This window comes from Microtus oregoni, unplaced genomic scaffold (genome assembly GCF_018167655.1).
Source record: "Microtus oregoni isolate MIOR12 unplaced genomic scaffold, Mior012 000117F_ref0000505, whole genome shotgun sequence".
NCBI classification, from domain to species: domain Eukaryota; kingdom Metazoa; phylum Chordata; class Mammalia; order Rodentia; family Cricetidae; genus Microtus; species Microtus oregoni.
This window is the reverse complement of record NW_024544746.1, coordinates 2356624-2496317: the sequence shown is the minus strand read 5'-3', so window position 1 is coordinate 2496317 and position 139694 is coordinate 2356624. Positions and strand designations below refer to the sequence as shown.

General features: G+C 55.0%; 2 protein-coding genes across 9 annotated transcripts; one reads left to right on the top strand and one right to left on the bottom strand.

The window, feature by feature from the left end:
• Nucleotides 1-21183: 21183 nt before the first annotated feature.
• On the top strand, nt 21184-86886 carry LOC121444072 (brain-specific angiogenesis inhibitor 1-associated protein 2). Of its 6 annotated transcripts, none has more exons than XM_041645827.1 (15): nt 21184-21355; nt 36212-36287; nt 38611-38697; nt 61426-61487; nt 62066-62137; nt 62633-62770; nt 74250-74402; nt 76809-77033; nt 77205-77406; nt 77792-77993; nt 78608-78676; nt 79196-79358; nt 80835-80869; nt 83142-83189; nt 86463-86886. In XM_041645827.1, exons 1-14 carry the CDS (start codon nt 21302-21304, stop codon nt 83167-83169), a joined length of 1566 nt encoding a protein of 521 aa, XP_041501761.1. In that variant the 5' UTR covers nt 21184-21301; the 3' UTR covers nt 83170-83189; nt 86463-86886. The 6 variants fall into 6 exon arrangements, with proteins under 6 accessions (XP_041501761.1, XP_041501762.1, XP_041501763.1 ...); XM_041645828.1 differs by having other exon boundaries at nt 83142-83185; nt 86463-86489; XM_041645829.1 differs by lacking the exon at nt 83142-83189 and having other exon boundaries at nt 77325-77406.
• A 550-nt stretch (nt 86887-87436) lies between these two features.
• LOC121444107 (serine/threonine-protein kinase LMTK1) lies at nt 87437-126392 on the bottom strand. 3 transcript variants are annotated; one of them, XM_041645884.1, is made up of 14 exons: nt 126081-126392; nt 101478-101611; nt 99200-99347; nt 96869-96948; nt 96456-96574; nt 96253-96340; nt 95638-95771; nt 94034-94118; nt 93826-93947; nt 93219-93368; nt 90335-92936; nt 90110-90257; nt 89781-89981; nt 87437-88553 (listed from the first exon to the last, which is right to left on the bottom strand). In XM_041645884.1, exons 1-14 carry the CDS (start codon nt 126160-126162, stop codon nt 88513-88515), a joined length of 4134 nt encoding a protein of 1377 aa, XP_041501818.1. In that variant the 5' UTR covers nt 126163-126392; the 3' UTR covers nt 87437-88512. The 3 variants fall into 3 exon arrangements, with proteins under 3 accessions (XP_041501818.1, XP_041501819.1, XP_041501820.1); XM_041645885.1 differs by having other exon boundaries at nt 125796-126391; XM_041645886.1 differs by lacking the exon at nt 126081-126392 and adding an exon at nt 110260-110278.
• Nucleotides 126393-139694: the final 13302 nt, after the last annotated feature.

Genomic DNA, 139694 nt, shown 5'->3' with positions numbered 1-139694 from the left:
TCTGTTTGGCAGCTCTGAGGGCCCGCGCCAAGACTGCATTGCAGGTTAGACAAGCACTCTACCCCAGCAGCTGCCACCAAGCCCTGTAGCCATCCTCCGGTCCGGGTGTAGCCATTCATGGCCCTCCCCACCCTCACCCCTGGAGACCACTGGTCTGCTTTCTTGAGAATGTCACATACTAGTAATCACTGTGGAACCTACAACGCGACGGCACCTGCTGCTCTACACAGGGCCTCTGTCAATGCCCCTAGTGGCTGCGTGTGCCCAGGGTGCGCTCCTCTGTCGTGCTAGGTGGCAGTCTCTGGTGTGGGTGACTCATCCACACTTGTTGGGGGATACTGAGTCTGTACACAGCTTGCTGGCTGTTGCTAAGCACCAGGCATGACGGTGCACCCCAGTGGCAGAGGCAGGAGCATCTTTCCACTTTTGAGACCACCAGCATGAGCCTATCATTTTTTTTAAAGATTTCCCTATGGGGGCTGGAGAGATGGCTCAGAGGTTAAGAGCATTGCCTGCTCTTCCAAAGGTCCTGAGTTCAATTCCCAGCAACCACATGGTGGCTCACAACCATCTGTAATGGGGTCTGGTGCCCTCTTCTGGCCTGCAGGCATACACACAGAGAGAATATTGTATACATAATAAATAAATAAATAAATATTTAAAAAAAAAAAAAAAAAAGATTTCCCTATGGTCAGGCTGCCCCCTGCTCCGGGGCAGGCAGAGGTGGGTACCCTGTCTGAGGACCTGCTCATCACTGTGCTGCAGTTTGCCCCAGCTGATGATGACTCCTGCAGGTGACTTTCTCACTCCTTAGTCACCTGTGGGAAGAGGATGTGCTGCTCTGGCCTCAGGTAGGTGGGGACGGCCGCATGCTCCCACTAGCCAGGGAGAGCTGGGAGTGAGGGTGTTACCATGGCAATGCTGCAGGCTTACAAGAAAGCTGTTCTGTCTGGCTCTTCCTTCCAGGGGTAGACCTATGGATCAGGGCTCGAGCCACTGGACAGCTGGATCCCCAGGAATGGGGGACACGCCCTGTAAAACTACACCAGTTCCATTCCGTGCTCTACTCGCTTAAGCGCTAGGGGAACTAGGCTAAAAACACATGCAAACACTGACAGAGACAGACACACAGACATACAGGGACACAGGAGCATCCTTGAGACAAGAGTGCCATGAATGCCCACTTTATTGTGCTCAGGGGCAGCTTATATAGGGCTCTGGCCACGCCCCAGCTCTCGGGATCTCTCAGCACAGACTCATCAGAACCCACTCCCCTGCCATCAGGGTCTCGCAATCAGAGCAGCTGCAGGCTGCTCAGACAAGAGGAAAACAAGTTGTTTACAAGAAATTCAAGGTCTAGTGGTTCGCAGTTCCCAACACCCCCCCTTCCATGTTCCTCATTAACATTTTCCAACTCCGTGCCAAGCCCACCAGCCTGGGGGAGACAGGGTTGCTACCCCAGCACTGCAAGCCTACCTGACAGTCATTTCTGGCCTCTGGTTGTCCTGAGGAGCCAGCCTTCCTGGAGGATGTGACGACCTGCCAGGTACCTGAATGCTATCCAGGGTTCTGTCACCCCAGGTTTCCAAAGGATGTCCCTTCCTCACAGCAACAAAACACAGTCCCCTATCTGGCTTTCCGTGACTGTCTTCTACCCTGTTTGGGGTGTCTGTTGTAGTGTGTAGCGGTTCCCCCAACAGCCAAACAGCGTTCCTTTGGTATGTCTGGTTGTCCATCACTATGGTGAACATTTGGTTTGTTTCCACGTTTTGGTTATTATAAGTAAGTTTGGGGTAAGCCTCTGCCGTTGTTTTTCCTAGTGAGTGGTAAACCGTGTGTATTCTGTTGAGAACCTGCAGCTTTTCCTAGTGGCTGCGACACCTCCTATTCCCAAAAGGACGTCTGAGGCCTCCCCCTTCCACAGTCGCACCAAGGTGGCTTTTCACCCTCCCCCTCCCCCGTCCACTAGCTGGTGTGCACAGAGTTGTGTGTTTCTGGGGTTTTGTGGTTTTTTTCACTTGGGGATTGTGTGTGTGTGTGCGCGCGCGCGCGTGCGCGTGTGTGTGCGCGCACACCATTTATGTGTAATATCCGTGGAAGGCAGAGAGTCTGTGGTATCCTCTGGAGTTACAGGTGGTTGTGAGCTGTCTGGCATGGGTGCTGGGAACTGTGTGTAGCACAACTAATGAAAACCCAGAGACAGAAATTGGGGCTCAGCCTCAAGGTCAGAGAAGCAAACCAGGCAGCCACTGGCTCTTACTTTGATCTCAGTCCAAAAATGGCGATCCTACCTCCAGGAATCTCAGAATGAGACTGTGTGTGAGAGCTGTCTCCTCCTGTTTTACGTTCCTCTCTAATGCTGGGATTAAAGGCGTGCACCACTACCATCCAGTTTCTAGGGCAAACTAGTGTGGCCACTGGGATTAAAGGTGTGTGTCACCACTGCCTGGTCTGTAAGGATGACCAGTGGGGCTATTTTACTCTCTGATCTTCAGGCAAGCCAATTTTAATTCGTATGAAAATACAATTGAAATATCACCACCACTGAGCTCGGTGCTCTCACCAGAGCCATCTGGGCCCTGTCCCTTCGGTTTGAGCTGCATCTCCTTGATGCTTCATGACACGTGAGCTTTTCTCATGTCAGTGGCCTTCTGTAATCTTCTTAGAGACATGTCCTGTTCCGAACTAGGTTACGTTGTCTTATTATTATAAGAATTCTTTATTCTGAGCCAGGAGTGGTGGCAGACATCTTTGATCCCAGGACTTGGGTTGAGGCAGGATTGTGAGTTCCAGGCTAGTCTGGCTGACACACTGAGACTCTGTCCCAATGAATAAATAGAAATAATAAAACTTGCATACAGTCTGGCTATTAGGACTCACGTGACTTTGACGCATTCTGTAAGATGGTTGCTTTTTAATTTTGATGAGGCACCGTTTGCTCTTTCTTTTGCTGCTGTTTCTGCTGTCACACTGAAAAGCCCCTTGCCTGACCCAAGGTCATTATCTAGGCCTCTGGTTTCCAAGGCAGGATTTCTCTGTGGAACTTGCTCTGTAGAACAGGCTGATTTGAACTCATAGAGATCCGCCCGCCTCTGCCTCCCTAAAGGCATCGCACCTGGCTTATTATTTATCTTAAGGCTTTGTTCCTGGCTGAGTTAACTCGGTCTGTGCTGCGAGGCTGGTAGGTCTGACTTCATTCTTTCATAAGTAGATGTCCCGCTGTCCAGCACAGTAGGTAAGAGGTCACCACGCTTGAGCAACTGAAGCTGGAAGATCAGGACTTCCACGTCCGCCCACCTGTGTAGTAACAAGAAAACCGGAGATCTGAGCCGTGGTGGCGCACACCTTTAACACGAGCACTTGGGAGGCAGAGGCAGGAGGATCTCTGTGAGTTCTAGACCCAGTCTGGTCTACAGAGTGAGTTCCAGGACAGGCTCCAAAGCTACCTAGAGAAAACCTGTCTCGAAACCTCTTCCCTCAAAAAAACCCAAATGAGGGGGAAGAGGGAGGGAGGGAGCGAGGGTGGGTGGAAGAGAGAGAGAGAGGGAGAGAAAGAGAATTTTCCCCACCGAAGTATTCTAGCATCCTGGCAGAGCAATGATCTTGAAGAGCCCCGTGGCAGCGGAGGGCACCAGCCTTATAGGCTCCTGTATTCCTGTCGTAGATTTTGAGATCCGGAACTGAGTGCTCCGACTTCATTCTTTTTTTTTTTTTTTTTTTTTTTTTTTTGGTTTTTCGAGACAGGGTTTCTCTGTGGTTTTGGAGCCTGTCCTGGAACTAGCTCTGTAGACCAGGCTGGTCTCGAACTCACAGAGATCCGCCTGCCTCTGCCTCCCAAGTGCGGGGATTAAAGGTGTGCGCCACCACCGCCCGGCCCGACTTCATTCTTTTATAAAACCATTTGGGCTGTTGTGGGCTCTGGAATTTCCATATGAATTTTAGGACAAGCATCTCGGTTTCTGCAAAGGAGCCAGATGGCACGGAGCTCCGATGGAGACGGGGACGCAGCCTGTGGATAAAGCGGGAGTGCTGTCCCGCGAGCGAGTGTGCAGGAACCTTCAGACCTAGGAGCTCGGTCTGCTTTCAGCCAAGTCTTACCTTCCCAGGGTATTGGTTTTGTCAAATTTGCTTTTCTCTGTGTGTGTGGTGCACACACAAGGGGCACATCAGCGACTCTTTGTACTGTGAGAAAACACCACGAGCAAGGCAACTTACAGAAGAGCCCACAGTGGCGAGGGAGGTGTGGCTGCAGGAGTGAAAACCGGGAGACCACATCTTCATCCCTCTCAGAAAGCAGAGAAAGAGCGGGGCTGTGGTGGCGCACGCCTTTAATCCCAGCACTCGGGAGGCAGAGGCAGGTGGGTCTCTGTGAGTTCGAGACTAGCCTGGTCTACAAGAGCTAGTTCCAGGACAGGCTCCAAAACCACAGAGAAACCCTGTCTCAAAAAACCAAAAAAAAAAAAAAAAAAAAAGAAAGCAGAGAAAGTAAACAGGAAGTGGGGAGAGAGTATGAACCCAGAGTCCACCTCACAGGGACATTCTTCCACCAGCAAGCTTCCGCCTCCCAGAGCTTCTGACACTGCCAGAACAACACGGCCAACCTGGGACCAAGTGTTCAGATATCCAAGCCCACTGGGGGAATTTCTCATTCAAACCACCACAGGGGCCAGGGTGGGACAGCAGTTGTCTTTCCACTGTCTGCGACTTTCAGCCTCACTGCCTCGAGACAAAAGCTCTCCGTTTTGGGGAGCTGTCTGGCCAGTGCCTCTTGGGTTCTACCTGGCTCTGCTGTCCAGCGCAGGGGTTGTAGGTACGCGCAACCATGGTTACGTGCTGTTGAGACACAGTCACTCTATGCAGCCCCTACTGTCCTAGGACTCACTGTGTAGACCAGGCTGGCCTCAAACTGAGCTGCTTCTGCATCCCAAATGCTGGCACTGTAGGTGTGTGCTGCTCTGTGCCCCACAGCCCTCCTGAGCTGTTTGGGCCATTCTCATAGCCCTTAGGATTTTCCAGACAGATCATCTGTCTGCAAATAGATCGTCTGAATTCTCCATTTCCAAGTTGGCTGTTTTCTGTTCCCTTTCTGTGCTGTCTGGGGAAACCCCTCTGGTTTTGGGTAGGGCAGCTAGCCCCGTTTCGTCTCCATCCCACTCCCAGGCCAAAGAGAGGAGAAGCAGGTTGGGGCCATTGTACACAGTGCAGAGTTCCTGTGGGCAGGGTGGAGCCAGGGCCGACGGATCCGGTCAGTCTTGGCGATGGATGTTGCACACAGAGCACTCAAGGATGAGGCTGATGGCTTTGGGGTACACGGGTATCAGCTTAGGGGAGTCGGATCTATGATTTAAAGCTAGGAGAGACGCCAGCGGAGTAAGTGACAGCCAACGCTCAAAATGGGGTCACAACTCCAGTCAGGCCAGCCTGGGTCAACGTTACCAAAACACAGAGGGCCTGTGAGGGTCAGCAGGTGGAGGTGCTGGGTGCCCAGGTGGATCTCTGTGAGTTTGAGGCCAGCCTGGTCTACAGAGTGAGTTCCAGGACAGCCAGGGCTACACAGAGAAACCCTGTCTCAAAACAAACAAGGAAAGCAAGGAAGCAAGGAAGGAAGGAAGGGAGGAAGGGAGGAAGGAAGGACAGACAGACGGACAAGCAAACACTCCTGGGGTGGCTAGGTTGTAACAGACTCCACAGTGTGGCAATCCTGCTGGATTTACAACTCAGATAACCTGTCACACAGAGGATGGAAAACATGTATCAGATTCCAAGGTAAAAGACAGAGTCTGGGCTGCAGAGATGACCCAGCAGTTAAGAGTGCCTGATGCTCTTGCAGAGGACCCAAGGCAGGTGGCTCACAACCTCCTGCAGCCCCAGCTCCAAGGATCTGCCACTCTTCAGTCCTGGCCCTTCTGGTCACTGCAGTCCTGCCCCTGCCCCTCTTAAAAACCAGGACAGCGATGCAGACGTGGAGGTGACGGGTTATCAGCCACTCGACCACGATCACAGCCACCTCACAGAGAGTGGAGGCTGACGCTCCAGACGTCAAAAGGTGGGACTCCTCAACAGACGAACAGAAGCCACGGAGGAGGAGAGAGGAGGGCCCCACAGCTGCAGATGAGGGAGGTCTGTGATCTCGACCTCCCTGTTCAGTTGGGCCCGCGGACAGCTCAGTCTCTAGGTCATTGCTTGCCAAGTGCAAGGGCCTGGGTTTGATCCCCAGAACTCACATTTTGAAATGCCGGACATAGGGGCATGCATTTGTAATCCAAGATCGCTGAATGGGTGAGCACCAGGCCAATGATACAGTGAGAGACCCTGTCTCAAAAGCCTTTTTTGAGGAAGAACACTCAAAATCATCCTCTGGTTCCCAACATGTACACACATGTGCTTGCACAAACACACTGTTAAAAAAAAAAAAGAGCCGGGCGGTGGTGGCGCACGCCTTTAATCCCAGCACTTGGGAGGCAGAGGCAGGCGGATCTCTGTGAGTTCGAGGCCAGCCTGGTCTACAAGAGCTAGTTCCAGGACAGGAACCAAAAGCTACGGAGAAACCCTGTCTCGAAAAATCAAAAAAAAAAAAAAAAAAAAAAAAGACTGGGAACTGGAGAGATGGCTCAGTGGTTAAGAGCACTGGCTGCTCTTTCCGAGGGCTTGGGTTCAAATCTCAGCACCCACATGGCAGCTCACAACTGTCTGCAACTCCAAGATCTGACACCCTCACATAGATACACATGCAAGCAAAACACCAATGCACACAAAATTAAAAAATTATAAAAACAAATTATGAAATATGAAAATAGAAATATGAACAAAAAGGCTAAAATTTAGTAAAAGGTATCAGTTTACAAGTTGAATTTGTAAAAATTCAAGAAAAACTGTGAGTCCACACATCGCAGTCAATATGACAGCACCCAAGACGCCCAGTGGCCATGCACAGGAAAGCTGCCCCTAAAAGAGAGGCTGGGTGGCTGCAGGGTTTTCATTGGAAACATGGCAGCCAGAAGCCTGCAACAAACTTACAGAGAAGGCACTTCCAAAGCGAAGTGCAATGATGGGGAGACCTTGGAGCCGGGAGGAAGAAAACCCGAGGACCACTGTGCAGCCCCGCCTCAGGCATGCAGGGAATGCGGCCAGAGCAATCTGTATCTTCAGGAAAAAGGAGAACGGAAAAGGCAGCAGTGCCAGGAGCCACCACCCCAAATCCCTGTGAATTCAGGAAACTGAGGCAGAAGGAGCCCAAGATGAAGGCTAGCCTGTGGTCACAGCCAGACTGTCTCAGAAAAGCAAAAAGGAAATCAAAACGTTAAGTGCAGTGGAGAGATCCTCTTCTGTTTAAACAGCAGCGTAAAAAATGTGCATGATGTGACAGCAACAGAGACGCTGTGTCCTGGAACTTGCCTGGCAAACCAGGCTGGCCTTGAACTCATGGAGATCTACCTGCCTCTGCCTCCCGAGTGCTGGGATTAAAGGCATGCACCACTGCTGCCTGGGTAAAAGCCGTGTCTCTGACCCCAATAACTTTTAAAGAGTTAGTCTGTGAGGGTCGTGCATGTGTGTGCACCTTGTAAGAGTGTGTGTGCCGTGCGGAAACACGACCATGGTTTTGGAGGAATATGGAAGAATCTGGACTAGAAAAGCAGTTGAACCCTTGAGCAGGTCTTAACAGGTCACGCAGCTGGGAGTAGCGTGTGCTGTGGGGGCCAGGCTGAGAAGCTCAGAGAGAAGGAAGGATTTTTTTTTTTTAAGACAAGATCTCTCTGTGTAGTGTTAGCCATGCTGGGACTCTCTATGTAGACCAGGTTGGCCTCAAACTCACAGAGATCCCCCTGCCTCTGCCTGTGCCGCTGCCCCTGGATGGAAGCAAAGACGACAACACCTGGACCAGAGGCCAATCTTGTGATATTTTGGCGGAGATTGTGGCTGCTTTTCTGCCCTTGCCCTCAGACGTTGCTGGAGGCTAGATTTACAGTGACAAATGTCTTTGGTGGAGACTTCAAAGCAACCTAACGGTGACTGCCATGCGGTTATTAGCAATCATGGTAAAAAAAAAAAAAAAGAGCAAGCAGGGCAAGAATAAACGGGAGATGCAGTCGAAAGAAGAAAAGGACACCGGGAAATTTAATGCTGGAGCCAAGGCTTGTGCTGAAGGAGATGGAGAACCAAACCCAGGGCAAGGCCCCACCCAGCTAAACTCCAGCTTGTGAAAGGGAAGACTTTAGGAATGAGTAAAAGCTGCTATAATCAGGACCCAAGGGGACCAGTGTCTACCGTCATCCAAGGATCTACGTGTAGAGGGATTGTGGGATCTTCCTCCAGAGTTAAGAGTCACCGAGGCCAGAGGGACTGTGGGATCTTCCTCCGGGGTTAAGAGTCACCGAGGCCAGGCTGCATGCAGCTGGGCACCTGGTACATGAAGATCCTGCAATGTCACTGCATGAAGCAAAGAAAATGAAATCTGGCTGCATCAAGGCCCCGTGTGAGAGGCATTAGCGCGGAGGGACACCCACCAAAAGCTGCAGGCAGGAAGAGGAACCAGCTTAAAAGATGTTTCCTCTTTACTAGTGTGAGTTCCAGAACAGGCTCCAAAGCTACAGAAAAACCCTGTCTCGAAAAACAAAGATGGGTTTTGCAGTCACCCAAGCTGGAAGGGAATGTGGGGGCTCTCTAAGCAAGGCTAAGTGCATCGTGTTAGGGCCCCAAGCCCATGGGGGCTGGAGAGTGGCAGTCTGCATGATAATGGCCCCTGTGGGACCACCTATTGGAACACTTGGATCCCAGTTGGTGGAACTGTTCAGGAAGGATTGGGGGTGTGGCCTTGTAGGAAGAGGTGTGTCATTGGGGACAGACCTTGAATTTTCCATTTCCAGAGTGTCCTCTCTACTACTTGTGTTACAAGATGTCAGCTCTCAGCTGGGTGATGGCAGCGCATGCTTTTAATCCCAGCACTCAGGAGGCAGAGGCAGGCTGATCTCTGTGAGTCTGAGGCCAGCCTGGACTACAGAGTGAGTTCCAGGACAGGCTCTAAAGCTACATCTAACCCTAACAAACAAAATAAAACAAAAAGCTGTGAGCTCTCGGATGTTCCTGCCACCAGGCCATCACTCAGCCATCGTGAACTCTAGCCTTCTAAAACAATAAGCCCCATTATTATTATTATTATTATATTATTATTATTATTATTATTAATGACGGAGTCTCATTATTTAGCCCTGGTGTTCTGTAACTCACTCTTGAGACTCAGATTGACTGCTCTGCTTCCCAGGTGCTGAGATTAAAGGTATGTGTCACCCACCACACCTGGCACAAAAGCTTTTGTCGCTTTTGGGTTTCTCTGTGTATCCCTGGCTAACCTTGGAACTCACTTTGTAAACCAGGTTGGCCTTGAACTCACAAAGATCCTCCTGCCTCTGCCTTCTAAGTGCTGGGATTAAAGGCACCACCACCTCCAACAGAGGCAACTTTAAAAAAAAAGCAAGAGGCTAGGTGCTGGTGGCACACACCTTTAATCCCAGCACAGAGGCAGGCGGATCTTTGTGAGTTCGAGGCCAGCCTGGTCTACAGAGCAGAGCGAGTTCCAGGAGGGGCTCCAAAACTACAGAAAAACTGTCTTGAAAAAAAAGAAAAGAGGGGCTGGAGAGACGGCTCAGTGGTTAAGAGCATTGCCTGCTCTTCCAAAGGTCATGAGTTCAATTCCCAGCAACCACATGGTGGCTCACAACCATCTGTAAAGAGGTCTGGCGCCCTCTTCTGGCCTTCAGGCATATACACAGACAGAATATTGTATACATAATAAATAAATAAAAATTAAAAAGAAAAAAGTTGCCTTTGGCATGGTACTTTATCACAGCAATAGAAATAAGTAACTAAGACATCCTATCTTAAAAGAAATAAAAAGTTAAGTGCAGGAAACTGACTTCCACATCAGATGGAGTCATTTAAGGCGAAACCAAGGCTCCAAGAGCCAGCCAAGCAGACACAAATGTAACAGTCTTTGCTACAAAAGCAGCAGGGAGTGGCAGAAATGACAGAGATAGCAGGGCTAGTCCAGGGGGGTGGACAGCAGAAGCAGAGATGACCATCTGCAGCTGGCACTTGCCAAGTTTTGTCACACTGGGTTTAATGACAAGCCAAGGTTTGAGGGGCATTTGACAAGAGTGGAGTCTGGGCTGAGCGTGGTGATACACAGTTTTAACCCAAGCACTGGGGAGGCAAAAACAGGCAGATTCCTGTGGTTCTGAGGATAGCCTGGACTACACTGAGATCCTGTCTCAAAGACAAAAGCAAGCCAGGGGTGGAGAATGGAAGACCAGTCTCTGTTTCAAGAGGACAAGCTTCCCAGGGGTGGGAGGTGGCAGAGGGCCGGCACCAACGGGAGCGACAGGCCAGGGTGAACCATTTGGTTCTCAGTGCACAGGAGACAGTCAGGGGTTCACAGCACGGGCACGTGGGAACAGAAGCCAAGCAGGGACAGGCAGCCGCGGCAAAGCCAGGCAGCCCTCTAGCCAGCTCAGTAGTGAGGCCTGGAGTGAAGTGGCCAGTAGCTTCCCGCTGGGGCAAGCTAGGCGGCCATCGTTGCCAGCACTACTCAAAGGTACGCTCTGGGAGTGTGGTCAGTCTGTGTCTCTGAAGTCTGCAGTGGCAGAAGTCAGCAGAGCTAGTGAGTGCGCAAGCATGGTGAGACTCTAACATAACTTTATTTACAGAGCCTGGGGAAGTGGCTCAGCTGGTAGAGTGCTTGCCTAGCATGCAAAATGAGCTTCATCCCCCAGTCCCTAAGAGCCAGGAGCGCTGGCTCACAGCTGTGTCTAGAGAACCCGATGCCCTTTTCTGGCTTCATGTGGTGCACATACATACATACATACATACATATAAGCAAAAGACTCATACCCATAAATAAAATCTTTTAAATATACATTAAAATATATTTTAAAATACGTACAAACAGAACTTCATTTGCAAAGACCGTGGGGGCCCACAAGCAGCCGTGTGGGGCCCCTGGCCTGGCGTCAGCAGAGTCTACCCCTCAACAGTACAGCCTTGGGAATCGTGCGCCGACAACCTGCGTGCAGACACGGACTTGGAGCCCACTCAGCACCGTTTCTCTTTCAAAAGAGGAAGCAGCAGAGAGCAGATGTAGTGATAACGGAGACTTTCAGACCAGACTCCGAACAGCAAATTCCAGGCTGCGCACCGTAAGCGCTGCTCGTGACAAGTCCGAGCCCACAGCCGGTGACTCAGGCCCGGTCACCTAGGAATGAAGCTGCTGTTGTGCCTGTGTGGCCAGAGGCCCTGGGGCCTCATCGCTGCTGGAACTGGGAGGGAGGGTGGAAACTCCCTTGGCCCCCAGCCTGAGCAGGCCACAAGCATTCCCTTCCTCCTGAGCAGAGCCTTCTCAGGAATGTCTGCCTGAGCCACAGCCCTGCGGGGGACCACTGCAGCCCTGCAGGGACAGCACTTCTGCAAGGACACTGGCCCAGCTCCCTGCTGCTCAGCCTCTGGGAGGCGTCACCCTTGCTCATTTCTGTGATAACTGTTTAAAAATAGTTTATATTGTCCTCATTTTAGCTCAAGAGCACGGGGACTTCTGAGGAGTTGAGAGACAAGAGTGGAGACTGGGCTGGGCGTGGCGGCGCACACCTTTACTTCCAGGGCTAGAGGCAGAGGCAGGTGTAGCTCTGAGTTCAAAGTTAGCCTGGTCCACAGAGCGAGTTCCTGGACAGCCAGAACCACACAGAGACCCTTCCACTAGGCCAGTGCGGCAGTAAAGTAGTGGACATGCTTGCTGTCAAGCCTGAGGCCTTGAGTTCAATGCTTGGGACTCAATGATAGGGGAGAATCAACTCAGACAAGCTGTCCTCTGACCTCCACTAGTTGGGAGTCGGCGGAGTCCCCTGGGGGCCAGCCAGAGCTCCCCTGCTTATAGGGACAATGAGGTTGGAGGACCATGTGCAGGGTGTGGTGACAGCAGCCCCCCAGGTTAGCAATGGCTGTGGTGGGAGGGTGACACCGGGCTACCACTCTGCTTCTGATGACTGCTGGTCCTCACGCGGGGGCTAGCTGCCGCGGCTCTTTTCCTGACCTCTCCCTGACACTCTTCCACAAGTTCACTCCTGCCGAAGCCACCACGGCTCCAGCCGCCAGGGGCAGACGGCACAACTGTGCCTATCGGGAAGAGGTTGTCTACCACCCATCCTCAGGCTCGTGACTTGGGGAAACCCACTTTGTCCTGGGCCGCTATTCCCCTTCCCTGTGAGTAAGGCTTGCCTACTCCACCCCTCAGTCCTGGGTGCTGTCCCCTGGCAGGGATTGACCTGGCTGCTGCCTCTCAGCCCTGCCCATGCTAACCTGGGCTCTCACAAGTGTCTGTAAGGAGCAGCTGGGGACTTCTCCCTCACCTGACTCACATGGCTGCGTCAGTGGGCACTGCCAGAGCTGGCTGTCCCGAGGCACCTGACCTGCACGCTCCTTCCCATATGAAGCGCTGGAGTGAAGGCTATGGCTCCTTTCTAAAAAGAGAAGACTCAGTCAGGCGGTGGTGGCGCACGCCTTTAATCCCAGCACTTGGGAGGCAGAGGCAGGCGGATCTCTATTGAGTTTGAGGCCAGCCTGGTCTGCATAGCTAGTTCCAGGACAGTTAAGACTGTTACACGGAGAAACCCTGTCTCAAAAAACAAACAAAAACAAAAAGACTCCTGTCCAGTCCTAGGAGGTCAGCCCTGGACATATGTGCACAGACTCAAAGCTAAGGGACTCGGTGAATTATTTCTATGTGTGTGTACATATACACATTAAATATAAATGTAACAATAACAACAAAGACAAGATCATGAATGTGGGAGGGGGTATGGGTGGCGCTGGGGGGGGGTGACTACATTAGGAGTCATGTAGATGCATGTTCACATATGATGTTCTCCATGGGATAAAGTCATCATAACAAACGACACCCGGAGAAGAAGAGGCTGCAAGCCCCTCATTAGCCACCAGGGAGATGGTAAGGAAATCAATGGCTCCACTCCTGGTTATGGTCTAAAACAACGGGGGGGGGGGGTAAGGTGTGCTGGTAAGGATAGAGGGGACCTGGCAGCCTCAAGGATCCCCAGAGAGGGGAGAATGGCAGCCAGCTCCTTGCGAGTTGAGCACAGTCTCCACGACAATCAGTTCCGGGCTGAGGATATGGCTTGTCCGGGGAGGGCCTGCACCTCACACATGCGCGCCACCTTCAATCCCAGCTCCTAGCACTTGGGAGGTGGCAACGGGAGGACTGGGAAGCTCAACCACACCACAAGTTCGAGGTCAACTCGGGCTACATGAGACCCTATCTCAAAAACAAAGGGACAACAACCAACCAAAACCCAAGCCAGCAAACACAAAACTCTCGAGGGAAGAGAAAAAACGACTTTGCACTTGGCAGACAGATGGCGGTGGGTACAGGTTATAAACCACTGCCTGTCACTCAAACGGACAGAACTGCACACCTTAAGAGGTGTGCTCGTTTTAGGTGACTTACCCCTCTCCTAAGAAAACAGCATGAGCAGCATTCCCCGGAAGCCCCAGGTTGGTAGGTGCACGAGCTGCCATGTCCCCTCCACAGGCTCTGGCAGGGCCCACTGTGGCAGCCGTCTGCCTCCTCTCTCTCCCTCAGCTGAAGGAAGAAGTTTAACCTTCCTTCTGGAGCCAGGGCAAGCCAAAGGTCGGCGACTGCCTGGATCATTCGCTTCCTAGGTGCAGCCCGGTCTCACAAAGTCCGAAACCTTGCACTGTGTCTGCCAGCCACCCACCCTAGCCCTCAACTGCCAGCCACTCTCACCATGCCAGGGCGACTTTCTTTGACGTTCCACCAGGGGGCAGCAAAGGGAACTCTCAGAAGGATGAAGACATTCAGGGAGTCCTCAGCAAGGATCCCTGATGTCTTTCGTAAAACCCAAAGGGATGAGGTCCTAGATAAAAGCAGTCAGGCTGGAAGCCCAGGAACCACTCACGGGCTCTGCTCCAATTGTTCTCATGTCAACAGCGACACAGTGCTCAAGAACACGGACGGACGGACATATGGATACACACACACACATACACACACACACACATACACACGGATACACAAACACACACGCACACACACGTCTGAAGAAACAGCCAGGTCACACAGTTCAACTTCAGGGCTCTGGAGATCTGAGCCTGTGTCCTGCCTAAGCCTCTGGAATCCAGAATATGGGGTGTTCTCCTTGGAAACACTGGGAGCCCGGGAAGACAGGGAAACACCATCAAGTTCACCAAGACCGGCTCTGTGACTCAGAAAGCCAACTCCTCAGGCTGAGCAGAAAGGATTTTGTTGGCCTGGGGTGAGCGTTAGCAGTAAATTCCATGGCACATTGGCAGCTCCGCGTTCCTGCCAGCACTGGCTGCAGAGTGACATTTGGAAAGGCTGGACGGCTGACCTTTGGTTGGACGGGGGTGAAATGCTGCACCTGTCCTTTTGGAGCCATGGTTTCCTGGCAAGGACAGAGTATTCCTCTCATATGGACAGGGGACAGCTAGCGTTCTACAGTCCTCTGTGTCCCAGCCCCGAGAGAAGACACTGCTGGAGACACGACACTGCCAAGCTTAGCACCCAGGACTCTCCCAGTCATCTTTGTCTGACCAGAATTCCCTCTCTGGGTCTGGTGAGGAAGAGGCAGAGGCGGGCAGGGGAACCTGGCCAGTGTCTTAGACGCTCTGCTGCTTCCCTGGGTGCACACCTTCCTCCTGGAGCCGGTTCTGCCTCAGCCCTGGCCAAGGGGAGCTGTGGTTGTGTGCCATGCACTGGGTGCACCCTCGTGTCTCTAAAGTGCTCATGCCAGGGTGTAGTCTTCTGGGTCCCAGACTCGGGGGCAGAGGACACTGGGTAGATACGACATGGCACTGTCCGCCTGAGAGCAGTCCAGTGTTGTGTCAACACACCAGTGAGCTGGACACGTCCTCTACTGAGCCCTAAACCAGGAGGATCCCTTCTGGGTGGGCTGCATCTCCCAGAAAGCAGGAAGAGCCTGGAGGTGGCTTCCATGGGTAAGGGGAGCTCTGAGAGCCCGAGAGATGACTGAAGATTGGCACTGGGGTCCCAGGCCCTGGGCCACAACAGGCCCTGTGGCAGGGCTGTGGCAGAGATGAGTCAGTACTGTCCCAGTCCGCCCCGCCCGCAGCTCCAGGCAGCAGGGGAGGCGCTGGCCTCTGATCAGACACTCCACACGGCTTCCCCCTGTTTACATGGAAACACCAAACATGTTCGAGGGATCTCCTGAGCCCCATGCTGACGCAACATGGTTGCTGTGAGGGGCCCTGACCAGTTGTTCTCAAACCTCCCTAGACTTTGTGTCCTCTGTGTGTGTGTGTGGTCGGGGGTAAGATCCGCTGCAAGAAAATTTCAGATTTCAGAGTTGAAGACAAGATTTCAAAATCTGGCTTTAAATAAACATGGGATTAAAAAAAGAGAGAGCGCGCACGGAGCCTCCAGCAGCCGAAATTAGCAGCAGCCAGCCCTGGGCAGGGAAGCCATCTGTGAGCATGGGAAGCAGTGTGTACATGTCTGGGCTTCTCACTCTGGCAGGACCAGCTGGGGACGGCTGTGCTGCGGTGGGGAAGGACCTGGCGGAACACCCCAGGGCTCCCAGGTTGGGTGTCTTTTGACTTCAGGGTCTGGAAAACAATGTCCTCTGACACAACCTGAAAACACCTTTAGACCTGTTCGAGGCAACGTAAGAGGCAGAGCAACAAGGAAGCAGAGGGGATGTTTTGTTTGGGGATGAGCGAATCTGTACAGTGATCAGGAAGCAAGGTTTGGTTTTCATCCTACCCCAGGGAAGGTAAGGGACCACTCAGGCCTATGTAGGGCACTCTGCGGAGCAGGAGGGCACAGCCAGGTCTGCCCGGGATAAGCTGCTGCTGCTGCTCCTGCTGCTCCAGCTGGCTTCAGAGTGGTCTTGCCCTGATACCGGAATAGCACTTTTTCAGCTTATTTACCCATTTAGGGCACAACCCCACCACAAGCGGGGCATGTACAGAAGGAACAGGTGTGCCTGACGTGGGGTGGGCTTTCTGTGTTGCCAAGGGCACCCGAATCCCAGCACTCAAGTGTGGTCTTGTGTATGTTTGTGTGACTGCCGGCTGCACCTCCCCACCAACCTCAGGTCCACTCACGGTCCCATCTCTGGACCGCAGTCCTCTGAGCTCACTGGGCCAGCTGCACAAGGGTTCGGTGCAGAGGGCGCCCGCCGCTGCAGCCCGTCACCTGCTGGAGTTATTTAAGTCTGCATTGTCAGTTAATGTATTCTAATAGGCAAGTGGGTGACCGAGCTGGCAGACGCAGGATTGACGCTGGAATGTAACAAGAGGAGAAGCACCCAAGGAAACTTCAAGGCTTGTTTGCGCCCCTGCACTCACCCCCGCGCTACCTCCCACAGGCACCTGGAGTCATGCCGATGTGATGTGCAGATTACATAAGGGGGGTGGTTGCTGGGGAAGCTTCCCCCCCCCCATACCAGGGCGACAGGGCAGGGTGGGAGGGTCTATCTCCCACACCTCTGCCTTCCTGGGCCTGCCTGTAGGGGAGGCTCTGTGGGAGGTCGCAGTTGTGAATGGAACTTTCTAGTGTGTTTAAGAGGACAGAGGCAGAGTCAGGTAACACTCTGGAAAACCAAAAGACCAGGCTCACACCTCCACCCACCAGGCAAATGCCCCGCCTAGTCCCTTCTTTCCAGCCACACTGTACGTGTGAGCAGAGACAGGACACCAGAAACAGTCAGGTGTGCAGGACTCATCTGCCTCCTACAGCAGAACGCAGGACCCACATGGAGGCTAGAGAAGCAAGGTCCGAACCACATCAGGCGGAGAGTAAAGCCGAGGTGCAGTCTGGGCGGAGGGAGAGAAGCACTGACATCTGGGAGAACAGGAGAGCCCAACTGCTTGCCAGACCTCAGCTCTAGCGAGGCAGGGATGGGCCCTGTGCAGAGCCAGCTCCCAGCACCCTCTGACCTGTAGCCCAGGGCCCTGCAAGGTCCTTTGGTCTACATTTCCTCATTCAGAGCAAAGACACTCCACAGCCTCCTCTTTGTTTTCTTCTTTTGAGAGGTCCCAGGGACGAAGCCCAGGGATGAAGCCCAGCGCCTCAGACATCCTAAGTCGGCCAGAGCCGACCCAGCTATTGTTAGTTTGTTGCCTTAGTGTGATACATTTACTCCGATTCCGGAGCCAGGGCTGACACATTAACTAAAGTCCACAGTTCATTTAGAGTTCTCCAGGCTAGATCTCGTGTCCCTGTCGGGGACCCAACAGGACTTCAGGGTACCTTCCGTCTTCCTGTCTCCTCAGGCTCCCCAGGGTTGCGGTCTCTCTGCCTTTAGTCACGATGGGGGACAAGGAACCACGGCGAGCACTGGTCAGAGGCCAGGGGTCTACTGTACTGTCCTTGCTGGGCTTGGGAGGGGAAACTGAGGGGGAAGAGCGCCCTGTTCAGGGCAGTGCCAGTCTCTAAAATATCGTGAGTCCTCCACATGGCTCTGTACTCCCTGACTCCTCCCAACACTGCTCAGCACCCTAAGGTCTGCTTTGGGGGATGGGGGAGGGTTGGGGACCTGGCCAGAGCCATGAAGTGTCTGCCCTGCCCCTGCAAGCTGACTGGTTTCTAGAATGAACTCCTTAAACCCAGGCCTTTTCCTCACACTGCACCCACCCCCCTAGCCTGACACGGTCAGGTCTCAACCTGTCCCCATCCACTGTGGCAGGCTATGCCTTTAAGACCAGGTGAAACCCAAGTGACCGATTGCAGCAGAAACAGACTTCCTGCTGGGAGGAGTGAGACTCCCACCTCAAGCTCCCAGCACGGTTGTGCTGATAAAGTTCTAGGCACGAAGCTGGCCAGCCATTCAGATTGTCCTACAGACAAGAATGCTTCTGTCCTCAGGCCTGGCCCAGGCACCTGCCAAGCAGAATGGAAGAAGTCAACATGGGTGACCGGGGTGTAGAGGGAGAAAAGGAAGGCTTTTTCTGAAGCCCCAGAAGCACAAGCTCCTGTACCTCTCTGTCTCTCCTACTAGAACTTTCTGGTTACCTATTACAAAAGCTTTAGCCTGGGAATGAAAACAGAAGAGTTCTGATTGGGAGAGCCCTCCCTCGGGGAGAGAAAGAGCTGCCAGGTGGGGTAGGGTGGGGGTGGAGAGCTCCCCCTTAAGAGGCACAGATCTCCCACCATCTTTGGAGACCTTAGACAAATGGCTACCCTCCTAAGCCAAGCTCAGCAAAGTGGCTGAAAATGAAGGAGGTGAAGGCAGGGTGACAGCCTGCTGGGGGTCACTTCCCCAAGGGTGGCTTCTGCTGAGCACAGACTCCCAATCCGTGCCTGCCTTGCCAGGAGAACAGCTTGCTTGAAATGCAAAGGCTGTCATCCTGTAATTAAATCTGAGACCCCCCCCCTTCCTACATGACGCCGGGATGAAGCCACTTATATAACTCAACTAAAAATAAGCTCGTGGAGACATACACACGGGCGCTCCCCACCCCCAGCCCGTCTCCGGCGATGCCCACCCTGAACCGGTGACCCGCGGCACTGTGGATCAGAGGTTGGTCTTGCCTTGGACCCTGGGCTCAGTGTTACGCACGCTGACTACAAGGCTCGTGGCACTCAGAGGAGTGGACGCATGGATTATATGTGGATTACATATGGCTAGGGGACTGCCAATCTCTACTCAGGGAGGGCTGACAGTCCCCAAAGAGGAAAGTCAGCAGCATATGGACACTAGTCTGGGCTCTCAGTGACTCTCCAGAGCTGCTCCCATCCACCTCAGAACTTGGACCAGTGAGCCCCATTCCCACCTCAGCACCGTGGGAGGTCTGGGAGGGTATGCTGGCTGGCAGTCGCCACCCGGGCGGTGCTTCTCACTATTCCTCCTGGGGAGACGCAGGAAGAGCGGATGACAATGGTTCCACCTTGACGATGGTTTCCTCCACCCCTGATGGACAGAAGTGGGTGCAAGCCCACACACGAGCCATAATTTCCCAGCTACCAGGCGGCAGAACCTTTAGGAAAGTAAGCAGATTCCCCATCCACCAGTGCAGTGGGAAAAGGTCTAAGATGAGGTTTGTAATGGTCTTTGGATGAAGAGGAGCCAGGTAACAAGGGGCCTCCTAACTCCACTTGCAGCCAGTGTCCTGGTAGATCTGGACGCCCCGTTTACAGCGTGCCTACCCACTCAGCGATGTGAACTTTGACCGTTGGTGCCCTCACTACTTTCTGCCTGGCTCAGAAAGGCTCCAGGGAACATCGCTGAAGTCTAGACTCAGGCTAGGATCACCCGCTAGAGAGCTAAAGGAAACCTGTCCTTGTAGGCTGGACGTGAAGACAGGTCCTGACTGTCTCCCTCTTGTCCCCGCCCTGCTCCCAAAGTAGTCCTCTCTGTGCCAGCCGTCAGTCACAGTGCACTGAGCTGCAGGCAGGATGCAGGTTCATTTCCACCCAAGTGTCCTCACAACCCTCTTCCCACTGTGGACTCCATGGAAGTTATCCAGGCCTGAGGCTGTGGGAAAACAGCTGGCTTGAGTCTGCCACCCATGTGAGTGTGGTCCTTGGACAGAACAGGGTGACTGTGGGTAGGTGGTGTAGGGAAAGAGTCTTGGGTTGTTGCAGAAGAAGGGGGGGGGGTAGCCCAGACCATGGGAACTTTTCTGGGGGAGCCCCTTCTCCCTCTCCCAGAGAGACCTCCTGTTTTTCCTGCCAACCTCTGCCTCTCATTCTCCTCTATGGCCCCGATCTTCTGGGGGCAAGCACGGAGGGGCTGCCTCTACCCCTGTGCACCAGCTCCCTGTTGGCCTTCAGATCAGGGAGGGATCAATGTGTGGCGGGATGGAACGGGATAGACCATGCTGGTCTAGATCAACAGATACAGGGAGGGAGGGGCAACTGTGACCAACCAGTTGCAAGAGTCAATGAAAAATTAAAGTTCAAAAATAAAATTTAAGTTGGCTTTCTGCCACTTGCAACCGAAAGAGCCCGAGAAAATAGATACACAGGGATAGAGATTAAAATGACCCAAACAATAAAGAAAAAGAGGACACTAGGGCCAGTGGCTGAAAGAACAGGAAGCCAAATCTCTGTCCTGTGCTTTCTAAATCCCTCCCTGTGCTTCTTACACGTGTAGCAGAGTGAACGGGACCCGTCTGAGTCCCTGCGAACTGTCTGACAGCCGCGCTACGGAGTCCTCTGGGTTGCTGAAGGAGTGGAGTGACCAGCTGTCCAGGAAATGGATGCTGGAGTGTTATGTTTAATTAAAAGGAAACATTCAGCTCTGGTGTTTTACAATGTAAAGCAAATAATTGCTCTATGCTCGCTTAATTTATGTAAATATTTCTCCAAAGGAACTGTGCTGGAACCCCGCGTGCCAACCTGGTCAGTTTCCTCCGCCAAGCCTTCCTGATACCGCCAGCCGCTGGGCTGGGAGGCTCCTCCCCCGGAGCTTCCCACCCGACTCCCGCCCCCACTCCTTTCCCTACCACACCACCCTCCAGGATTCTCTCCACGCCCCAAGCGCCCCTCTCCTGGGTCCTCTTGTCAGAATCCTAAACCTCCGTCCAGCGCCTGCCCTCCTGCGCTCAGGATCCTCCCTCTAATTCAGCACCCTCCTCTGTCTCCACCCACTCCCGCCCAGGGAGTCCTCCCTTCCGGAAGACCGTCCGGGGTGACCGCACGCCTCGCCGACTCACCTGCAATAGCACGGGAGACACCGGCGCACTCCTGCGGGACCCTCGCGGGCCTGCAGCCCCGATCGCTGCCTCCCTCCCGAGTGCCCCCCGCACCGCCCACACCCCGAGCTCGCTCCTTCCTGCGCCACCCCGCCCCCGCTTCCCGCCCCCAGCCCGGCTGTCGCTCCGGCCCCCTCAGGCTGCTCCAGGGCCTCGGCGCGCGCCGCGCCTCCGCCTCCCGGCGGCCGGCCAATCGCTGCCCGCAGCCGGCCTCCGAGTCCCGCCTCTATCCCCGCCCTGCGCCCCCGCCTCCGAAACCCACCAATGGGAAGGACGGCGCGGGAGCGGGCCCGGCGGTTGCCTAGCAGCGGCTGGGTTGGGCGGGGGCGGACAGCCGGGGGCGGTGATCCGGGCGCGGCGGGGGCGGGGCCCGGGGGCGGGGTCTAAATGGGGTGGGGCCTGAGCGGCTATAAAAGCCATGGCCGCCGGGCGCCGAGCTCTGTGGTCCTGGTCTGCGCGCCTTTTCCTGTAGCTGTGTCCGTCGCCTTCCTTACTGCCGCCTGTTCTCCTTCTTTGGTCTGTGGTGTAGCCGGGACCCAGGACCATGTCGCTTTCACGCTCGGAGGAGATGCACCGGCTCACGGAAAATGTCTACAAGGTGAGTTTCCAGCGCGGCCCCGAGTGCGCCCCTGAGTCTTCAGGCCCGAGCCGGACACCGGCTCCCGGACTGCGGGTGGGGTGGGCCGATCTTCGGTTGGTCACAGGTGGCCGCGCCCGCCCAGGGTCCTTGCGCCCGCCGCGGTCCGCGCAGTCCCCGAGCACGAGTGGGCGCCCCCACCCCGACGGCGCTCGGCCCCCGCGCGCGCGTGCTCCCTCGGTACGCCTGTCTGCCCCGGCGTCCAGAGGGACCGAGCGGCGCGAAGCCTGGGCTGCTCTGCCACCCCGGAGTGAGGGGAAGAGGGAGCGGGGGCGGCGTGGGGGTTGCAGACTGCAGCGGTCCGTAGCCCTGCGCTTGCTTGGCGCGTTGGCACCGTAGGGCTCTCCTAGGCGCTGTTATGCCAGCCTCTGGGCACTTTCTCCTCAACAGGCTTTCCCTTTCCACAACTCCTTTACGGCTGTTAATGGACGTAGCCCCAAGTGGGAGGTCGAGCGCGGGCAGGTTGGATGGGTGGACAGATAATCCATCATCTTATGTAACCGCAGAGGGAGAAGACTAATTGTGTAGGAGGCTGACGCGCCTGCTTTTGCTTCTGATATGTGTTAAGAGTCGCATGCACATTCTCATCTGTGAGATGACAGTTTCTCATAGAACTGCAGAGCCTTCCTCTGGCCCCCTCGACAAGCCCCCTGCTGTCGTGTTATGTCTGTGCCTTGGGTCCAGATGGACGGGCCATTTCCCGTTTCTTCAGTATGGGTTCTCACAGTCCTGGCCCCCCACCTCCAATAACACAGCCTGGGGCTCCCTGATGGCACCAGGCCCACTGCAGTTCCCAGGGACATTTTCTTTTTTTTTTTTTTCAAGAGAGAGATCCCTGCCCTGACCGGTCCGTGGCAGTGCTCTTACAAAGCCAGGCATTATTTCAAAACTGTGTCTGAAGGGTCAGCGGAAGGCTTTGCGATCAGACTCTGGTTTTTACAGGGAGCTGCTGGTTCATGGCTGAATGAGACCGTGCTCTGCTCCAGGGCAACAGTTTCTGTTTGTACGAACCAGGCATGGCTGCGCCTTCCTAGGCAGCGGCTTGTGAAACCCCCTTAGCTGTGCTCACTCCGCTGCCGGCAGCAGATGGAAGCTTCTAGGGTGGCCCCTTAGGTGTCGGCTGGAGTCCGGGGGGCAGTTTATACTTTTAATTTATCCTTTAATAAAGGCTTTAAAGTTGTAGCTACGTGGGTCTGGAGGAATCCTGAGGGTGGGTGGAGGGGCTGAAGGAGCTCCAAAGCTGTGTTGGAACCACCAGCAAACGGGATTCAGAGCAGCCTTTGGGTTTTCTGTTTAGTATCCAAAGACTCCGTGGTGTGCTCTGTGGAAGCAAGCACATGCTGTCAGGGGAGTGAGGTTTATTAAATTATTAGTCATTAGTTCCATTACAGTTTGCTCTTTACTGCAGGGGTGGGAGAGAAGTCCTGGTCACAGTCTGCACCTCCCCATTTTTCCTGGTTCTGCACTGGAACCATTGAACAGGAACTTCCCTGTCGAGAATATGCAGGGCGTGAGGAGTAGCTTCACTCTGGAGAATCCCACAGTCCTCCTTAGTAAGACTCCTGCCTGGGCAGTCAGCCTGCACTCCCAGCTCCAGGCTTCCCCCACATGCTGCTGCGGTGGCAGAGAAACTCTCTGGGTCTTGGCCCTCCAGGTGGGTCGTCCAGCAGTGGCTGCAGGCTAGCAGGCTGGGCACTCAGGGTGGACTCCTCGTGGGTCATTTGCTGTTTGGGCAGTGGTTGGCACTCCTTCCGGGTGAACATGTGGCGTGAGATCTTCACAAGCTTTGGAGGTGTTGGGCACAGGTAGGATGCAGACGTCCGAAGGACTTTCCTGCCGGGTAAGCCAGTGGCTCTCGTACCCTCTAGGGGCCCAATACTGAGTCTTTGACACCAGTGCTCAGTTCTCATGTTGTGTTTTGTTCCTCAAAACTCCACGGTGTGTGGTGGCGCTGGTACAGGTTGGGCAGCTTTGGCGTGTGGGCCAGGAGATACCCGGCCCACACAGAGGCACAGTCGGGGAAGAGCCAGAGCTGCCAGTGTGCAGCTGTAGGCTGGTCCAGCCAGTCTGCCATGCGTCTTCTCCTGGGACGTGTGGTGACTGACTCCCTGCTCGGGGCTGTTCCTGTGCTGGCAGGACCTCTTGGGAAGGCTGGGACGTGGCTCTGCTCCGTGTCACCCGCATGCAGTTCCACTGTTTGCTTTGGCCCCTGCATCACTTCAGCTGCAGTTCTGAGCGGTGTTTGCCTTGGCAGAGAGAGATGCTTGTCCTTGGCCCTGCTGATTAAGGATTCAAGAATAAAATGTACAGTTTTGATTTTCCTCCTGGAAGAACGCAGTCTTTGACCTCTTTCCTGGTGGCTCAGTTCCCTTGGGAGCTATGTCCTCGGGGAATTTCATGAAAGATGAAGGAAAGAAAAACAGGACAGCTTCATGCTGTTCACCAGGAGCTTATCCGTAGGCCTTTGGGCCCTGTGGAGAAGGGGAGCCCTAGGCAAAGAAGACCTGCCGCCCCTCCCCCCTCATGCACAGGCAACAGAAACTGGAGTCTGACTGGTGTCCACCCTGGGTGGTACCTGGATTGGGCCTAGATTTCCGGAGGCAGGGTCTTCTGCCCAGGTGAAAGAAAGTGTATCTGTGCTCTTCAGAATAAGTCAGGCTAACGCCTCAGAGCCATTTTGGGTCCCTCTGAGTGTACAGAAGTGACTTCTTTAGCAGCTTGATGACACCCTGGTGGGATGAGAAGAGAGGGTCAGATCAGCTAATTTGTTGATGTTTTCGAGACAGGGTCTCACTATGTAGCCCTGGCTGTCCTGGAACTCATATGTAGACCAGGCTGGCCTGGAACTCATAGAGATCCGCCTGCCTCTGCCTCCCCAGTGCTGGGATTAAAGGTGTGTATCGCCATGCCTGACATTTTTCTTTCCAAATTTTTATTTGTGTGCATGCATGTGTGTGTGTGTGTGTGTGTGTGCGTGTGTGTGCATGCATGTGCCGCACAGCTCCCACGTGGTGGTTAGAGGACAACTTGTGGGAGTGTGTTCTCTCCTACCAGGTGGGCTGTGGCCACGCTCTAGCTGCCAGCTGGTGGTGAGCACCCTCACCTGCTGTGCCATCTCGTAGGGTTTGATGTTGGTTTTCTGAGACAAGGTTTCAGGTAGGCTAGACCTGCCTCAGCCTCACTACGCAGCTGAAGATGACCTTGAATTCCTGACTCTCCTACCTCTACCTTCCAGGTGCTAAGATTATAGGCTCGTGCTCTATGCCTGGCTAAGTTTAGTGTTTTCTCAAGGATGATAGCCCATGAGAAGCCCTGGATCCTGGGTAACCCCATGACCCTTGAGGGCGACAATCACTCCTTCAAGAACGGTGCTACATTCTCCTTTGGTTTGCAGCCTGGCAGAAGCTGCTTTTGGTATTGTGGTCCCAGGGCCGTGGGCCAAATGGTTGGGATTGTTCCCAGCGGCTGTCATCTTCTTCACATTGTGGCTATTGGCAGAAAGCTAACCTGGCCACGATGTAGCCGTCCAATGAAGGTAGCAGGTACCGAAAGGTTCCTGGAGCAGTTGAGCTGGCCACTCGTATTATGATTGGTCAGGTCTGGCAGGGAGGAGCCCCCCACCATTCCTCCTAAATCCCTCCTACTTCTCTAGAAGGATGTTTTGGGGGTCCATGGAAGTGTGGGACCATAAGCTCTCCACACACACCGAAGTGGTACTCTTCCCTTGTTTTAAGACGGGCGGGCTGGGTAGTGACCGTGAAGCAGAGTTTCTCAGACACTAACTGCCAGTGCTGTGTTCTTTCCTGTGTGCACACGTGTATTATAGGCACTTCCGGGTCTGGCCTATCAGTGGGGAGGCTGGGTCTGCTCTCACCGAGCAGACCTGTCTGGGCCTGTCCTTTGAGCACTCCCTTCAAGCGTTACCTGTCCTTGCCCACCGCCAGAATCTTAGGGATGGCAGTTCAGATCTTGTCTCCGTTTCAGTTCAGCCAGGGTGACAGAGGCACCATATTGTTTGCCGTACTGACCTCTGAGTTGACCAGCTCTGCAGCCCACGTCCCCAGGCCTTGTCCTGTAGGCCATCCAGAGTGCTAGCTTATGAAGTGCCTAGCTCATTGTTGTGTGCAGTTGGTGTTCGCTGGTGGAGGTGACTGTGGTGTTCCAGTGGCATCTGGGCATCGTCATCTTTGTGTCCAGGTTGGCTTGCAAGAGTGCTTGTCTGTGCCTGCCGAGTGGTTGGTCTTTGCTGGAGTAAGTCTTTTGGGGGAAGGTTGACTTACTGTCGCAGCCCTGAGGTCACAGTGAAGGCTGCTGCCGCTCCCAGGCTGTCAACAACAGGAGGGGCTGAGTGGGTGCTGCGGGGGCTCAGGTCTTGCTGCTGTCCTGTTCTTGGGTTGCAGTTTCCGAAGGGCCAGCCCCTGAGGTCTGCACCCTGCCCTCTGGCGTAGGGAAAGGGTCTTGCAGGGGAGGGCCTAGCTTCGTGAGGAGGCAAGCCACAGGGAGGCTGAGGGACAGCCCATCTTCTCGCTGATGAGCAAATGTTAGCCCTGCTCTAGAAAGCTAGGTGTCACGGCGGGAGCAGGGAAGGTGTCTCTGCTTAGCCCCTCATGGTCCCCTTTGTGCTAAATATCCTGGACCAGCATTGCCTGTGGCTGTCATTGTGCCGATACCCGGACAGTTGATTGCTGCTGACTAGGTCTGATTCCTGTGCTGGGTCTCAGTTCCCGGTGCTCATACCCAGGGCCTCCCATGCTACCTTCCTGTCCTGGTCTTCTGCTGAGGCCTCGAGGTAGAGAAGCTTCACTTCCCTGAAAGGCCTGTGCTCAGGGCACCTGGGCAACTGTCAGCTTACCCCGTTTAGCACAGCATTACACGGTACTGTGTTGTGTTCCCTGCCTGCGCCTGGAATAATTACCAACGGGCGTGGACCATTGGCACCTTCCTCCAACCCCTGCCACCCCCTGCTCTGAGTCATCCCCAGCCCAATTGTGTAAGTACAGCTGCATGATGACTGGAGGAGCCTCAACCTGGGGTGGCAGAGAGGTCGAGGGGTACAGCTGCATCCCCGAACCACATGCTAGGAAGCTTCAGCCTGCAGGTCCAGGGGGAGGCTGGCATAGCTAGTCTGAACCACTCCTAAATCCTCCTGCCCGTGCTGTGCACTCGCAAGGCCCAGGCTTGGAAACTCAGGACCCCTTTATCCCTGTGACCAGGGTGACTTATCTCCCTGATATATCCCCAGGGCCGTGGCTGGGTTCTGATGGGAACCCAACAGCAGTTAGGTCTGAGTAAATTTTATTTCTAGGTTCTGAAGAGGTGACATTGGAGCTACCATCTGCCCACACTCAGGGACAGCTCTTCAGCCCTTGGCCTGAGGAGCTTGGGCCCAGCATGTGCCGTTTCCCTGGAGGTGATGACCCAGGTGTGTGGCTGGCAAGACAGGTCAGAACGTTAGCAGCAAAAGTTTTGTCCTGCTGGGTCCTGGAGTCCCTTGAGGTTGCTCCCTTGCCAGAGAGATGAGGAAGTAGAGGATGGGAAGGGGCAGAGTGGCCAGGGTGGCGTGGAGATGGTGAAGAAGCGGGACATTAGCTGATGGTTTCCAAGGAGTCACCTTGAGAACCTGGGGCAAGCCCAGGCTTTGCGTCTGTGTGGGTATCCTGCAGCGGAGCTGCTGCCGGCATTGACAAGAACCCCTTTCTGCCTGCAGCCCACCTTCCAGGCCTAGCTCAGCTCTTCTCTGCCTGCTCCACAGTGGGCTGCCATAAAACGGTGTCTAGTCCTGTGTGACCTGGGCTGTGGCATGAACACTAGGATAATCCTAGGGTCCGTGGGTGCTCCAGAGCCCGGTGGAGCCAGTCTTGATGTCCTAGCCTGAGGTGAAGGCCCTGAATCCCATGCCCTCTGGTGGAAAAGGGTGTGAGAAGTTCCACAGAGAATACCCTCTGGTCTAGATACAGGAGACCCCTGAGCAAGCGAGAACATTCTCCTCTGGCTTGGGAATTATTTACTGCAGTGACTGTGTGTGTGTGTGTGTGTGTGTGTGTGTGTGTGTGAGAGAGAGAGAGAGAGAGAGAGAGAGAGAGAGAGAGAGACAGAGACAGACAGAGAGACAGAGAGACAGACAGACAGAGACAGAGAGACAGAGGGTATCAGTCTGTATGTCAGGCTAGCACGTCCTACCTCTGCCTGCCTGGGCCTGGGCCACCACTTGGGCCCTGCAGCAGTTCCTTTAGGATTATGTAGGGGCTGAGTATAGAACTCAGAGGCAGATCATTTTCCTAGCATGCTCCAGACCCCACACAGTGCTGGGGGTGGAGGGGTCGGGGAGCTGAACACAGAGATCCACACCCATAATCCCAGTGTTTGGGAGACCAAGGCAGGAGATTCCTGTGAGTTTGAGGCCAGTCTAGGCTACATAATGAGTCCCAAGTCAGCCAGGCTACAGAGTGAGACCCTGCCTCAAAAACAAAACAAAACAAAAACAAAAAACAAACAAACAAACAAAAAAACCCACAACCTGGATGGGGTGTAAATATTAGATTTTTTAATGTTAAGAATTCTCCAAAACTTACTTGCATTTGAGATCAGACCCTTCTGAGCTGCATTTTAGCTTGGGGGTGTCATCATCTGAGGGTCCCCAACACTCACTCCTCAACATTCAGGGGTACTGATAAAACACTTTTGGGGTGGCTCTGGGATTGTCTTTCAAGCTTCCAAGGTGCTACCATTTCTGTTGCTGGTTACTTTCTAGTGTCCAGCCAGCAACTAGGCCTCCTCCTCCTCTTCATGATCTTGGAGCGGTTCGTAGGCTGAGACACGCTCATAGCAGGGGAACGTCAAAGAGGAGTGTGCCGAGTAACCCCCAGCTGCCCCAGCTGCCACGGGTGACGGAACAGTGCCCGTGGAATGGAATGGGATGTTGGGAGGCAGGCGCCCCACCCACAGGAGCCTTAGTCTTCCTGGACCCTCGTCAGGCCAGGTAGAGCCTGCTCCTAACTGTGTAAGCATACGACTACTTACCGCTGGGCTTTTATACTGCGGGAAAGGGAGCTGCAGGCAGAGGTGCCTGGAATGGACCAAACCCCGGTCCCTCTGCACCCTCCCTCTGCGCCCTCCACCCTTCTTCGTCTTTTATAGAGGCTTATGGAGCTCTACCCTGGGTGACCATGTCAGGTAGGTGAGGCCTGGTGTCCATCTTCACCCTTGGTAGACCCATCCTGCCCTGGGACTGGAATCTTGGGCTTTGATGACCAGGGTACAGGTATTGGAGTCTTGGGCTGTGGTCAGGCCTGAGTCCCAGCCCTGCTTCAGGAGAGGGCCAGGTGTGTCACCACTCGGTCCTGTGGCTCTGGGCTGTGGAGGCCTCAGCTTTACTGTCTGTGGACTGTCTTGGGTGCCTTCTACTGTTCCCCAGACACAGCTCTCAGAGTCTCATATGCATGCCTGCTGTGTGAGGGAGCATCCCTGGGGTTAGGGTTAGGGCAGCGCTCTTTAACTGGTAGGAGACTGAGCTGGGCTTCAGACTAGACCAGACTTGGGCTCTGGTATCTCAGGAGGTCCTCCACTCCTGTGACCCCACCTTATCACTGCCCACCAGGACCGTCATCCCATGGGACAGAAGGTTTCTCAGAGCTCTGTCGGGGCTTCAGGCAAGGGTGTCAAGCTGATACCTGGGCACCAATGGTCCTGCAATCCTGTCTGTAGCAGCATCTGTCAGGCCTGATCTGAGGGACAGTTCCAAGGGGGTCTGGCTCCAGTGAATCTGGTCCTCGGCCAGCATACTCAAGGGAGAGATGGGCCAGCGAGTGGCCTTGTGTGTTCTCAGACCTCTTCTGTCATCTGAAGTAATGGGAAGACTGACTCCAGCCCCGCCATGCTGGATGTGGGAGTGACCCAGCACTGGCCGGCTCGGTTCTGAAATTGATGACCTGAGCCCAGCAATGGTCCTCAGATAGCCCTAGGAGATGAGACCTCTCCCTGGCCAGCAGACGGACCTGGCTTCCCTGTGTCTTCATATGCCCCCCCCCCCCCCCCCCCCCCCCCCCCGCCGTATCTGTATCATGGTCCTTTCTGTAAAGACACTGGCCAGACTGGCCTAGAGCCCTCACTAGGGACCGAGTTTCACCTTAGTGACCTCTTGAAAGACGGTTCAAATTCAGACAGTGGGGCCTAGAGGACAGGCTTAGCGCATGCAGCCATGGCAACATCTGCCTCACAGCTGGAGGGAGTGCCATCGGAGGCTGGCTGTCTCAATCATGGTGACCTGTCTTTCTAGGCTAATTGTATTTCTTGTTCCTGCCAATTTAAGCAAATTGAGGTCCTCAGCTTATGTCACTGAGTCCCCAGGGTATCATGTTGTGATGTCATTATACAGGACCCAATCAGGAATTTGGATCCAGGAACCTGGCATGGTGGTGAATGCTTTTAATTCTAATACTAGGGAGGAAGAGGCAGGAGTAGGATCTATGTAAGTTCAAGACCAGCCTGCTCTATGTAGCAAGTTCAAGGACAACCAGGGCTATGTAGAGAGACCCTATGAAAAAGCAAAACAAAACAGGAGTTTGGTTTCAGTTTAATAGTTTGCATGTCTCTCCCTGCACTAGCCGCCCGTCTTCCTGAGGATAAAGTCTGTGACCCAGACCAGAGTAACCGACTTCGGGAGCTGTCTGTTGGGATGCTGTGCCTTTGTGGAGGTTGGCATGAGCAGACATTCCTGTCACAGACAGGAAAGACACGGTTAAGCTGTTTGGTCTCACGTCCAGGCTGCTGGAATGATGGGTGTTGACCAGTTCCTGTAGCGGTGGCTGTCACACAGGGGCAGATGGTACGGATCTGGCTTTTGGATTTCCTCGGGCCTGTTGACCAAGCCCCTCTAGCAAAGCTGACCAAGGGTTTCTTTTCATAGGGCCTAGGCGAGGTGCAAGGCTCTGGTGTGGCTTTTGCCTTTGGGAGCCCTAGCCTTAGGAATCTTGTGCAGGAGAGGTCAGTCCTAGAGTACCCAGCAGCTTCCAGAGTCTCCAGAAACAAGCTGGGAAAGAGGGGTTCAGATGTCAGAGATCTCTGAAAGGAGAGAGAGCAGCTTGGAACAGCTGTGCTCACCTCTTACCAACTCTCAGCAGGAGAGTAGCTTGGAAGCTCTGGGCCCAGTGAGCTCAGACTGTAGGACTCAGTGGTCCTTCTCAGGGCTGTAAGGCCTGCTAAAAGCAGGCTGAGTGTTGTTTGTGCCTGTCCTCAGCCAAGTGTTTGCTGCCGTCTCAGGGGGTCGTTCCTGGGGGACAGTTGGGGCGAGAGGAAGAAGGCCTTCTGGCTCTCCCTGATGCGAGGCCACCGTTCCTATCACACTCTAACACCCTACCAAAGACAGAGTCTCTTTTTTAATTTTGGCAGCTCCTCCAGGGGAACCTGTTGTGTGGCATCTGGGTCCCCTTGCAGCTCCTGAAAGGTCCTGGGGTCTGTCCCTCTCTTCTGATGCTTGCCCACTGATGAAGCGCGAATCCTGATTAGTCTTAACAAGAGGGTGAAAGCTGAAAGATCAGAGAAGCAGAACAGCCAGCACCAGAGACTTCTTACCTCTACAAGTACTTAGACTGAATGGAGGAGACCCCGTCTCTACGAATCCTCAGCCTGAATGGGGAGAGTCCAGTCCTCAGCCCGAATGGTTCCAAGTCCTGTTTCCACCCACCTTATATTCCTGTCTCCACCTCCCTAGTGCTGGGATCAAAGGTGTGTGCCACCACTGCCTGGCCTCTATGGTTAACTGGTGGCTTGTGCTCTGATCTCCAGGCAAGCTTTATTTGTCAAAAAATAAACAAAATCTACATCTCCCCCTTTTTGTCTAAACAAAAAGCAAGGGTTTTAACTAACCCAGAAAAACTATATATAATAAGTACAATAACTATATACAAATATATAGGCAATAATTACATTAGCAATGTCTAGTCGATTTGTATTTGACAAATTCAGAGAAATTATTCCATTATCTATCCTGTCTTGGTGAGTCTGAAGTGTTGTACCTAATCCACTGTTTATCCTAACTTGCATTACCAACCCCAAACTATCTTTTTATGTCTGTCAACCTTATATACTTTACACCTCTTTTGTGAGTTTCTTTTCTGAATTTGTTAACAAGTAAAAATATAACTATAAAGTCTTCAACTCCATCAGAGACCTGAGAAGGAAATAATATTACCTGAATAAACAGGAAGTGCAGAGCAAACAACTTCCAAAAATAAGAAATGACAGACATCTGGCTGCCTGGACAGTCACCCAAGGTTCTTCTGCCTACAGACCTAGAATATCTGGCAGACTTTTCTGTGAAGCAGGATATTTGAAGGGCTGTCCCACCTTGTCTTGGCAAAGTCCAGCAGTCCTTTCTTTTCTGTCCTGCCTGTCCATTAGGAGTGCATACTGTCAGCAGTCAAGGCAAAGGCAGTTTCTTGCCCAGTGGCTAATTTTTGCCACAAAGAAAATTAACTCCATATGGAGTTTCTTTGATACCCACTATCTTCTCTGAAGTAAATCGGTGCTGCCAGGAGCAGAGATGTCTCATTGTCGTTAAAAAAAAAAAAAAGAAGAACCAGTGTTCTTACAATATCTTAAATACCATATTCTGTAGATATCTGAAGTGTTTGAAGACTACCTGTCTATCTACAATATATCTCTTTGACCCTGAAGCACCCTAGGGAACTGAAGCTGGCCCTGTGGTTCTGGTAGAATCACTGCTCCCTGAGGAGCAAGGAATCCAGCCCTCTGCTCTGGAACAGTCCTGGCTTCTCTTCCTGCCTCACATGTCCACATCCTGCCGAGGAGACCCTGTGTGCACATGAGTGTTCTCTCTCTCTCTGTATCTCTATTTCTTCTTCTCCTGCCCAGAATGGAGAATGTTTCGGCCACAGCAAACTTCCTTCTGCCTTGGACAGGGCACACTGTTTAGAAGTGAGGCATGTAGGCAGGTGGCCTCTGCTTGGGCTGCCCCGCTCCTGTGTCCGAGACTCCTGTCCCACTTCATGCTCCCTTTCTAGAAGACCTGTTTCCTTCTAGGAACCTGTGTCTTTTTTAAAATCTAAAATAATATATAAATATTTCTACCTTTTTTGACTCTAACTAAGAGAGGCACAGCCCAGGGCCAAGCCTCTGTGCTCGCTGAATACCTGGAGTTGATTTTATTCCCTGGATATGTGACGTCCTAGGCAGGTCTTGCTGGGTCAACCTGCACTGGAGCTACGGGTGTGTGGGGTTCCCTCTCTCCTGGGTAGTGCCTTGGACTGCAGAGCAGATGCCTGCCTTTCTAGTGAGTTAGCTGGGCCTGAGCAGTTTGTAGCGACACACACCTGTAGTCCAGCTCTCAAGAGGCAGAGACGGGGTGAGCTCTCAGTTCCAGGCCGACCTGGACTAATAAGATAAAAAAATTCCAGTGCCAGGCAGTGGTGGTGCACGCCTTTGATCCCAGCACTGGGGAGGCACAGGCAGGTGGATCTCAGTGAGCTTGAGGCTACCCTGGTCTGCAAAGCAAGTTCCAGGACAAACTAGGGCTGTTACACAGGGAAACCCTGTCTTCAAAAACCAAAAAAAGTTCCAGGCCAGGTAGGGCTACATGATGAAAACTTTTCTTTAAAGAGAGCAGGGGCAAGGCTGTAGTGACCACAGGACACCCTGCCTGTGAAGGGCCAGTGTAAGTTTAGCTGGAGGGCTGATGCTCTTTCGGTGGGCTTCCTGAGGCCCCGGTTCTGTAGGATGTCTCTTGTGGGTTGGCAGGTACTCCAGAGCCTTATGTGGTGTGTGGAAGGTGTTGCTAATAAATACTGATTGAGCAGGTGAATAAGTAAAAGAATTGTGGTTCTAAATATAGTTCCTGGTCCAGGAAAGCTACCCAAGGAGCCTCTGCACAGCCACGGCCTATTTTGGAGCAGGCAGGTCACTGGCATGGGCTTTGAAGGTACTTGTTTATTGAGTAGGATTCTGTCTTGCCGAGAGAGAGAGAGAGAGAGAGAGAGAGAGAGAGAGAGAGAGAGGAGAGAGAGAGAGAGCGTGCACCTGAGACTTGCCTCTGGGCCACCCAGCCCTGTGCTTGGAGTTCTGGCTTCAGGCTTTCATGAATGGGAGGTTCTTCCTTCCTGGGAATCTTGAGTTTGTTTATTTTTGCAAGATCAAAACTTGCAGCTTCTGCTTTTCTCTTTTGTGCCCCATGTTGTTGATAAGGAAGATGATCTCTTCTCCCTTTGAGTGCTGCACTTAGCACCTTCACAGTCCCAGGCAGGAGCTGGTTCTCCCAGCCAGTCTATAGCAGGCAGGCAGGGAGCTGGATGAGGAGGGGCAGGACCTGCCGCCAGGCATGGCGCACCGCGTCAGAATGACTTCTGCATGAACCCTTGAACAATGAGATGGACTTGGGCTCAGAGGGACCCTGACACACACCAGTGTATGTGTGCGCCTGTATACACACACTCTGGATGAATTCCCCCCTTGGTGAGCCACTGGATTTCTTTTTTTTTTTGGTTTTTCGAGACAGGGTTTCTCTGTGGCTTTGGAGCCTGTCCTGGAACTAGCTCTTGTAGACCAGGCTGGTCTCGAACTCACAGAGATCCGCCTGCCTCTGCCTCCCGAGTGCTGGGATTAAAGGCGTGCGCCACCACCGCCCGGCGCCACTGGATTTCTTAAGGTAGCTGAAAGTCAAGTGACCCAAAGAAAGGTTATGACATTGGCCAGGAGCCTGGAAATAAGCCTCCTTCAGCGCAGGCCCACTTTTCCAGGCAGGGCAGGTGTTGCTATGTAGACCTGGAAAGAAACTGGCCCTCCCTCAGGGTGCCAGCCCAATGGCATTCAAGTCCCTGCCACTGCCTCCAGGCCAAGACAGCAGTACCAGTGTGTCCCCAGCTGACTGCCTGCTCTGGAGCAGGTGGAGGCTGTGGCCATGCCTAGGTGTCCCCGCTGGCATTTCACCACCCACACTGGCCAGCTAACTCCCTCTTACATTCCTCCTGCATGAGCTCAGCAGCACTGAGGAAGTGAAACCTTCCGGCTGCCCTCTCTGTCAGAAGACACAACAGGTGCCTCCACGGGCTGCTCTCCTTGGCCTTGGGTGGTTTCTGGGTGTTACTGGGGCTCACAGGACTGATCTGGACTGAGCCTCCTCGTCCTGCCAGGATCCTCAAGGGTCCTAGGTCCAAGCTCTTGGGTCTACTCTAGACTTAGCATCTCCAGCATCTTGCTCATGTCATGTTCCTGTCTGGTTCTCAGGCCCTCTTTGGATTGCACCCTACCCAAGATGCATCCAGTCCCACCTTAATGTCCTGTCCCCATGTCTGCCTCTCTGGTCTCCCCATTCAAGTCCCAACTGTCCTCGGTCACTGCCTGGTGTACAGAACACAGGAATCCAGTCCTGGCAGGAGCCTCCTTCCTCCCTTCCTAGTCAGAGGGTTAAGCAGCAGGGAGGCTCCTAGCCACTTCCTCTTTGACCCTTGACTAAAATCTGCAACCAGGGCCTTCCTAGTGTATCCAGCATGGCCCTGCTCAGATCCTCCCAGCTTCCTGTCCTGTCTTAGAGATGTAGCTACACTCACTTCCTCTCCTCTTAGCCCTGAGCCCTTACTGCACATCTTGGTTTGGCCTGGGGCGTTTTCACTGCCCTCACCTGCCTGCCTCCTCTTCGTCCTGACAGTCTGCCCTCCTGTGCCATCTGCTGGGCCCCTTCTGCCTTCACTCTCTGGTTGCTGAGTGGTCGTGCATGTGGCTTCTGGTCTAGCATACAGAGGTGGCTGAGAAGGCCACCACCGACTCTGTGGATCTGGCTGAGAAGTGTGGCTGTTGAGGTTCCTGTGGGCGAGGAGCCCTCCTGGAGGGGCAGGGTGGGTGGTGGCAGCTTAGAACTGGAGCCCTCCTTTCCCCAAGAGTGGGGGAGGGTCTCAATGCCTCTTGGTGAGGGTATCCTGCCGTACCTCAGGGCAGCCAGTGCAGAATGTGTCCAGTGCTGGGTGTTTTGGAGCCCGCACGGGCCCTGGTGTCCTCAAATGTCCTTGTTTGTCATGTTGGTTCTTTACGGGGGTCACAGGTTGGCCTGAGTTGGTGTAAAGCCAGGTGGCGTCCCTTCCTGTTATCCTCAGGAAGCGTGGGCTCCCAGCGTGGCACCCTCCCCGTGGCTTAGGATATGGTCTGGTGAGGTTTTCTTTCAAAGTTCCTCCTGGGGTCCTCCCTTGACTGGCGTAGGCTGTTGACAGTTTATGGGTATTCCACTAGTAGGATTCTCATTTGGCTGCTGTTTGTGTGCGCCTGTTTCTATGCCGTGTAATTAAAACATTTATTTGGCCTTCACAGTGAAAATCTAATTTCTTGAGTCTAAGAACTGCCGATATTGGCACGGGACTGCAGTCCGTCGGGCAAGCAGATCCGGAGCCTGTTGGATTATTCATAGTACGGTCTTTGTAAATCAGGCTGTACGCGGCTCTAATCAGAGCTGATGCTGGTAATTGGTGTATTGAGTTAGGGTGGTGGCATGGGGGGCGTCACTGAACATTTGTGTGTGGCCGACGGGTGGCTTCCCACGGCTGACTCAGCCCCGCCAGCTGAGTACTGGCGCCTCGGAAGCCATGCCTGTGAGTGCCGCCTGTACCATGTGGCCCTGCAAAGACCCCTTGTTGCTCTGCAGACAGCTCTCTCTGCAGCAGGCCCCTGCCCGCCCCAGGGTGCAGTGTTCACAGTGGGCAGAGCTGTGGCTTCGACTTGGGGAGATGGGGCAGCGTTTCTGGATCCCATCCAGGCCGAGCCCTCCCAGCTATGGGTGGATGGTGGTGAGGTAACGTTGCTCTCTCTGTTCATTTCCAGACCATCATGGAGCAGTTCAACCCCAGCCTCCGCAACTTCATCGCCATGGGGAAGAACTACGAGAAAGCACTGGCAGGTATAGCTGGCCCCTGGGTCTGAGGCTAGTGCCCTCACTCTGGTCTCCTCTGGGGACTGGTGCGGCGGTGCTGGACCCATGGCTCCCAGGTTCTTCAACACCGTCCACCCCCAGCTCTTGGAGGGAGGGGACTTTGAAACCCACCATTGGTCCTAGCATGCATCAAGAGAGTCACTCTTCCTGGGCCTGACCCTGTGGTCACTGTACCTGTGAAGGCAAGGCTGCGGCAGCCCCCCATCATGTAAAGCATATGCACCATATCCTCTCTCCTACAGCTTCATCGTGCTGTGGCCCCACGTGTGGGATAAGCCCCTTGTTCAGTCACAGGTTTCAAGTTCAAGGCAGCAGATAGAGCTATGTTTACTGAGCGGGGTCTTGTTTTGCGCCCTGAAGCCGGTGGTCACTTGAGAACTTGATCCTGGTCACACTGTCCGGCTGGAACTGTCAAGCCACCATTGTCCCCTCCTTCTTGCCTTACCCAGTGTGGGAACAAGGACTTTCCCACCGTAGTCAAACAGTCCTGCCAAGTGGCCCCTGTACCTGAGTCCTCCCAGGGAACCTGGTCTATTCTATTGTTGGTAGAATAGCTCCGAGGAGGGCTGACCCTATAGTAGGACCATGGCAACAGACTCCCGCATATCCCCAGCCATCACTGAGGCCACGTCAAGGTGAGGTGTGGGAGGAGACCATCCCGTGATCCTGGTCCATTGGAACTCACAGCACAGGCCCAAAGTCCTGAGGGCTGGCCTCAATCTCTCCTGCTCTGAGCCTGGCCTCCCCCAGCCGCTTTCTGTGGGAAGAGGAGTTGACTCTCTGTGCCTGATTGCAACCCCCATGGAAGAAGCCTCTGGACGCAGAAGTGCAGCATCGAGACCAACAATGAGGCTTCTGTCCCATGTCCTGAGTGACCCTTTTATCTCCAGGCACAGCACGCGATGCTCCAGTTCTCCCAGCAAGAGAACTTTCTAGGGCCTTGAATGTAACCAGCTGCTTCTGCCCTGCTCTGATTTCGGGTGGACTGTGTCTGGTATATTGGAAGGCTTGGATGGCTGTGTGCCATAATGACACATTCCACAGCAGTGATGTCCCCTTCCAAAGCAGTTCTGTGTGGTGCTTGGTGACCTAGCTGCTAGGAGTCTTTCCTCCTTGGGCAGATTTCAGTGCCCAGGTGTCTCGCGTTTGAGGTGTGGGCTCTCCTTCCCCGTGGATGTCATGGAGTGTAGTCACAGTCCCCTCCCCTTTGATGCTGCCCTCCAGCTCCTGACGCTCAGGCACTGATTTCCTGTCAAGGCTGCCTGTGGGACAGGCTGGATGCTTACTTCCTCTTCCTGTTTTCCCTGATTGTCTAGGCTGGGCTCTGTCTCACAGGCTACCCGCACCTCTCAGCCCCACAGCCTCCAAGTGCCCAACTTCTCCTTTGTTTTCCCTTCCATTTGTTTTAAGAGGTCCGCCCTCCCAGGCAACTGAGACTCCTCCGTCCCCCAGGGATGTGATCTTGTACCACAGAACCAACTGTGTGCACTTAATTGAAAACCATATAAAGTTTGCCCAGCTACCACCCTCTAACACAGTTGTGTAGGAAACAAATTAGAAATTGTAGTCTGGCTGCTTTCTGTGGCCCTGCTCTCCAGACCTAGGGGCCTCTTCGGTCCTCCCTCCTTTGAGCAGTGGTCGGGGCCCCTCAGGTGAAGGAGTGTGCCAGGCACTCCAAGGAAGTCTAGACCTGACGGCTGGGGCTGCGTGTGCTGTCAGCAGCAGCCACTGGGCTGGTGGGAGGAACAGGTGGATGCTGAGCTTTCCACACCCAGAAGCCCCGTGGCTACGAAATGCGGCTGTGATGCCTTTAGCCGGCTTTGGAGGGGGGCACCTGCTCCTGCTTGGGGCCCTCTCTGAGACAGAGGACAGTGACTGTCTTCCTACTTGGAATCTTCGGATAGACCAGTGGCTGCCTGCCTTCCAGATCCGCCTTGATCTTTCCCAGGGTCTGTAGGTGCTCTGTCTGGTGTAGTACACCGAAAGCTGCACTCCCTCCCCCTCGTCAAGCAGCACATGACAGGGCGCCACGCTCCGCAGTTTTACTTGAATAGCTCTGGGCCTGCACAGTACACTGTGTTCTTACAAATAAAAGGAACCCTCATGATGGCAGTGGAAATAGAGTATCAACAAGAAACAGCGGCGTCCGCAGGAACAGTGAAGCTAAAGTACTCCTTGAACTTGTCCAGGCTTAGGTAGGGGTGGGCGCCACTGCCGTCCTTGTCCCTGTCGGCAGCGGCTCTCTCTTGGGTTCCGTGCAGGAGTTAACCCCACTTTCCTCTCTCTGCAGGTGTCACCTTTGCCGCCAAAGGCTATTTCGATGCTCTAGTGAAGATGGGGGAGCTGGCCAGTGAGAGCCAGGGCTCCAAGGAACTTGGTAAGACCTTTGGCTGGGAAGAGGGCCTGGAGGATCTACCCAGGCAGGTCTGGAGAACTGGGTGCCAGGCTGGAAGCTAGCTTTTATCTATTAAATAAGAAAAATAGTTTTAAAACGGCAGAGCTGGTGAGGGTGTTCTCCGTGGAAAGGGGCATGTACCGTGAAGCCTTAGAGTCCTGCTGGGAGCTCACCTTGGTGGGCTCGTCTTCCCTGAAGGGCTTGGCAAAGCCACACTTAGAGGCACTGGGGCTAAGGCTTAAGTGACAGATGGAGTCGGACTGACGTGGTCACTAACGGCACTGAAGCAAGTGAAAAGGGTGGAGCCCTTGGAGGGTGCACCCGCCCCATCTGCAAACCTCGTAATGCAGGAGACTCGGGAAGCGCCTGAAGGTGGAACTTCCCAGGAGGTCTTTATTCCTATGCCTGCCTGTGTTTTCATGTGCCCAGTGAGGTGACGTTGCAAGCTGGGCTTGGGGGCAGGATGCTGATGTGGCTGAGATCTCTCTTCCCTCACAGGGATGCTGGGCTGTGAGGCAGGCTACAGTGTGCTGGCTTTGTTTATCTGCAGCTCCCAGGCTGTCCTTGGACACTGAGGAAACTAAATTGGCCTAGAACCGCTTAGTTTCTTCTAGCACAGAGGACAAGCTTCTGCATCTGGGCTCCCTGTCCGTGGAGGCCTCCCTACGGGGACCATTCCAGAATGTGATCCCTGTGCCTTGCTAGCAAGGACGCCAGGTAGAGGTGTTCAGAAGGAAGCAGATGGCTGTCCTGGGAGGGCCAGGTTTGGGATCAGTAGCTCCCCTGTACTGACAAGAGGTCTGGGTTATATGGACGGGTCAGGGACCGGATTTCTTTGTGTATGTGTTAATTTCAGCTCAAAGATGTGTCTCTGAGCTTGCCGGCAGAGACCCTGTGTACACAGCTCTGCCTGCTCTGCCCCCCTTGTCCTTTTGTGCCTTTTCCAGCCTCTATAACAGACATTGAAATGGGGGGGAGAGGAGACTGACTGCTCTGGCCAGCTGGTGGCGCTGTTAGGGGCCCTTCTGTCTCTGAGGTGCAGTGCTAACTGAAAGCCTCTACAGGCTGAGAAGTGAGGGTGCAGGGCTGCAGTGGGGGTGCCAGGTGCCAGGTCTGTAGGCTCAGCTCGCTGTTCTCATTGGCCAGTTCTGGGTTTCATGGCCACATGGAGGTCCCACAAAGCTCCTGAACCAAGTTCCAGGCTCATAGGCCTGGGACGTTACCCTTTTTCACAGTCTGGTTTTTTTAATTCCTCAGAGGGCACTGTAGGAGGTTATGTGAGCCATACATGTCTATGTGGAAGGGTCATTTTCTTTTCTGGTTTTTCTTTTCTTTTTTTTTTTTTTTTTTTTTTTGGTTTTTTCGAGACAGGGTTTCTCTGTAGCTTTGGAGCCTGTCCTGGAACTCGCTCTGTAGACCATGCTGACCTCAAATTCACAGAGATCCACCTGCCTCTGCCTCCCGAGTGCTGGGATAAAGGCGCGCGCCACCACCGCCCCACTTGGAGGGGTCATTTTCTTATTCTGTGCTAGACCACCAAGTGTTTTCTCTGTGGTCACATGGAGGGCGAGAGTGTGGTCAGAGAAAAGCCAGGCACTGGACGCCCTGTAGTGAGCAGTGTGCTCCTGGGGCCGCTGGGAAATGCCAGAATTTCTTGCTGGTGATTGTTGGGCTCCTGTGACACGGCAGGACTCGGGGAGCAGCAGGGGAGAAAGGCTCAGAGCTCGATCGGAACCAGGGAGCTGCTGTCTGTGTGAGCTCTGCAGTCCCCTGGGGTGACTGGAGAGCATCCTTCCTTGCGTGCTGCAGAGCTGGTCAGCCGGTGCCGGCCTGGCTCAGATCTTCTTTCGGAAACAGGTTTTCTGGTGTGACTCACGTGCCGTACATTTCGCGCCGAAAGTGAACGGTTTCCTGGGCTTGGTGTGTTGTGAGCTTGTTCCCACTCTCTAGCTCCAACTTCTCCATCACTCCCAGAGAAAACCGTGTCTGTTAACAGCTGCCCACCTGTGGTCCGCCTTTGGATTCGCCTGTCCTGGACGTTTCCTGTAACGAACTGTCCCGTGTGTGAGCTCACGTCTGACTCTCTGGCAGCCTATGTTTTCGAGGTTCACATGTGGTGGCAGGTGTCATGCTTCTTGACTATAAGCTCTACTGTAGACATGTAGGGCTCACATACGCTGTTATGGAGGCCTGAAGAGTTAAAAAAAAACTAGACTGTGAAGAAGGGTAGCTTCCCAGACCTACGAGCCTGAACCTTGGTTCAGGAGCTCCCTTGTGGGACCTCCATGTGGCCACCAAACCCAGACCTGGCCACCCCTGCCAATGAGGCCCCACAGTCAAGGCCTTCACCACCCCATTGTGCTTGCCTGCCAGCTGAGCCCACAGGCCTGGGCACACTGTGATACCCGGTAATCCCCACTGCAGACAATATTCCACTGTATGGTGGACCCCGTCTGTTTATCTCCCTCTGGTTCTGGCTGGCATGAACTCCAATCCTCCCACCTCCTTCTCCCAAGTGCTGGTAGTGTTGCGATTACAGGTGGGTGTCGCCACACCTGGCCTGCTCATCTGCTGGTGGAGTGACTTCTGCCCTGATTGCTGTGAATAGCACCGTGTCGAGCGTGAGCGTGAAGTATCCGTGTGGGCTTATATTTCGTTTCTCTCGGGCAGATACCTGGGAGTGGAATTGCAGAGCAAATGGTTGGAGTCTGTGTGAAAGCAGCAGTGCTTTGCTTTAAAAATAAGTCAGCCCTGCTACCCGCCCCCTCCCTGCCCACGTCTCCCACTCAGTCAGCTGCTCCGCTCCATGTGCTGCTTGCTTCCGAGTGTCTAAAAGACAGGTCCGTGCTGTCCCTTCTTAACTTTCCGCCAAGGGATGCTTAGGGCGGAGTTTGCTTTCTGGTGCCATCCTCTACCTTACCCCGTATAACTATTAAAATCTTTGCTAAAATCAATACAGTGTATTATGATAGTCGTAAACGCCCTCTTCCCAGCTGAGACCCACAATCCACTGGGACCGCTCGCTTGCACTGCTTTATGGGGGAATGAGGCATCAGCTGTGCAGTTGGGAACATACCGCGAGGAGAGTTTCCTGTGTGCATGATGGCGCATCTGTCGGGCCTCCCCCCATCTTCAGGCCACCACTGTGATTGAGGGACTGGTGTCAATGCAGTGCCATCAGGGCATGGCGGGCTTCGTCGTCTGGCCCCCTTGCATGCTCGTAGGTCGCACGCTTGTAGGTCGCGCCATACTGGTAGTCTGGGGTTCCGTACAGCTCATTGTATGCTTGTCTGCTGAGTGCTATTCAGGTTGTCCTGGTTTAGGTCATTCCCCGATTTACATTTCTCTAATTAATGATGTTCATCATCTTTTTCAGGTGCTTATTTGCCGTTTATTTATCTTTAGTAAAATTAAATTCAAGGGCTTGTATCCTTTATTTTATTTGGGTTCTTGTCTTTATAATGGGTTCTGGAAGGTTCTCCACAATTTAGATCTTGTGTCAGGGTTTATCTTGAAAACATTGACTCTGAGCCGGGTGTGGTGGCGCACGCCTTTAATCCCAGCACTCTGAAGGCAAAGGCAGGTGGATCTCTTAATTGGAGACCAGCCTGGTCCTACAGAGCAAGTTCCAGGACAGCCAGGGCTGCACAGAGGAAACCCTGTCTTGAAAATAAATAAATATTTTAAAAGATTATTATACTTATTCATTTGGTGAGAAGGGTGAGCTAGTGTGACGGTTCAAAAATCACTTCTAGGAGTTGATTTCTTCTACAAACTGTGTCCCCGAGAGCTGACAGTTTGTCAAGCTTAGTGACATGATATCCTGATGAGTTAGTTATCTTGCTGATCTGGTCTTTCATTTACTTGTCCTACCTGCACCTCTCAGGAGCTAGAATTACAGGAATGCACCAGCAAGCTGGGCCTTCTGGTATTTTTAGGAGGAGAAACAGGTCAATTTTAATTTTGAATTTATTTTCTTTTTTTTTTAATTTTTATTTATTTATTTATTTATTTATTTATTATGTATACAATACTCTGTCTATGTGTGCCTGCAGGCCAGAAGAGGGCACCAGACCTCATTACAGATGGTTGTGAGCCACCATGTGGTTGCTGGGAATTGAACTCAGGACCTTTGGAAGAGCAGGCAATGCTCTTAACCTCTGAGCCATCTCTCCAGCCCCCTTAATTTTGAATTTAATTGTTAACTTTAGTTTGGTAGCTTATTAATTTTTTAAAAAATTTTGATGATTCATTTTATGTGCATTGGTGTTTTGCCTGCATGTGTATTGTGCAAGGGTGTCAGAACCCCTAGAACTACAGACAGTGGTGAGCTGCCTTGCAGGTGCTGGGAATCGAACCCAGGTCCTCTGGAAGAGCAACCAGTGCTCTTAACTGCTGGGTCATCTCTCCAGCCCCAGCTTATTGATTTTTCTTATAGCAACTTTCTTTTCTCTGGAATACCCCTCACATTTTTATTGATGTTAATTGATTTGCTCCCCAAATCAATTTGACTGCCCTTGGAATCATTTTTTTTAATATTTATTTATTTATTATGTATACAATATTCTGTCTGTGTGTATGTCTCCAGGCCAGAAGAGGGCACCAGACCTCATTACAGATGGTTGTGAGCCACCATGTGGTTGCTGGGAATTGAACTCAGGACCTTTGGAAGAGCAGGCGATGCTCTTAACCACTGAGCCATCTCTCCAGCCCCCCTTGGAATCATTTTTGTTGTCCATTCTCTGGGTTCATCCTCCTCCTGTTTCTCCTTTCTCCCTGGAGCCTCTGGTCACCTGGCTTCTTCCCCTGTTCTCGGGACAGCCTGTCTGTTTTCTTCCCGTGTTGCTCCTGGGAGAGTGGTTTTGCTGCTTTCCTGTGTCTGTGGCTGGGCTGCTTCCAGGTGGGGAAGGATCTTTGCTATGTTCGAAGCATCACCTCTCAGCTGTAACAGCTTCCAGTGGTGCTGCTGAGTTCCAGGCCGTTTCCCCCTGATTCTGTGTTCTTGGTCCTCACTCCCCGAAAGCTATTACAGTCTTCCCGGGAGCTCCTAAGTTATCTAGCTGTGCTCAGGGGTGGGGCTGGGAATGGTGGCAGTGTCAGTAGTGGGGGTGGTATATGAGCACCCTAGGTGAAGAGGAGTGGGGAGGTGAGCCTGAGCGGGAGGGGAGCAGAGCTTCAGAGAAGCAGGGCCTTGTAGTCCTCCTGCCACGAGCGTCAACCACAGGAAGGTTGATGTGTACAGCCTGCTTTTCTGTTCTAGAGCCCTCAGTATTACTGTCAGCAATGGGTATGTTCGTTTTCACCGCTGTAGAATATTCCACGAATGCAGAATTACCATCCGTTTCTCTGGTCTTCTCTAGGTTATAACTGAGTTTATTCACACTGGATGTTGCTGTTCTGAGCGAGCTGGTTCATGGGAAATGGGAGATAAATGCTCTGTGGCATTTGGCAGCACTGCTGTGAAATAGGGCTTGCTTGCTTCCTGGTACCAAAGAGAGGCAGCTCAGTGCTTTTCCTGACCGTGTCTCTCACATGTTTGTAGGCTGTGCTATCAAGTGCATACATGTGCTGGTAAGGTAGACCATGTTATCATGAGATGACCTTCTCTATATCATTTAGTCTTATCTGTAATTTTTTTTTTTCGAGACAGGGTTTCTCTTTGTATCTCTCTCTGTCCTGGAACTCACTCTATAGACTAGGCAGGCTTTGAACTCACAGGGATCCTCCTGCCTCTGCCTCCCAAATACTCAGATTAAAGGCATGCACCACCACCAGACTTGTAGTCTATTTTTAATACCATTTGGTTTTTCTCCTCCTCCTGTCTACAGCTTTGTTCATTTCTGACCACTTGGTCGGCATGTCCAAGACAGACTGATCTAGATATGGAAGGTCCCCATCGAGAGGTAAATCAGAGCCTCAGAGAATGTAGTCCCTTCCGGGGTGAAGGGGTCTCAGGTCTGTCCAAGTGTAGAAACACTACTCAGACCATCCTCTATTGTCCCTAATTACTTGTTTACAGGGGTCACTCTTTCTTTTTTGAGACAAAGTTATGCTGTGCTGTCTAGCCTGGTCTTGGACTCCTGGGTGCAAGAGCTCAATCCTCCCTAAACTTTAACCCGTGAAGTAGCTAGGACCAGAGGTGTGCTTCAACCCCCCTGTGAAGTAGCTAGGACCAGAGGTGTGCTTCAACCCACCTGGCTTAGTGATCCAATCTTGGTGGAGCCTATAAAGCCCACTCTTCACTATGGACTTCCTTCCAGGCCTTTCTGGCCCCGGCCCTGGCTGCACAGGGTGGGATTGGTTGTCAAGCATACAGGAGACCTAACCAGGCTAATTCTTTCCGTCCTGCTCTTTCTGGCCAACCCCTACCCCTTTCCTTCCTCCCAGTGCTTCTTGTCTTTGCTCTCCCACATAGGGTGATGGCCAGGGTGAGCTGCCCATGTCTCCAGCTCTGCTCTGGGAAGACAGCCTTGTTAGGATTGTGTAGCATTTCACAGGCAGTGGGCATCTGCCCCTCCCACCCACCCCAGTCCCCTCTGGAACTCTGTGCTTCATTCATTCTTCTCATGGGTCACAAGGGGTCATACGCAGCCCCTCCCCTGCACACACACACACGTAAACACACACACTCGCATGCACACACGCACACACACACGCACACACCAGTCTCTCCAGAGAGTACCCCCTCGTGCTGGACAATGAATGTCCAGGGAGTCGCTCTTGCTTCAGATGGTCCCCTAGAGACACCTCTTTGTTCCTTTTTTTCCCCTTTGGAGTAAGCGAGTGGCCTGGGCAGGGCCTGCCTTTGATCCTCTGTCTCTCTGTACTACAGACTGACCGCCCAGCCAGGGAAGGGCTGGAGACTGCAGACTCACGCAGGGACCATCCTCTCATCTCCACTTGGAGTGTTATTTTTCCCCTGCAGTGAGAAAGTCTGCAGCCTGTAAGAGCTCTGCTTTGATATAGCAGGCTGCTTAGTCAGGACTGGAGGGTAGCTCTGAGTTCTGCATCCTCACAGCCCTTCTGATGCCCTAGCCGGTAGCCACTCACTTGCTGGTCTGTGGTGGCCTCCCCTCTCTGGATCTCCTGTGTCTGTCTCTGTCTCTGTCAGAGATGCCCTGGTGCCAGAAACAACTCTGAGCAGGTGAGCCCCGTGCTTCCCTGTCACTGTGTGTGATCTGTATGTGAGCTTGGTTGCCACTTCTGCTTTCTTGGGATTTTTTGGTACTGGGGCTGACCAGCAACTTGGGATGATGAGAGTATCCATGCAGGTCTGAGCTCCAAGCCATTCATGAGTCTGCGGAGGTATGCACTGTTCCCTTGGCCAGGGAGCCCTGGGTGGTGGCCTAGGGCTGGACAGGTGCACCTGGAGCCAGCAACTCCGCTGTGCATCCGTCGAGCTCCCACAGAGGCTCGTGCTCCTTCGCCCGTGACTGAAATCTGGAATTGGCTAAGATGTGATAGCACCTGCCTCTCTGATCCATAACCCTGCTGTCCGGCAGCTGTAGGGCTGGCGTGGAGGATCCAGAGCAGGCCATAAATGGCCGCATGCCTTCCTTTATTTCTGGGCCTTGGGTGCCCACCATGGCTGTGGCGCTGGTGCTCTGTGTAGGTGGAAGGCATCGTGGAGCCTGTCCCCCACAGTGGACTGTTCACCAGCCTGCTGGACAGCTGTCTGCAGCTCTCCATCCCAAGATGACCGGGGCCTAGAACTGGGCTGGATCTGGCACGGGGAGAAGACCGGAACACTGATGTTCATGGTAGGGTGCGCACACCGGAACAGGTGGGCACGTGCTCAGGTGTTCTGTATGGACTTGGCATTCCATAGCCTTGTGGACTTGGGAAGGTGTGATGTCCGAAGTTAAGCAGTGAGCAAGGGACCCTCATGTCCCTCGTGTGGTCAGGTCTGTTTGAGGCAGTCTCTCCCAAGGCTCTGCGCAGGGCTGTCCCCTGAACTGACTGTTCTTCAACCCCTTGCCTGTCTCTGGAGGCTTCTTCTGTGCTTTGCTTTAAAGGGCTGCTTTGTACCTGCTGGGGCCTGCAGCAGGCTTGTTTGTGATCACAGGGACTTGTGTGCCTCAGCTGGGGCCCTCCTGGCTTCTGAGTCTCAAAAGGCCCAGGGGGAACCAGCAGATGGTCTGTGCTGACCACAGCCTCCAAGTAAGGATGCTTGAAGACAGGCAGCTCCGCCCTGCCTCAGAGTGTGGGCTTGGCTTCCGTCATGGGTCTCTGAGCAAGTGTGACGCAGTCATGTCCTGTCTGAAGTGTCCTGTCTTCTCAAGTGGTCTGAGACTGCCCCGAGGCTATAGCGTGGTTGCTTTCCCATATCAGGCTCGCTCAGCCAGTTGCACTGTGTGGCCCCAGGCATCCAGCTCTGGAATGGAGGGGGCTCAGACCTTTACCCCAAGAGGCCTTCCAGCTGTCCCCAGCGGCACCTGTTGGCCTAGGTAGTTTTGAAGATGCCGGCTTGTTGGGCTGCCGTGCTTTTTGTGAGGCCGTGAGGTGGTCTGACTGCATCCTGTTGCTCCTAGGTCAGGCGGAGCCCACCCACATCTGGTCAGGGAGCTGGAGTATCTCAGCCTTCCACTTCAGAGAAGAGGCTGTGGTCCCAGCCTCTCCTTGGGGCACGTGACAGCAACTGGGTGTGTTACCAGTTGTCGGAACCTCACAGGGCAGGATCCATCTTAGAGACTGCTGAATCCTGAGAGGCACTGTTGGAGGTCTTGATGAAACCCACTCCCTGGGAGCTGTGACTCTTGTCCATCCCTGAGGAGCCTGACTCTTGAGGTCCTGTCTGGGCCAGCTGCCTGTCAAGGTTAGGACAATAAAGGGATGAAGGGCTTGGCAATGCCTGAGATGAGTGGGGCTTCCCTTCACAGCTAACGACACTTCCTCTCAACTCGACAGTAAAAAATAAGGATCGCAGAGGTCCCTTAGACTCAAGCGAGGGTCCCATGGTTTTTTGTTTTTGTTGTTGTTATTGTTTTGGGGAGGGGGTTTCCAGACAGGGTTTCTCTGTAGCTTTGGAGCCTGTCCTGGAACTAGCTCTTGTAGACCAGGCTGGTCTCGAACTCACGGAGATCTGCCTGCCTCTGCCTCCCGAGTGCAGGGCCCCATGTTTTACCATGCCAAGTACACTGTGGACGTTGCTGGGCAGTTACTGGGCACCTTGACTCAGCTGAGGCTCTGGGGCTGCCAGCAGGGTAGGCTCAGGTGGCCAGACCTCTTGTGTGGCAGCCCTGGCCACCCTGCTGAGAGCCCAGCGGGGCTTCACTGAGGCTGTGGAGCGATTAATAGCAGTCTGAATTCGATTTGCTGAATCCTGGGCAGTGACTATGTGACAGTCAGGGGAGACGCAGCAGGTGTCCGTGTTCTTCAGCTCCTGGGCTGCTGTGTGATGGGAATATCAATGAGGACAGCAGTGAGAGAGCTGGTGGCTGCAGGGGCCTCCTGACTGGTGCTTCCCATCCTCGCCGTGTCACCTGGCTGCAGTAGGGCGGGCTTAGAGCCCAGCCTGGGGCCCTGCGAAGACAGCGGGCTTCCTTGCTGGCTCTGCTCCTGCTCTGAGAAGCTTGGCTCTACCAGGGTCCCAGGGTTGCCTAGAGGTGGGGTTCACATTCCCTTCCAGCAGCTCAAAGGCCCCCAGGGACACCCCCGAGCATAAGGCCAAACCCTAAGGACTGAGCTGCCCAGGAGTAACGGCAGCTCTGGGAGCCCCTCGAAGACTCACAGATCTGTGGTCAGCCTTGTGCCCTGAAGTCAAAAACCTGTTTATCACATCCGTTCTGACTCCAGGGAGGGCTAATGAGGGAGAGCACCAGCTGCTCACTTCTCAGTCAGCAGTTGGCACAAGGTGCTCCAGGCGTGGCCAGGTCTCTGCCCTTCCCTGGGTCCCCCAGAGCACTGGCTGTCAGGAGTATGGGCACATCAGGCACCTACATACAGACTGCGCTGGGAAGAGATGGGCCACTGGATGCAATAAGAAATGTGGGCAGGTACAGAGAGGGTCAGGGGTCTTCTAGTAGCCCTAGATGGCAAACTTAGAACAGGGTTCTTCAGGGCCAGTGGCAGGACTGGTCAAGAGTCCAGTCAGAGATGGGAGAGGTCCGGGTAGCCCTGTCCCCTGAAGAGCGGTTGTCACACGGGTTAGGTCATGGACGTCCTGTGCGCAGGAGGGAAGTGAGGTGGCCTCAATCCAAGGGCCTCTGAGATCATAGGTTTCTGTGACATAGTTTAAAGCAGTCTCAAAATAAAATAAAGCAATCAAACAAAAGCACCAAAAGGGGAGGGGGAAGAAGCATCCAGGTGTGGCGGCTCACGCCTATGATCCCAGTACCGGGGAAGCCAAAGCAGGATGATTATCAAGAGTTTGAGTCTAGCCTAGGGCTCCATGAGTTCCTGTGTCAAAAGACTAAGAGAAGCCAGGCCGTGGTGCACACCTTTAACTCCAGCACTTAGGAGGCAGAGACAGACAGATTTCTGTGAGTTTGAGTCCAGCCTGCTCTACAGAGTGAGTTCCAGGACAGCCAAGGCTACACAGAGAAACCTTGTCTCAAAAAACAAACAAAACTAAAAAGAAAGAGGGCTGGAGAGATGGCTCAGCAGTGAAGAGCACTTGCCATTCTTGCAGAGGACCTGGGTTCAATTCCTGGCATCCACACAGTGACTTCCAACCATCTGGCGATGTTCATGTGTACATATGTGCACATACAAACAAAACATATATATATACACATATATAAAATATATATTGCATACACATATGTATATATATGCGCACATGCAAACAAAACACTCACATATATATATAAAATATATTGCACACACATGTGTATATATGCCTATATACACACATGTATATATAATATATACAATAAATCTAAAATGTATATAATAAATTAAAAAATTTAACTAAAAGTAACTGGTCCAAACTTTTAATAACCAAAGGCTTTTAATAACTCTGTGGGCTTTTGTTATACTGCCCTTGGTATATGTTGGTATACATTGGAAGCATTTCACCACCTACCCGAGGTCTCATGAGAACAGTCACATCCCTGGAGACTGGGCTGGGTCTTGTCCCAGATAGACTAGCCAGCTGAAATGAGCATGTTGTGGACGATCAACATCCGCACAGTGTCCTAGAATGCCAGCTCCATCTCTTTAGTGTCAGAGGACAAAGATGAAAGGGACACTGGGCACAAGTCGTCAGAGAGGCATGGTCCATGGGACAGCAGCCCTCAGGAAGGCCATCTGCTGGTCTCCACCCGGGGAACTTCTGTCAGATCCGGAGCATAGTTGGATCCCAGGATGGATTTGGGAGATGTTCAGCAGAAGTTTGCAGTGTCTTCCGTCTCAAGAGCACGTCTTTCTGCACAGCACACAAACGCTGTGCATCCTTCAGGCTGCTGAGCTTGTGTGGAGTGTGGGTGACCCGGGTGCCTGTCCCTGTCTGCCCTGTGAAGGAAGGAACTTGCTCATGCCACCCCAAGCCTGGCCGGTGTGTTTCGGGGTAACACTGAGTGCATTTCTGGTCGCCAGCGCTGGGGTGTTTCCTCAGGACTCCGAGATGGCGCCACACAGGCCTGACAAGCCACATTGCTAACAAGCGTCTTTGGGGATACACTCGTTCCCTTGGATCAGCTGGTTCTCGGAAAATTAGCCCAGAAAGAATGCAATAGACTCTGTTCTAAGCTGCGGGCAAGAGCTTGAGCTCTCATACTGAGGGTGTCAGACAGCTTCCTGACCTGGTGTCTAGTTTGCTTTACCAAAGGAGCTTGGTCACCATGAATAGGAGTGGGAACGTGGCAGCTGCCCTCTGTGGTCCTCACAGACATCAGGTCCAAGAGAAGATAGACAGGACTGAGGACCAGCAGGTCTTGCTAAGATGCTCTCTAGTGAATGGGGCAGGGAGGGGTCCTGATGTTGTTGGAGCTATGATAAGTCTCTGGCCACTCATCTACGTGGGGAGAACATTGGATCAAGTCCCACCATCTTTGTCTCTCTGTGCAACAGCCACATCAGAGAGAGCCTATAGCTGCTTTGTGTACCATGACTCAGAAGCATGTGGTCCATGGCCAACCAGGATGCACTGAAAATTCCCAGATGGGAGCAGTCCCCTGGATGACACTGGACCAGGGGTCTGAGCAGGCAGAATGCAAATAGTGGCCAGTGACTCAGGACAGTGGACACTGGATTGGAGCCTGGGCTTGGCCCTACCTCTCCCTGCTTTTCTCAAAGTCCGAGCACCCATGGTCCAGCTGTTGAGACAACATGGACATCCAGGTGACACTTTGGACTTGTTTTGTTTCAGAACAACATGCCTATAAGAGCTGCTGTCTGCTGCCATCACCATGGCAACACAGCCATCGATTTTCTCTCGGTCACCCCCTGGCCACATTCCACTCTGGCCTTTCCATAGGTGGGAGAGGAGCTGTACTTCTGAAGAACTGGCGTCTGGAGAGTAGCTGAGGGAAGGCAGGATTAGTAACTGTCCAGGGGGCCCCTTGACTGTCTCACCTCCTGTCCGCCCCTTTCCCGCCCAGCGGTTTTAACAGCATGGTGTCCTGGCAGCCCCCTCTGTCTGTCTTCACCTAATGAGAGCTCTATATCGGGGCCTTGTTCAGGCTATGTTAATTAGCGCTTGGAGGTGCCTTTCCGCTCTGGAAGCCACCAGAATAATTGAACATTATGGATATTTGCTCCAGAAGGCTCTGGAAGGTGGAGGTGTGCTTACAGCCAAGTTTGAGCAGCTGACCCCTGGCATAGAGCCCCTCTGCCACCGCGGAGGGGATGCCAGATCTGGCTCCTCCCCGAATGACAGGGGTGCCCAGCAGTTGGGCACTGTTGTGCCTGAGTACCCCCTGATGACACTCCACAGCACAAGCGCCCTGCTCTCAGGCTCTCTTCCCCTTTCTGGGGACTGGAGCTCACTCCGGGAGGGCTGCGGCAGCTAGGGTCACCTGAAGGTTACAGACGCCCCCTCTCCAGGCCCTGCAAAGCTCACCTGGTCTGTAGGCACTCCACCCTTGAAGGCTTTGCTGAGAATATGGGGAGCATGTCAGGCACTTCCCTGCCAAGGCGGGCCTGAGGGAGGCTGTCCCTCTCCCAGCACAATGCCCATTTGCCACTGTTACAGCTTCCAAGTCAAGCTGTGCTTGTCTTGTCTTTCCTTCTGGATAAGGTTGGGCTCACAGGGCTCGTTAGCTGCTGGGTCCAGTTTCCTGACCCGGAAGGATCTGACTGATTCGCCATGTTCTGCTGGTCTGCCCCGACACTCCATTTTCCTATGCTTTGCTCCGGGGAGGGCCCAGGGGCAGAGTCCTGATGGTATAAAGAAAACTTAGCTCTCCTTGATTCCCACCGTCTACTGAGGCTCCCCCATGAGGTGCAGATAGAGTGCCTGGTCCAAGGGTCACACTGAGCTTCATGACACGGGCAGTTCTCCCTAGACTCCACACTGACTGTGTGAGCGTGTCATAGGGTCTAGCTGAAATCCCTGTAACTTTGCCACGACACTCATCCCCGTGGGAGCATGTCAGAGGGCAGTACACAACCTCCTCTAGAAAGAGGGCACTGAGGCACCTGCTGTTTAGAGACCCTGGGGGCTCTTTACTCTTTTTCTCATGCCTCGCCCACTCTGGCTGCTCTGAAGAGGGGACCGCCCAAGGACCAGCCCTCAGCAGGGGTGCTGTGCCTGTGGTATTGGAGGCAGGTGTCATCCAGCCCCTGCTCACCAGGCTCTTCCCCGAATCAGGAGACCTGGCCCCGGTGACTCTGGCAACCGGGTATAATATCCACTCATTGCTTAGCCACCTGCAGTCTGCCAGGGCCTGCAGCCCTTCCCTATAGGCCCCGTAGTAATTGAGGTCTGTTACTCAAACCACCCTCTTCTTCATGGGAACAGCTTTAGCCAGCAGATGGGCAGTGGACCTTGCTGCTAGGGAAGGTGGTATGCTTGGGAGACCGTGGCCTCACAAGGACCCTTGTTGGGCCACCCCTTTGTGTGTGATGCTAGCTGTCTTCTCATAGTCTTACCCACCCTCTCGTACCATGCCTGGAAGCCTGGGGTGGAGACCGCCTCCCTGTGATCACCTGAGTTTCCTTCCGGAAACAAGTGCCTGGCAGATCTGCTTGGCTGTTGGCCCAGGCCGATGGCACTAGTGAGTCCCGGACTTTGGTAGTGCACATGGAGAGGGATGCATCTCTTGTCTGAGTCCTGGCCTCCCACAGAATGTGCCCAGCCCTGCAGAACAACAGTCCAGTGATGTGCAGCCGCTCACACTGCACCCCGACCACTGCTTTACCGTAGATATCTTCATGGGTCTGGGCTGCGTTGATAGCAAAGTTTGCTTTTGGTCCTGGGGACTAAACTTAAGTCACTGGGCATAGTGACAAGTGCTTATACCCATAGAGCCATCACACTGAACAAGTGTTTCCTTCTAAGGTCTTTTTTGAAAATATTGTGCTCTCTCCATGCAGGATTAGGAGCCCCTCATCTGGGGACTGGGGCGGCCTTGGGTGGTGTCTGCAGGTGTCTGTTCTCCATTCCCCGCCTCCTTCAGTCTCTTAGGTTCCTCCTTCCCTGCAGCATCTTGTCATCTGCACATTATAAGAACACTGTTGTTTCTGAAAGAGAAAAGTAAGGCTGAATGTTTTGAATTTTTATTACATTCTTATTTTTGTGTGCACATAAGCATGCAAGGTGTTTGGGGGGTGCTGTGGAAGGACAAATTGCCAGAGTGTGTCTCCTTGTTCCTTACACCCCCAGGATCAGGCTCAGGCTGTCAGGCTTGATGGCAGCGCCTTTACCTGATGAGCTGTTTAGCTGGCCCAGGACTGAGTGTTTTAAGGCACAGTTGTTACAGAGAGTACAATGTAGGGGACACTCTGGAGTATGAGGTGAGGGCCCTGGCGTGCTATCCTCATAGGCTTGCCCAGCACAGAGCGCAGGCACATGGAGTGCTGGCTTGCCCGCAAGAGCAACAGGAACAGCTGCATCTCTGCTCTGTGGGTTTAAAGGGGACCCGTGGCAACCCTACTGTCAGGACACTGAAGATGTCCTGATGTGGCAAGACGTCCTTGCTCCTAGGACACAAACTGGGATACTGAGCTCGAGGCAGTTACAGTCTCTGCAACTGGCTCAGAAAAATCACATGCACGTGCTTAACGTCAGGAGGAGCACTGAGCAATGGGCGAGCCTTAACACTTGGAACTGTGGCAAAACCAGCGCTGTTCGCTGTACTGTCTCTGTGGCTCTCCCATAGACTCTAGGGGGTGGGGTGGGGAGACCATGTGCCTGCCTCCCAGCCACAGAGCCACAGCATCCCCCCTTTCATCTCCAGGCAGCTTCCCACCATGGGAGCTCCTGGGAGTGGCTGTAGAACCAGCCTACCCAGGATTCACCCACAGCTGCAGCCAATGGTGTGGCTGAGTCTGCACTGCCAGCACTCAGAGTCTGAGGAGACTTCCTGGTGCTTGCCAAGTTCAAGTGGAAGGTGAGGTCTGCTCTGTTTAGAACTGGGAAGAGCAGCAAGGCAGGTCCCACTGCTGCTGCCTGAGGCCTCATCAGCCACTGTCAGCCACAGGTATCCCCAGAACCCATGCCCCACCCCATCTCCCATACCACTCCCCAGAACCCATGCCCCACCCCTCTCCCGTACCGCACCCCCCCCCCCCCATTCTGTTCCGAGTCTCTATGGCCGGCCTTCCCAGGCTTCTCTGAATGTATCACAGGCCCTCTTACCTGACAGTCCAGATGGTTTTAAGCACCTGAGTTTGGGTGGAGACGCCTGAGGTCTGCCTCTGCATAGGCTCCTCCCTCAAGTCTAATCTTTCCAGAGTTCTGAAGACACCACCTCTGTCACCTGTTCATGTGCATCTGTCATCCCCACAGTACCCGCCACCTCCAGGGCACTGTCTTCCATGTCCAGGGCCCTTCCTCTGACTGGGGCTTGATCCTGCGCCCTACACTGCCTCTGCAGGCTGCCCCCGCACTCTCGCCTTCAGCCTTACTGGAGGTATGAGGACTCCCCTGGAAGCCATGTGCCCCTTAGCCCATTTCCTTCTTGTTACGAACTCACTGGGCACCCAGTGGTGCCAGCACTGCTTCTTGAGTGCCACCACGTCCCTCAGTTTCCCAGCTGCTAGCCAGCCTCGGGCTCCGCGTGTAGCTGTCAAAGCCTCTGTGCTTTTCTGTCGGGTCTTGGATACTGCCCACGTTGATCTTGAACTCCTGGTCTTAAATGCTCCCCTTTCCTCAGCTCCCCAGGACCAAGTCTGGGTGTGTCACACTGGGTCTGTGTAATTTTGAAATCGGCCTGAAATTAGTTAGGAATAGAAGCAGACGGGACTGAGCCCTAAACCTCAGAATTCCAACATTTGGCCATCCCAGTTCCTGCCAGGCGAGGGCAAGCCAAGATGAATCGAGTGTTTCCAGGAGCAAGCCCTTAGTTTACCCTCCGGGAGGATGTGGAGCCTCCAGGGAGAACTGTGTTCTTGCTTTGTCTTCAGAATAGTCTAGGAGTAGCCGGGGCAGGGACAAGGACAGGGTTCTTAGGGGAAATCCAGACCAGTTCAAGCCCCTTGGCCACCTTGGCAAGTTCCACCTCTGTGTGGGGAAACCCTCAGTCTTCTAAAGTTCCTCCAGTCTTCAGATGGCCGTTGTCCTGGCAGAGGTGTCATAGTGGCAGAAGTGAGACCCCTAGTCTGCCCATACACTAAGTTCTGGCTGCCGGTACCCTTTCTGGCTGTATACCTGAGAGGGCCTCAAAAACGTGTATCATGCCTGGCACACTTCCTAGCACTCAGGAGGTAGAAGCAGGTGGATCTCTGAGTTCAAGGCTAGCCTGGTCAACATAGCAAGTTCCAGAATAGCCAGATCTACATAGTGAGACCATGTCTCACAACAATGACAAAAGAAGGTATATCACAGGACTGGAGAGCTCACTAAGAGGTTAAGAACACTGGCTGCCCTTCCAGAGGCCCTGCATGGCCACTCACAACCATCTGTAAGTCCAGTTCAGTATATTCAACTGCCAGTTCTGGCCTCCATGGCACCAGACACACCTGTGGTGCACAGATATCTGTATATCTCAACACGCGCGCACACCATGTTAAAAAGCATGCAGCAGGAAGACTGATCACATGAGGTCATACTTAGGGCTGTCATGACCCTGTAGGCCTTCCGCCACAGCTGCCCTGGATGCGAACAATTGAGCTGGACAGTTTTGTGTTAATTTAACCCAAGCTCTCAGAGGAGAGAACCCTCTATTGAGAAAACGCCTCCATAGGATTATGCTGTAGGCAAACCTGTGGAGCATTTTCTTAATTAGCGATCGATAAGGGAAGGTCTAGCCCGTTGTGGGTGGTGGCAGCCCTGGCTGGTGGTCCTGGGTTCTATAAGAAAGCAGGCTGAGCAAGCCAGGAAGAGCAAACCAGTAAGCAGCACTCCTCCATGATCTCTGCATCAGCTCCTGCCTCCAGGTCCCTCCCCTTTTAGAGTTCCTGTCCTGAATTCCTTTCATGATGAACTCAAGGTTAGACTTTGATGATGTGGAAGTGTAAATCAAATAAACCCACAGGTGCTTTTGGTCATGTTTCATCACAGCAGTAGTGACCCTAAATACAACAGAAATCGACACCAGGAGTGGGGTTTAGGAAGAGCTCTTACAGAATGACTCCATATATAGGGATTTGTATATATAGAGAGAGGAAGGAGATTTATTAGAATGGCTTACAGGCTGTGGTCCAGTTAGTCCAACAATGGCTACCTACCACTGGAAGGCCCTAGAATCCAAGCTGGATGTCACCGCTGGTCTTCGTATGCCCCAGAATCCTGAAGTCGATGCTAATGTCAGTGAGAGGATGGACTTGCCAGTGAGTGCAAGCAGTCAGGCAGCCTAGATACGTGTTCTTTCCACCCAAAGAATGTTAATTGGCCAAGGAAAGGGAGTCTCCTAGGTGTGGTTGCATACACCTGTGTCCCAGTATTCAGGAGGCAGAGGCAGGAGCATCGGGAGTTCAAGGCTCTCTCTAAGGCTATATAGTGAATTTGCTCCTGACTCCAGCCTGAATGAAATATGTGAGATCTTATCTCCAGAAGTCTTTAAAACTGAGGCTTTGGGGTGACATGCAGGGTGACTCAGACCTTTTAGCTGCTTGACTCACTCTACATTGGTAGAGGCTGAGGAGGGTGTGGTCTCCTGCAATGGCTACCTGTGTTTCTCAACTTTATCCCAAATGTGTTGTCTCTGGCACCCATATGTGCTTTTGGGGGGATCTTACCTCCTATGTTCCCCAATACTTGGGGTCCTGGAACCCTCCTGTGTCCAGCTGTCCTAGCCCCAGTGCCACCCTCTTCGGTTACTGCTCCCTCCTTTGATGCACAAAGGCTGACTCACTACCCTGGCATGCCAGGGGCTTCCGTCTCTCTGGGATCTGCCATGCCAGGGCCCTGGGTTGGGCCACCTGCTGCCAGTCACCCCTGCTGATACTCCACTCCCTGGAGAGGTTCATGAGGTGGCAGCTGTAAAGATTTACCTCCCTCATTCACTGTTTGCTCTGGCACATTGGGCCTCGTTCGTTTCCCAATCTGATCCGGTTTTTCAAGTTTGGGGCCCACCTGTGCTGTGGCCCTGGCGCTCTAGGTCCCCAGGAGATGGGGTGGATTCTTCCCGTGGCTGGAGAGGTGGCTCAGTGGTCAAGAGTCCATACTGCCTCTACAGAGGACCCAAGTTTGGTTTTGAGCACCCATGTCAGCAGCTCACAGCAGCCTGTAACTCTAGCCTCAGGGATCTGATGCCCTCATCTGGTCTCCACTCGTGTGCACACACCCCCAACATCATTACAATAAAACATCTTTTTCTAAAAGGAAGCAAGCCTCTTTTTTGTAGCACAGCGCACCTGGAAAGATCTTCCTGGGAAAGGAGAGGGTGGGAGATCTTAGAGCCCACAATGAGGGCCCAGCCCTGCTTCTTTCTCTGTCCCTCCTGGCCTGCAGTCCTTCAGATGCAAGAAGTGCACAAGGGCCAATGGACAAAACTTCTCGTGGCCTCTGGCAGAAATCAATACCCCTGGCTGCAGACTCCCCCTCTGCAGTGGGGTGCTCGGGGTGGCTAGTTGTGCCTCCCCTGCATGTTGTGCTCATGGTACTCCAGGGGTTAAGTGCTGGCGGCTGTGCATGTTCAGGCCCTACTGCACGTGGCTTCCTGCAGCTGCCTGTAAAATGCAGTTTAAAATTCACCATGTGGGCTGATCTTGCACGGCACCAGCTTGCATCGCTATCTCTCTCTCTCTCTCTCTCTCTCTCTCTCTCTCTCTCTCTCATATGCATACACACATGCACACGTGTACCCTGTTCTTTGCCTTTGCCTAGGTGGGCCCCTGCATGCATACCCACCATATGTGGGGGTGGGGACAGGCTACCCAGCTGGGGCTCTGAACTGAGGGTTCTAGTGGATCAGGACACTGCTCTGTGTCTGAGTGTTGACACATCCCAGATGGAGCAGTAACTGCTGTCCTCTTGGGCCTGACACCCATCAGCAGAACAAAATCCTATGAGACCCTTCACACACCCGTGGGTATCGGGAGTCCCCTGTAAGGATCTGCTGTCTGATCACACCACTCTCTGAGGTTCCTGGACTGGCGTACACTGCTCTCTGTGTCTTGGCATTGACTCGTCATTCTGGAAGGATCTGCTGTCTGATCACACCACTCTCTGAGGTTCCTGGACTGGCGTGCACTGCTCTCTGTTTGGTCTTGACATTGACTCGTCATTCTGGCCCTAAAGAATGTGGCCAGAGGAAAGAGCAACAACCTATAAGGAGATCTCTAGCTTGGTCGCCACTGCCCCGTTCCTCCTCGTGTAGACCTCACAGCCATTTTGAGGGGCTGGTCGCACAGGCCAAAGGAAGGGTGAGTGGGCGTAATCCAAAGTGAGAGAGTAAGGCCAGTGCTGCCAGGGACTCAGGTGGGTTCCCCTGCCAGGCCAGACTGCATACCCATTGTGGTTGCATGCTTTCCCCCTGGGTGTAGTTATAGCTCATTCCCAGGTATCTGGGATGTTAAGAGCCAGGAGATAGACCCCAGACCCTCTGAGTCATGAAAACATGATCAAGCAAAGCCCAGAGTACTTCTGGGTCCTTCTTTGTCTCGGGGGCAGCGGGTTTCCATCCTATGGAACTTACAGATGCAGAAAAACATGAAGGACCCTAGGACTTGCTACTCGGGGGCTTGTATTTCTTGCTTGCACACTGGTGGCTTCTGGTCTGAGTGTAGAAAGCTCTGTGGCTTTAGGTTTCCCATGAGCCCTGTTCTGAGCATGTGGGACATTGCCCTGGTGACCCGCTGAACGGTCGACATGCCTGGGCACGTGTGCTGGTGGCAACCAAGGCCACGTCCCCATGGGGACCATGCCTATGGCCCCACCTCTCCCCTGGCCTCATCTGTTTATCTCAGCAGCGATAAGGGACCAGGTTCCTTCACAATAAATTCTGTCCCCTTGTGCTCCCCAGTCCCTTCAAGCACAAGGGAGTCCAGGTCCAGAGTGGGCCAGGAGTAGGACTTCCGTCCTCTTTAGAGGGGTCTGGCAAACCTGAGGCCACTTGCCCTGACCCTTGGTGTATAAGTTGTCACTGACTTTGTGACCACAGCTTCCTATTGGCCATACACAGTTATGACAGGGATGCAGTTTCTGGGGTAGTCATTGTCCCCTTGCCATAAGTGTTAGGCTTCATGCAGGTCTGTGGTCATACACCTAGGGCGTGGTGCCGGGCAGACGCCTGTGCAGTTTTTACCCCTGGCATCCACGGTACGTTTATCCAGGTGACCCAGGTGGTTTGCTCACAGCTCCCGCCCAGCTGTTGTGTTTGCCCTTTGCCCACAAAGGATGACCTGCAAGGCGGTGGTCAGCAAGCGGTGTGGGGCTGGTATGGTGAGTCGTAGATCTGGCCACTGCCCACCCTGCTGACCTGGAGAGTCCTTTGCTACTGACGGTGGCTGGTGTGGCCTCACACACGATGCTAACTGGTGTAGGAAATCTGTGCAACACCCGATTTTCAGTCAGTGCTCAGTGTCCCTGTGGTCATTGGAATTAAAACAATAGCTCATGGGCCAAAGAGGGTTCCCCAAGAATCTGGCCTCCCCAGACCTGGATGAACTCCCCAGGGGAAACTGATGTCCCAGAGGAAGGCACCCTCCAGCTAAGGCTTCTGTTGTCAGAGGATTTCTTCTGGTTTCCAGTTGGCGACAGTGGATGACAAAGAGGGACTCCTGGGGAGAAAAATTCTGCGCCCGGCAGGACCAGAGGAGCAGCTTAGCAGCATACACTTCAGCCTCCAGACACAGACATGGGTCTCCTTCTCCGTGTCTGTCCATAGCACCCAGCCAGGGTCCCGGACTTCCCCAAAAGTTACCAGCTAGTTGCCAGGCAGGCAAGTGGAACTAGACTACTGGGTTTCTCTACACAGGAGGAGATGAGAGAGTCTGCCCTGCAGGCAAGATGGCCCGGGGCAGAGAGGGCAGGCAGCCTTGTTGGTCTTGGTTAGAGGCATTGTGTGCCCGACCCGTTCGTTACATGTCTCCTGTGGCCAGCTGAGCATGACTTGGGGTCTCAGGCCCCTGGAAAAAGAAAGGGAGCGGGAAACTTGTGCTCATTTGACAACGGGAGATACATGACAGGTCAAGGGCTCCTAACCACGACCCTTCCGGCTGCCTGCCCGGCCTGAGCCATCATCCCTAGGTTTGGAGTGGGAGGCAGGTGCTGGGATCTGATTTGCTCATTGTTGGACTTAAAGGAAAGTGTGCGGGGCCCTTGGTGCTCAAGGCTCTTACCTTCTACTTTCTTCTGTTGTGTGCTTGTCAAAAGCAGGAGGTGGTTATTGGCAGCTTAGTGTCGGCTCTGTAGATAGGGCTCAGCTCAGCTGGGCAAACAGACACTAGTCCAGCCTGGAATGTGTGCCCCAGGCAAGTGATGTCCCAGCTAGAAAGGCCCTGGATGGTATTGACTGATGAACCTCTATTGTTTCAGTCTACCCTTCACGTGTAGGCCAAGCCACATCAGTTCCCCAAGCATTGGTGTCCTGGGGAAACATTTATGGAGCCGTAGCCATGCCCAGTGCTCCGTGGCACGTGAGCCTAGGCCTCTGCCAAGCCGGTCCACAGCACCAGCCCACCAGCTCGGCTGACACCACGGGTCAAAAGGGCACATTCTTCCAGGGCAAGTGGCTCTGAGACCACTTTGTCCTCCTGGGACTCATGCCAGCTGAGGACCCAGGGCCCAGAATGCCTTTCTCATGCAAACTGGCAGTGAGGCCTTGGGTCAGAGAGGGTGGTTTTTCTGTGCCTTGCACAGGAGGTGTGTCTGCTCTGGTGTGTGGCTCAGTACATCACTGGCTGGTGTGAGGTCTGTGTAGGTGCCGTTTGTGATGCACGCGGTTAAAAGCCTGTCTGCACAGGGCCTCCCGCCACATGTCCCTGCCCTATGTGTGTGCTTCCATGTGGACACCTGAACTGCCCATAAGGATGCCAGGCACGCTAACTCAGATTCTAACCCCTCATCATTTTAGACTCTTCTGTTCCTTCTTCCCCTCCCACCGGGGTTTTTTTTTCCAGAAGCTCCTCTGTCTAGAGTCACGGACCTTCTGTGGTGTCCAGTATTTAGTCCTGGTGTAGGCTCAGTGACTGGAAATATCTAACCCACTTTCTTTCCTCCAGGGGACGTCCTCTTCCAGATGGCTGAAGTCCACCGGCAGATCCAGAACCAGCTGGAAGAGACGGTGAGTGTGGCCTCTGGGACCTCCACCTTGGGTTCCAGGAGCAGACATGGGTGAGCAGTTGGGTCCTCAGCTGAAGAGGACCGGCTATGTGCTTTATCTGTGTGTCTATTGGGACTTCCGTAGCTATGCGGTCAACACTCAGAGACAGGAACACAGGTCACATGAGTTACAGTGATCTGCCGGGAAGATGACTGTGTCTTGGGGTCCCGGGAAAAGAAAGGAAATCAGGGCCTCATGCTCGGTTGGCCACGGGGACCTGTGATAGGTCAGCCGTGGAAGGGTCACTAGTGCCTTGATGATAGCCCTAGCCAGGTCCCCGTTCTTGCTGCTCATGGGTGGCAAAGTCAGAGTTTTCTCTCGATTCAGGTTCAGTTCCTTCAGCCCTTACCTGAATGATCCATCAGAGGGAGGGTGGTGGAAATGGGGTGTCCAGGCTTGAAAGACTCCTGTCCCATCCTCACCTTTGGGAGCCTCCTGGCCCCTTGGGGCCTGCATGGTACCGTGTCCAGGCTGGCTCTGCTCCCGTTGCCTGCGGCGTGTCTCACAGCTGCCTAACAGTGTTTCCTCCCTGCCTCCAGCTGAAGTCTTTCCACAATGAGCTGCTCACACAGCTGGAACAGAAGGTAGAGCTGGACTCCAGGTACCTGAGTGTAAGTACAGTCTGCGCCGTGCTTGCTGGGCCGCCATTGCCAGGCCTGCCTCTGCCTCTGCCTCTCCTGGGGATCTGTCTCCTAGCTGGACTCCCACCCTAGTGGCCTAGAGAAGAGCCGTGTGCAGCTCCCCTGCCTCTCAGCCTCTCGTCATAAGCCCTTGGCTTGTACCGTAGGACCCGCTGAGTGCCTTGTCTGTGCCTCACTGTTCTTGCCGCTCAGCCCAGGCAAGTCCAGTACCCACCACCCAAGTTTATGGCCTTGCACCTACCGTTAGGGCCAGGGAATGAGGACAGGCTGCTTCCAGGTCTGATTTTGGTCTTGGAGGTTAGGGATCTGCCAGAGGAAGACAAGGAGGAGGCCTGCAGCTGTGGCCCCTGCCTCACTCTGGCCAGCGGGAACCTGCTGTGGCTAGGGAGTGGGGAGGATGGAGGAAGGGGCATCGAGCGGTCTGCAGCACTCACAGGCATCCACGGTTGTGTCGTGGTTCCCCAGGCTGCACTGAAGAAGTACCAGACAGAACAGAGGAGCAAAGGTGATGCCCTGGACAAGTGTCAGGCGGAGCTGAAGAAGCTCCGCAAGAAGAGCCAAGGGAGCAAGAACCCTCAGAAGTACTCGGACAAGGAGCTGCAGGTAGGGCGGCAGCTGCCAGCACACGGGCGCGTAAAACTCCAGGCTGCAGCTGTGGCTTCATGCCCCTTTCTTGGCAAGGCAGAGCTTCCCTATCCGCCCATGAGCTCACTAGGTGTCTGTCAAGGGAGGGGGAAGCCCCCAGGTGTGGCAAGGCAGGGCTGGATTTCTGGAGTGACAGCCTAAGTCCTTGAGCCAGAGGAGTGGTTAACTCAGCAAAGATGTTGGGAAGGTTCTAGGCTACCATGCAGAGGCTCAGGCTAACCCTCCCCTTGACCCCTTTGGATTCCTGCCCAGGAGCCAGACCCCAGACTGCTTTTCTAACCAATCTTTGGTCACCCACTCCAGGCTGGTCAGTCAAGGTCATCTGAGGCAGATGGCCCTGGAGGCTTCCAAGGGCTGGATTCACGGCCATTTTCTCTGCCACTTACGTCAGAATCTAGGACAGTGTCCTGAGACTGAGCAGGCCGAGAAACCCCTCACCTACTCTTGCAGGCCTAGCTGCACAGATAAAAAGGTGTACCGCAGGACACCCAGTGTTTGTAGAGGAACACAGGGCCTGGAGGGAACAAGGTGTGCTCCAAGGCCTGGGGTCCCCACTCTTACCTGTAGCATCAGACAGCACCCACCACCCAGGCACGTTCCTGCCCAAGACATGTGATTTTCCTCTTGCGCCCATAGTGCCCCTGGCATCTCCCCGAGGCCCAGGGGAGTGGGGAGGACTGAGGATGCCAAGGTGGCCTAGGAGAGTTGTCGCTAAGCACATGCACTCCTGATGGGGAATTTCACAGGCCCATGGGGGATTCTGCCCTGAGTCCGTCTGTCCTAAACAAGAGAGCAGACCTGGACAGCACTCTTCATGGGAAGGGGTTGCCATAGCAGGAAGCTTACAGTCCCTGCAACCTGCCACTGCAATCTCACACGTACAGTTTTTGCAACAGGATGCCTTCCACCTCAGACACATTTTCCTGAGTCCCGGGTCTTTGTTTTGATTATCTGTATATGTTTGTGTGTGTGAAGGTACATGTATATACAGGCACACATTCATATATGTGTGTGCAGAGGCCAGAGGACAACCTTAGGTCATTCCTCCTTAGACTCTTTCCGTCTTCTTTCCAAGAGTCTGGCCGACTTGAAGCTTGTCAAGTAGGTTAGGCTGACGGACCAGTGAACCCAGGGATCCACCTGTCTCTGCTCCCCAGTGCTGGGATTACAAGTATAGACCTAGGTTTATTGTGTGTTTTTCAGTGTGGGTTCTGGGGCCCACACTCAGGTCTTCACACTTGCAGGGCCAACACTTTATCGACCTAGTACAGCTCCCAGCCGTGTTTTGTTTTTTGTTTGTTTTTCAAGATAGGGTTTCTTTGTGTAGCCGTGGCTGTCCTGGAACTCACTCTGTAGACCAGGCTGGCCTCAAACTCACAGAGATCCCCCTGCCTCTGCCTCCCGAGTGCTGGGATAAAGCAGTGGTATGCACCACTCCCGCCCAGCTTACGTTGTTAGTATTTTTAATGACCCTCTGTGATCCATGGCTGCCTCCAAGGACATGTTCAGGCTGAGGCTGTCACACAGGGGACGCTGTGAGCCTTCTGGGGTTGTTTGTGGGCAGCCCCTCAGGTGAGCTGCAGGATTAAGGAACAGATATACATTCATCAGTGTCCAGCTCTTGGTGCCTTTTGTCAGTTTACTCTCAGACGGCCAACAGACATCACCCTGCTGCCTGAGAGGGGAGCAGGCTCTTCAGTGCTGGTATGGGCTGTGCAGGTGTGGGCCACGCAGGTGCGGGCTGTGCAGGTGGGATGGCTCCTCAGTGCAGGCATGGACCATGCAGGTGTAGGCCATGCAGGTGTGGGCCGTGCAGGTGTGTGCAAGTGGGATGGCTCCTCAGTGCAGGCATGGGCCATACAGGAGGGCTTTCCATCTGTGAGCACACAACCTAGAGGGAACCTTCGAGGCACCAGTTTAGCAGCCCGGTGATGGGCTTATCTTGTTTACCCCCTGGTGACAGCCTTATTTAGACACTAGACACTGTAGAATACACGTAAAACCTATAGTACAATGGGCTTTAGTAGATCGGTAGAACTGTACAACCGTCACACCAATCTGCAGCAGTTTACCAACCTAAAAAGAAGCCCGTAGCCAGCAGCATCCACCCCCATGGCCCCCACCCCCACCCATCACCTACGCTCCCCACTCGAGAACACCTACCTGCTTTCTGTCTCTGTGGATCTCCGTGTTCTAGACATCAGCTGCCACTGAGTCACACCGTGTGACTTTGAGTCTGGCTTCTTGCACCGAGCTTGTTTTCAAGGTCTGTCCATGTTGAGCACGAATCAGCCAATCTCCCCTCGCCAAGTCAGTGTTCTCCCGTCCACAGTTGAGTGGCCTGCCTTGACAAGGGTGGCGGATCCCTTTTCTTCTCAGCCCACGCTGCCCAGGCAGCCCACGCTGGGGCGAAATCACTGTGAGTTTCCATCTAAGGCTGCAATGTGACTGGGACCTCACTGAGGGTATCCTGAGACTCAGGGAAGGACAGGCTAAGTGTGAAGGCCAGAGCTGCAGGCTCTGTTTCCATCTTATTCAGGTGTGGCTCAGAGGGCTCATCTCCCCCCTTTCTCTCTTGCTTTCCTTTTCTTTCTCTCAGGCCTCCTCTTCCCCACCCCACTAATGTCAACCGTCTCGAGAAAAACTCAGTCCAGTCTCTGCTGTTGGTCACAGAGCCAAGGGTAGAGCTTGTTCCCCTCAGCTGCCTGTGGCTGTGGCTCTGGACTTCTGTATGGCACCGGCAAGGCTTTTTCTTGCAAGTAGAAAGGCCTGCTGACTACTGTATACTCCGGTCCTCAGCGGCTGCCCAGGACTTTCTGGGTGTCTGCTTCCCTTGGGGCTGTAGTGGCCACCTCCCCAGTGGGTCCTGGTTTGACCTGACAGGCTAGGTGGTGGAAGAGACTTGGATATCTTGCCCTGCTTCAGCACTTATGGGCTTTGTGGTTTTGAGCAAGGTGAGGTCTTTCACTTCCTAGCCCCTGAGTCATACCATGTGACTTTGTGCCTGACTTTCTGCTTTCAAGGCCGTCCATGGCTTTCCTACTGTTGATCACGAGATCATCTCTGCACGGCTTTCAAGGCCGTCCATGGTTTCCCTACTGTTGATCATGAGTTCATCGCTCTTTTTCACACACGTGAATCACAGCTCCTACTACCTGTGAGGATGCTGTAGGTACCCAGCATGTTTCCCTGGAACTGCCGCTGCTGTGGGAGGTCATCCTGATCATATGAAGGTGTCTTCTGGTAGACGTGTGTAACCCCAGACTCAGATGCCTACCCCTCAGGCTCCCGTGTCTGAGTACATCAGCTTAGGTCTGACAGGACGAGGTGTTCCTGCCCCTTCTGTAGGTGTCCTCAGAGGTCAGAGCAGATGCTGGTGCACTGGGGAAGGACAGTGACTTCCTACCCAACCTTGGTTGCCTGAGACAGTGAGAGAGCATGGCTCTGGGCTTCAGGCGACTGGAAGGGTGGCCTCCCAGTGAGTCCACTGCAAGCAGGTGCTGTAGCCATGATAGCACCCTGGGCTTGGGTGCCTCCTGGCTTTCTCTCTTGGAGGTGTCTCACGCCAACTTCTTTCTAGTTTCAGCCTTATCCAAGGCCCCCTTTGGCCTGTCCCAGAGCGTGGTTGCATAGAGTTCTGCCAGGCCCTTCTCTGCCCAAGTCCCAAGGGCTCTTACTCGGCTGCCTCTTGACTCCTGTACACGCCCTGTATTCCTCTGGCCCCTCAGTGGATGGCCTGTACTTACCTCGCTGTGTCGGTTTGGATTTACATGAATTGTTGCTGCTGTTGGCAGGCTGTGGGTCGGGGGGCAGGGTATTAGAGATTGAACCCAGCGCCTTATATATGTGAGGCAAGCACTCTGCCTCTAAGCCATATCTGTCTATACACCTGGATCTATAGAGAAGTTGGGTTTTTTTCGGAGGGGGGGAGCTTGCCCACCCTTCAACTCAGGACAGGTCTATGAGCTTGAATTCATCTGCCTCATCTAGCTGTGTACGGGCTGTGCTACCACCAGCCCTGACTGTTTTCCTGATGCCCAAGCAAACAGGCAGGGATGTTGTTGGTATCTCTCACCTCATACCTTTGAGAGTAGAGAATGTTCGGTGTATGGCTGCCCTGGTTCTTCTGAGTTCAGTGAAGGTGCACTGACTGCCATATTGGAGTATCCTGTCAGCCTTGCTACAGCAAATCAGGCTACTTGAGAACCTTTGCCCCTGGTGCAGGTCCTACCGACTCCCAGTGCTTTGCAAACAGCCAAGGGTCCCGTCTGACTTATGTATAGAGCATGGCTGCCGGCAGCTAAGCAGGAGCTTGAGGCTTTTCGGCATGGCAGCATCTTCCCCTTCAAGGGAAGGAAATATCTGAGCATGTGAGTTGAGCTGAGCTGAACCCCACTCCTCTGCCAGCTCTAGACCCTCCACGGTGGCCCTATCCCTGCTCAGGCCCATCACTCCAGGTTGGCCTCACAAGGGTTGTTGTGGATCTAAAGACTTTAGCCAGGTGTTGATTACTACAGAAAGATCCTTTGCCTCCCACAGTTTCCTGTTTTGTTTTGTTTTGTTTTGTTTTTTTAACTCCTCCAAAGATGCCCCACAAGTGGGTCTAGTAGCTGAGCCCTGGTCAGCTGGGGGCTCAGAGGTCTTTGCTGGCTCCTGTAATGTCATGTCCACTGAACCTCTAGGTGCCTAGCAACATTATCAGAGACGCCCGTGTTCTGCCCTTGGGTGAGGGCAGGATTCTAGTCTTCTAGGGCTGCTGGAACTGCTTCGTAAGCTAACCGGGAAGTGGGACTTGACCCCACGCTCTGGGATGGCCTGAGTGTGTCTTGAGACCACAAGAAACATGGAAACAGAGGCCCTGACCAGGTCCACCTGTTGCTCCAGCCTGGGAAGGGCTTCCCCGCTCCCTTGACATGCCCTCTGTATATCTGAGGTTTCTCCGTTCTGCATGCCCCTCACTGGCTTGGCCAGAGCCAAGCAGGGTCAGACCATGGTAAATCTCAGGTTCAGAAAGTCAAATGTAGGCTAGTGTGGACATCTCCTGTGTGGAAGACATCCTGGGACAGGCACAGAGGCCCAGCTTGGGATCTGTAAGCCTTACCAACAACAGCCACTGCTGGAGAAGGGGGTGCTTGTATTTGGCCACCTTGGTCCCAGCAGCCCTGGTCTTGGTATGTGTGTCGCTGGCCTTAGCTTGTGCTTGTTGAGCATGGTTCCCTTCTCCGTCCCTGAGAAGTGAGCAGAATGTCCCAAGACCCGCTTTCACCGATCTACCAGTAGGGTCCCTGGTGTGGTTGGCACCTGGGACACAGCGGACACAGCCCGGCTGCGTATGCATGGTTCTTAGAGTTCTTGGGAACAGGAACTCCCAGGCAAGCCCAAGGCTGTTGGGCATCAGGAACTCACAGAGACAGACCCAAGCCTTCGGGAGTGCTGGCTGGGCACGCAGCCCCACCCTGTGCTGACCTCGCTCATGGCCTCCGGTGAGGCTGGACCATACCAGAAGGGTGGTCACTGAACACAGATGTTGTAGGGGACGGGACTGCTCGGCGCTAGGGAGGTATGAGGTGGCCAGACTCCGGCACGGGGGATGGCGCCTACGGCAGCACTGTCCGGTCTGCAGGTGAGAATTGCTCAGAACTGAACTTGCATGTTGAGAGCGCCAGAGAAAATTAATTTTAATTATAGGTCAGAGAATGGGAGCTCAGAAGCATTTGGGGCACTAACTGGGACGGGTAGTTTTATAAGAAAAGGGGAAGTTCTGAGAGCCCTCGCTCATGGCCTGAGGGACTGCCCTTCCCTCCAACACATTCCGACACCGTAGGATTGCCGCCAGGCATCGGGAAGCACCCGTGAGGTAGGAAAGGGGTACGGTGACCATCTCAGCCCCCCTGAGGTGATAGGGGAGAGGTGCCTGGCTCTCTTTTACCTGGCTGGTATCCCCCATCTCCTCCCCCAGGGATGAGGTGGAGGTGAGGGCCATGCTGGCCCAGTAGCCGCAAAGCCTCCGTTAACTCCATAGTGTCGCCCAACCAGCCGGTATCCTGGGACTTTGTATATGCCTCTCTTTCCACTTGTCCCTCACGGGCACCCTTTCCCCGCACCCAGCAGAGCTGGGTGTGCCGTTGTGTTCAGGCCTTCATTCCTTCTGGTTTTGCCCCATTTGACTCCTCCCCCAATCTAGCTCTTGTTAGAACAAGACAGGCACAGGTCGACAAACGACAGCCTCTGAGAGTGTAGCACGGCCTTTGCTTCTCCTGCTGGGTGACCCTGCCATCCTGTCCCTCAGATGGCGTGTAGGGAAACGGGGATTAGGACACACTTGGGCAGAGCCTGCCGGTGTGCTGCCTTAGGTGTGTGCTGGGCTTGGGCTGGGGGGGGGGGCAGTTTGTCTTTCCCTACACCCTTGTGCTTACTGAGTACTGAGGGAGACACAGCTGAGACGCAGCTTCGTGCCAAAGCCCCAGAAACCATGTAAGAGCCCAGAGAGAAGCAACTGGCTGTGGGTAGGCCTGACCCCATCCAAGACACTCTGAGACGGGTCTGTCCCTGGGGAAGGCTCTGGAAGCGCTCCTCCACCCGACCCTGTCAGTACAGGGTCCTCCTGTTGGTAGGGAGCATGCCAGGCTCCCTGTCCAGGCCAGCTGACCTTGGTCCTCCCTGAGCTGACGTGGGGAGGTAAGCAGGTACAGGCTAGCTGTGTAAAACGGGGGGAGTGGTCAAGGTCCTGGGTGGGTGCCTGCCTGTGGGGTGGGGTGGGGTGTCCGCAGTACTCCCACAGGGATCCCTGGGTCTAGACACAGGGGCCACTTTGGTGGCTCGACACTCCGGACCTCTCACTCGTGTCCCTCTGTGGGGTTTGTCTGTTCCAGGGGCCTGAGAGAAGGAAACAATTCTTTCTGTTTAAAGGGCTGTATAATTAACAAAGTAAAGATAAAATAACCGCCGCAGAGATCTTCACAGTACAATAGCAGAGGCTGGCCCGCCGGAGTCTGATGTGGCACAGGCCTGTGCCCTTGCTCCGGCAGACAGTGGGGAAGTGCAGGCCTGGCACCCAATGTGGCCTCACCCTATAGCATCACATGGTCAGATGAGTACTGCTGCCAGGTCCTGGGGACCACCCCATACCAACACCCATCCCTTGGGGTCTCCCAGGGACAGCCTTGGCCTGTACCACCTGGCTCCATTGACAGGCAGTTTTGAAGACTGAGTTTCTAACACATTAACTTTTGGGGGTGTTTTAGTCACTGCATGGACTAATATGTCCCCATTAGAATAGCTAGTCCCACCATACAGTAGCCCCAACCCTGTCCTCCCATGGTCAGAATCTGCTTGCTCTGTCCACTGCCCTGGATGCCAGGCCCTTCAAACTGGGAAGGCCTTTCCTTGGCTTCTGTTCTCCAGTTGCTTCAGACAACACGGAGTGTCAGCTCCCCAGCACAGCCCGGGGCCCTGAGTTGTCCCCTTGGGAGTCCTGGCCCTAGTGTAGCAGGGGGACCAAGCCTCACGAGCTCCTCACGGGCCGTAGGGAACCTTGGGCAGTCCAGGGATCCGACAGTTGTGGGAAAGCCTCAGTGGGTTAGGGTGAACCACAGCAATTTCAGATTTTTCTAGAACATCCATCCCCCCTCTGAGTCACAGGCTGGCTCTGGAGCAGAGGAGACACACTTTCCAATCACTTCTGCCTTCTCAGATTACAGGGCTGCTGTGCCGGGTGACTAAGTGGGAACCGTTCTCTGTGGGTCTCAAATGCTTTCAGCTGGGCGTTTCTATAGTGCCGTCTCCATAGCACCCAGCTAAGCAAGGAGCTGTGCCGCACCGTGGGGCGGGCGGGGACAGCAGGAGCCTGGCCACTGTGGGGACAGGCTTAATGCCATTTTAAATGGCCCGATGCCAAGCCATTGGCAGTGCAGGTTGGGGTTGTGTTCTGTCCTCTGTGCTTTCCAGAGAACGTAGAAGTTCCACCACACCAGAGTGCCCCATCCACAACACCAGTAAAGGGACTCGGAGACCTGAAGGGCAGCCACCACCTGTCTCCTGTCCTCTACTGTCTTCCTCACAAAGGGACACTTAACTTGGCCCAGATTTCCAGGATCTTCCACAGTTTTACTGTCTGTGAGGAGTCAGTGGCCTGGAAAAGGAGGTCAGGGAAGTCGGTGGTTATTCCTAGACAGAAGTGGCAGCCACTTGTCACTGGCAGGCTTCGCCCGATGCCTCCTCTCCCAGGTCGGACTGGAGCTGATGATGTCAGCCCAGATGGGCGTGTGGTCCAGGATTCTTCCCTGCCTCCCAGCTGGGAATTCTTCATAGTCCCTCAATGTACTGTTCTGGGGCGGTGTCTCCCCTTTCCTCGAACCAACCCTAGGTGCCCAGGCGTGACCTGTGCGGTTACATTTAATCCCGGGGGTTCATAAGTAAGTGAAAATCTTCAAAGTAAAACTCCGTGCTCTCCTAACTGCCCGGCTGCCAGACCCACTAATGAGGCCGGGCCCCATACCAGTACCCTGCACCCCAGGGAGCCGAATGCTCTGTGTGAAGGTAGTGTGCAGCCTACAAACCCAGAAACCGCCAGTGGTGGGCTGGCTTCAGCCTCAGTTTGGAAGGTGCTGTTCTCGGGGCAGGGAGACCCAGGGGGCCCCGTGGCCTGGTTTATACTGCTGTCCTAGGTGACAGTTCCAAGTGGAGCCTCTTTCTGAAGTCCCCTGGAGAATGAAATGATGCAGATTATCACCAGGCTCTCTCCCTCCCAGCCAGAACCTTAGCTAGATTCTGCTGGGCCCTCCTGGCTACTGTCCTTGAGAAGGCTCTGGAGGAGGGCGGTGGCCCAAGGATCCACCCTAGCCTCAAGGACCTTGGACATTCCTGAGCTGGCCACCAAGCCGGAGAGCCTGCTAGCCTGCAAGTGCTTGTGTCCTGCGCGCGCGTGTACATGTGTGTGTGTGTGTACATGTGTGTGTGTACATGTGTGTGTCCGTGTGTGTGTACATGTGTGTGTCCGTGTGTGTACATGTGTGTGTCCGTGTGTGTGTGTACATGTGTGTCCGTGTGTGTGTACATGTGTGTGTACATGTGTGTGTGTACATGTGTGTGTCCGTGTGTGTGTGTACATGTGTGTGTCCGAGTCTACCTGTCTGTATCCATATCCTTGTGCCTGAGGTCAGATCTTAGAAACTATTCACAGCCTGGTTGAGCCCTGAAGTCCAGAGTGCCCAAGTCCCAGACGGTTGCTGGGCTGGGGCAGAATGAGTGGGACCCAGGAAAGCCAGTGCTGGCCTTGCCCTCCTGGAGAGCAGCCCCCTCCTCCCTGACCCTGATCATGCCTGACTTCATCTCCCCAGCCTTTCCCGAAGCGCAGGAAGGAGCTAGCACCCAGGCTGAGCCTCCTCTAGGGCTCCCTGGAGTCCCTCCCAGCACAGCTCCTCTGGGGGCAACAAGGCTGAATACCCCACCCCCTACTTCCCAGAGGACCCTGGAGTGCAGGGGAGGTTCAGGGAGCAGGAAGCCCTGGTAGGCGCATGTTGCATAACCAGAGGAAAAGTACTTGACGCTGTGGAGGAGAGAGAGGAGGAACAGAGAGAGGAGGTAATGGCTCCACCATCACAGCAGCAGAACCCACTGTCAGGCAGAAAAGTCGCTGGCACCCGGGATCCTGATCTCCCTTTACAGGGAAAGAAAGTCCCACCCTGCAGACCTGGTGGCTGGGCCCTGCTGCTACTCAGAAGACCAAGACCTATTCTCAGGGCCCACTCAGGCTGGTCCTGCCAGGGGAGAGGGCTGGAGTTTAATGTGGGGCCACAGGGGCAGAAGCTGCAAGTCGTGTGGGTTTGGTGACAAAGGTGTGGCAGGCCTTGACCTTGGAAAGATTCCTGCTGGCTGTTAGGCAGAGTTGGTTCGTTGGCCACTGTGAAGACCAGCCCCCACCCAGCTGGGCTTCCCCCTCTTCTGTCCCTCCAGCTGAGCCCTGTGTGGGGAGATGCTAAGGGAACAGCCTGCTCCAACCCCCTCTGTCGCCCACGGCTCAGCCGCCCACCCATGCTGAGTCAGAGCTCCGAGGTGGCTGTGAGTCAGCTGTGAGCACCCTGGCAGCTCAGGCCTGCCCCCTGCTGGAAGATGGCCATGCCGGGAAGCTTCTTCAACAGCTGCTGCTGGGCAGCAGGGCTGGCCCAGCTCTCTGCTCCGGGCTGGTGGAGTTCAGCCTTAGTGGGGCCTATGCAGGGTGTGCACTGGAGAGGTGTCTCAGCGTTTTGTAATGGACAATTCCGGCTGATACCTGTGTGTGAATAGATCTGTTCTTGGCATTCAGGCAGTTCAATCATCACAGTTGGGTTTAACAGTTCCATGCACTGCTACAGGGCCTTGGGTGCACACCCTTCCAGCCGGCTGTCCTGGAAAGACCAGTAGAGAAGTTCGAAGGGTGGGCGTGTTCCTTCCAGAGACAAAGCCCTGGACTGGCCTGCCACTGGTGCGTGTGCCTTCCCGTCTCTGGAAGGACTCAAGGAAAACTGGGCCCGGTGTGTGACCTGGGGCTCTAACACCAGCTGCCACAGCTTTTCTCTCAGACGGTGCTTTCCTGATTTCTTTTGCCTATGGCTGACTTTCTTACAGTGTGGCTCTTTGACCAGTACTTTCTTTCGGTGAGGATGGCTTGTATCTACTTTGAGACTTTCTTTCAAATTGTGAACTACACATAACTGATAGAAACCTCTTCTTAGTCATTAAGTCAACAGTTCAGCGGCGGAAGCGCTTTCTTTGATAGGTTGGTCTAAGAATGACAAGGTCCCATGTATCTAGGTGAGCCTCAGACCCCCTGGATAGCTCAGAAGACCTTCAGGAATGTTGAGTATACGGGCAGGCAGCACTACCTACGCCTTTTGTTGTAGGTTTTTGTGTTTTATTTTGTTTTTTTCAAGACAGGGTTTCTCTGTAACTTTGGAGCCTGTCCTGGAACTAGCTTTTGCTTAGACCAGACTGGCCTCGAACTCACAGAGATCCACCTGCCTCTTCCTCCCGAGCGCTGGGATTAAAGGCATGCACCACCACTGCCTGGCTTAGGGCCACAGCTCTAATCCCTAGCACCCTCACAAATGCCAGGTGACCGTGGCAGCATGTACCTGTAGTCCCAGCACTTGTGGAGAGAGGGTCCCCAGGGCAAGCTAAACCAGTAGAATTGGGGAGCGTCGGGTTCCATGAGAGACCATGCTTCAGTGAATAGGGTATCAAGGAAGACACCAGTGTCAATCTTCTGCTCCATGTGCATGTGTGGGTATTCACATTGTGTGTTTATCAACCCAGAGGTCTGTCACCCGGGTCCTCCACAGGAGACAAGATCCTGGGCCACATGGACAGTCATGCCGAAAGTGGCCTGCAGGCTTAATTGCATAACTAAACCCAAGCAGAATCTGCCTTCAGCTCACCGGCCTGTCCCCTCTGCCCCCAGTACATCGACGCCATCAGCAACAAGCAGGGCGAGCTGGAGAACTACGTGTCTGACGGCTACAAGACAGCACTCACCGAGGAGCGCAGGAGGTTCTGCTTCCTGGTGGAAAAGCAATGTGCTGTGGCCAAGAACTCCGCTGCTTACCACTCCAAGGTGAGCTGATGCCGTGGCTGCATGGTCTCTGCCTGCTCCGTGCAACTGGCCCCATTTGCAGGAGGGAACTAGCTGGTCATGGACCCAGACAGTGTTATTGAGCATCTGAGCTCCCAGAGAAGTCTGTAACACTGGGGCGAGCATCCTTGTACACCTCAACCTGGGGACAGACTTCTAGAGGGAGAATTGCCGGGTCAGAGGGCATGGCATTTTGAAGACCTGCATTAGAAATGGCTGGGCATTTTGGTTGACTGCAATTGACTGCCTGCTAAGGAGAACTCGCAGTGGGATAGGTGTGAGGGCTTCCTGAAGTCACGCCTGGCTTTTCTGCTCCAGTCAAGGTCTGGCTAGACTGGTGGCAGCTTGAGAGGGAGTGCCCCCCGCCCTCCTGGCTTCTGGAAGTGTTCGTTGTTACCTGCTCATCTGAACACCTGGGTGGCCTCTGGGCCGGGGCTCTGATATTGACGACTCCTGGCCTCTGAGGCTGGACCACGTCACCTGACATCCCGACCTGCATGACTTAATGTCTGTCAGCTGCCGTAGTCCCATAGACAGCCATGTCCCACGTGGAACTGGTCACCCTCATCCCACACCGCACCTCCTAGGCAGCTGTAGGTCCCTCCCCTTCACTGCTCCAGGTGGCCTCTTCTGAGCCCAGACTGGTCACATGGGTGTCCTCAGAGTCCCTCCTTGCCCCCACTTTCTCTGGTGCCGTTTAGCACTAGGCTTTTGGTGGGGTTCATGTATTCAGGCATTCCTGGTTTCTCCACAACCCCTGAGAAACCAACCTCTTTCCACTAAGTCGAATGAGGGCCCCTCCTAGACACCCCATGTTCCCTCTCCCTGTTTACAGCCTATCCCATTAGAACACACACACATATTTCCTGGGCCACATTCCAAGACTTAGCCCAGCCTTGCTAAACAAAGCAAGTCCTTGTGAGGAGCTGCCTCCTCCAGGACGGGCTGCCCCGAGCCCCTGGCTATGTGGCCTGGGCCTGGGAGTCAGAGTTCAGAGGCCCAGGACATTCAGAGGGCTGACATAACCCCCTGGGATAGGGAATGTTCAGGTGATAGACTCTTGCTGGAAACATGTTGGGGTGAGTGGAACCCTGTCATTTACTATATCTGTAGGAGATAAACTGGGGTCAGATTGTGTCCCCTGGAACATTCAAGAAAATTCAAAGAGCTTAGTGTGATTACGTAGCCCAGCTAACCAGGGAGACCTGGGTCCTGCCCCGGTGAGGGAAGGTGGTCTAGAAACTGGCACTATACACACTGACGTGTCCTTCCCACACATGACCCTGCCATCTCTGCTCTGGTCCTCAGGGCCTTTGGCACCAGGAAAAGCCCAGAGACTGCTAGAGGCAGGTACACAGCCAGGCCAGGACTGCCCCTGTGTCCTGGGAGACGCGCTGTCTGTGCCTGCTTCCTACTGTGCCCTCAGTCCCCACTTCCCCACTCCCAGAGCTGCTGGCGTTTCAACTGCCTGGTGCAGGGGCCAGCGCCGAGCTTTAAGGCTGGCAGCGGCATCTGCGCCCTCTAGTGGGGACCAGACTTTGTGCTGTGGCCGGAAGAAGAGCTCTAACTTCCCTATCTGGGCAGCTGGCCACACGCTGGGCTGCGTACAGGCTCTGAACAGGGGTCTTGATGCTTGTCTGCCAGTGTGGCCATCCCAGGATGAAAGGATTTGACCGTCTGCAGCACTACCGCCCTGGAGGCCCACTTGTCCTAATGGGTAGCAGGGACAGGGGCTGCCTCACCTGTGCCCAGATGCCAGGCACAGTGCACTGCCCATTCAAGCCTTTGAGTCTCTTCAAGTAGACACAAGACCCTAAAGCAGAATTCAGTGTCGTGTCTATGCCCCCTCATCTTCTGTGCATCCTGTACACTCACGAGATAGGCCTTCATGTGCCCCAGAGGCAAGCCAAGCCCGTCTCCCGGCAGGGGCCACCTTTGCACATCTCCACTCTCCTGGCCTGATCATGACTGGGCAGCTCTGTCCTGTCTCCAGTTTTAACCCCCTCACTCCTGCCAGATGGCTCTTTCCTTGACGTTACGTAGTCTTGTCTACAAAGGGCTGGCTGTGTGAGCCCGTCCATTTCCCCCAACAGGCCCCTGAGGAGGCACTTCAAGAACAGGGCCTGCCTCAGTCTGATTCCATGCCTGGTGTCCTCTCGGGGACCTAGCACATAAGTGCTCGCCAGGCCCTTTAGCAGGAATCCCCTTTGAGACACTAGTCCTCGCAGATGGCCTTTGGGGGACCACCGATGAAGGACGGCACTGGGGCTAGGACAGGCCACATGCATGCAAGGTGGTGCTGCTCAGAGAGACACCTCCGGACTGTGCCCCGCTGCAGGAACCCGGGCTGCAACTGACACCCTTCCTGTCCTGTGCCTTCTACTCTAGGGCAAGGAGTTGCTAGCCCAGAAGCTGCCTCTGTGGCAGCAAGCCTGTGCTGACCCCAACAAGATTCCAGACCGTGCCGTCCAGCTGATGCAGCAGATAACCAGCAGCAACGGCTCTATCCTCCCTAGTTCCCTGTCAGCCTCCAAGTCCAACCTGGTCATCTCAGACCCCATTCCTGGAGCCAAACCCTTGCCAGTGCCACCTGAGCTGGCACCATTTGTGGGGGTGAGTCCTGGGCCTTCAAAAGCTTACGGGGGGCGGGGAGTCCCTTTGCCTGGGGTGGCAGCATCTTCTCTAAAGGGCAAGCCCAGTGTGCTGAGCCCAGGCCCCTGTGGTGGGTGCAGGGTACTCCCAAGCTGGCTCCCAGCGACGCCCTGCCCCTGCCTCTTCCTCCAGCGGATGTCTGCTCAGGAGAATGTACCTGTCATGAATGGCGTCGCAGGCCCGGACAGCGAGGACTACAACCCCTGGGCTGACCGCAAGGCTGCCCAGCCCAAATCCCTGTCTCCTCCGCAGTCTCAAAGCAAGCTGAGTGACTCGTACTCCAACACACTCCCCGTGCGCAAGAGCGTGACCCCGAAGAACAGCTATGCCACCAGTAAGGGCCCAAGGGTACTAGGCTGAGAAACCAAGGCTTGTGAGTGCGTGTGCGTGCTCATGACTGTGGGAGTATGTATGTAGGTATATATATGAACACGCGTTTCTGCATGGCATGTATGTGCATATGCCTGTGTGCATGTCTACGGATACCTGTGCACGGGTATGTTACGCATGTGCGAGCATGTAGTGCGTATTGATTGGGACTGTGGCATGGTGGGAGGAGACCAGAGCCCCATCTGCAGCAGACGGGCTAGAGGGTGGAGGGGGCTTCCATTGGTCATGGGACGGTTCCTGTGTTTGGTCCGTGGCGGTTGTGAATGCTTGTACCCCGGCTCCATCTGACGTGAACAGCCCTCTCACGCACACACCCGTCGTCCCGGCAGCTGAGAACAAGACGTTGCCACGTTCGAGCTCCATGGCAGCTGGCCTCGAACGTAATGGCCGCATGCGGGTCAAGGCCATCTTCTCCCACGCGGCCGGCGACAACAGCACTCTGCTGAGCTTCAAGGAGGGCGACCTCATCACGCTGCTGGTTCCCGAGGCCCGTGACGGCTGGCACTACGGCGAGAGCGAGAAGACCAAGATGTGAGCACGGCTGCAGGGGGCGCGGCACCCGGGGGCGGGGGCGGGGCCAAGCCGGGGGGGGGGGGGAGGGGGGGGCAAGCCAAAGCGCCTCTCCTGTAGGCCTGAATAGCCTGCGGCAATGTCACCAAGTCTTGGCACCACCCAGAGGCGGCCCACGTCACCGGGAAAGCTGTAGTTTTTTATCTGGGTCTGTCTTTGACCCATATGGCTAAGCAGCTGTGGCCAAATCGAGGCATAAACTGAGCTTTGCTGTGCCCCAGTGGCAGCTGCGTACTGGGCAGGGAGCCTGCGAGAGGTCTCTGAGGAATAGGAAGCTGTGTTGCCTCTGTCCCAGTGGTCTGGAGCTGGACCCATCATGGTAGTGGGCTGTGTGGCGGGTGAGGTACAGGTGGTCAGACCCATGGCTCCACCAAACAGAGCTGCTAGGCTGCCTCACTCTTGGGGCCAGGTGCAGAGCCAGCTCCAGCCACGTCACATCACGGTCTCCCTGGAACCAGTGGGACCCGGGGTCTGACAGCGGTCAGCAGGGGCCACTATGCTGCATCTGGAGAGCCTATAGAATGGATTCTATTCCATATAGAATAGGGCTGTCTCACCTGGGGCCTTTCTTCTAGGCGGGGCTGGTTTCCCTTCTCCTACACTCGGGTCCTGGACAGCGATGGAAGTGACAGGTTGCACATGAGGTGAGTGTACTGGCTAGGCAGGGCCCCTGGGCAACAAACTGGGCAGGGATTCTACGGCGCCATCTCATAGGCCCTGCTCTATGTTTGAGATCATACATGGGAGGGTGTGGATGCTGCGGTATTAGGGGGTGCTCTAGGGAGTGGGGGTCCCAAGAGCCCTGGGAGCCCTACGAAGAACAGGTGCAGTGTGGGGCAGTTGTTGGCCCATCGTGAGTTCGCCACACCTCGCTACCTACCTCCGAGAGCAGGGTTGGAGGGCCCCTGAGTCTCCTGACCCTTGGAGAATTCCCACTGCTCTTGGAAAGGTGAATGGCTGCCTGTCACAGAAAGCGTTTGGCCATTCCCCCCCCCACACACACACACACATCTGTCCACACAGTCCAGGGAAACTCGGCAGGGAGGGGAGACCTAAGAGTGTCACTGGATGCTGACAGCAGCCCAGGGCAGCTGAGCGAGGTCTGGAGAAGGGACGGGTATCTCCAGAGGACACTGGCCAGCCCGAGCCCCTTGTCCCCACAGCCTGCAGCAGGGCAAGAGCAGCAGCACAGGCAACCTTCTGGACAAGGATGACCTGGCCATTCCTCCCCCCGACTACGGCACATCCTCCCGGGCCTTCCCCACTCAGACGGCTGGCACTTTCAAGCAGAGACCCTACAGTGTGGCGGTTCCTGCCTTCTCTCAGGTGAGCCCTGGGGCCTGGCACCTGGTACTAACTGGTGTCTGGGCCTCTCCGCTGACAGGCCTGAGACAGAGGCTCTGTAGCTTGGGATTTTAGCCACACTTCCTACCAGACTTGATGTACTCAGCACCCTTCTGCTCAGTGGGCTTGGCTGACCTGGGGACCTCGGGGCCAGGGGATCAGAGCTTCAAACTCCTTCCCTGAAGGCTGCAGGGTGCTAGGTGTCTCTGCTGTTGTCCAGAGCTTTCTAGTCAGTGGGAAGCCATTGGTGGCTGGTTAAGGCCTCGAGGCCCTGAGGAGGGTCCCTGGCAAACCCCTGTGCAGGTAGCAGTCAGCGTGTCCGAGGTGGGTCTGGCTTTGAGTGTAGGACAGACCCGTGGGGCTGGACAGTGGCTCCTACAAACCTGAACCTGGGACTCCCGTGCCAAGGAGATCGGTCTGTTCTAGCCTTGGGCAGAAGGGATAGCAGCTTGTCTGTGGCTCCATCCGGCCCTACCTCTACCTGGACACGGGGAAAGAAAGAGAGCCCACTATGTCCATTTCTTGGGCCACCTGAGGAGCATCATGGTGTCCCAGAATCACACTGTTGACAGTATGACAAGGGTGTGCAGTCACGTGTGAAGCAGAGGAGACCCTCCTTTCTGCTGTACCCACCCTGCCCTAGATGGACGGGGATGCTTTGGAAGGGCTCCCTCCAGGGAGTCTGCGGTTCAGGCGCTGTGACTGATTTGGGGGTCTAGACAGTAATATCCTTGGCTGGAGCCTTCGCTTGCATCAGAGCCACGCTGGAGCTGGCGCTCGAAGCATGCAGTGGCAGCGGGGTGTCCAGGTGGAGTAATGGACCTTGGCCAGCCTCTGGGAAGGGATTGGTTCAAGGCTGGGAAAACCAAGGATGGTGCGTCCACCACTGGATGGAGATGGCAGCTCTCTGCAGCTAGTGTTAGTCCGTGCCCAGAGTGTCCCCTCCTGGGCAGGAGACCCAGCCCGGAGCCAGCCCAGGCCTCTGTGAGGTAGGGTGGTAATCCATCCTGTTGCTCACCTTTCTGTCTGCCTCCAAAGTCAGCCCACCAAAGTCCCTGGCTTTGCAGGAATGCGACCCCTCTGACCCCTCTTCACTGTCCCCACAGAAACTGTTTCTTGGGGGAGCCCCAGTGCATGGGCGGCATTTGCAGTGATGTCATTAAGTCACCTGTCCCGTAGGTACAGAGAACACACAGTCTACCACTGGCTAGGAGGTGTCCCTGTTAATCTGTGAGGTCACCACGTCCATTTGCTGCTTGGAATAATATTCCCCAGCCACAGTGACTAAAGAGAGGATAGGGAGTGGTGGGGAAGGAGCCGGCTTTCTGGGGACCCCAGCCTGTACCTCAACATGGGCAGAGCCATCTTTATGAGGACTGTGCCGGGGAAACCTTGTCAGTAAGGGCCTGAGTCTTAGTCACTGGGGCCCAGCGTGATTGCTCTGTCTTTGCTCCCCAGGGTCTGGATGACTACGGGGCGCGGTCAGTGAGCAGGTAAGAGGCTTCAGACTTGGTTGGGACTGTGGGTGGGTGACCACGGGCTTGGTTAGAGTAACCTCTCTCTTGGGGCCTGGAAACTGTCGTTTCTTACTTTGGGAACCCAAGGCTTGATCCTGAGCCTGCCACCAGAGTTGGACCCACCCACCCTTCCCGGGTTCCTACCCTGTTCTCTTCTAAGTAGAGCGAGTACATCCTCCATCCTGCCGCTTCTTGGTGTCTGGGCCTGCTCTGTCCATCCCAGCAGGCGAGACAGGGTTGGGGAGGGTCTTCAGCCACCTCTAGACCTTTTCTCCCTAGAACCAGGTAGGCCCGCACTAAGGGCGGGAGCTGCCGTCCCTGGGCACAGCCTGCGGCTGACGGCGGGCATGCGCCTGGGCAGCTGTCCTGTGCTTTGTTCCACAGTGGCAGTGGTACGCTGGTGTCCACAGTGTGAGGACGCTGACCCCGGGCAGCTGCTCTGAAGAGCTCTTCCCCGTCTCCTCCGGTTTCCCTCCTCAGCTCTCGTTGGTTTGTTCCCGGGTTGTTTTCTTTCCCACCCGCTCCTGCCTTTTGGTTGGTGATCCCAGACTCTGAACTCCCCCAGGGTCCATGGTGCTGCTCCCTGCGCCCCCTGTGCTCATGCCCCCAACAGGCGTCCCTAGTCTTGAGCATTAACTGCCAGGCGGGGCCTGCTGGCTGGGTGGCAAAGCAGTGCCCTCACCCGCTGCCCTAGCCCCGTGGTGTTCACGATGCACATCCCTTTTGTAAGGCTGGCTATGAGCCAGGTCTAGAGTTTGAAGAAAAAGAAAAATCTTTAAAAAAAAGAAAAAAAAAGAAAAAAATGAAAAAAAGAAAAACAGGAAAAAAGGACTATATTTTTTTTCCTAAAAACAAAAACAGATATGCATGGACTCCGGTGTACGTACTGTTACTCTGCATCTGACCGCCAGAGTGCTGGCGTCTTCTAGGACAGGAAGGGGCTCAGGGCCCTGCGGGCTCAGGCCTGGGGACCTTGGCCTGCCTCAGGCCCCTTCCAAGGGCTGCACCGAGTAAAGGGGCTTACACGGGCACCCGGGGAGCCTCCTGAGGAAGCTGGCCACTCCTGTGATGGAGGCTGCACCCCCAGCCAGGCCCTGCCCACCCCAAGGCCAGGCACTGGGCCTCTTTCCTTGGCAGATCCGGCTGGGCAGGTATATGTAGAACGGAGTGCGGCGCCCCTACCCAGGGTGGCGTTACCTCGTGCCAGTGCCCTGGCGGAAGCTGGGGACAAGAACAGGTGCTGCCCGGCCACATGCGGACATTCCAAAGACATCGAGACCAACCCCACCCATCCATCCACACACACACTTCTAGGGAATCACCTCTATAACCAGCCTTTGAGGGAGTCACGGCCCTGTTGCCCCTGGGCTGCAGAGGACCAGGGGAGAGGCAGGCCCTGGCCCAGCTCCTCCTAGGCACGCTCATCTTTTGTGTGTCTTGGTGACTTTAGAAACAGTCACACTGGACTCAGTGGCTACTGGTTTTGTCTCTTCACACACTGAATTCTGGGCTGTGGAGCCCAAGGCCCAGCGGGCTCAGCCCTGCACCTGGCAGGAGCCCTTGGGAAGCTGCAGACGCGCCTCTGATGTGGTTAGCAAAACCCTTCCACAAGCCTGCCGAGGACTAGGGCGTGGCTGCTCGAGTCTGCCGCAGCAGCTCAGACACAGACCCTGTTTTATATTTAAGGAAAACACAGCCAGAACTTGGACCTGTGTAAAGAACTTTCTGTGTTGTTCTAATTTTGCTAAAAGTTTCCAATCCAGGGGATTCCATGTGCAATGGATGAATGTAGACACAAACAGCAAACCTGTATGAAGATGTCAAGTGCTAAAAAATATTTTTTTTCCTTTTTCCTTTCCTTTTTTTTAAAAATCCGAACTGTGCCCTGTACTGCAGTCAACTGTTGGAATAAAGGTTTTATTTATTGCACTGAGTTGGTCAGGTGCCTCCTTCCAGCTCCCCGGCATGTGTGGGGGCTGCGTGGACCAGGCCGCACCTCAGTGCACCCCAGCTGGCCGGCTCGATGGCACCCTGGCTGGTGCAGACTCAGCCTGTGCTGGCTCACTCCTGAGCCCCTCCCCTGCTCTGCCCAGCAGGTGGAGTTGTGTCCCCAAGGACTGCAGGTCCCTTCCTGGCAGCCTGCACCTCCTCCACCCAGTGTCTGTCCTGTCTGGCCTTCTGCTTCCCAGGGTCCTTAGACACACGTCCGCTGCTCCAGTTTGACAATAAGCCTTGTGTTTCCTTACAGTGTTGATGTCGAAGTGGCCAGATTTTGAGCTGCCCCTGACTAGAGTTAGTAAGTTGACCTGGTTTTGGGCCCATCTGTCTACACCTGCAGCGGCTATGGCTGGACCCTCTGGCCTGAATCAGGACAGCCTCTGCAGGGGGAATCTGCTGCCTGGCAGGGCCCCGGGGTCTGCAGAGTTGTCTCGCTCTGGGAGCTGGGCCTTCCTTCCGCTGGTTCCCTCCTCGGGCTTGTGGTTCCCCTACCTTCCTTCTGCCTGGAGGCTTGTGGTTCTAACTCTGCCCCGTGACTGCCTTCGCTGCCCGAGACGGAGCTGGCCCATGTCTATCCTCTCCTTCCCTGCTAGGTGCTTCGTCACAATCAAAGGGTGGCCTGGGGGACAGCCTCCCCCAGTCACTGAGCTTGTACCTGGGTGTTCCTGGAGCGTTGTGGGGGGTGGGTATGAGTCCAACTGTTGAGTGCCACAGCTGAACCAAGCCCGGGCCTAGGGTCATGTGGACCTCTGCCTTCTGATCTTTCTTACCTCTTCTGGTTCCCTCCGTCTCCTCACATGGCCACAAGACACTGGCCAGGCCGCCTGTGTCCCTTGGTGCTGGAGAAGGGCCAACGTGGGCCACTTGGGGCAGGGAGGAGGGCACTGCTCCACGTTGCTCACCACGGCGGAGGGAGCTTTTACTCCCTCACCACACCACAGACAGGCGGCATGAGAAGCCGGGACCTGTGTCCCTTAACAGGAGTGGTCATTACCTCCCTGAGAGTCACAGTGGCAGCCAGGCCACTCGGGCAGATGGGAATCTGTGTAGAGTGCGTTCTGTAGTTGAGTTCCGCTGACATTTGCAGAGAGCGTGAGATGCCCTTGACTGACTCTGGGTTGGCCACTTCCTCCTGCCTCTAACTGCACACCCAAGATGTTCTCTGGGAGGCCTGCATCTCCTGCCCAGTTAGGGGCCATGTTGTCCTCACCTGCAGCGGCATGGGGAAAGGTTCAGGGAGACTGGAGCAGCTCTTCCTGGGACCGGGTCCCGTGTGCACTAGGCCTGGGACTTGGGTGCAATAGACATAGAACAGAATGGATCTGGAGTCTCTGCACAGTGCTGTCACATGGCCCCGGGACATTCCCCGGCCACAGTCCCCTAGCCTTCCAGCGTACCTAGCCGGGGGGAAGGGGTATTCTGAAGCTACCTGTGGTTGAGGTGAGGGGTGTCCGTCCACACATAGCCTCACCCTGAATTTAGGACTGTAGGAGGGTTGCTACCACCCTTGGCCTGGTTCTGGGGGTACCCAGTCCTACGTAAGCCCACAGGTATGCGCAGGACTGTTCTTGGCGGCAGCCAGCCTCTCATCCCATGGTTGTTGAGGAAAATCGTGAAAAACAGAGAAGGGGAAGGCAGGCTGTGCTGATGCAGGGAGTCGAGTCTCTCTAGGTTTCTGATCACAGTGTGTTGTTCATGGATGGCTGTCTGCAGAGCTGGGGAGAGAGCTGGCACCAGTGGTTACCCAGCTGGTGTCTCACCATTCTGCCTCAGCCGGTTCCATCCTGCATAAATGCCATTTGTCGTTCCCGGATCCCAGGCCTGGATGCCTGGTCCTCCTTTTCTATTGGTGTAGGCTCTGTTGTCGGGTCCTCCCACTGTTGGCGATAGCCACTGCTGGGCATCCCATGTGCTGGCCATGTCCCCTGCAGGTTAATTTCCCTTGAAAGGAAGTGTGCCCCTGGACACTGCTAACTAGAACATATGCAGAGTAAGACTTTGCCTTGGCTTTTGGCGTCTCTGGATGGTTCTCTGTGCTCTGAACTGCCCCTGTGGCTTTGGGGGAGGAGAGAATAAAGTGTTTAAGAACAGAGAGCCTTTTGGGTGGGACACTCTGGGTCTGGACTTCCTCTCTGGTCCTAGCTGGTGATGACTCTTTCCATGAGTTAGGATGTGAGCCAGTGGGCAGTCGTCGGGCGTGTTTTGTGAATACCTCAGCCATTCTGCTCAGGCTTGGTCCCACGATAACCCTGCCCTGGGACCTGCTCATTGCTCTGCTCTGTCCCATCCCCTCAACAGAAAGACCTGTCCTCATTCCAAGTCTCCCCAGAGCTGTTGCCTTTGCCCGGCTTGAGAACCCTTCTGTAGAGTGTGGAGTGAGGCAGGGACAGCCTGGCCATGCCGGAGCCTGCAGCTAGCACCCTCCCCACGATGGCAGGGTCCGGTCTCACAGGGAGGGGATGCAGAGTAGAGGAGCCTGGCGTGGGGCGGACCTCAAGCTGCAGGCAGAGCAGATGGTGGCCCCTAACCTCTGGCTCTCGGCAGAGGTGAGCAGCAACAGAGCCCACAGCCAGCAGGGACCTGCCGGCCCACCCCCACCCCCGGGCTCCACCTTTCAAACCTTCACAGCTCGAGTGTTTCAGATCTGTAGAAAATGTAATCTTCAGGAAAATGTAGGGCGAGACTCTACCTATGAGGTCTTCCTGGGGACCCTGAATGGAGAGCCTGCTCGCCCACCCTGGGCTTCTGAGACCCCACCAGGCACAGAGGTGACATTCCAGGTAATGGTTGTAGAGCCAAGCACGCTTCCCTGGAAGTGCAGTCCTGTGCCTCGCGAGTCCCCGTGTTCACACGCCATCCGTGCTGTCACTGTGGAGCTTCCTGACCCCTCCCACCTACTGCCCTGCCCTGTTCCCACCTGAGCGGGTCCTCCCAGGCCTGACAGGGACTGCAGGACAGGCTTCTGGGAGGCCCATTCTTGCTCATCTGTTCCATTCCCACTACTTGTCTTGAGTCTTGTCCCCGTGTATCAGCTGTGGCCTGAGGGGCACTCAGGTGGCTCAGCCACCACTCAGGGAGGTGGCTAGTCCCTCGGCAGAGGAAACTGCCACCTGGCCAAGGCAGTGGCCGTGGTGTCCATCCGCAGCCTGTGGAGTCAGGGCGCGTGCGCCTTGTGTCTGTCGTGTCTGCGTGTCTACAGTGTGCCTCCTGCGGCGCCCTGCATGCCTGGGCTGGTTTGTGTGACCCGCTGAGCTGTGTCCTCTGTGCACGGGAGAACCACTCCTTGGGCTCGGCCTGGGGGTGGGGGCTTACTTCCTTAAGGACTTCCAGCCCGAGGTGGGAAGGGAACAGCTGGTCCTCACCATCGTGCCCACTCTGCCACCCAGCGTGGAGCGTGTAAGGTGTCAGTGGGTAGTCACGCTAGGGGCTAACAGGTCTTGAGACGGCACCCAGCTCCGCCTGGCTCCAAGAATAAGCCGTTGGGGTCTAGTACTGGGGGTCTCAGGAGTAGCTTGGTGGCACAGCTTAGCCGAAGCGCCTGTCCAAACTGAACCTGCTCTTCTCTCCCCAGGAATCCCTTCGCCAACGTCCATCTGAAGCCGACAGTGACCAACGACAGATCAGCCCCTCTGCTCAGCTGACGGGCTGCTACTTGTCACCGCTGCGTCCACCACCCACGCCACCCAGGGCAACCGGAGAAGACAGCCCTGCCCCACTCCCTGACAGTGCTTCACGTCAGCCCAGCCTGGGCTGGATCCCAGGTGTTCCTGGGGAGGAGGCTGCCTCAGGAGGTCAAGTCCATGGATGTGCCCCAACAGAGGGCCAGCACTTAAATGGCAGGCATCTATGACCCCACTGTGGAACCTCGAGTGCCTCCAGATGCAGAAGAGGACAGTCTGTCAGCCCGTAGCTGGAAGGGGGCCCACTCCCATGCTGAATTTTTTTTTTATTTTTAATTTTTTAGCCCACATGTGTGTCCGGCCAATAAACATGTACCCACCTGTTGCGGTGTGTTCTCTTAGCCTGGGAGCATGGCCAGGAACAGGGCGGGGCACACCTGCACCCTTATAAGGGTGATTTATCATGAGCATAGCTGTGCTGTTGCACTAGAGGCGAGCCAGGCCGAGCCCAGCTCCCCTCTGCCTCCCCGCTTCAGTTAAAACGCAGGCCCTTATGAGACCACATCAGATCTTTGTCTGGAGCAGTGCGGTGAACTGAGTCCATGGCAGGAGCTCTAGGGTGCAGAGAAGACCCAGGCGGAACCTCTGGAGCCGCCTGCTCACCATGGGCACATGGGCTAGTTCCCCCACAGGGCAAAGCGAAGAGCGGGGAGTCCAGTCCCCTGCCCCCCTCCACCACTGCCGCCTGAGGACAGGCTAGGGTGGGCAGAGGACTACTCTGCAAGGTGCCCTTTCATCTGACCTAAGAGAACCTTCTGGAGGGACAGGAGAGGGCTGAGGGGCAGAAGAACAGAGATGACTGCTGGGTTCCCAGTCTGCCATCCCCCTGGGGGTGTTAGCTACAGACCCAGAAAGAAAACACCGAGCACAAAGGCTGTTTTTTTTTTTTCTTAGCTTGGTTTCTCTTAAAAAACAAGGAACAAGAAAATCATTGCACCAGCATCCTAAGCCTCAAACTAAAAACAACAAAAACAAAACCCATTGCCCCGCCCCCAAAGCGACAATACACTTTACAGGTCTTTGGCAACAATAACTTAGAATCACCCCGTCTCCATTCACTCCAGCAAATTACAAAAAATATTCCCTGTGCAGCCCACCCCAGCCCTGTTTTCTCCCAGCCCTGCCTGCAGGCAGGAGCCCCACAGTGGCTGTAGGGTACACCCTATTCTCTGGCCAGGGTATGGGGCAGGGTTCCGCTCTGTGAGGGAGAGTGCCCACACTACCCTGTAGAGGGCATCTCTGGGGCCGTCCGGCTGCAGCCTGGAAGCCTCTGCTAAGCAGCAGGACCTAGGCCCCTATCGGGATGGGCTTCTGCAGACAAAGTGAAGGGGAGCCAGCCACAGACTCTGAGATAAGGGCTTGGAGCCCAGGGGTCCGACCTTGCTCTGAGCAAATCTAGACCCAAGTAAGAAATGTGGGGGACCCAAAAGGGACCTATAGGCTTAAAGCCTTGAAACCTGGCCAAGTGTCCTTTGAACACGAGGCAGGATGTAGCCAACAGGGCATGCAGGCCCTTGGATTGCATGGTCCTGGCCGGAGGCCAATTCACCACCATCAGCCATATAAGGAAGAGTGGCTGCAGGGAGGTGATGGGGGGGCCTGCCCAGGAGTGCAGAGCCACCTAGGGGTCGGGGGCCCTTCTTGAGTGTGCATGTATATGCTTACAGACACCCATAAGCCATCGGGCTTCAGGTATGTCCAGGGGCTAGCAGCAAACCCCAGTGTCCACTCAGGACACATTCTCCCATCAGGTAGCACAGGAGGACCACGGCCCCACACGTCCAGAGCTAGATAGAGGCCTCTCATCCACCTGCTTCTCCAGGAAGCTGTGGGGGGGTCGGTGGTCCCCACTCATTTCCAGTCACCATCCTTGCTGCTGCCCGGACAGGATGGCAGGGGTTCCAGTGACGCCAGCCTCCGAAGGGCGAAACTACCGGGGCCTCAAGCCTCTGTGCATCGGCCCCCAGTGCTTGCTGCTGGGCCTGGTAAAGGGGGCGCTGTGTGAGTACGTGAGGCCGTAACCAGATAGGTTCTCCCACCCCTGCAATCGCCTGGCTCGCCAACAGGCCTGTCCAATGTGGTGGACCTGTGGGTGGGCAGGAGATGGACCCATTTCTCTTCCCCATGTCACCCTGATCCAGAGCCGGCGATGCTTAGCAAATGCCCCCCCCCCCCCGAGTCCTTGAACAAAGGGAACTGAGGCCCAAACAAAGAGAGCATGGTCAGTGTCATGTAGTCACCTCCCCGTGCCAGGGCTGAGGGTGACAGGTCCTTCTCTCAAGGCTGCCTACCACAGCCAGGACTACTGGGGAAGAGGTATGCGTGGGCAGGGGGAGTTGGCAAAAAGAGCTTGTCAAAACTGGGTAAGGGGAACCTGGCAGAGAGGAGCCTGCCTTGGTGCGGGAAGTGGAGGGGGCTCATGACTGGATAGTGTTGGCTATGGCACCACCACTTGGGCACAGTCCCGATAGGGACACCTAGCAAGAACCTCAAACCAGAGGTAAGCCAGTGGATTAATGACCACCATGCTCGGATTGGTCTTGTAAGTTGTGGGAGGCCAGGGTGGGGCTGAGAAGAGCAGAGCAAGGGTAGACTGGGTGGGCGGTGGGCAGCCCTCTGTGGAAGGTAGACTGGGCAGAGGGTGGGCAGCCCTCTGTGGAAGGTAGACTGGGCAGAGGGTGGGCAGCCTGCTGTGGAAGGTAGACTGGGCAGAGGGTGGGCAGCCTGCTGTGGAAGGTAGACTGGGCAGAGGGTGGGCAGCCTGCTGTGGAGGGTAGACTGGGCAGAGGGTGGGCAGCCTGCTGTGGAAGGTAGACTGGGCAGAGGGTGGGCAGCCTGCTGTGGAGGGTAGACTGGGCAGAGGGTGGGCATCCTGCTGTGGAGGGTAGACTGGGCAGAGGGTGGGCATCCTGCTGTGGAGGGTAGACTGGGCAGAGGGTGGGCAGCCCTCTGTGGAAGGTAGACTGGGCAGAGGGTGGGCAGCCTGCTGTGGAGGGTAGACTGGGCAGAGGGTGGGCAGGTCCTGGGACCTAGGAGGCCGTAGGCCAAGTGCACCTGGACACAGTGTCTGCCCAAAGGCCAGAAACCAAACACCGTTAAGAGGGCAATGTCCAGCAGACCAGGGGCCACCAAATCTCCCCCTGCCGACGCCCCTTATGGATGCCCAACCACAATGTCCCTCTGCTCCACCTCAGCCCCGCCACACTCACCTCCCACCGACTGGGCCTCCGAGTCGGATACGTGAGTGATGGAGAAGCGGGAGGCAGGCGTGGGAGACACGGTGAACCGTGAGAAGGGCGCAGCTGGCGTGGTGGGCGCGGCCAGGACGGGGTCCACTGGGTCCAGTGCAGTCACCAAGGCAGCCTTGCCAGGCACCAGTGGGAACTCATCATCCCATTCGAGCCTACTGCCTGCAAGTCAGGTCCCAGCGTTACTTTCACTGCATCGCCTCCCAGCCCCCACTTCAGGTGACATCACATTCTGAACCCAGCCCTCGCGTGACAGTGATGTCACCATCTGGCCCCCAACACCTGCTCACCCTGTTCAGGAGTGGAGCTGTCGGGCAAGTGGTCAGCCCGCCGCGGCAGGCCCGGGGCACTGGGTGAGCCGGGGCTACCCTCCGGGAACGTGGGGAGTGAATCCTTCGTGTTGGGGAAGGGCTCCCCAGTCTCTCGGGTGGGGCTCTCCTGGAGGGGCAGAGCACCGTGTGACTTGGGCTGCCCACCCTCTCCCAGCCCCGTGCATACCCGCGGCAACAGCCCACCTGGTCGAAGAGGTAGACCGTGACGTCATCAAAGAAGGACACGGCCTTCTTCTTGCGCTCCAGGTCCTCGCAGAAGGCCTCAGACAGGAGGCTGGGCATCTTCAGCAAGCTGCGCAGATTGCGGGCGCTCTGACTCTCAGCCACGACCACAGGCACCGCGAGTGGCTCCTCCTCACTGTCCTCGCTGGGCTCCTGGATGCTGTAGCATCGAAGCTCCTCTTCAGATTCATCACTGTCCTCACTGCCCTCCTCTTCCTCCTCTGGCCGGCCCTCCAAAGCCCCTGGACGGCCAGGTAGGGCCAGACAGAGTGGGGATCTGGGCACGCTAGGACTTCCCATTCTCCCAAGCGGGGCTGGCCCTGGGGGGTCCTGGGGCTCCACGCCATTGCCTTCTGAGCTCAGTGGGACTGAGGCCAGCAGGAAGCGTTTGGAATGACTAGAGCTGGGTCCAGGCTGCCCCTCGACTGGGCCTTGAGCCCCAAGAGGCTCTGGCCTGGGGCCATCCGGCAAGGACTCCTCCTGCTGCTGTGGTGGGGGCAGCACCTCCCTGGGGTTAGTAGCTGGGGCCTCCCTGGGCACCTCAGGCCCGGGAAAAGCCTGCCCAGACTGATGCCCTGAACTAGGTGGGCTCTTTAGGTCTTGCTCCTTTTGGGAGTCCTGGACCCCACCGCGCTTCTCAGGGCCAAAGGTGGGTTCAGACTCAGCATCCAGGTCCGAGAAGTAGGCAGAGTCTCGGTAGGGGTTCTTCTTGCTGAGGCCACCAAGGGAGACAGAGAGCAAAGTCTCGGGCCCTGGGCTCTCACCCTCTGAGGCTAGTTCCCCAAAGGCCTCAGGCTCGCTCGCCTCATGGGCCTCTTTGAGCACAAACTCTGGAGACCCATAGTTCTCTGTATCATAGCCACTGTCTGCGGCACGGGGCTGCCCGGCATGGGGACAAGCAGCTAATGGGCTCAAGACCTCACAGCCACCATCGCTGGCTGAGGACGGGATGTCCAGAGAGTCCAGCGAATCAGGGGTCCCCACCTGCTTCTGCAGACAGCGCAAGGCTGGTACTATGCCTGGCTTCTCAGCGTGAAGGCCATCACTGGACAAGTCGGTGAAGACTCCCGACGTAGCCTCGGTAGCGTCCTCGTCACTGCTGGGTGCCTCCTGCCCCAGAGAACTGCCGCAGCTGTCCAGACTAAGGGCTGGCTTAGGGACAGTCACCCAGCTGCCAGCAGCGGGTGTGGGAGAGGCAGGCAGGATGTGGGGAGCACTTGCCTCCTCTGAAGGAAGTGAGGCTCCTTCGTGAGATGGGGAGGGGACAGAAGGAAGGGATAGCTGGGATTCAGCAGAGGCCTCGGCCTCCTGGGCAAGTCTGGGTTCCAGCTGCGGGCTCTCACCCCCACCTACAGCTGCCTCTGTCCAGGGGCGTGTGGCCAGACAAGCAGCAGGTGCCAGGCCTTTGGCAGGACACAGAGGGAGCAGGCTGTAGCAGCGGCTTGACTCCTGACCGGGAGAGGCTGCTACCACAAGCCCAGGCAGAAATTCTCTGGGATCCTCCTGGGACAGAGGGTGGCCCAGCTCAGGGGAGGCCCGTGGGGTCTGCTCTAGGCTGGAACAGTCGTCCCTGTAGCTGTCTGTGAAGCTGCTCACATAGCCGGGATCCCAAGATTCTGGGTCTCGGCTGCCGCTGTTATTGTTGGCTGAAACATTGGAGCTCCAGTGTCCGCGGTGAGCAGCCCTCCCGGCCTTCTCCTCCTCCAGCTCCTCGTCGCTGGGGGATGGCTGGGCCTCAGGACTCCCAGAGGGAGAGGCACTCAATGGCTCATCAAAGAAGGGTGGGCAGAAGGTAGCCACACCCCAGTCTATGTCTTCAGTCGGCAACATCGGGGTCCCAGGAGAGGGTGAGCGTGAGTGGCTGGGCGGTTCTTGCCTCCTACACGAATGGTGGTCACAGGAGCCCCACAGGCCCCCAGAGGGAGGTGCGTGGCCCAGCAGTGGCTCCATAACGAGAGAAGTGGCGGTGCTGTCCTCGGAGTTGTTATCCTGGTCAGTGCCAGCTTCGGGACTGGGAGCACAGCCAGCACAGTCCGGGTCATGGCCAGCAGCAGGTACTGCCCCTTCAAGGCGGATGAAGTACTCGCTACCCACCGAGGGGCTGTGGGCGCTGAGCACAGGCACCACTCCCGGGGGTGAGCTGTCGGGTGCACACAACTCCTGCAGGCGCGCCGCGGAGTCTGGGCTCGAAACGCCGCCCCCTGGGGGTGGGAACGCCTCCGCGCCACAGCCCGCCTCCCACTTGTACTCGAAGTTGAGGCCGTGGCTTGTCTCGGTTACTGTCAGCACGTCGTCACCGTCCACGTGGAAGCCGTCACTGGTGAACTGCTCCAGCAGCGGGAAAGACGAGGCAGCGGCGAGCTCCGCGGCGGCAGCTGCCGCGCCAGTGGAACCTGACCCCAGGCCCGTGCTGCCGCTGGGCCGCAGGGAGCGCCAGCGCCGCTCAAACTCCTCCTCCAACTCCGTGGTGCCCTTGGCGCACAAGTAAGACAGCAGTAGATGAACCTCTTCAGCCGTGGGCCTCTGCTCCGGCTGCAGCCAGCAGAATTGCATCACTTCGTACCTGCCGGGAGGCCTTCATAGGTGGCCCTGGCCACATCCACGGGCACACTGGCCAGAAGTATAACCTGCCCTCCTGGGATACTCGGGTCCCCCATGCGCGGGGTGCTTTGGGGGCAGTTAAGGCAATCTCCCAAGGCGGACCTAGCAGCCCGGGAAGGGGTCTGGGGTACGGTATCTCCCTGCCTGTTTAGGCTACAGAGACCCAGAAGCCATGGAGAGGTGGACCAACCAGCCGCAAGCTGTAGCCCCTCTTCCTGCCTGTTCAGGGGGGTGGGGTCCTCACCAGCGATCAGATAGACTCAGCTGCAGCTGGGGCTTGGGCAGCTTAAGCTGCTGCTCTCGGACGGCGTAAGCCAGCACCTGCCGGTCCGAGTGCTGGGGATACGGCTGCGCACCCAACTCGAAGAGCTCCCAGATGGTCACACCCAGGGACCTGCAAGGGTAGCCACAGTAGGTCAGGCTGAGCACAGCTGCGCAGGATCCCTGAACACTTGCCTTCAGGCCAGTCCCCCCCCCCCCCCCCCCCCCCCGTAGCTGCTCCCTCTAGGGGCACAGGTGCAAGTTAAGGCCCTGTATCCCGTAAGGACACAGGGCCTACGACAGTATCTCATGATGGGTCTCTAACCTAACATGCACCTTGGCCCCGGTATTGGTGAGTGTCTGTTGGTCCTGTCTTGAAGGCCCCACATCCTTGACTGCCCCGGCCGCCTCAGGAACCCACCGGGAACTAGTAGTCCCTGAGTGACCTCACAAGGCCACATGGTGGCAGACGTGAGTATGCTTTCCCTGGGTTCCAGCCTGTCCCTAGCCAGAGAAGGAAGGGGAGTGTTGAAGCATCCGGGCAGGCGGCATCTCAGGCCCCCACCCCCTGCAGCCAGGCCTGCACTCACCACACATTGCTGGCCTTGGTCTGGTCGACCACCAGCAGGTTGCCATGCACCTCGTCCACCAGCTCTGGCGCAATCCAGCGCAGAGGAACCCACAGCTGGTCGGCAGTCACGAGGTAGTCTTCCTGCAACGCCCAGGGACAGGGACGGGATGGGGTTAACTCCGCTTGGCGGCCACCCCTGCTCGCAGGCTCCATCTGCCCTCACTTACCCGGTATTTGCAGTGTGACAAACCATAGTCGCCGACCTTCACCGTCAGGTCAGCTGTTAGCAGGCAGTTCCTCAGGGCCAGGTCGCTGCAGGGTGGGAGGCAACGTCAGCCAAGCCAGCAAAGCCCGCCGGCCTGGGGGTGTCCAGCACTGCGGGTCCTTTACCCACAGCTGTGTGGTTGGCTCCGGGCAGGAAGGAATGTCTGAGGAGCCACCGGCTTGTGCTCAAGCTCTGACTTTATACCCCACACTGGCTATTTTGGGAGGCCTGCGTGGACGGCACTTTGAACGTGGCAATGCACATGAAAACATAATGCTCAAAGAGGCTCAAGGACCCCCAGCAAGTTGCTGCCTGACCAACAGTAGAACTCAGCCCCTTCTACCCTTTTCCTGGTTCTGTGTGTCTGTAGTGCCCTTCCAGGACCACCACCCTTCCAAACCCACTACACCATCACCCGAATCCTCAGGAGGTTAGAATTCACAGGGAACTCGAGGCCTAGAGTGTCACAGCGGGTCCTGCAACTGTCAGAGCCCATGTTCTAGAGTGTAGGCCTGCCCTGTTACACGGAAGTGGAACTCGGGTCTAGAACAGGCTGGGCCACAAAGCAGCCAACCAGGACTTCCTCCAACTCGGTGGCAAGCCTGGGATGCCAGCTTTTATCCTCTTGCTGGTCAGGAGGCCATGTGAGTGTTCGAGGCACAGGAGAACAGAGTGGTATGGGATGTGCCTGCCTCGGCCACACTGCTGCAATGCAGAGGGTCTCTGGGTAAAGATGGAGCCATCCTGGTCTGCCTCGACCCTAGGTGGACTATGCCAGGGGACAGCTGAGGGCGGGGAGGCCTGGGTCCCTGCATTTGGACGGGGCCGGGGGGCTAGACAGGAGGTGGGGCAGGGGCGGGACATGGCGCGGGGCAGGAGACGGGGGCGGGACCGGGCCGGGGAGTGGGCGGGGCAAGGGCGGGGCGGGGCAGGAGGCTGGCAGCTGCCCTCTTCAACAAAATCACTGATGCTGGAGTCAGCTGAGTCATCACTCAGCACCAGGATATTGTTGGGGAGGACGGCCTGTGCAGCGTCGGGGCTGGCAAGGCCACTCGTCCATCGCCACTTCTTCCAGCACGTGTCCCCCGGCTCATGGGAGGCTGGGCAGCCTGGCCAGAGGCAGGGCAGAGCCACCCCTCCCACTGCAGGGCGGGTCCAGCCACTCCCTTTACGAGGTGAGGCCCAAGTGTGACTGACCGTGATAGGAGACAATACGGATTCCTTCATTTAATTGTCTACAAAGTGAGTTTCAAACTCCAGGCTTTTCCACTGTTACTCATTTTTTTTTTTTTTTGAGGCAGGGTCTTCTCTACTCAGCCCCGGCTGTCTTGAAACGCAGTCTGTAGATCAGACTGGACTTAAACTCATAGAGATCCGCCTACCTCTGCCTCCGGAGTGCTGGGATTAGTGTGAGTCACCACGCCCAGCTAGTTTTCACAGTTTTAAGAATTATAAAAGTCCTTACAGAGTGGCCATTGGATGTTATGTAGATGACCTTTTCAGCTCATGAGGCCTGGGGGACCAGGGCTTGGTGACCATGGTCTGTGTGGTCTCACTAGCCCTCACCTGTGTACGTAATTGTGACGATGTAGATGCAAGACCCCACAGGCCACCTCACACGCCATGCGCTGCAAGGTCAGGGGATCAGGGGCCATGGACTCTGTCACCCGGCAGCTCCGAAGGTAACCTTTGAGGTCCCCCTGCCGAGAGAGCACACAGTGACCTGCTAGCAGTCGGTCACCACCAGTACACGGCAACCCACCCCTGAGAGAACCAGGGTCTGGTGGCCTGAGCATCAGCTGGTATCCCGAGCACTCACAGCCATTTCAGCAGAGCCTATATCCCAACTCCGCCACAGCGGCCTCAAGACAGCAGCCTCAGCTTGCACAAAACTGCACATAAAGGGACCCAAGGGCAAGGAGAAGACCCAGGGCCTGAGGGTAAAGAGAAAACCCCAGGATCTGTGTGAGCCCAGTGGCTGGCTCTCATGCTGAACTACCAAGCCCCGACAGGGTTGCCCCTGCTGCAGTTGGAGGCTCATCCTTGCTAAGCAGGCCTCCTCAGAGAGTGCAGGGCTGGAGCTACTAGACAGAGCACTTTGACAGAACGGGAGAGGAGCCCTGCTCAAAAAGGCCTCCCACTTTCCTTCAGGACAACTGCCTCCCACGGACTGCCACTCACCAACGGACAGAACTCCATAACCAGCAGGTAGGGGGTCACCTCAGCACACTGGGCCAGACACTGAAGCAGGTTGCCGTGCTGCAGGGCCCTGGAAGAGCCCCAGACATTCGAGTTAGAAGGCAGGAAGGGGAACAAGCCAACAACTCTCCCCTTCCCACGACCGCCCAGTTCTCCCACCGTGCTGGTCCCCAACGCCCACCCACCTGTAGGGCTGTGCCTCCTCCAGGAACTGCATCTGCTCCTGCACACTGGCGCTGGCCTTCAGCTCCTTCACCACCACCTGCGTGCCGCTGACACCCGAGTGGACCTCCCCCAAGAACACCTGCCAGATGGGACCGGCATCACAGGGGCCCCTTCCAGTCTCCATAGGAAAGGCCATTTGACTCCTAGTGCCTCAGATGCAGCCAGGGTTCCACCGAAACCTCTGGCTGGGACACTCAGCCCAGGTCCACCTCAAGTCTCCCACTTTTCCCACTCTTTGGGGTTCACAGTGAGGAAGGAGTACTTGGGTGCACAGTCCAGTTAGGGGTGTGTGTGAGAATAGCCCCTCCCCAGGGGACTCCCAGGAGAAGCAAGCCCACACCATGCTGTTCCCACCACCCTGAGTTACACTTACCTTCCCAAACCAGCCGTGGCCAATCTCCTTTAGGTACAGGAGGCTGTGCCGGCCCAGGTCCGTGGACTTGAGAAGTTGCACTATATTAGAATGGGAGACTCAGGAACTACTACTTAGCCACTGCTACCTCTCCTTACCAGGCTGTCCGGAGCCCCGGGAACTACCCCAAGCCCCCAGTTAGGGAGGCTCTGCAAACTTGGAGGCCGCATTTGCAGGTTGCCATCGAGGGCCGGTGTCTCTCGGGCTCTGCAGTGATTGCTATGAGCAGAGTCATAGATCTCAATCCGCATCCAGGCATACTTCTGACCAATCCCGGGGAAGGGTACTCAGAGCCACCGGGATAAGTCAAGCCCAGACGGCAGGGCCTGGAAGGCAGTTTTGGGTGAGGCAAGAAGCTGGTACTGAGGTCCGGGAGGACACCAGAGTGGCCCACCCCCCACCCCTGCCACAGGCTGGCATCCAAACACCAGCCACACCAAAGGCGCCTTTGTTGGGGGCTGCTTGGCACAGCCCTGTACGGGACACACTGGGCCTATTCTCCCTGCAGGCCAGGCTGAGTGAAGTCAGTGGAGAAGAAGGGTCAGTGTGGGCAGCAAGGAAAGGGCCAGGGCTCATTGTACCCACTCATGCCCCCTCAGATTCCCTGAATTCTGCTCCCACGCCAATAGCCCAGAAGGCCAGCATTGGAGCTGTTGGGAGGACCCAAGAAAAGTGGGCAGCCCTCAGGGACATTCCTCAGGGAATGTCGGCTTCATGCCCAATTCATGGGAGAGTCTCACTGGGCCCTGTGTCCCGGGACTAGCGCACTGACCCCAGTCTTTCTGGATGCCTGCCTTCCACCCTGGGGCTCTCTAGGACCTTGGTTATCCCTGGGCAGGTTCAGGGTCCGGACAATGGATACCAGGACAACCACGGGGGCGGAAGAATGTTTGCACGTTAGGAGATAGAGGCAGGGGTGAAGGCTCAGGCGGCTTCACCCATCCTCACTCTAGCCTTCCCCCAACTTGAGAGAAGATGCCCCCGCCAAACCACAAAGCTGAACAATGGAGAAAGCATGACCTCTCCTGGGCCCCTGTCCACCCCTGTCCTCTCTCTCCCAGGAGTGGGGCCAGCTAGGATCTGTGGGGTCTCTCCAGGCCCAGTGCAGGGGTGGCAATACTTCATGCCAGCCTCTGGCTCCCCACTCACTCCTAGCAGTGTCTACAGTTAGGCGACACCAAGGCCTCTGGGAAGGTCCAGGCCCCTGCGTGGCCAAGCCTGCCTGCCTCTTAGGAGATGCTAGGGATGGCTGCGGGCCTCCGAATCAGCAGGTAAATGTGTTCAGGCCCTCCATGCTGCATCCTGTCTGACTTTTGAGCTCTCCCCCGTGAGACTCAATGGGATGGGACACTGAGCATGCAGCCTTGGGCCAGGCTGGTAGCCGGAGGGTCTAAGTCTCCGTTGGCTCCCTAGCCCTTGATGGAGGCTGGGCCCCTGATGGAAAGAATCTGGGGGGCTGGCCCAGGGTGGAGGTGGGGAGAGTGACCCACTTGTCACATACAGTAATGAGACCTTGGGGCCAGCAGCACTCTCTGCTTAAATCCCATCTCAGTATCCCTGGAGCCACCAGATGGACAGCAAGGGACAGCCCTTGGCTGAAACTTCCGGCTCGAAAAGCCCGAGAGCTGACTGCTGTAGAGGTAGCCATAGTCCCAAGAGACCACGCCTTGACCAGGACAGAACTGGGGTTCTAGAACCCCATTTACCTGTCACCTCTAGAGCTTGGAGGAGGGAGGGGCCAGCCTAGGGGGAGAGACTCTGGGAGGAAGGCAAATGGGAGAGGCAGGCAGAGGGCAAAGAGGCCATAGGATGGGGCCATGCCTACACTAGCCCTCTAGGTGGGACCAGACCCCTCCTGTTGTTCATGTGCCCTTTGCTGTGTGGGCAGTCCCCATCCAGCAGGCACAATGAGGCTATGTCCCTCTAGGGTTGGGCACGAGGGAGCAGGAGTCTAGGGTAAGTATCCGGGAAACAGCAGAGAAAAGCAAATAATCCCAGAACTAGAGTGCTGGGCCACCTGCCCCCAGTTACTGTCCCCTCGCATAGCAGTCCCTTGGGTGAGAAATGACAGGCACAAGGCTACTCTCAAGCCTGCTGACAGCTGACCACCAGATCCAGAAGGGGATCTGGATCTAACACAGCCAGCCTGAGATGCTGCCAAGGAGGCCTCGACCGCATACACCCCTTGTGTCCCCATCCCCCACCGTATCCACTGCCAGAACTGAGTTCTCAGGCTTCCACAGCCTGTGGACTCCAAGACACAATGGGGGGGAGGGAGACAGGTCCACTTACCTGAGCGACCCGGCTGCTTGGCCATGGGCAAGGAGACCTCCGTGAGGGGCAAGACATACACATCCGGGCCGTTCTGCGCAGCTGCGGCCGGGGAGCCCTGCTCCGAGAAGTCGGCCACATACTCGTCCCCCTCAGCATTCTCAAACTCCTGCAGGTTGGACCAGCACAGGGGGGCGATCAGGCACCACAGCGGGTCAGGGGTGGCGGGACAGGGCGTAAAGGCTCATTTCTGGGAGTTCAACAGGACTAACACAGAGCTAGGCCAGGTGCGTGCTTCTGTCTGATGGCCTCTGCACACCTGTTCAAGTAACTAATGCTCCTACCCTAGCTGTCACAGGGAGCAAGGGACCCAGGGACACGTTCACCATCCCTGTCTCTACTACCTGCCTCACCCCACGGTACCACCCTTACCACCACCAGTGCCCCAGATCCCCTAAAAGCCTGCTGTTGGGTACCCCGGAGGCTACTCTGAGGACAGGCTGCTATTCTGAAGAACAGAGATCACCCCACCCCCACTGCGTCTGGAGCAAGGTCCAAACAGGGTTAGTCTAGGATGGGCCGCAGCCTAGTTTCAAGCAAGGACAGGATTAGTGGCAGAACACTTGCCGAGAACCACAAACAAACAAAACCAAAACCAAAACAGGGATAGAGCGGAACAAGGCCAGCCTGTCCCCGGCACTGGGCCGCAGCCCTGCCCAGGTGGGGAACTGAGGATCTGAGGGTTGAGGGCCGGGCACTGACTAGAGCCTGTTACCCACTCCAGGTCACATCCTGTGGACAAGCAGACAAACATACCCTGGGGACCTCTTCTTTTTCTAGGTCATTTGTCTTGCTATGTTTCTGGTGGCAAGCCCAGGTCGGCGCTTTGGGTGGCAGCTCTCCCTCCCCAGAGCCTAGAAGACCTCCTTAGAATTTCCTCTGGTCCCACACACCCAAGCCTGAGATGACCACTTGCCCCTCTGCGTTTGTTCTGGCTCCAGCCATTACCTTCCCTTGCTGGAGATCCAGCCAAGCCAGCTGGGCTCCCCCAGCACAGCGGGCAATCAGGTAACACAGAGTGAGCATAGGGGCTGCCAGCCCCTGCCCAGAACACCTCCGGCAGGGAGCCCGCTGTGGACGCAGGAGACGGTGATTCTGCACTGGTGCTGGAATGTTCTGGGCACCATGTTCCCGAGGAGGTGAGAAGGGCACGGGTAGGAGGGGCTGCCGCTAGCCCTTGTGTGGGGCCTTGTTCTCAGTGCCCCAGGAGGGGCTTACTACACAATGGCCACCAAAGCCGCTCCCTGGGTTCCCATTCCCACCCCCACAAGGTCCTCTAGGAAGGCAATTCTCCTTGATTGTCCAGTCTGTGGTCAGGAGACTGTCCCCTGGGGTAGGGGGCACCAGGGCAGTGCAGACCTGCAGCCTCTGGGAGCCACCACGCTGCCATTCAAGTACTCAACTCCCCTGCTTGGCTGGGGGCCTGTGCTACAAAGGGGTAACAGCATTTAGTGCAGGGTACCCAGTAGGAGGTGTCCCCCAATACACAAGCCTTCCTTCTGCCTTGACCTCTGCAGTGTGGAAACCCCACCTCCTGACCTGCCCAGCGTGGGTGCGGGAATGCCAAGGGCTCTGGCCAGGCCTCCGTGTGCTGACAGGCAAGGCTGTAGCCCTCACAGGCCGGGGTGGCGCCTACTCTGGGGGTCAGCTCTGTGCTTTCTGTCCTGTCTTCCTTGTTGAGAGCCACAGGGTGACAGGAGTGGCCACAGAGCTGGACAGATGAGGGATGCCCCTGGGCCTCTGTCGCTGGAGTGGAGGCCTCAGCTGTGGCGTCTGGCTGAGGAGTCTAGTCCTGGGGAGGCCTTCAGGGGACACGCCACAGACAAGATGGCGGCTGGAGCTACAAACAGGTGCCCTTGTCTCTGGATCCTGATGGATGCTCTCTGAGCAGAAGATGCCCAAGTTAGGGAGCTCCCAGATGATGGTCTGGGTTCTGGGGAAGGGGGTCTGTGTGGCTTTGCTTTCCCTGTGACTCACTGAGAGTCTCCTCGCTGCCAGAGAGAGCACTGTTGAGAGCCCTTAAAGGCTCCTTATGGTCACTTCAGCCTCCCTGGACACAGACAGGCCCGAATGCTGGAATGCGACAGTGTGGGGCCATGTCTACAAAGGGGGGTCCCTAAATGGAGGGCAGGGGATAGGGTCCCAGGATCCCCCAGAAGAGGGGCTATGGGATACCATCCCAGGGATGCCCCTGGATGAAAGGGAGCCGGGTGGTGGGTGGGTCCTGCGCCCTCCTCACCTTGAACCCAATGCCGCCCTTCTTACAGCACAGGCAAGCCAGCATGAGGACGATGACAGTGAAGAGCCCCGAGAAGGACACAGCAACCACTGCAAGGGACGACGACCAGGACAGCTCACTGAGCGGGGCACCGTCTGCAAGGAAGTAGAACACACGCCTCCTTTCAGCTCAGCACGTGACCCCATGCTCCAACCCTGCACCTGGACAAGGCCTCACACTAAGGGACGGAGGAATGGCCTTGTTAGCCAGAGCCTACTGTCCTAGCGAAGTGGCCAGGGTGAGCTCAGCTCCCAGTTCCAAGGTTCATGGACACCTCTCTGCTACAGCAGGGTCTTAGGTCATAGGAAGACTCACTATTGGGGCTGGAGAGATGGCTCAGCAGTTAAGAGCGCTGACTGCTCTTCCAGAGGACCTGGTTCAATACCCTAGCCACCTACATGGTGGCTTGGAACCACCCCAACTCCAGTCCTAGGGGATCCAATGCCCCATCTGGATTTCACTGGCAGCAGGCACACACATGGTACACAGACGCGCACTCAGGCAAAAACATCTGCACACACAGAAATTTTATTTAAAAAAATAAGATCTGCACTCATGTCTCTACCTGCTGGACCCGCACTCGTGTCTCCACCTGCTGGATCTGCACTCGTGTCTCCACCTGCTGCACCTGCACTCGTGTCTCCACCTGCTGGACCTGCACTCGTGTCTCCACCTGCTGCACCTGCACTCGTGTCTCCACCTGCTGCACCTGCACTCGTGTCTCCACCTGCTGCACCTGCACTCGTGTCTCCACCTGCTGCACTCGTGTCTCCACCTGCTGCACTCATGTCTCCACCTGCTGCACCTGCACTCGTGTCTCCACCTGCTGGACCTGCACTAGTGTCTCCACCTGCTGCACCTGTACTCGTGTCTCCACCTGCTGCACCTGCACTCGTGTCTCCACCTGCTGCACTCGTGTCTCCACCTGCTGCACTCGTGTCTCCACCTGCTGCACCTGCACTCGTGTCTCCACCTGCTGCACTCGTGTCTCCACCTGCTGCACCTGCACTCGTGTCTCCACCTGCTGCACTTGTGTCTCCACCTGCTGGACCTGCACTCGTGTCTCCACCCGCTGGATCTGCACTCGTGTCTCCACCTGCTGCACCTGCACTCGTGTCTCCACCTGCTGGATCTGCACTCGTGTCTCCACCTGCTGCACTCGTGTCTCCACCTGCTGCACCTGCACTCGTGTCTCCACCTGCTGGACCCACTCCACCACTCGGCCCTCTTTGGGGCTGAAGCACACCAAGGGCCCAGGCAGGCAAGGAGATCAAGGAGCTGGTTCTCGAAGGTGCAGGGAGCCTGCTAGCACTGAGAGTGTCCCTGCTTCAGCTGGGCAGTAGAGCGCCCCGTATTCAAACCTCTGCTTGTCCCCCAAGTCCCGTGGTGCTGGTTCCAACTGGAGGAGCCTTCTTTACCCCTGATGCCAATAAACCACCACATTCAGATGGGGAAACCGAGGTGTTTAGGACAGCAGAACATGACTCCCCAACCCCTCACTGTTGGGCTCCCAAACTGGGGCTCCTTAGCAGACTACGGCAGGGGGCACCAGCTGTGGTGACTACACCTGGCTTCTGGGGCCAGCCCAGTGTGTCCGCTGGACGGCTCTGCCTCCCGGGCCTGCCCTTCCTTACCACACAGACTCTGAGTCACCCTCTATCCCCAAAGACCTTCTCTATCCATGGGTTCTCATTAAACCCTTAGCACTTGGGAGAACCACGGCTCAGCAAAGGGGAGGGCTCTCTGCTTCTGCCAGGGATTTTGGCAGATTTTGGCGGATTGACAAGGCATCTGGGAGGGCTGCCTGGAGGAAGAGTGAACCTGAGGGCCAAGAGGCCTACAAACACAGGCTAGAACTTCTACTTGGGAGCCCGTGAGTACTTCCCACTCTACACCCAGAGATGAGAGAGTCCTTGTGAACTGGAGTAGAGGCCAGGCAGGGCTAAGGAACAAGGGGACGGGGCAGCCACCAAAGCAGAGTGTGGTAACGACATGGCAGGGTAAACAGGAGCTAAAAATCCACAGAAGGCAGCTACTCTCAAAAGATCAGTTCCATATCCTGAATCAATGATCTTCCCGTGGCCTTGACATGCAGGGTTTCTGGGCATTCCTGCGTGTGTGTGCCTTGAACATGTGTGTGCCTTGCATACATGTGGCCCTGTATGTATGTGTGAGAACTACCCCCATACCACGCAAACGGCACTGTGTGCTCGCTCACATGTGTAGAATCCACAACAGGGGGGATACATGAGTGAGTGTGCTGTGTTCCTTCTGCGGACCATGCCGTTGCCATGGTGAGCCATCTCTTCTCTCTCCATCTGATGCTGCTATGGTACCAGCACGCTCCCCCCCCCCCACACCCACTGCACTCATGGGCCCACCAATGGCCCCAAGGCCTGGGGCTGGTCTCCTAGTCTTCAGAAGCCCATCTGGTATCTCAGCTCGCCCCCTGCTAACTCCCTGGGTTGCGTGGGCATATGCCAGGTAGAAGCAGCCTTGGAAGGGGTTAAGCTCAACTTCCCTTGCAACCTTGCCCTGGCCCCGCATCAGGGCCACTGGCCTTTCTGTGGGTCCCTTCTGACCTCCAGCAGGTCAGGGCCACAGAGGGGTGTGGCAAGGTGCTGGTTGTTAAGAAGCACTTGGTGGGCATGCCTGGGCAGCACGGAGGCCCTTATGCACTAGATAAGCACTAAGGGGACCAGAACATTCCTTCAAAAAAGGAAGGCATAACCCTGCAGCTGGCACCCAGTGTGGGGCTCAGCTCTCAGAGAAGGTAGGAAAATTTGTCTCTAAATAAAAGCGGGGGCGGTGGTGGCGCACGCCTTTAATCCCAGCACTTGGGAGGCAGAGGCAGGCAGATCTCTGTGAGTTCGAGACCAACCTGGTCTACAAGAGCTAGTTCCAGGACAGGCTCCAAAACCACAGAGAAACCCTGTCTCAAAAAACCAAAAAATAAATAAATAAATAAAAGCAGGGGGTAGGAGTTCAGTCTCTCACCCAAGCAGTCGGGGACAGTGAGAGTCAAATAGTATGGTTCCTTCTCAATCCTTGAGGCGAAGCATTTTAGACAGTTACTGAGATGTTCGTTAAGACCCAAAGGAGGAGACGCTCAGAGCCAAGGTTCCGCGGCTCTGTACAGAAGTGACTGTGAATTCAGTCCTTGTGTTGAAACCGGAAACACGTGGGCACTGATGCAAAAACAGCCCTTGAAACGGGGGATAAAATCAGTCAGGTGTGGTGGTGCATGCCTTTAATCCCAGCATTAGGGAGGCAGAGGCAGATGGGTCTCTGTGAGTTGGAGTTCAGCCTGGTCTACAGAGCCAGCTACAAGCAGGATAACTAAAGCTACATAGAGAAACTCTGTATCAGAAAAAAAAAGAGGGGGTGTCAAATCCCTATCAATTATTTTGCAAGATAGGCTACAGCAATGCATTACTTGACTGAGCCCTCTCAGGAAGATCAGAAAAGAAAATGTCCCTGCCATACCCGTCTTGGCAGGCCTCAGCAGGGCAGAGCTCAGAGCCCTCCAAGCTCCCAGGGAGGCCCTGTTCTGCCAACTCTGCTTCTTCCAATCTGAGAGGCAGAAATGGGTCTTCAAAAACCAAATTCCTCGGTCTGTCTAAATTCAGGTGGCAGCTTATTTGGGTGGACTGAGGAGGACAGAATCTCCCAGTCATGATGGGTAGCTTCGGAGCCGCAGTGTGCATATCCTCACCCATAAGGGGTTACCCTGAAGGAAGACCTCGCGAGGTTCCACATGAACTGACTTCGCATATGAATTAGCACATGAAGGACGGAGAGGCATGGAGAATGGGACGCTGCAGAGGGCTGTGGATGTGGAGGGGTGGAGTGGGGGGATGGAAACATTTGGGGTGAGGCCCTCGAGAAGGGAGTCCAGCAAACGGAAGTAGGAACAAGTGGGACGTGAGTAGCTTGCAGACAGAAACGGAAGAAAGGTTCGGCATCTCTGCAATGAATCCTGCCCTAAAACTGGGTTTTTCTGATTCTGAAGTTTTCACCTAAACTTAGTTATGGTATGGCCTGAGAATCCATTACATCAGACTGCCTGTGAACTGTAGTAAACTAGAACCTTCCAGCACGTTCTTCTTCCACGGAGCTATTATACTTGTGATAAAGTTCACGATTTTGTTTCCTTTGGCTGGTATGCACAACTGTTTTCTCCTTCGGGATTTTCCGTGATTCTTTCTTGGGTACTTCTAAGTATCCTGACATAGTAGGAGAGCCTTCTCGGGCTCAGAATTAAAATTGCCCTGAATTTGGAAGATCCCAGATCATAAGTAAATAGCCTTAGGTTTAAACCTTTAGATGTTAATGACCACTGTGAATTTTAAAAGTTTGTCTGCTGTTTAGTTTCGTGCTTGCCGTTGGTCTGACATAAACGATCGGACTCTGGCAGAAGTTAGAGGGGCTCACGAGGACCTGGCCTCTATAAGGCACATTTTACACAGTACTCCAGCTCCCGTGCATACAGTGATCCTCACATCAGCTTGACGTCGGGAGCCAGGGTGTAAGCGTCTGGGGCCTTCTTTGCCGGCGGGTATCTAGAGACACGTGATGCAGTAAACTCGCACGGTGCTGCTCCTAACCCTGACTCCTCCCCCCTCCCTGGCTAGCTGCAGAGCGTGGCCCCAAGCGTGACGTGGACCCCTGGGCGGGGGTGGGGGGGGCTCCAGGAAAATGTCATTGTGTCACATCTGGAACCTGGCTTTGTCAAATAGCTCTCTATGCATTCCCTTTCTAGAACTCCTCCCCCATTACAATTACAAGCTGACAGTGGCCCTATGTATCTGAGCACGACGTAGAGAATTTTGCAATTTATGGAATATTAATTATGTTCCTGAAATTCCTTACAATCCACAGGGTCAAGCTATTGTGGAACGACACCATCCGATACTTAAACAGGATTTTAGAAATAAAAAAAGGGTATAGATTCCACCTAAATCCCCACAGGCTAGGCTACTTCTAGCCATGCCAACTTTAAAGAATAGTGCTTCTTCTACTGCCCCAAAGCATTTTGCCCTAAAGGGGACATGGCCGAACACGCATGTTAAACAGACAGATATAAGAACTAATCAATGGAAAAGGCCTGATGTTCTAACATCCGAGTGAGGTTATGTTTGTCTTTTTCCAGAAAATGAACTCAGTCTCAGATGGCTCCCACTCTGACGCATCGAACCAGGATGGCATCCCAGAGACCACCGCACAGATGAAGTGTCTGGAGGTACAAGGCAAACCCATCAAGACGAGATGTCCCAAGAGGAAGAGTAAGCCGGCAACTTGCGGAGAAGGCAGGGACACAGTACTACTGACCGAGAAATGATTGTTACCTTTACTGACTATGTTACGTGCTAATTCTCAACTTTTCGATGCAGAATCCGAAGGCATTGTGTGTGTGAGGGGGGATAAAAGCTGCACCTTTTTATTATTATTATTACATATACAATATTCTGTCTACATGTATGCCTGCAGGCCAGAAGAGGGCACCAGACCTCATTACAGATGGTTGTGAGCCACCATGTGGTTGCTGGGAATTGAACTCAGGACCTTTGGAAGAGCAGGCAGTTATGGGCAACATGGAGGTCCTTGTGCTCACAGATAGGCATTGGGGGAACCAAGAATGTTAACCACTCAGGGTTGTTCCTTCAAAGGAAGGGAGGCATAACCTATCATCCACCCAGAAGCTTGGGAGCAGATGTGGTTAATGGCCTGGTGACCTCTGCGCTACCTGTGTGGCTGAGACCACACCAGATTGTCCCCCAGACCCTTATCACGAGCTTGTCAATCTATAGAACCCATCCTCATGGACGATGTCACGTGTACTTTACAATGTACTCATGCTTTCAGCTTTACTGTGTACATGGATTTCTTTAATTATCACCAGGACAATTTTCACTAAACCGCAGCACTTAAATATGCCTAATGTAAGTCAGGTGGTGGTGGCTCGTGCCTTTAATCCCAGCACTCAGGAGGCAGAGGTAGGCGGATCTCTGCGAGTTTGAGGCCAGCTTGGTCTACAGAGCGAGTTCCAGGACGGCCAGGGATGTTACACAAAGAAACCCTGTCTTGAAAAACTGGCAAACAAACAAACAAACAACAAAAAATATGCCTAAAATAAACTACTTGGGGTCAGACTCTAGGAGTTTGAACCAACACCAGCTGCTCAGCCATGCTGAATTGAACTCGCTTCTTGTGTCCTGCAGATCATCACTCCACTGGCTATGGTGGTCACAGAGACTCCACAGGCCTGTCCTTTGTGCAGTGCCCAAGTCCCTGAGGGTGATAGGCAGGATAAGGAGACAACCAAACAGGCTGGCAGGAACCACATGGCCAGGGAGAGTCTGTTTTATTGTTTTTGTTTTTTGTTTTTCAAGACAAGGTTTCTCTGTGTAGCCCTGGCTGTCCTGGAACTCGCTCTGTAGAGCAGGCTGGCCTCAGACTCAGAGATCTGCCTGCCTCTGCCTCCCGAGTGCTAGGATTAAAAGTGTGCGCCACCACCACCCAACAGCCAGGGATTGAACTCTCAAATCTACACGTGTGCCTGGGTTTCTGAAGCCCTGCTCCTTCAGGGAAGCCCCAGAGACCCACACCCGGAACACATGGAAGTCAGGAGACCTAGCCAGAGTCACCCCCAATCCAGCCATCCCCACAGACACCCCATCCTCCATGCCCCATCTCAGCGCTTGGCTGATGGTGTTTCCCAAGTCAGGAATCGGTACCCTCCAATAGTGCTCAGGGGGGAGGATGTGGCTTCACAGGGCCACGTCCACACAGCAGCAGGACCTGACTATGGGGGTGAGTGTCCCAAACACTTCATCCAGTTCCTACCAGACTCAGCTACTTGCACCCAAATCTTCCACTGCTCGGATTCCCGGGGGCATCCATGTCACTGTTAGTCCCGTGGCTCCGAGGTGGCCTCCACTAGGGAGCTGGCCACCCCCTTCACTCTGCTTGTCTCGGCCCTCAGAGCACGAGTTCTCTCTCCTGCCATGGGCGTCCCCCTCACAGCTTCCTAGACTTTCAGGGAACTGAACCATGTTGAGATAATGACTGGCTTTGTGTCTCACAATGCCCAGATTTGGTACAAGTGCACCTGCGGTTGGCAGAGCCAACTGCAAAGCTGCCCACCCGCTCCTCCCACAGCCTCCAGGGTGGCCCTTGCACTCTTCCGTGCCAGCCAATGGAAGTGACTTTAACCTTCTGACCCCAGTTGTCAGGGCAGCCAATGAAAAAAACACAGAGGCCCTTGCAGCTGGTTTCCACCTCAGGGGAGAAAAGTCTCCCAGGCAAGCCAGAGGTAGCGCTTGCCTCCGATCTCCTTTGCCTGCCAGGTGACACAGGACAGGCCACAAGAGGAGGAGAAGATACCCATAAACAGGCAGGCGTGCCTTGCTAGCAGGACAGGTCCACGGGGGCCCTGACTGGACCATGGCTTCAGGCGATGCTCAGAATGTGATGGGTAAGGCTGGCCGGCAGCCAGCGCTGATGTGGGTGGTGTGGCCCTACCTTTCTTTTGTAGGCTGGGCAGACGCTCTGTGATGCTGCTACCTGGAAAGTTCTGGGCCAAACGGTTTGCCTTTCAGACCACATGCGTGTTAGCTTGACCAGACTGGCCCCTCGTGTGTGCTCAGTCACCATCCTATTCCGGGAGCAGCTGAGATGCAAGGGGAAGAAGGACAGGCCAAGGCCATGGGGAAAGGCCAGGGAGATGCCTGCAGTATAGTTGGAGCCCCTGAGAGGGAGCACAGCTTTGGCCTGGTTCTGCCTTCCCGGGTCTATCCGACATGCTCCTGCCCCTACCCATGCATCCATGCCCAAACTCACAGCTACACTCTTGCGTAACCTACAGTCCAAAATATCTGGGGGCCAGGAGGCCACCCAGGTCTCCTCATTGCACAGACCCAATTTAGGTCACAGCCGATACCCACTCCTGCCACCAGGTGGCGATGCCTGGACATTTTACAGTAACGGGTGAGTGGGGTCAAGAGCCTCTCAACTACTTGGCAGGGGTGTGGAGGAACCCGGAGGCCGCCTTGGGCCGGATGCAACCCCGGTATCTAATGTGTGGGCAGACCAGAGAGTGGCCTGCAGGAGGGCAGGGGTCAAGGTCAGGAGCTTGGAGTGCATCCTGGCACAGAGTACTTCTTAGGCAGCTGGGAGGTGACTCTGCCAGTTGGGGCCACCTGCGTGGTCACCTGCTCCGTGTAGTCATCTGTCACACCAGATGCCTTCAGGCCCCCCATTCCACAGCCATCAAACACCCTGGACCTGGTTCTCAGACACTGCCTTCAGAAGAGCAGGGATAGCCAAGACCCCACAGAGTGGTGGATGGCACCCAGAGCCCGGTCCCTTCCCTGACCGGCTCCCTCTGAGGGCCCCCGGGGAGGGGCAGTACTCTCAGGCCTGCGGGGCCCAGGGGTTGCTGGCAGGTGCTGTCTGCTCACCAAGCCCAGTGACTTCACCATGCATGACCAGGGAAAGGTGTTTAGGGCAACCTCAACCCAATAAAGCCGTGGCGCCTCCAAGAAGCCACCTGTGGTCTCAGGGCCCTGGGTCACTGTGGTCTCAGGGTCCTGGGTCACTGTGGTTGTGTCCTCCATCCATTCCAGGGACCAGCCCCTGAAGAAATGTGTGTAAAAGGCTGCTTGACCACTGGTCTCCACGTCTTTTCTCAGATGACAGAGAGGCTCCTGGTCAGAGCGGAGATCAATACCCGAATACCCACCTGTCCTCTCCAGGATGGGATGAGCTCACTCCAGCAAATGCCATTCTACCCGGGGCCCATCAGCCAGGATGTCCTGCCAGGCTAGAAGGGCAGGTGGAGCAGAAGTTGGTGCCGGAGTCCAGTATAGGTCAGGACTGCCACCTCCCACCACGAGGCCCTTAGATCAGCCTCCTCTCCAGATGGAGGATCCTGTCTTACCAGGGTTGCTGAGTCAGCAATAAAAACATGTCACCTTTGGTGTCACCTGGGCCTGACCTCTACCCCAGTTTCCCCATACTGGAAAGCCCCGTTGCCTTACCTGAGAGCAAGGCTTACATCAGTCCCCTGTGTCCTGGACAAGTTCAGATGAGAGGATAGGCACTCCCCAACCCCTCTTCAGTGCAGCCCCCGATGGTGGGGGAGGGGCTTGGCTTGGGGCCTGAGCCCTGAGCCCCAAGAGCAAGGGCTTGTGCCCTTTTCCAGGGCCCTGTGACTCATGTCTGCTCAGCACCACATGAAGGATTAGCCAGACACACACGGGCCACATGCTTAGAGCTGGGGACCTCGATACCACCACTACCTTGTATGGTCTGTCTAAACTTGGCCTGTTTGCCCTGAGATCTCCCAGAGTAAGCACCCCACAGATATTCACACATGAAGATAGCAAGAGCGTAGAGCTGGAGGACTTGGTCACCCACCCACAGATGCGGGCACACATTCTGGGCACTTTGTCCAGGGTGCCCCAGACAGGTTACCTAGCCTGCCGCATCTCTGCCTGGTTTATTCCCAGGACCACATCTACCAAGGGTGTTCTTTGCATCAGAGAATCCTCTGTGGAAGATCCAAGTCCACTCCTTGCAGGCCTGTAGCGGGCCACCTGCACATTAGGCTTCATCAGGGAGGGACCCAAGAAGAGGAGGCTGGCCTGATAGCCTCTGCGGAAAGGCAAGGCTTTCAAAATTGGAATCTCGCCTCCATGGTCCTTGACCTTCAGGGTCTGCAGGAGAACCTGGTCATCAGGCAGAGCCGTGAGCTTCCGGCAAGCCTAGAGTGGGCACCAGCCAGGCCTGGGAGGCCAAAGTACGCTCCCTCCAGTCACGCGCTCCCCTCATGCCAGAGCAGGTGCCGGGGAGCCACCACAGAAAAGAGCACCTTGGAGCTCTGGGGTCCCTTGGAAGCGTCTGATGACATCCATGTTACCTACTCAGAGACAGGGGGCTACCCCTCCACATGAGGTGAATTACAGGGAGTTGGCCCCGGTAACTTGGAACTCGCTGTGCTTAAGAGAAGACTACTCTCCAAAAATCAGAGATCTGTCTTCCTCAGGGACACGAAACTTCCCCACAGTGATAGGGGTTCCCATCTGTGCTGATGAAGGCTTCACTTCAGTAATACAGACTCCCCTCCAGGGACACGAGACTCCCCTCCTTGGACACCAGACTCCCCTCCCGGGACACCAAACCCTCTCCTGGGACATGAGACTCCCCTCCTGGACACGAGACTCCCCTCCAGGGACATCAAACCCCCTCCTGGGACACCAGGCTCCCCTCCAGGGACACAAGGCTCCCCTCCTGGGACACCAGGCCTCCCTCTAGGTACACAAGGCTCCCCCCCCCTGGGACACCAGGCTCCCCTCCTGGACACGAGACTCCCCTCCTGGACACAAGACTCCCTTCCTGGACACGAGGTTCCCCTCCTGGACACGAGACTCCTCTCCAGGAACACAAGGCACCCTCCAGGGACACCAGGCTCCCCTCCAGGGACACCAGGCTCCCCTCCAATGACACCAGGTCCCCTCCTGGGACACGAGACTCCTCTTCAATGACTGGAGTGTCCCCTCCAGGGGCATGGGACCACCCTCAAGTGACATGAGGACCCTCATCAATGGTACAGGGCTTCCCCTCCTTTCTGCCTGGTGTGGCCTTAGTAACTAGGGTCCCCTGACACAGACTCAGCCTGGACCACACCTACAGTATCCCTCTAAGTGCCCCATGTGGATAAGTAAAGTAGGAGGCAAGAGATGGAGCTCAAGGGGTTGGGGTTCCTGGCAAGAGGGTGTCCACAAGGTCACCCTCAGGGCTCGTGGGGGACCCCAGGGAGTGCTGCTGCAGTCTGTGGGCTGCAGAGGACGGGAGGACGGGGGTCAGCATCCCGCACACTCAGTGTGCCCATAGGTGGGCTGCAGAGGACGGGAGGACGGCGGTCAGCATCCTGCACACTCACTGTGCCCATAGGTGGGCTGCAGAGGCGGCCAGTCACAGGAGTCTATACCCTTTAAAAAGGAAGGAAGCAAGGGATAAGACAGGGTGCTTGCAGGCTACGCTTCAAGGGGATCTAACAGGGAACAGACACAATCCGGCTGGAGCAGAGAACCAGCACTTGGTGGGACAACGGCGGTGGAAGCTCCTATACCTGAACTGTACAGCACGTCTCCGCGGATCACAGGAAAGAGGGAATACTGGAGTCAGTGTACAGGTATTCGGCAGCTCTGGGGATGAACCCAGGGCCTCTGCAGGCTCACTGACTGCTAAACCACTGAGCCACACCTTGGCCCAGCTTCCTCAAGGAAGGTAGAATGTGAAATTAAATATCACAGAAGCAACACACACACACACATGCAAAGGATGCTGGATTTTTCTTTCTTTCTTTTCTTCTTTCTTTATTTTTCTTTAAAAAAATAAAAGACACCTGTAATCCCTATACTGGAAAGGCAGATACAGGAGGGTCTGCTGGCTAACCAGCCTAACCAAATTGGTGAGCGTCAGGTCCAGTGAGACCTTGTCTCAAAACTAACTGTTGAGCGATTGAAGAAGACACCTCATGTCAATCTCTGGCTTCCATACACATGTGTGCACACATACATGTGCACATAAACATGAACATGTATATGCAACACAATAACTGAAAACACTTAACTGAAGTAGCCACAACCAAAGATATAAAAAGCAGGATGATTCAACTCAGTGACCATCAAAATCCCAGCAAAATTCTTCACAGACCTCAAAAGAACGGTACTCAACTTCATATGGAAAAGTAAAAAACCCAGGATAGCCCAAACAATCCTGAACAATAAAAGAACTTCTGGAGGCATCACAATCCCTGACTTCAAACTCTACTACAGAGCTACAGTACTGAAAACAGCCTGATATTGGCATAAGAACAGACAGGAGGACCAATGGAACCGAATAGAAGACCCAGATATCAATCCACACATCTTCAAACACCTTATCTTTGACAAAAAAGCAAAAAGTATCAAATGGAAAAAAGAAAGCATATTTAACAAGTGGTACTGGCATAACTGGATATCAACATGTAGAAGAATGAAAATAGACCCATATCTATCACCATGCACAAAACTCAAGTCCAAATAGATCAAACACCTCAACACGAAGCCAGCCACACTGAACCTTATAGAAGAGAAAGTGGGAAGTACACTTGAACACATTGGCACAGGGAACCACTTCCTAAATATAACCCCAGTAGCACAGACACTGAGAGAAACAATAAATGGGACCTCCTAAAACTGAAAAGCTTCTGTAAAGCAAAGGACATGGTCAACAAGACAAAACGACAGCCTATAGAATGGGAAAATATCTTCACTAACTCCACATCAGACAGAAGTCTGATCTCCAAAATATACACAGAACTCAAGAAATTGGACACCAAAAGATCACATAATCCAATTTTTTTTTAAAAAATGGAGTACAGACCTAAACAGAGAATTCTCAACAGAAGAATCTAAAATGGCTGAAAGATACTTAAGGAAATGTTCAACATCCTTAGTCATCAGAGAAATGCAAATCAAAACAACTCTGAGATTCCATCTTACACCTGTAAGAATGGCCAAGATCAAAAACACTGATGACAACTTATGCTGGAGAGGCTGTGGGGAAAAGGGAACACTTCTGCATTGCTGGTGGGAATGCAAGCTGGTACAACCCCTTTGGATGTCAGTGTGACAATTTCACCTTCCTCAAGACCCAGCAATACCACTTTTGGGTATATATCCAAAGGATGCTCAATCGTGCCACAAGGACATGTGCTCAACTATGTTCATAGCAGCACTGTTTGTCATAGCCAGAACCTGGAAACAACCTAAATGCCCCTTGACCGAAGAATGGATAAGGAAAATGTGGTACATTTACATAATGGAGTACTACACAGCAGAAAAAAATAATGACATCTTGAATTTTGCAGCAAAATGGATGAAGCTAGAAAACATTATTTTGAGTGAGGTAACCCAGACACAGAAAGACAATTATCACATTTACTCACTCATAGGTGGCTTTTAAACATAAAGCAAAAAAAGCCAGACTACAAACCACAATCCCAGAGAATTTAGACAACAATGACGACACTAAGAGAGACTTACATAGATCTAATCTATATGGGAAGTAGAAAGTAGAAAAAGACAAGATCTCCCGAGTAAACTGGGAGCATGGGGACCTTGGGGGAGGGTTGAAGGAGGGAGGGGAGAGGCATGGAGGGAAGCAGAGAAAAATGTAGAGCTCAATAAAAAAGAACAAGTCACCCAAATCTCCCAGAACAAAGGCCACACTTACACAGATGCTGTTATGGGGACTCTCTTCCTGGAGGAACAAAAGTCACCCTTGACCTAGGGACTTGGAGTATGTGGCAGTGCCACTGTGGGGTTCCAAGGGCACAACATCCCTAACTGTCAGTGAAGCTAGGCTCCAGCCCACTTCCACCTGGAGTGAGACCCGGGAGCCCCAGACATCTGAGGACCCAGACCCCAACCCCACTCTCCCCAGTGATGCAAAGGGAACCTCAAACAGGAAGAAAGCAGCAGCCAAAGCAGACAAAAGACTGAGCCAGAAGACGCAGGCAGCAGACGTCTAGGTGTCCAGGACCAAGGCCAGGGCCCAGTGTATGTCCCAGAATCCCCTTCTTGTGCCTGCTGTAATGTATTAAAAGTCAGGGGTCTTAGGCAGAGGAGAGAGGAGGAAGGAAGTCCTTCCCCCGGGTGGGAAGAGTTCCTGCTCAAGTAGGGACACAGAAACTAGTTCAGCACCACTGTGTCCCCTACAGCATGAGCCCCACAGTGTCCTACAGCATCAGCACCACTGTGTCCCCTACAGCATCAGCCCCACTGTGTCCCCTAAGCATCAGCCCTACTGTGTCCCCTACAGCATCAGCACCACTGTGTCCCCTACAGCGTGAGCCCCACTGTGTCCCCTACAGCGTGAGCCCCACAGTGTCCTACAGCATCAGCACCACTGTGTCCCCTACAGCATGAGCCCCACTGTGTCCCCTACAGCATCAGCCCTACTGTGTCCCCTACAACATGAGCCCCACAGTGTCCTACAGCATCAGCCCCACTGTGTCCCCTACAGCATGAGCCCCGCTGTGTCCCCTACAGCATCAGCCCCACTGTGTCCCCTACAGCATCAGCCCTATTGTGTCCCCTACAGCATGAGCCCCACAGTGTCCTACAGCATCAGCACCACTGTGTCCCCTACAGCATGAGCCCCACAGTGTCCTACAGCATCAGCCCCACTGTGTCCCCTACAGCATGAGCCCCGCTGTGTCCCCTACAGCATCAGCCCCACTGTGTCCCCTAAGCATCAGCCCTACTGTGTCCCCTACAGCATCAGCCCTACTGTGTCCCCTACAGCATGAGCCCCACAGTGTCCCCTACAGCGTGAGCCCCACAGTGTCCTACAGCATCAGCACCACTGTGTCCCCTACAGCATCAGCCCCACTGTGTCCCCTACAGCATCAGCCCTACTGTGTCCCCTACAGCATGAGCCCCACAGTGTCCTACAGCATCAGCACCACTGTGTTCTCCTACAGCATCAGCACCACTGTGTCCCCTAAGCATCAGCCCTACTGTGTCCCCTACAGCGTGAGCCCCACAGTGTCCTACAGCATCAGCACCATTGTGTCCCCTACAGCATCAGCACCACTGTGTCCCCTACAGCATCAGCACCACTGTGTCCCCTAAGCATCAGCCCTACTGTGTCCCCTACAGCATCAGCCCTATTGTGTCCCCTACAACATGAGCTCCACAGTGTCCTACAGCATCAGCACCACTGTGTCCCCTACAGCATCAGCACCACTGTGTCCCCTACAGCATCAGCACCACTGTGTCCCCTACAGCATCAGCACCACTGTGTTCTCCTAGAGCATCAGCACCACTGTGTCCCCTAAGTATCAGCCCCACTGTGTCCCCTACAGCATGAGCCCCACTGTGTCCCCTACAGCATCAGCCCTACTGTGTCCCCTACAGCGTGAGCCCCACAGTGTCCTACAGCATCAGCACCACTGTGTCCCCTACAGCATCAGCACCACTGTGTCCCCTAAGCATCAGCCCCACTGTGTCCCCTACAGCGTGAGCCCCACAGTGTCCTACAGCATCAGCACCACTGTGTCCCCTACAGCATCAGCACCACTGTGTCCCCTAAGCATCAGCCCTACTCTGTCCCCTACAGCGTCAGCACCACTGTGTCCCCTAAGCATCAGCACCACTGTGTTCTCCTACAGCATCAGCACCACTGTGTCCCCTAAGCATCAGCCCTACTCTGTCCCCTACAGCGTGAGCCCCACAGTGTCCTACAACATCAGCACCACTGTGTTCTCCTACAGCATTAGCTCTTTGGTTCCTTGTTCTTGGTCCTGATGGCCAACAGGACTCAGGTCCTCTCCACAGGACATCCCAGGCTCAGAGCAGAGATGCCCAGAATGTTTTCCCAGCATCATGGGCCTTTCCTAGGCTCTCCTTCTGCCCTGACTACCAATAGGGGGTAACTGAGGCAGATGTAGCAAGGTGTAGATGTCCCCCAGAAGGTAAGATAGTATTTGAGGGGCCTGTGAGAGAAGACTGTGCCATCAAAGGCCAAAGACTTTTTTGTTTGGTTGGTTGGTTGCTTTTTCCAGACAAGGTTTGTCTGTAGCTTTGGAGGCTGTCCTGGAACTAGCTCCCTGCCTCTGCCTCCCGAGTGCTGGGATTAAAAGTGTGTGCCAACCCCGCCAGGTAGATCAAAGACTTTTAATACTGTCCGGTGCCTCCCCGGCGCAGGCTCTCACACGAAATGCTGGGCAGTGAGCAGGCTGCTGGGTGGGGAGCTTGAGTTACAGCGCAACCTCTCCCAAATAGCAGCACACTGGTCCAATGGCTACAAAGTTGCAGTATTCTGCCAAATGAGGTGCAAATAAGCACAAAGTATCCTTAGACCACAGCCCACCGCCTTAAGGACCACCCCTCTGCAGACAGACCGGCAGTCAGGCTTCCAAGCAAACAGTCGGGTGAGGAGGGGCTGCTGGAGACAGACACAGCTTGGCAGGGCTACAGGGACAGCTGGTTGGCAGGTGGATACAAGAAAAAAGACGACATGAACGCCTGACCTGGTTCTTTGTTTCCAGACCATGGATCAGCTCCAGGAGGGCAGGTTATTTGTAAGACCGGTGTTGGCACCCTCTCTGCCATCCATGTGAACATGGAATAATATGATCATCTGCACATAGAAGCCCAAGAGAGCAGTTTGGGACGGGGAGGGTGGAAGGGTTCTGGGGGGCACTCACTCCTCCGTCCTCACACTTGCAGTCAGATGCATGGACACATATGCACTTACACGGATACACATGTGTACCCAGCGGCTACACACGTGCTCACCGCCCCATCCCTGGGTCATCATGCACTTGTGCTCACATACAAGTTCACAACACGCTTACATTCCCTCATGCATACACAGGCACACAGTACCTGTGCTCCACAGGCACACACACTCTCGCAGACATTCAGGTGTGCACAGGTGTTCACATGAGCACTCCCCCAACAGACCTCCTCACAGAGCTCCCCTGGGAGTGCTCACACACACGCACACACACACACACACACACACACACACACGTATTCTCGTCCTAAGGTCTCCATGAAGCACTCATTGGGGTCAGCACCCCCCCTCTCTACTTTTGGACTGGATACAGCATCCACTCATTGCGGGGACCCCCACAGGGTCTCCTAGCAATCTCCTTGGAGACCCCAATGCCTGCCTTCCCGGACCCTCCAGAGGTCACCTTGGAATCAAGTCTACCAAGAGGACCAGGAACAGATAGAAGTTCCAGGGCATACCGCTCACAGGTGATGTCACCTCCACTGACAGATATCAAAGCCAAAGCCAAGTCTGACCTTCCAGCCGTCACCCCTTTCTCTAGCTTCTCAGGGCCCACCCCCAGGCAAGTCCAAGGTGGAGTGGTTTTCAGCATATCCCTGTGCCCCACATCCCAAATCCCCGACAGCCACCCAGCTCAGGTCACATAAGGTCCCCATAGCTCCATTCCCAAGCAGTTCCCTGTTCCACACACGCCAACTTCAGCTTTCTGACACACACCCCTTGGCCTGATCACACCCCTGGTCATCTTGGAACTCTCTAATTCTCACACGTGAGATGCCCAACCTAAGCCGTGGTAGGCCAAGAGAGACCCAGCTGGACTGAAAAACCCACCGAATACACGGCTTTGGCTATGTTCGGACAGGACTTGTAAGGAAAAAAAAACAAAACAGATGGACACAGACAGCAGTTCCAGCTCCTGAGCAGTGGCCACAGCGCCACCCTCGGTAACAGGAGGCGCTGGGTAGAGAATGAGGCTGCTCCATGCCAGCAGGACAGGCAGGAGAAGGCCTGTGTGGGCAGGACAGGCTAAGGGCAGTAGCGGGTCATCTCTTCCTGTCATCCGCCCTCATGAGCCAAGAAGTGCCCCTCAGCTTAGTGAATGCAGCTTCAGGATAGACAATGACCGGTACCCACTGGTCCCGGGAAGTGATTAGCAGAGTGGTCAGTGAGGCTCCCTAGAACAAAGAGGGTAAGTGTGCCAGTGTCCGGAGCAAACACTCCCACCGTGGCCATCAGGCTGGCCAGAGGTGCCCACCCTGCCTTACACTGCACTGCAGCCGTCAGACAGATCAGGATGACAAGGAAGTAGACAGGTCAGGATGACAAGGAAGTGGACAGGTCAGGATGACAAGAAAGTGGACAGGTCAGGAAGACAAGGAAGTGGACAGGTCAGGATAACAAGGAAGTGGACAGGTCACGATGACAAGGAAGTGGACAGGCCAGCAGCTGTCACCACGCACACAACTGAGGAAGGCGAACCAAACCTACAGATGTGTCCCCAAAGCAACCAAGGTTTTGTGGAACCCACACAGAACCACGGGGTAGACTCCACACAGGGCCACGGGGTAGACTCCACACAGGGCCACGGGGTAGACTCCACACGGCCACGGGGTAGACTCCACACAGGGCCATGGGGTAGACTCCACACAGCGCCACGAGGTAGACTCCACACAGGGCCACGGGGTAGACTCCACACAGGGCCACGGGGTGGAATCCTCACAGAGCCACGGGGTAGCCAGGCAGCCTTGGAGAGGCTCTCAGTGCCTAGAGAGACCTTCTGTAGGGGTAGGGGGAGCCACAGAGCAGTATCAAGGTCAGCTCCTGTGGTATGTCCTCATCAGAAACAGACTAGGGAGGCCAAGTGACACAGGACATGGGACTATGCTGTCATGAGATGGACAGGAATGGCAGGGTGGTAAGAGGAAATGGGGAGTCATGACCATCAGGGTGTTGGGTGATTAGTAAGGAGACAAAATGTCCAAAATGAGCTAAAGTAAAGACCGCACAACTCTAAAAATACTAAAAGCCATGAATTCTGTGTTCTCACAGATGAGTGTACGGTATGCAAATGAAGTCACAGTAAAAGGGAGGGAGGGGCAAGCAGACGTAAGTGGAACACGCTAGTGGGGGGGGGAGAAGGGAGGGAGAAAGGGAAAGAGGGAATGAAGGAAGTGGGGTGTCTCTCCAGAATACTCACAGGAGTGCCACAAGAGACGGCCCAAGTGGACAGAATCCAACGCTAACCTCCAGAGCAGCCGCCTCTGGTGCTCTGTTCCTAAGGTGTGGCTGACCTACAGAGGCCTGGGGCAGCCAGAACGTGGCTCCGTGGGGCAGGCCGAGGGGGCTGCCAGGGCCTAGAGTGTGGCCTAGTGGCTGTGTCCAGCTGGACCAAAGCCACAGAACCTCATCAACACCTAAGCATGCGTACACCATTTAGCAATAGGTGGGGAACTCAAGGAAATTCCGCATGTGGTGTCCACGAATAGCCCCGTATCTCCAGTTGACAAATCAAAGAACCACGGAAGCCCTCCTGCCTAGGTCAGCCCACTCAGGTACCCTTGCTGCTGCTCGAAGCGAGGCACGAGCTGCGGGATCGGTTGGGTGCTGGGAGGGATTGGCTGGGTGCAGGGGAAAGGGAATGCACCTGGCTATTGTCAATTTCGGGACCAGATTGCAGCTCAGAGATGAGTTCCCAATGGGCACACACCATTCCTAGGGTCTCCCCTAAGGGCCACAGAGAGTGGGGGAGAAGCTTAGGAAATAAGACACATGGGAAGCCAGAAGTCCCAGTGAGCAATGGACCCTATGTCAGCCTTGCAAAGATAAAGGACAGCAGCGTCCACAGATATCCACAGACCTCAACGCTCAGCCTCAGTGCCCAGCCTGGGAGCCTGGCTCCCCATCCCATCAGACTCACAAAGCAAGCAGGTGAGCCCTACAGGAGACCCAAAACCAGCTGGTCAGGGCTACCAAGTCATGTCCCCAAGTCAGTAGGCCATTGACAAGAGGAGACCTTCCCAGGGACCCGGGTGAGTAAACAGTGCTGGACTCTGTCCCGTAGAGAAGGTGGTGGCTCGTGCAAACCTTGGGGCGGTGGTATAGGGAGAGGCAAGGCCATCCCCATTGCGAAAGGTGCCTGCTTCGTCTCATCTACCTGTGACCGATGACACGGACTGCCCAGCCCACCGACTACAGAGGCCTTGCCCACTCTGGGGACTGCTCAGGACTTCTGGTAGGGTCCTTGCTGGACCTGAGTTCTGATGAACTATGTGTCCTCCCTCCACCCCCAGTCCAACAGGGATAGAGTAGCCAGAGCCCTCCGGAGTCCCCACATACCGGCTGCGGTGCTGCTCCTGTGAGGTCCCAGCTTTGCTCCGCCCACAGTGGCCTTCTTGAGAACTCCAAACGCCACCCCACTCAAGTCCCAGCCCCTGACCCTAGCTCTGGCTCTGGCCCTGACGGAAGTAGGCAGGGGATGCCACGTGACTTAACCTCCTGTGGCAGTCCTCAGGCAGCCATCCACCCAGACAGTCAGCCTGGGAACTGGCTCCGGCCTCAGCCACTGCCCTCATTTCCTCTGCTGGCTTCCTGAGCTGGGGGTGGGGAAGGCCACAGCCACTGGTCCCATTGCCACTAGTTCCTCTGTGACAGGCAGGCAAGGCCCAGACTACGGGGACCTGAAATCAGAGCCCCAACAGGCACGATGACCCAGATTATCACACGACAAGAATACGGGGTGACACAGGGGTCTCCCCACCATAGACATAGCCTTCAGCCTACCTGGGAACAGACATCAGAACCACTGTCTTTTGAACAATAAGAGCGGGTCCCCTCATGGTCTGCCTCGGGCTTCCGTCTAGTCGCCCCTAGTCCGTCCCTGTCCCAATAGCCATGAAAGAAAGGCAGGTGGCCACAGTCCTGGGAGGAGGGCCTGGCAGAGCACTGGGCACAGCCCACCCTCAGGAAGTACTCCATGAGTCCAGGACAGGTGCCAGAGACATCAAGGATGTTAACCACCAGGACCCACCACGTATACGCAGATGGGTGGCCGACTGAGGGCTTGCCAGCTCCTCCTTGGTCCCTGGGCCTGAGGGGCACTATACCTAAATTCTTTGGCTGCCTGGGTAAAGATCCCAAACTGGTGGCTTCTGTGGGAATGGTTCTTTCCTGGCCCCGAACAAGTCTGGCAGTGGCAGGCGTTCGGTGAGGACCGGGCAAGGCCTTGCTGGTTCTTCCAGCTTGGGGTCGGAGCCCTCTGCTTGTAGTGCTTTTGTTTGACTCCAGTACCTCTCCCCACACCCCTCATTTCTGTGTCCTCTTAGCAGGATATCTGCCACTGGATTTAGGGCTCACCCCATTCTGAGGTTCGGGGGGGTCATAGTCCCAGTGATACCTCTCAAGTGAGCACACACTTGTAGAACGCTTGAGAAAGGACAGTGAAGCTCAGGCAAAGAACCCTGTGTCCTGCAGATCGGGAGCTCACACCCACAAGACTCCCCCACGGAAGTGCCTGCACACCGTATGTGCACACAAGGTACATGTGTGCAGGTACACTTGGACATGGACACGCTTAGGTCCTGCCAGTCCGACTATGCCCGTCTCTTTCGCCATGTGGGAGGTGCGTGTTGCAGGTATGTTTGTGTCCATGTCTGTGTGTGCCAGGGAATATTGGGGAGAGCAGCAGAAACCCCACATGTCTCCTGCCCCTGCCCCTGCCCCAGGGTTCTGTGACCGCCCTCTGGTGGTTTCGCTGAACTGCTTCCAGAGAAGCAGCCTGTATATAGCCAGCACGCCACCTCTCAGACCGGTCACCCCTAACCTACAGGCTTTAATGGCTCATCAAGAAGAGGTCATACTGAGGTAGGGTTGGCCTTAAATCTAGGCCCATAGCTTCCTGTCACGGGGCCCACAGGCAGGGTGACAAGCCAGAGACAGCACCCTGGACCCTACATTCAGCTGCTATGAAGGCCTGGCTAGTCTGTGCCTTCAACCAGGTCCGGTGACGGATCAGGTTTGTCACTCAGTGAGTCACAACTTTCCATATTCCAAGTCCATCTGTGAGCCAGGGACTAGTGCTCCTGGGGACCCCCTGGCTCGTTTTCAGGGCCGCCTTTGTCGCAAGTCCCAAGTACACCCATCCACATGCCACTCAGATCCAGGTCTTCTGCCACAGTCACTATGAGCCCAGGAATGCCAGTCCCGTACCCTGTCCCATGTGGACACCAAGGAAACAACATCCCAGAAGGGCGCAGCCAGGGTCATCATTCGGAGCCCACCGTGGGGTAAAGACTTGAGCAGGGACCAGGATGTAGGCTGAGAGGCTGGAGACAGCAAGCAGCGGCCACCGTGCAGGGTAAGCGGGCAATGGCAGACAGCGGAGTGGGACAGCCATGCCTTCTCTGAGCTTCTGCAAGCTGCCAGGGTGGCTGCCAGCTCCATACCCCCCGCCTCAGACAGGAAGCCGGCAGAGGCCGCCCTGACCAGCCTTGCCCGATGCCCAGTACTCCACAGCACCACGTGGACCCACCTTACTGATAAGCAAACTAAGGACCAGAGAGGGTCAGACATCAGGGAGTGAGCAAATAGTGTGGGGGGACACTAGGGCTCCCCCAGCCCCAGCGTGGGAGGGCAGTCCCAAAGTATCATGGGAGTGCAGGTTCCTCCAAGGGAAGCACCTCACTGGAGTCCCTACACCACTGCTAAGGGCCCTGGCCACTAGCGACACTAGCGACGGTACCAGGCCCCAGCAAACATCCCTGGCCTATATTAGCTCCCTTAGCTGCTCCAGGCACACTGAGGAGGAGAGTGAGAAACAAGGTCAGTCCCCTGCCTCAGTGCGAGCTGACTGCCATTCACTCGAGGTCATCAGCTCCTACCCCTTCCAGCTGCTCTTGTCCTCCGTGACCCCCTGTGGCCCCTTTTCCTTGACTATCATGCTCTGTCTGCCTGGAGAGCGGTCTCAGAGAGACTTAAGGAATGGCCGAAGAGCACACAGCCAAGAGGCCACTGGGTAGGGTCTGCCAAGAAATCGTTCATGGTCACCCACATCCTGGGTGACAGGGAATGGGGCACAGAGTCAGACTTCACAGCAGGCCCGTCTGGACGCTTGTCCGGCCATGACACCCCACGATTATGTTCAGCCCCAGCAACCTGTCCTGTCCAGGGACAGGGTGGCTGTGTAGCGAGGGGCCCAGCATGCTAACAGCTGCCACTTCAAGCTTGCCTGCCTACTACGATGCTTGCAGACCTGGCCATAGGTGCAAGGGCTCCTTAGGGGACTGTCGGGGAGCACTGGACAACCCATAAACACACTCTTCGACCACACAAACATGAGCCTTCCTTTGAACTTTGGTGGCTCTAACAACATCAGCTAGACCATCTCTCTCTCCCTACTGTGAAGAGGGAGAAAAACCATTCAGCTTCTGCGGGTACAGGGGCCTTCGGGCACCAATTATGCCCATACCTCCTCACCCTCACAAATGGCTCACCAGGTTCCTCCTCCAACCCAGACCCAGACATAGGTATCACCATCCCATCTTCCAAAAGGGGAAGCAGAAGCCCAGAGAAGCAGACACAGGGACTCTGATGGCAGAGAGTGGCTCGTGAGCACAGTCTCTCCCTCCAGCACCCAGGTCTGGCTTTGCTCCCCACTAAGTCCCCCATCGCCACCATCCAAGCCCTCGGGGCAGCAAGGGCACCATGCCCACGGGCACACAGCTCTCACGTCCCGCTAGATCATTACACCAACACACTGTAATTACACAGATCAACTGCGCAAGAGCTGCCTGCAGTCCTGCCGGCGCTCCGAGGTGGGGGAGGGGCGCTTCTGTCCTGGGTACCCCGGAGGAGGAAGGGGTGACAAGCCACCGGGGCGAGTCCGGACAGATGGGAGGATGCAGGGCTTTCTCCCTTCCTCCTGTCAGCAGCCTAGGCCCCACCCCTATCCAAACAGCTCCAGGGCCACCTGTCTGGAGTCTGGAAGGACCAAGTGCTGGGTAAGGCTTGCCATGGGGGACATCCTGGAGCCCTGATGCTGGGGATATCTGTCCCTAAAGGGGGTCTGGGCCTGAAGCTGCTGCTCAAGGCCATCTCCACTCCTGCTGTAGCTTCAGTGGGTCACAATCACTGCTGCTAGCTAGGTTCTGTGCCTTTGGTTGGACAGTAAATGATGACCTTCAAGCCCCCTGAGTCAGCCAGGAAGTCACTTCTGAGCAAGGGACCTGACAGCCCTAACTAAGCCAGTAGGCAGAGCCTATCAGCCCCCCTCCCTAGGAGCAAATGCCTTCAGATGGAGTCCTGCCCAGGGGACCCGGTGCATCACAGCTCACACTGGCCCCACTCCAGGAGGGAGACCCAGGAGAGCCATCACGTGTGAGCTGGGCTTTGTTTGGGCTGTGCAGCCCAAGCCAAAGCCCGGGGGGACATGTGGGTGGGACTAGTTACCCTCCCACTCAGGACAAGCAAACAGAATACTCGTTAGAGACAGCTGCCACAGCCCCCTCTGCCCTCCACAGCTGTCCACCCTGTTCGGGCAGCCGTGGTAAACACATTATCCCTGTGTCCACAAGCCAGGTGGAGCAAGAGGCCCACCCCCAGGTCCTGTGCGGCCAGCTGGTCGGTACCACCTCTCCAGAGGGGGATCTCAGGTGGGCTCATGTTAGGGGTCTTCATTGACCCCCACACACACACCCACCACAAGCTGCCGGGGCGGGGGTGGGGGACTGGCTGGACAGGGATTTGCAGAAACCAGCGCAGGTTTGGGAAGGGGCCTTTTGCAGCAAACCATGGACCAGCAAGCTCCCACAGTGGGCCTGGGCTCCTACCCTGCCTTGCAGAACACCCCTCACCTCCCCAGGGCCCTGAGTCCTGGCAACCTCTCTCCGGGACACCTGGGGCCAACACAGGCCCTCTTGTCCCAGTTACCTGCGCCAGGGAGGCATCCAAAGAGACAGGGGCTGATGCTGCCAGCCAGAGCTGAAGGGGCCGGCTGTGCAGAGGGTCTGGCCCCAAGGCCTGCCCACCTCCGGAGACCTGTAGTGGGTCCTCGCCGGTCCCTGTTCTTCTGCGGGGACTCAGGGCAGAGAAAGGGTTAATTTCCAGGCAAAATGGGAAACCGTGGCTCCAGCAGCATCATGTCGGCAGTGGGAAGACAGGTGGGGGGGCAGCTGCAGCCGCAAGGCCGCCTCCGAGGGCGCCGCGCGGACTCACCCGGGTCGAAGTGGGAGCTGAAGGCGAAGCTGGGGTTGAAGAAGGACGACGACATGGCCAGGGCCAGCAGCGCGATGGGCATTCCCGGGGCCGGCGCTGCGCTCAGGCTCAGAACGCCCGCGGCCTGGGCCAGCGTCCCGGCATCATCGCCCAGCGGCCTCCGCAGGTGCGGAGCGCACGGTCCCCCGCTCCTAGCGCCCCCAGCCACCGCCGCAGCGCGGGCACCAGTGGGGGCGGCGACAGACGAGGCGCCTCCGCCCGCCGCCGCGGCGCCGCGGGGCTCCGGCTGGTGCAGTCCGAAAACACGCGGGAGCGCGCGCGAGGTGGGGGGGACAGAGTGGAAGGGGGGAGGTGGAGGAGGGGGTACGAGGGTTCTGGGGGTACGGAGCGGGGACAAAGCAGGGAAGGGGCATGCAGGTCGTGGACAATGGGGGAAGGAAAGGGGTCTCAGAGGCAGGGGGGCTATGGGATGAGGGGGATGCAGATTGAGGGCACAGAGGCTGGGGACAAGGAGTGGGGAACAGAGGCAGGGGAGGGGCGTGGGTCGTGGGACACTAAGTGATGGGAGGGGGCAGGCAGGATGAAGGCTGAGCGGCACGGAGGCAGGGGTTAGGAGTGCACAGATGATGAGGCTATAGAGAGGGATGAAGGCTGGGAGCACAGGGACTGGGGAGAATGAGAGGGGTCAGAGGCAGAAAGAGGGGCATACAGGTTGTGGGACACTAAAGGATGTAGAGGGGCCCGAGGCTGATGCTGCGGGATCTGTGGAGCCCAGAGTGGAGACACAAGCACAGAAGGGACTCGCAGGTCCCAGCAGACGAAGGGTGTGGGCGGAGGGAAGGGGTTTGTAGGCCTGGGCTACCGGGATGGAGGCGAGGGCACAGAGAGGGGAGGGACACTGAAGTGTTGAGATGCAGGCAGTGGGGGGCACTGAAGCTGTGGGGACCTGAAGGGGTCGGCACGGAAGTGGGTGGTGGGCGGGGGGTTGGAGCAGGGAACTGCGGCAGAGGCGGGAAGCATGAAGGTCGGAGGTCGGAGGTCTCAGGGGCCTGAGATGGAGATCCAGCCCTGGATGAGGGGGAGACTGGAAGCCTGCCAGGCATGGACGCTGTGGGCGTCTCAAGAGGTCACTGAGGTCGTGGGGATTGTCACAGAGGCCAAGAGTCATGGAGGAGGTTATGGACAGGAGTGGAATGGAGGTGCGGAGCCGGGGTCCTGCTGAGTAGCGGAGGGTGCACGGAGATAGACGGGGGCACCCAGGAGCTTGGGGACACCGGGTCACTCGCAGGTTTGGGGGGGTGGCTTGTCGGGAGGCGCTTGCGCTGGTGGAGGCGGGGGAAGCTGTTTTTGTACTAACCGCCTGCGGCTGTGCCACGCTGCGACGAACGGCCGCCCCCACCCCCACAGATCGGCCAGGGCGCTTGGAGCGGGCGGCGGCGCCGGGCACGGACGCTGCTGTGCCCTGCGCCCCTCCTCTTCCCGCCGCAGCGCCATCTTGCAGCGTTGCGACGCAGCTGCGGGCCTTGCAGCAAGTAGGCGGAGGCACGAAGAGGGGCTGTCACCTGCAGCTCTGGGGTCTTGGACAGTCATACGGTCACTCATTCATCCAATCTCGGGCCAGTTACAGAGACCCTTGGGGTCCACAGTTGAAGAGCAAGGGGATTATGCTATCTGGAAGCCTGAGAGAGTGGAGTGTTTGAGCAGAGGGTCCGCAGCGACCCGAGCAGCAGAATCGTTAGGGTCAGCAGAGTCAGAGAGATCAGGGTCCACCCTGCTTTTTCCAACATGACGCTTTTGAAATTTGGGGTAGTCATCTCTGCCCATGTTGTCAGCCAGTGAAGCAACCCAGCTCAGCTGGAGGGCCAGCGGGCTTTGGGGTTGGCCTTGAGTTTATGGCTGAGTTTGTGGTCCTTTTGGAATCCCATGGAAAAGTGGTCGAGGCAGCCCCGGTATTCTTGGAGTCGCCAATGATCATCGGTTCATGAACTAGTTTCATCCCAGGTTGGGGGGACGGGCAAGCAAGCACCTCTAGATAAGAGGACCTTGCTGTGTGGCTCTTCCCTGTTCCTTGGCCAGGGTTGCCGTGGAGTTCCCACACGCTTCAGTGTGTATACTCTGATGTCAGAGGACATTCTGTAGTTCTGCCCCCAATCAAGGGAGGATGCAGTCCCTAGAAGCAGCTGACCTCAAGAGCGTGGCCTGGCAGGGGCCAGGCTTATGGGAGAGGTAGCAGGCACATCTAGGAAGGAAGGCAGAGAGGAGGCCCTGGAGAAGAAGGCTGGGCTGAGAAAGAGGGGGATGAGCAGGTTAGGAGCCTTCAGCGAGAGGGCGAGGCTAGATCTAAAAGACGGTGAGGTAATGAGGCCCCCACCTCAGAGAAAAATTGGGGTGGGGACCCCAAAACCTAGCAGTCATGTCCATGCAGTTACATCACACTGTCCAGTCAGACTTGAAACGCTGACGTGTGCTGTCCCAATGGGGATGAGCCACAAAAACAGGCTACTCGGTGAGGAGGCCAGTCAGAAGGTCAGAGGGCTGTGGTTCTGTTTACAGGAACAAATGTCCAAAGCAGCCTGGTCCACAGAGACCAGCTGCAGGCGGGGATTGCCGTAATCCCCAGAGAGGGGAAGTGCGGGGTGACCACGAGGCTCCTGTGGAGCTGAAGACAAATGTGCTGGACTTGGGTAAAAGTGGCAGCTACAAGCCCAACGAACCCACCGACCAGCACGACCCAACCAAAGGTGGAGGCATCGACAAAGCCCCACCCAACTGTCAACTCTAAAAAGATTCTCCATTATTTATTGTGTGTGTGCACACGGGTATGCCTGTCATGGCGCACACGTACAGGTCAGAGAACGGCTTTTGGGAGTCACTTCTCTCCTTTCTTCTGTGGGTTTCTGGGATCAAACTCGGGTCAGCAGGACCGGAGGCAAGTGCCTTTACCCACTGAGTCATCTTGCCATCCCTGAATTACAGACTTTAGAGCGGTGGTGACGCACACTGTCAATCCCAGCATTCACGAGGCAGAGGGAGGTGGATCCCTGAGTTCAAGAGGGAGTGAGGTCCAGGATTGCTAGGGCTACACAGAGAGACCCAGTCTGGAAAGACAAAACGACAAAGTGTTCGACAAAGTGTTCTTCATGTATTTTTGAAACAGGGTGTTGGGGAGCCCAGACTGGACACAAGCCAATGTTAATCTTATTTTTTTATTATATATATATATATATATGTGTGTGTGTGTGTGTGTCTGTATAAAATATTATATATGTTATATATAATATAGCATATTAATGATTTAATTATAATAATATAATCTTTATATAATTATATAAAAATCTATATATAATATATGATATAATAGACATATATAATATGTGTTATGTATGACATATTATATGTAATAATTTAATTATAGTAATATAATTTTTATATGATATATAATCATATATATATATAAATCTATAGATAGAGAGAGATAGGTTTCTCTGTGTATCCCTGACAGACCTGGAACTCTCTGTAGAACAGGTTGGCCTCTACTCTAGAGATTCAGCTGCTTCTGCCTTCAGAATGCTGGATTAAAGGTGTGTGCCACCACCTCCTCCACCACCATCACCACCACCACCACCACCACCTGGCTTGACCTTGAACTTTTGATCCTTGTGCCCTTACTTCTAGAAGTGTTGGGATGACAGGCAGTGACAGCTCTTTGCCCAGGACAGTGGCAGTGAGTCTGAGGTTTTGACATCTTAGTAAAGTTGGTAGGAACCTAGGGATAGAGTGATTATGTCCCAATGCAGTATTCTAGGAGGCCATTTTTATGTTAAAGGACATAAAAAAACAAGACAAGTGAAATATTCCATTTTTTAGTAACTGCAAGAACAGAGAGACAGCTGAGCCCCCAGAGCCTGAGACTACGGCCACCAACAAGAATCCACTGCACCTTCATCCTGGCCATTCTGAGCAGAAGGCACGTGCTAAAGACAGCATGGGAGGCCTAGTGTTCTCGGTCACCTTTCCAGACCTTCTAGGCCCCATGGTCCCATCCCAGTGGAAAGAAGTCCTTTCTTAGCATAGGATCCAAACCGTCCTGCATCCTGCCTTCCTCCTGCCCTGGGATGCTCCACCAGGGTCCCCTGAGGCCAACTGAGACCACGGTGCTCAGCGGGGAGGCATGGACGGGGAAAAGAAGGCATGGAGAAGGAGCATGGGGAAGAGGGTGTCCCAAAAGTGTCCTGGGGCTGCCAGAGAGAAAGGACACAATGGTGGCTTGGGGCCACAGGACTCATCTTTCCAAGTCTCAAATTGAGGTGTCAGGAGGACCACACTCTTTCCAAGGGCTTCTGGCCAGGGTCCTTGTTCTCCTAGAATTCAGCTGTTCCTTCTTTGGCTGGAGGTCTCAGTGTGGCACCAACCTCTGCCTCTGAGGTTATTGGATTTAGAGAGTACTTTAGACTGACCTCTCCCCACCCCACTCTGTGTGTGTATGTATATGTAAGTGTGTATAGTACAGAAGTACTTAGGATCGAAACCCAGGGCCTTTTGCTTTCTATGCAGATGCTTGGCCACTCAGCTGCTCTCTGGGCACGCTGAGCATTTAAACCCCAACACATTAGCATTTCTGTGTGGTTGCTAGGCTCCCCGAGGGAGCAGACAAACCTGTATGCTGGATAAAGTGGACACAGTGGACATCCCATGCCTGGAAGGTCCACACCCCACCATGGGCACCTCCAGGCACATCGCGGACTCAACGAGTGAACCTCCTGAGAGCACAGAGAGAAACTGAGGCACTGCAACATGTACAATGCAAGTTGACCCCAGCCCACTGCTGATGCTGACACCACGGGGTCCCAGCCCATCGCTGATGCCGACACCACGGGGTCCCAGCCCACTGCTGATGCTGACACCACGGGGTCCCAGCCCACTGCTGATGCTGATACCATGGGGTCCCAGCCCACTACTGATGCCGACACCATGAGGCATAGCCTCTAGGAGGACAAGAAGGATGCACGGTGACCATTGCACTCATATTGTCCCTGTCTTTGGGGAGGGGACTGTCTTTGTCCCAACATTCTCAGAGATGGCCCTCAGTCCTGGAAAAAGCCTCACCTATCACAGAAGCTGGTGTCCAAGAAGCTGGTGGCATGGCCAAAGAGACACCAGATGGCAGGTACAGCCTGCCAAAGGTGCGAAGACTCCTTAGCCTCTCCAGGAAGGTAAAGCCCTTGCTCAGAGCTCAGAGCTAGGCAGGAGCCAGAGGACAGCTCCCTAGGAAAGAGCTTGTTCCCCTTCCAGTAGGGCAGGCTGCTGGGGACACTGGTGTCGGGGGGCAGACTGCATCGGCTGCTCCAGAAGAGAGCGTGTACAGTATGAGCTCCTTAACAGCTTCCCCAGGGGGACAGGGAAATAACAGTCTGGTGTTTCCACTGCTGTGGGCCAAGGCCAAGCAGTGACCAAAGGAGCAGCTTCAGCAATAGTGACACTAGAGACCCGTAAGAGTCAGGCCAGCAGGGCTGGGCTGGGCGTGGTGGCACACACCTCTAATCCCAGCACTTGGGATGCAGAGGCAGACGGAGCTCTGAGTTCGAGGCCAGTCTGGTTTACAAAGTGAGTTCCGGGACAGCCAGAGCTATGAAGAGAAACCCTATCTTGAGAGAGGGCAAGGCTAGCTTTAGGACCCTTGAAGGGCTGCCTGGTGCCTGTCTCTTGCCTCCCCTCCCTGAGATCATTTCCTCCCTGGCATTCTTGGCCAGGCCAGGTGCTGCTCCTACATCTTCCCCTGGGGACACTTGTTTCTTTGACTTTTGTTTTCCTGAAGACATCAGCCTAGTTGTTGGAGAGCCCTGAGAAGACAGAGGCTGAGGGCTTGCTGCAAATTCAAGCTGAGACTATTCTACAGAGCGAGTTCCAGACTACCCAGGGCTAATAGCAAAACCCTGTCCCTGTGAACAAGAATAAATAAAAGAAAGAGCTGGAGGTGTCATTCAGCTGGTTAAGAGCTTGCCTAGTACTGATAAGGACGCCGGTCCCATCCCCGGTACCTTGTAAATCAAGCATGGTGCTGCATACAGGCCAGCCTAAACTAGAATAAAATAATAAAAGGAAATAAAAGCATCCCTTCCCACTCTGCATGCTATGTGGTGAAACCCACATAACATAAAATTAACCATCTCAAGGCAGAGAAACTAGCAGTTCCTAGTATTTACACACTCAAACTATTGTGTGACCATCACCACTGCCCCTGCAGAGCCGTCCTCTCCTCCCAGAAGGGAACTGTCCCTGGAGAAAACCCATGGCCCATCCCCCTCCCTGAGCCCCACGCAGCTGTGACCCCTGCCTGGTCCCTGTGGATCTGCCTATTCTGGACATTACTTAAAAATAGAGTCCTATAGCGTGTTGTGTTTCCTGCCTGGCTCCTTCACTCGGCACGGAATTCCCAAGGCTCTGCCACATGGCGGTGCATGGCGGACTGACTCCTTCCGCAGTTGAATTGGGCTGTACGGGTTTGTGTGTCTCTGAGGCAGCTGCTGGTGCCTGGGGAGGATGAAGCGTGTGAACCTGTGAGACAGAAGCAAGGCTGGCAGCTCTGCACCAGGTGACGCGTAGAAACGAACACGATGGGGAGGGTGCCACCTCGTAACTTTGCAGATCGCAAGTGACCTGTGCAAAGATCAGTGAGGTGTTTGGGCGGTGGTGGCGCAAACTCTTAATCCCAGCACTGGGAGGCAGAGGCAGGCAGAGCTCTGTGAGTTCAAAGCCAGCCTGGTCTACAAGAGCTAGTTCCAGAATGGGCTCCAAAGCTACAGAGAAACCTTGTCTCGGAAAAAAAAAATCACTCTGAGGCTTAATTTTTTTTTTGTTTTGTTTTTAGAGAGACAGGGTTTCTCTGTAGCTTTGGAGCCCGTCCTGAAACTTGCTCTGTAGACCAGGCTGGCTTTGAACTCACAGAGATCCGCCTGCCTTTGCCTCCCGAGTGCTGGGATTAAAGAAGCGTGCCACCACTACCCCCTGGCTGCTCTGAGGCTTAATATTAATTACATACACTTTGGCCCATTAGCTCAGGCTTCTCATTAACTAACTCTTACATCTTAAATTAACCCATTTCTATGATTTTATACTTTACCATGAGGCTAATGATTTGTTACTCTCGCTTCTTGGGTGGCTATATGATGTAGGGTGACTTGGTTTCAATCTCCGAGGTCTCACTAGTGTCAGTCCCCAGTTAACCCCAGAGGAGCACTGACAAGTTGTCCATACTCCACTAAATAGCCCCACGCCTATGCTCACCTACGCAAGCAATCCTACTTAAACTCAACTCAACGGGTGATTAAAAAAATAAATAAAAGGGGCTGGAGTGATGACTCAGTGGTTAAGAGCTTTGCCTGCTCTTCCGAAGGTCCTGAGTTCAATTCCCAGCAACCACATGTGCTCGCAACCATCTGTAATGAGATCTGGTGCCCTCTTCTGACCTGCAGGGATACATGCAGACAGAACCCTGAATACATAATAAATAAATAAATCTTTACAATAAAATAAAATAAAAAGGTTGGGCATTGGTGGTGCACACCTTTAATCTCAGCACACAGGAGGCAGAGGCAGTTGAATCTCTGTGAGTTCGAGGCCAGCCTGGTCTACAGCGTGAGCTCCAGGACAGCCAGGGCTACACAGAGAAACCCTGTCTCAAAACAAAGAAAGACATAAAGAAGGCCAGGGGAATGTTGGGAAGAAAGGGTAGGAGAGTAGAAGAGGGTAAGAGAGAGAACAGAGGGGATGATCCTGGTCAAAATACATTATACAAATGTATGGAACTGTCAGGGTCTAAATTAAAATCATAAAATAAATATTTTAAATTAAAAATAAACAGAATAAGACAAAATGGGCAAGGACTAGAATCGCCTTGAACCAGAAAGATTGGGAAATGCTGGAAGCAGAGAAATGCCTGGAAGCACAGCAAAGTCACCCAGCACCTTCAGCCACGAGGGAACAGCAAACGTGACCAAACATCCCACCTCGTACCCACCAGGCAGAGTCTACCACACCCAGGAAATAACCAGTGTGGGCAAGCCACGGACAACCGAGCTCTTGTGTACTGCTGGTGAGATGTGAACTGGTGTGGCCGGTGTGGAAAAGAACACCAACCTCTCCAGACACTAAAGTTTGGACCCCTAAACCATCAGCAGTCCCATTATCTCGTAACAGAAATGGGCTCCAGGAAATGCCCGCTGCCTTGTTCCTAGAGCCAAAAGGTACAGAAAATCTCAACGCTGTCCACGCAGTGGACTCTCACCTGGCCTTAAAAACAATGCTGAGGGTTGGGGGTCTCGCTCTCTTCATAGCAAACACGAAACCCTGGGGCAGTGCTCAGCTTGGCATAAAGGGAAAAGACAAACTCACAACAAAAACCAATTATGGAATTGTTTGGTTCTAGAGAAAATGCTCAGTAGTTGGGAACATTTGCGGCTCTTCCAAAGGACCGCGTGCCCAGCACCTGCGCCAGGTGATCCCGTCATTCACAGCCACCTGTAACTCCAATTCCAGAGGGTCCCACGCCCTCATCTGGCTTCCAAAGGCACCAACATAAATACAACTGAAATCTTTCAAGCAGTTCTGACACACACTACAACATAAATAAATCTGGGGATGTTATGACAAATGAAATCCCAGCCACAGATGGGTAAATGCCATACATCTCCCTAAGGTGTGTGTGGGTCCCCGGAATTGTCAGGTTCATAGACAGGGAGTTAAACAGGTTTCTAGGTCCCAGGGGAAGGGTGAAGAGTACAGTATTCAACAGGGACAGACTATTCATGTGGAAAGGGAGAGGGCTCTAGGATGGGCGTTGGCTGGCGGTGGCTACGCAGCGCTGTGAATGAGCTCAATGTCATGGTCTGAAAGGAAGATTCGTCATGCCTCTAACCCCAGCGCTCAGGAGGCAGAGGCAGGTGGATCTCTATGAGTTCAAGGCCAACCTGGTCTACAGAGCGAGTTCCAGGGCAGCTAGGACAGTTACACAGAGAAACCCTGTCTCGATAAACCAAAAAAAGAAGGAGGAGGAGGAGGAAGAAGAAAAAGAAGAGAAGGAGGAGGAGGAGGAAAAAAGGAGAAGGAGAAAGAGGAAGTAAATGGATTGTACCCAGCCTAGCAGGAGTAAAGACATTGATATTCTAAAGAGACATCTGAGTCCTTCCCCTTGGGTGTCAGAGTATGGAACAAGAAATCCCAGGGGACTGGAATTCCCCAGGAATCTCACTCTGGGAGAGGGAAGGGATGAAGCCTGTGGCAGCTAGGAGAGGCCGTCTGGACTTCTGCAGCAGAACCTGGAGCTGAGACAGTGATGATGGACCACACCTTGGGTACCACCTAGCTACGTGTGACTCCGGCCTCACTGACACCTAAACCTTGCATTCCTGCTATGACAGGGAAGTTGCTCAACTCTCGGCAAAGTGAGCTGCGGGGACAAGCTGATGTCCCCTACCCTGCTCTGAACTGTTTTTGAAGTCTTCACTGCAGCTCTGGGTGGCTCCCTTCCCCACTTAAATGTGACTAGGCCGGGCCTCAGTCTCCTCGGGCACCCAAGATGGGGCTTGTTTTCTTACCTTCCTGCAAGAGTGACCACAGAGGCTGCCTGGGGGCTGCTGTGAGTGTCGCTGAGGCCTAGGTGGACATTCCTTGTCCTCTGCTGTGGTCATATGCGTCCTTCTTTAGTAACTACGGAACCCTTATACCACAGCTCGGTAGTCACCCATGAGCCAGGGTCCTCTGAAGGAAAGCCACGCTCCTCCGAGGACACAGCCCTGTCAGCTCAGAGTGACCACCAACAGGTGCCAGGCTCTGTGCAGGGTGAAGTGATCCAGAAGATGAGTAACTGGTGCTCACAGACAGCCAGGGGAGAGAGTGTGGCTGAACTAATCTCTGTATAGTCTGGGGTTCTCACGGAATTGCTGCTGAGGATTTGTGGAGTGACTGGCAGGCTCTGGAACCAGCCAGCTCTGATGGTGCCAGCTGACGGGGGACAGAAGGGAAAGGAGGGGCTTCCTAGGTACAGAGAGAGGCATGGGGATCTGGGAAGGATTTGGGGCTATTCGCAGGTGGGGAGCCAGTGAAAGTCCACCCAGGCCTGGTTGCTGGACCCCAGGTCCTGGACCCCATTTCCAGCACCATGGGAGAAGGGGCACCCAGGCAGCAGTCCAATGGAAAGTGGGCAGAGAACCAACACAACCCAGGAGCACCAGGCACTCCAGTGACAGGACATCAATTCCTGGTCTAGCTATCTCCGTACAAGGGACATGTCTCATGGCAGACAGGCATTCCTGCCTGCAGAAGAGACCTCTGACATTCGAGAGTCCTCACTGACCACACGTCCTTAACTCTCAAGGGAGGATTTGACCCTTGGAGCTGTGTACCAACCTGTCCCCATCCCCCAACCAATTTCAGGTCTGTTGGTCACTACCTTCTCACTCCTTCCCCAGGCCACGCCCAGAGTTAGGAAGTAGGACCCCATCCTAGAGCCATATCAGGAGACTGGAGATGGCTGCTCACCTGTTATTGCCCCATTAGGGCAGGGCAGACAAGGACTGCTCACCCCAATGAAGATGGTTTTAGCCGTGGGCACATCCTCAGACACGAGATACCATAGTCCCGTGCCTCAACTTGACCCTGCCCAATGGGGAGGGTCCCTATCCTTGGCCCCAGGTCCAGTGCCACCCACCAGGCTGCCCTGTAGTGGGTAGGAGGTTGGCGCCAGGTGACCAGAGCCTACAGCGTCCTTCAGTTACTTCAAGTGCCCTGAGTATATGCAGACATTCCAGGCCTCTGGAGAGCATCACCCAAAAGACCTTCTAGACCCTGGACAGGGACAAGGGTGTTTGATTGGGTGGAATGAGATCAGGTAACCGTGGTAGCAGAGCCCAGGGTCTGCCCAGGCAGCTGCCATGCCTGCCCCCTTTTATGCCTGTCTATCCCTTACTACTGACCTGACGGTCTGGAGGGGGTGAGCCAAACAGCTTCAGGGTGAAGGCCTTGCCTGGATGGAGTCTCACAGCAGCTAACGGACAGGAGAAAGACTCTCAGGGATGCGGAATGGTGCAGGTTTTCCCTAGCCTGGTTTCTGAGCAGGGGAAGTTGGCTTTGCAGGCCTGGGAAGGTCTGTTGGGGCAGAGCCAGCATGGGAATCTCCGTGGCTGCCGAGATCTGGCTCATGTTGCAAATGCCTTCATGCTGGCCACAAACCTAAGGGGCTGTTAGGGACCTACTTGGGGCATATGAAGCGGCCATGAGCAAAAAGTCCCCAGGGTGCCCTACCCAGCTGTGGCCCATCCCTGCCTGCCTGGCCCAGTAAATGCCATTATCTCAACTTGCAAGGTTTAAAATAAAGGCAGCTGGGGTCTGGGAGATGGCTCAATGGTTAAGAGCACTGGCTGCTCTTTCAGAGGACCTGGGTTCAATTCCAGCAGCCCATAGCTGTCTGTAGCTCTAGTTCTAAGGGGTCCAACACCTCCATACAGCCACACAGACAGGCAAAACCACCAGTTTTTTGAGACAGGGTTTCTCTGAAGCTTTGAAGCCTGTCCTGGAAATAGCTCTTATAGAACAGGCTGGTCTCGAACTCACAGAGATCCGCCTGCCTCTGCCTCCCAAGTGCTGGGATTAAAGGCGTGCACCACCACCACCACCAGGCTAAGATAAATGTTTTAAAAGTCAGCTGACTGTGGGGTCTACTCAGGCTTTCAGCTGTTCCATGCCTCAGTTTCCCTACTGAGAAGTTGGAGGTGATTTCAGGGCACCTTTTCAGAAGGGTCTGGTACAGTGGCTTTGGTAGGGTAGGTACCAACAAGTGCAGCCTCAGAGGCCAAGCGGCGTGTGGCCGCCAGGTAGTTGGCTTCTGGGTGTGGCAAGACCCTGGCATCCAGTCCTTGGGCCTCTGATCCACTCACACTCGGCCCCGCAGTGGGCTCTGTCTCGTGGCAGGAACACCACCTCTAGGCTGACGGTTCCTAGACAGGAGCCTGTCCACTCTGGCTGTCCAGAAGCAGCAGGTACACAGCAGGGGCGAAGGGCACGCTGGCTCTGCTCGTGGGAATTGAGTGCTAGCATTAAAGAAAGGCCTGTACCACCACCACCTAGAAGGAAAACTCCAGGACAGTCTGGGCCACACGGTGAGAGCTGCCTCAGAAAACAAAACAACAAAACGGGCAGATGAAAAGCAAGACAAAGCCGGGCGGTGGTGGCACACGCCTTTAATCCCAGCACTCGGGAGGCAGAGGCAGGCGGATCTCTGTGAGTTCGAGACCAGCCTGGTCTACAAGAGCTAGTGCCAGGACAGGCTCCAAAACCACAGAGAAACCCTGTCTCAAAAAAAAAAAAAAAGAAAAGAAAAGAAAAGAAAAGCAAGACAAAAAGCAGGAGAGCACACCGGACCCAGAATCACCAAACTACAGCCAAACTACGGCTGCCTTTGCCCGATGCTTAACTACAGGTCCCAGAACGGCGGGCACCACACAAACACAAAACACAGAGAGCTGGCTCAGGGAACGAGACTTTCAGAGAGCCAGAGACGGGGCTCACAGCTGTTCAAATGTGTGCACACTTATGAACCGGGCTTCAAAGCCTAAAGCAAAAGCAGAGTAGCTGAGGGGAATACGGTAGGTGAGAGCTTCTCTCCTCCGAACTGAGGAGCTGGAATCAGGAAGGCCACAGATGTCTCAATGCAGTGAATTAGCCGGGCCTTGGGGACACAGGGTGTAAGAATCGCACTATGATCCGAAACTGTAGCTTATTCTTTTATTTTCCTCTTTGCATGTGTCTGTGTGTGTGGTATGGTTGCTTGTAAACGTGTTCACACACATGTACGTGCAAGTGTGGTTGCACATACAAGCATGGATGCGGAGGCACAACGCTGATGGGGTCTTCCCTGGTCACTGCCTGCGCTCTTCTCTGATGCAGGATTTCTTAACTGAAACCAGAGCTCCTTGATACGGCTCGTCCTGCCAGCCACCTTTCCGAACGCTAATCACAAGCCCTGTGCCCAGCCCATGGCTGTGTTTTAACACCCCTCCTCCCCGTAAATGTGTGTGCGCGCGCACGCGTGTGTGTAACAGTGTACATGTGAAGGTTCTCTTCTTCCGCCTTTCCGTGGTATCAACTGACGTGAGCTAGAGTCACTGGAGAGACGGGAGCCTCAGCTAAGACAACTCCTCCACAAGATCAGCTGGAGGCAGTCTGCAGGGCATTTCCTTGATTAGTGATGACAGGAGAGGACCCAGCCATTGTGGGTGGCGCCGCCCCACACAGCCCCTGGGCTCCTCGAGAAAGCTGGCTGAGCAACCATGGGAGCAGGTCGGCAAGCAGAACCCCTCCATGGTCCCTGCTTCAGTTCCAGCCTCCAGGTCCCTGCCCTGTCTGAGTTCCTGTCCTGACTGTCTTTTGAGGACCCGTGTGGGAATGGAGGCTGAATTAACCCTTCCCTACCCACATTGTTTTTGGTCACGGTGTTTCGGCGGCAGTAGTCAGTCCAACTGAGACATTTGGGTTTGGGGGTTGAACTCAGGCTGGTAGGCTTCTGTGACAAGCCTTTTACCTGTTAAGCCACCTCGCCAACCAAACCAGAACCACACGCAA

Excerpts from the sequence above, each read along its gene's own strand:
- LOC121444107 (XM_041645884.1), bottom strand. The coding sequence starts at position 126,162 with ATGCCCATCGCGCTGCTGGCCCTGGCCATGTCGTCGTCCTTCTTCAAC. Across the intron at positions 93,948-94,033 it reads TGTCACACTGCAAATACCGG|GAAGACTACCTCGTGACTGC; the intron begins GTAAGTGAGGGC and ends TGGGCGTTGCAG. Across the intron at positions 92,937-93,218 it reads CTGAGTCTATCTGATCGCTG|GTACGAAGTGATGCAATTCT; the intron begins GTGAGGACCCCA and ends GCCTCCCGGCAG.
- LOC121444072 (XM_041645825.1), top strand. The coding sequence starts at position 21,302 with ATGTCGCTTTCACGCTCGGAGGAGATGCACCGGCTCACGGAAAATGTC. Across the intron at positions 61,488-62,065 it reads AGAACCAGCTGGAAGAGACG|CTGAAGTCTTTCCACAATGA; the intron begins GTGAGTGTGGCC and ends CCCTGCCTCCAG. Across the intron at positions 78,677-79,195 it reads AGTGACAGGTTGCACATGAG|CCTGCAGCAGGGCAAGAGCA; the intron begins GTGAGTGTACTG and ends TTGTCCCCACAG.